General features: G+C 42.9%; 4 protein-coding genes across 16 annotated transcripts; 2 read left to right on the top strand and 2 right to left on the bottom strand.

Annotated features, from left to right (window-relative positions):
- Positions 1–9891: 9891 nt before the first annotated feature.
- neflb (neurofilament, light polypeptide b) lies at positions 9892–12451 on the bottom strand. The gene is made up of 4 exons (XM_021308934.2): positions 11234–12451; positions 11008–11132; positions 10516–10922; positions 9892–10446 (listed from the first exon to the last, which is right to left on the bottom strand). The coding sequence occupies exons 1-4, from the start codon at positions 12353–12355 to the stop codon at positions 10247–10249; spliced, it is 1854 nt and encodes a 617-aa protein (XP_021164609.2). The 5' UTR covers positions 12356–12451; the 3' UTR covers positions 9892–10246.
- A 3605-nt stretch (positions 12452–16056) lies between these two features.
- On the top strand, positions 16057–75593 carry cabin1 (calcineurin binding protein 1). Of its 12 annotated transcripts, none has more exons than XM_036144559.1 (40): positions 16057–16352; positions 18447–18505; positions 18592–18684; positions 18771–18884; positions 19760–19894; positions 20063–20243; positions 21932–22061; positions 22202–22351; positions 23126–23430; positions 25294–25471; positions 25569–25702; positions 25776–25993; positions 26625–26697; positions 27026–27079; positions 28831–29018; positions 29130–29267; positions 29411–29599; positions 31032–31274; positions 31361–31514; positions 31598–31713; positions 33501–33662; positions 34843–35049; positions 35155–35300; positions 36318–36579; positions 36767–36937; positions 38696–38785; positions 38946–39106; positions 39209–39420; positions 43752–43817; positions 44380–44559; positions 45814–46211; positions 47312–47425; positions 58580–58743; positions 58832–58928; positions 59024–59707; positions 63194–63268; positions 69973–70231; positions 72447–72605; positions 73637–73839; positions 73919–75593. In XM_036144559.1, the coding sequence occupies exons 2-40, from the start codon at positions 18503–18505 to the stop codon at positions 74063–74065; spliced, it is 6753 nt and encodes a 2250-aa protein (XP_036000452.1). In that variant the 5' UTR covers positions 16057–16352; positions 18447–18502; the 3' UTR covers positions 74066–75593. The 12 variants fall into 12 exon arrangements, with proteins under 12 accessions (XP_036000452.1, XP_021164600.2, XP_036000454.1 ...); XM_021308925.2 differs by having other exon boundaries at positions 69970–70231; positions 73940–75593; XM_036144561.1 differs by having other exon boundaries at positions 16058–16352; positions 38946–39094; positions 69970–70231; positions 73919–75443.
- A 9125-nt stretch (positions 75594–84718) lies between these two features.
- On the top strand, positions 84719–88573 carry tbx16 (T-box transcription factor 16). Its single transcript, XM_012849461.3, has 9 exons — positions 84719–85489; positions 85638–85794; positions 85897–85999; positions 86330–86494; positions 86581–86727; positions 86818–86888; positions 87280–87368; positions 87451–87664; positions 87740–88573. The coding sequence occupies exons 1-9, from the start codon at positions 85474–85476 to the stop codon at positions 88164–88166; spliced, it is 1389 nt and encodes a 462-aa protein (XP_012704915.2). The 5' UTR covers positions 84719–85473; the 3' UTR covers positions 88167–88573.
- Positions 88574–95004: 6431 nt separating this feature from the next.
- klhl22 (kelch-like family member 22) lies at positions 95005–103924 on the bottom strand. 2 transcript variants are annotated; one of them, XM_012849460.3, is made up of 9 exons: positions 103818–103924; positions 103595–103695; positions 103144–103444; positions 99382–99547; positions 98971–99294; positions 98455–98864; positions 98172–98364; positions 96383–96616; positions 95005–96226 (listed from the first exon to the last, which is right to left on the bottom strand). In XM_012849460.3, the coding sequence occupies exons 3-9, from the start codon at positions 103395–103397 to the stop codon at positions 95885–95887; spliced, it is 1923 nt and encodes a 640-aa protein (XP_012704914.3). In that variant the 5' UTR covers positions 103398–103444; positions 103595–103695; positions 103818–103924; the 3' UTR covers positions 95005–95884. The 2 variants fall into 2 exon arrangements, with proteins under 2 accessions (XP_012704914.3, XP_036000451.1); XM_036144558.1 differs by having other exon boundaries at positions 98983–99294.
- Between the last annotated feature and the right edge of the window lie 18523 nt (positions 103925–122447).

The following is a 122447-nucleotide window of genomic DNA, read 5'->3' as shown; positions in this document are numbered from 1 at the left end:
CTGTTTCAGGCGCAACATTTTGTTTTTTTTCCTGCTCCAGGTCCTCAGTGTGTTGCTCTAACTGCGGTGCTCTGGGTGGTGAGCCATATGGCCTATGTCATTAACCACCACTGACACCGGCTGAACACGCTAAACCCATTTCGTTCTGCAGCGGGGGGGAAAAACTGGGATAAGTGTAGGCTGCTGTGCTCTGTAAACTTAAAAAAAAACATATTTACCTACTTAAAAACTATTAACTGCAAACGGGACATCAGTTTCAAGAGTATATATTTTTTTCAAAATCGTTCTTCTCTTTTTATATTGTATTTTACTGTCTGTTGTACTCTATCTTTAATGGCTCTAATTCTGCCCTTTGTACTCTGTGTAAGCTACTAGAATCAGAATTCCCCTGAAGGAGCAATCCCAAGGGATAAATAAAGTTGAGTCTAAGTCTAAGTCTTCTCATACCACACGGTAAAACCAATCAAAGTTGATCTTGCTGCCCAAAAAAAAAAAAAAGCTTTGCTTTTTGTCAATGCTACAAACAAAACCATGTTTTTTTTTTCTTCACAAATTACATGCAAGTTTTATAAATTACAACATAAACTGTTTCAAATAATCATCTTTGCCAGGTAGAAGAATTCTGTCTTAATTTGACCACAACAAATACTGCAAATTCTAAAATTGAGACGATCAAATGCAACCGTGCCTCTTTTAAAAACACATTTCCTAGGCACCAAAAGTTCAAAACGTCAACATCATCAGCCGTTTCACCGCACAGCCATGTTTTCTCGTGGTGTTACACCGTTCAGCACTTTGTAAAACCTTGTCTGCAGTGCAACAGACAGATAAATGCCAATTGTGACCATTCCCCTAAAGGTATGATGCCCTGGGAAGTGAGCCATAGTGGTACCCAGATCTAAAAGCGCTGCTGGTAGAAAAATGCAACGTGGAAAAGGAATCAATTACACGCAGCATTAAGGATACCTCTGTAGTATTGTGGTAACTTGATGGACGACGAGCACAACTGAGCCCGCCCTGTGTGTACTGGAGGTTGTTTTGTTGAACTAATGCTCTTTTTTTCCCCACAGAATGATGCAAAGTTACATAGAAGTGTTGCCATGGGATTCTTTTTACGTTTTACTCTACAATTTTTCGATCTATCTATCATATCTGCCATGTGGTTTTATCCATTGGCTCTATCCTAAGTAATAGGGACTATACTTTTACTTTGCAGCTATATCTTGTATTTGACTGGGTTATGACTTGAGCTTTTCACGAGATTATTGTGACCTATTTCTGGCTGAGCTTTAGGTGCTTGCAGAGAATTCGGATTTATTACATGGCGGGGAGGGGTGGGGGGGTGTTCTTATCTGCTCATGCCAATTTCACCTTTGATTTTCATAATACGTTTAGCAAAACCAGCTGTATCAAAGAGAAAGAACTGCTTTTAGGCTTTCAAAAAACGTAGGAAAAAGGAAGAAAATGATTTCAAAAAGAATTGCAACATTGCCACCAGCTGTCTGCCTTTAGCCATTGCACGCTTTGAACGGTTCGCTCCTGATTAAATCTACACACTGTGCCACCCTGACATGCAGCTCTCTGCATTTCGCCCGGAGACGGAGGCGCCACAAGCTTGCAAAAAGAGCCCAGCTGAACCTTTACATCCTGGCTTGCTCTCACCCTCAATTTAGAATCACCCTGTGAAATGTCTCAGATGTGCTGCTGAAGCCTCAACATCAAATGGTGCCATGTTTTAAATGATAAGGCTCATATTTTTTTATTTTTTTTTTACAGATATCTAAATTCATAATTCAGCCATGGAGCAGATGTGTGCGGTAAATGGAAACAGGTGTACATGTCAACAGAGAGCCCGAGCAGCGGGGACATAAAAAGGCTGCGTGCGCTCGTTTTCAGCATGAAAGGCTGGAGGAAGTCTTGCTGAGCGGCGGGCCTAGTTGTTGTCGATGGAAACGCAGCCATGGCGGTACTGTTGTTGTCCTCATATGGGAATATACTGTCTGTTTACTTTGCCTACGGGCTTCTCAGTGTGTTGCCAAACAGATGAATGAACATCTAGAATGACAGACAGACTAATAAATATGCCCCTCACCTACCAATCTCTCTCCTACCTTCCACAGCTTCTTTTTTTTTTTTGTTGTTGCTTGTGTGCATCCGTGCTTGAGTGCCCTTGCCTTCCTGTTTTAGTCACTCCAGCTACACAGAAATGAAGCAGATAAAGCATCCATATGTACAAAATTACAAAACATTTTGAGTATATATATATATATATATATATATATATATATATATATATATATATATATATATTTATATATTTATATATACATATATATAAAGCTTGGCCTGACATGCTTCCATTAGTGGCAGTCACAACAAAACTCAATGAAGTATGCCTTCTTTTTGTGGTGTGTGAAACTACAATGCCTCAGAGAAAGGGAGTGGGATGAGAGAGTGACCGAACACGCTGCCAGACGGCACACATCGGGAAGGATTAGGGGGTTCTGTTCCTGAGACACAAGGCGACCAAACAAAGGCCTAATGGATTTATGGGTCCACAGCCAGAACCGCATGACGCCCAGAAGCGAATAGGGGTCCAGCATCCACCTGGCCGTCTGGCCCCAGGTCCGGGTAATTGGTGGGTCTAGCACAGCTTTGAGGAGAGGTCAGTGAGCTGTCTGCGCATAAGTGCTCAGCATCCTGCGGGCTATGTCTGAAGCTGGCTTTTGTTGAAGGAAGCCGCGTTCACACTTTACAACTTTCATGGCAGGGAACGATTCCGTTTTCTTTTGAGACGCAGCGCCTGTCAGAAATATTCCTCCTCCTCCGCACACAATTGAAACCATTTTATCGTGTTAGAACCACACAATCCTGTGTAGCTTTATTAGGAGAGACAAAAAGTAGTGCATAACTGACTGGCAGACAGGGTTTTTTTTTCTTTTGTTTTTTTTTTACAAATGAATGTGTCAAGTAAACTGTGCGTAAATATACAGCTGCCTTTACTTTGATGACCCTAAATGTAATCTAGTGACATTATTGTATTTAAAAAACCCAATATCTGATTTCAGTACTGAATAAAAGCCACCAGTGTGTAATTTAATCTCAGTATATATCCAGCGACTCTGTGAAGTCCTCCGATGTTTGACAGAGATCATTAGTGAACAAACATCGTCAGAAAGACCAAGAAATACTGCAGATAACCTTTTAGTAGTGTGAGTTTGTAAAACAATCCTTCTAGTTTTGAACGTCTACCTGAGCATTGATCAGTTAATCCCTTAACGTCTCAAGACCCGGGAACTTTAGTCCGAACAGTCTCTCTTCAAACATATATGTTTGATCAATTGTCAACCTCATTTACAGATCTGTCAGGACAAAGAAAACTATGTTTGAAGACAAACTGATCATTTTCATGTTTAGACTAAAGTTATCTGGTCTTAAGAGGTTAAAAAGGGACAGAGTATGGCACAGCAGCAAAACCACAACCTAATCTGACATGCCATGCAAGTTGAGCCTTAATCTAAGAAGCATGAAATAAATCCATGATGGTGATGGAGAGTCTGCATAGAACTACATTCCTAACAGTCTAACATAGTCATGGCAGCATCATGCTGTGGGATTGCTTTTTTCAACAGAGAAAGGGAAGCTACTTTGAGTTACTTGGAAGATAAATGGAGCTAAATATAGGCCAGATAAATGGATGAATGCTTGGAGTGCGTTGTTTTATCTGAAGATGAATATATAGTTCAAGTATCTTGGGGTCTTGTTCACGGCTGAGGGGAGGATGGAGCGGGAGATCGACAGGCGGATTGGTGCGGCGTCTGCTGTGAAGCGGGCGCTGTACCGATCCGTTGTGGTGAAAAGAGAGCTGAGCCAAAAGGCGAAGCTCTCGATTTACCGGTCGATCTACGTTCCTACCCTCATCTACGAGTTTTGGGTCGTGACCGAAAGAACGAGATCCCGGATACAAGCGGCTGAAATGAGTTTTCTCCGTAGTGTGTCTGGGCTCTCCCTTAGAGATAGGGTGAGGAGCTCAGTCATCCGGGGAGGACTCAGAGTAGAGCCGCTGCTCCTCCACGTCGAGAGGAGCCAGTTGAGGTGGCTCGGGCATCTGGTTAGGATGCCTCCTGGACGCCTCCCTGGTGAGGTGTTCTGGGCACGTCCCACCGGGAGGAGACCCAGAGGGAGACCCAGGACACGCTGCAGGGACTATGTCTCCCGGCTGGCCTGGGAAATGCCTTGGGATTCCTCCTGAGGAGCTGGCCCAAGTGGCTGGGGAGAGGGACGTCTGGGCCTCCCTAGTTAGCCTTAAATCATGACCAGAGCTACAATTCAATGGCACAGGTGCCAGCCTTTTATATAATATAATGACCCAGTCAAAATTCAGACCTAAATCATCTGAAAATCATAGGCAATACTTAAAAATTCAAATTGACAGGTGCTCCATCCAGTCATTTTGCAAGAGACAATGGGTAAAACTGTCCTTCCATAGATGTGTAAAGCTAGTGGAATCATGCCTTCAAATACTTACTAGTGCATCTTCAGCAAAAAAAAAAAAAAGAAGAAAAAAAAGTGGTTCTACCAAATTTTGGATTTAAGGAGGCTAAATAGAACAAGCATATTTTAGATATTCATTTAGAAAACTGGCTCTAAGTATTATTTCCTTTCTGGAGATCAAAATATATCAGAGTTTAAGTTTGCAACGTCAGAATAAGTGGCAAAGTTAAAGAGGTATGAATACTATTGCAAGGCACTGCTACTGGATATGGCCACATGTTATATTTCAATTAGTATGTGAGCAGAGATGATGCCTGTTAGGAAAATTGTGCTATTTTGCACAGCCAGATATCTTTTGTCATCTAGTTTAAAGAAAAACAGATCTGACCGCAGAAAGAGCACAATTAAATGTAGACAATTCAGAATTTTAATCTGCACAAAAAAATAGCTTTTGCACTGCTTCATTCATTCACAAGACAAGATTGTACCCTGAGGCCACGTGTCTCAGTGCGACGAACACGTGAAACCATCTGACATCCAAAACCGTAATCTTTATGTATAGGGGGAAAAAAGTCATTTCTGGGTTTAAAATTAAAGTGAAACGTCTTTGCATGAATTATTCTGAGTGTACTGCCCGCTGGGAGATTGTAAAGGCGCTCTCTGGGAGGCTTTTAATTAGGTGATTACCTCAGATCAGCAGAGGGAGCCCCAGCTCTTATCTAGATTTCCTTTTTCTTTGGGCAGCCTGAGTGCAGCCGGGTGATATCTGAAACGACAGCCTGCAGTACGAGCACAATCTCTCTCTGGACAAGAGCCTGGGAAGGCGGTGTGTGGCCAGCAGAAATTTAAAAACCATTATCCTGATCAAAGCAGTTTTTCATGAAGGGGAAAGATCATCAATCTAAAAGGAAAAGAAACGACAATTGTAATTTTTAGTCTGTGTTTTTTTTTTAAATGAGTTCATTTCTGTTTCACATTTTACTGACGTTTGGCAGTCAGTGTTGATGGTTGTCGATGTTAATACAATCAGCAGCTTGTTGTATGTATTTTTTAGGCATTTTAAGTGATAAGGTAATATCAAGTGAAAAATTGTGAAGTGTAAGAAAGATAATCCAGTTTGAAATAGTTTTGAAAGAAAATCTAAAAAATGTGGCATGCATTTGTATTTAGGCCCCTCCTGTCAATACTTCGTAGTGTCATAGTTTGGGTTTTGTTTAGTTTTAGTTTTGAACTTTTCATTCTTCTGTCACCAGCTACTAACCAATCAGTTTAGCCCACCTCTAGCCACCACCCTTCCTTAGATCAGTTCCACCTGCTACCTGTAGTTAGTGTTCAACTCCGGTCCTGTCCGCCTGTCTGGCCAGCTACTTATACCTGTCTCAGTCTTCTCAACCTTGCCAGATCATTACAAACCTCCGGTGAGTCTTATGTAGCGGGTTTTGTCTGCATACCTGCCTGTGATCTCATCTGTTGTCTGTCTCCTGTTTTTCTGAGCTTACCTCGCCCCTGTCAGATCTGATTGCCTGCCGGTTACCGACTTGTTTTGACGCTCTGACTCTGCTCCCAGATTCTGCTCTGGACACTTCTGCACATCTGATCGCCTGGCTTGACGTTGGACTGTTTTCTGAACTTCGAACTCTGATTATCCTTTTCGTCACCCTACCTGTTTATCCGGTTCCGACCATTGCCTGTTTTGATAATAAACTGTCTAGAACGTTCTCTGCTTGTCTGGCTGAATTCTGGGTCCTCCGTTTTCTGATCATGACACATAGAACTATCTTTCACGGCTGCATGTATGTCTCCACAAGCTTTGCACATCTCGAGATTAAAAATATTCCCCCTTTTTTGTGATGAATCAGCTAAGCTCAGTAAGAGGGCAGAGAGCATCTGTAAACATCAGTTTTTAAATAATGTTACAGATGCTTGGTTGGACTGTGGTCTGGGTTTGTAATGAATGATTGTGTTTGAATCTAAATCCTTCAATTGTAGTTCTGTGTCACACTCTATTAGTGATTTTGGTTTCTTTCGTATGTCTGTTTCCATATTTCCCTGTTGTTCATTTATGTTGCAATTAGTTTATTCCTTCAGGCATATAGTTTCTTACTTGTTTCTTGTATTTTGTTGCCTGTGTTTTCTAGTTTATTCCCTTAGATTAGTATTTGTTTTCCCTTTAAGTGTTTGCATGTGTCTTAGTTCAGATCCATCCATCCATCCATCCATCCATCCATCCATCCATCCATCCATCCATTGTGTTTCGTTTATCCGAAATCAAATTGTGGGGGCAACAAGTCCAAGAGGGAAGCCAGACATCCTCCAGCTCAATCTAGGGAATCCTAAAATGGAATCCCATTTCCACAACTTGTATCCAGGATGTCGTTCTTTCGGTCATGATCCATAGGTGGGTGTCGGAGCATAGATGGACCGGTGCATTAGAATTACTCTTTGCATATTTATAAAGTACCTGTGAGAAGTTTACATCCACATATCCTGAGCCTGAATACATTGATTTGGGTCATTCGTTAATGCATTTGGACTTTTCTGTCTTTAACGGTGATACAAAACACTCCTTCCTTTCGATGTTAAAAACAGGGCTTGGGTCAAAACAGATATATAAGAAGTGGTGTGAAGGTCTGGAGCAAACCCTGCGTTGAACTAAAGCAATGTCCAAGCATGGGACTGTTTAGAAAAGGCTCAAACTGGGTTTCTTAAAACGATATGAGATGGGAGAAGGGCAGTGAACACTAATGGGAACTATTATGGACTGTACATGAGCGTAAACATACTCTTGCAATGGTTGTGGTGGTGTGGGCTATAGATTGTCGGTAATAAGCGTCTCGATGTAAATTTAATTATTTGTCTAACCTTTTTTTTTATACAAGTATTCTCACTGAGATCCAAAATCTCATGTTCAAGAGAGACCTGTTTGATAAAAAACTATGGTAAATGGTAAATGACCTGTACTTTTAACATCCTTTTGAGGGCCCTTGAGCTTAATGCAGCGCATCAATGTGGTGCACATCTCAAACGGCACCCGCTTAGACTCCTCAATACAGACAGAGCAGAAAACTTGTACAGCGCTTGCACATCTATTGTTTATAACAAACAATAGATGTGCATAGGCAGATGTGAATGTGTATATGTTTATAATGTAAAGTATATTGATTTATTTGCTTACTTAATGGACTTTGGAGTGATATGGACTCATGTAAAATAGGGATCAGGAAGATTGTTGGTGTTAAGAACAATAGGAAGGAGACTTCTTCTTACCCCTTTTCAGACAGGATCACTAAATTATACATATAGTATAAATAATTATATTTATCATTATTTATACATAATGTTTGCTTGTGTTAAATTTCATGTTTCTCTGGGTTGTTCATTCATTCATTCATATAGCACATTTCCTCAAGCCCTCGGTGATGCAATAATAATATAAAAACAAAAGAATACAATGAGACAATAAAAACAGCTAAAGGCTATTAAATGAAAATGTTTAGGTGAACATTTGCCTATAGCTAGTCCATAAAAACCTTAATAGAGTAAAATCTTTTCTTATCTTAACTTACAGAACAAAAGTTCCTGGAAACTTTGACCACATTCATTGTTTTTATCAATGTTGTGTGTTGGCAAGCTGTACAGTTATTTCATTGCCATTTTTATTTATTTTTTTGTGTTTTTTTGTGTTGTTGTTGACCACTCCTCCTGCATTTTGAGTTTTTTCTTTTGTTTGTTTGTATATAATCAAAGTGTCATAAGTCTTCAGTGTGCGGGCCTTCCCCTCCCTCTGAGATCAGTGCGCCACGCCCCGGAGGAAGCAAAAAGTCCTAGGATTTATGTAGCAGTCAGTTCACAGCCCAAACGTGACGAATGAAACGCAGATGGAAACCTGACGTGTGAAAGACGAAGTGTGATAAAAATAAGTCAGCGGCGCTTCGGTACGCTTCATTTACGGGGGATCCGTGCCCCACTGTGCCCTTGGATGCACTAAAACACACTGGCTGTGGAGGCGAGGCAGGGGGCAGAAGGGTTTACTTAGGAGCATCATCACTATCGCTGCAGCTTTTTCTAATCCAGTAAGGAAACGTTTACAGTAGGTCCGCCTCTTTAAGTCATGAAATGGGGGCTCGTAGCAAAGCGTCTTTACAAAGTATGATGACTAACCATTCGTTTGATTGCTCATTTAGGCTGGATTAAGTCTGCAGCTAGTGAGGGTTCAAGAAGTGCAAATCCAGCACTGAACTGTACGACGGAGTCTTTCATTTACAAACTGAATGTTTAACACCTGTGTCTACTGTATGTGTCAAAAAATATAGCTCTATGTGCTCGGTTTAGTTTCAGCTATAAGATTGGATGACGAGGGGAAACTTCAGACACATCAATCAGAATCGTGCTCACCCAGTATGCGCGTCTATCTAAATCAGGGAAAAGAGACCGTTAAAAACAGTCCGAACGTGAATTTACATCTTGGGTTTCTCGGGAACTATCAGGGGATCTTTATGTTTGACAAGTGGAAATGTGAAATCTCTGCAAATGCCTCAGAGATGGCCTCATCTCCATCACCTCGCTGCCAAAGAATAAACAGTCTGTCCTCTGTCAAGGTTTTAGTGCGTGGAGAAATGGTCTATTCCTCTCTCCTCTCTTCCTCCTCCACCTCTCTCTCTCTCCCTTTTCCTAATGAAATAATGGCATTCCTCTCTTTTTTTTCTCCCCCCCACCCCTCTCCCCATCTTGCCACTCTGCTTAAATCGACACTTGGCCGGATTCTCCGGTGCAGCAGAAGCTGAGTCATAAAGGTTTCAGTGGCCTGATTTATGGACAGTGATGGGGATGAGGGGGTGGGGGAGCGGTGCGGGTGGAAAAAAACACTGCCGTCAGCTCGCCGATCACAAAGACGCATGTCAGCACGGCATCCGTCTGCTGACTACGGATTAAAAACGGAAGAAACGCAACTGTAAATTGAAACGTTGGTCGTGCCAAGTTACCGGGAATTTGCGGCTTTTGTTTGTTTCGTGTTGAGATCTGGAAATCAGAGTCCGATGAGTATTTTTTTGCTGCTGGGATTGGCCTGCTGACTCTGCTCGTCCGCTCCAGCCCTTCCTCCCTTTCAGCCGTGGGCCAGTATATCAATGTGGATAAAAGCTGAGGTCTTCTGCCCCGGCGTTTATGCTCCCAACCCCCACATTAACCCCCATTACTATTCTGCTGAAAGTAAGGCCGAATAAAGAAGCAGCTCCGGGCTAAGATGAATAAATGAATCGCACGACAAATCCTTTTTCCTTGTTGAGTTACACAGATTGGGGTGTTGAGAATAGTTTTGTGCTTAAGACGTTTTAAATCGACTCTTCATCGCAGCCGCTTGTTTGTGTAAGTGTAAAAATGAAAAGGCGTGGAGGCAGCTTCAGGTTGATAAGGCTTCAAGGCTTTATTGGAGTTCAATGCAGCATATTTTATAGACTCAAAGCATTGGGAGGGAGTGGAGGTAAGGCGTTGCTAGACCTACGGACATAATAAGCACGTTCTGGCGGCCGTTAAAGCCCCTGCTGACGGACCCCCGCACAGGAGACTCTGCTCCTGACGGATCCCGCCTTTTGCTGGTTGCATTGCTAGCCGTAGCTCTGTAAACATGTGCATACATGCTGTTAGTGGTTCGAGTGACACGTACAATCTTCCGAGCTCATAAGGACACTATATCTCTTTTTTTTTTTTTTTTATGAGGCATCTTGAGCACCAGAAAACTTTGATTTGTTTTGGTCTAAACTTTCTTCTCAGATGGTTTTGCAGTTTTCTCCTCTTCTTCTGCTTCTTTTTCACCCTCCTCCTCCTCCTCCTCCTTTACATCCTCGTCGCCCCCTTCTTTTTGTTCAGTGTCACCTTCCTCTTGAGGTTGGCTTTCTTCTCCTCCCTCTTCTTCCTCTTTTTCGTCTTTAGCCTCCTCTTCCTGATCCTCTCCATCTGTGAGGGAAGAGTTGAGCTCAACAAACATGTTCTTTTCATCTTCAGAGTTAAAATGTTAATACTAACCTTCTTCTTTTGCTTCCTCTTCTCTCTCTAAAGCTTCCCCTCCCTCTTCCTCCTCCTCCTCCTCCTCCTCAGCCTTTTCTTCCTCCTCCCCCTCGTCTGCCACTTCTTCCTCTTCTCCCTCCTTCTCCTCCTCCTCCTCCTCTTCCACCTGTTCTGCCTCCTCTTCCTCTTGAGGAAGGCTGGCCTCCGCCTGCTGGGCTTGGCTTGCGGTTATCACGTCGTCTGTGCGGAGCGACGGGGAAAACAAGCGGGAGCTCAGCATGTAGGGAGCTGCAGAGCTGAGCAGAGACTGCGTGGAGACCTGCGCTCGTCCGTAAGCTGGAGCGTGGCTCATGGTCTGAGAGTAAACGGCGAAGGATCCTGGTTTGGGCGCGCTCAAGCGGATCTCCTCGCCTTCGAGAAGCTTCCTGGTGGGACGAGACATGAAGCATTAGGTTTCATAGTAACAATAAGTGTATAAACGTCTGCTCTGATCCAGACGCGTGGGACTACCTGTATGCTGCAATCTCAATATCCAGTGCCATCTTCACATTCAAGAGGTCTTGATAATCTTTCAGGTAGCGAGCCATGTCATTCTTGTTGGCCCTCAGTTCCTCCTCCAGTTGACTTATTGTGTCCTGCAAAAAGAGGAAGCCCACTAAAGTTCTAGCGTGTCTGATTTCTAGAACCGGTTTGCCCCTTGTCCTGTATCTCCCCTTTCTGTGCTCATGCTGCTTACCTGCAACGCAGAGATCTCAGCACTCTGCTTCTCCTCCACCTCCTGCAGCTGGTTTTCCAGAGACTGGTTCATCTCCCGGCAGGCGTCGATCTCCAGGGTTCTGTCTCGGAGCTGTCTGCGGTACTCGCCGGCTTCGTCCTTGGTGCTGCGGGCGCTCTCTGTGTTGCGGGCCGAGCCCACGGCCATCACGGTCATCTTGTTGCAGAACCAATCCTCCGCCGCCTGCAGGTTGCGTTGGGCCATCGTCTCGTACTGGCCACGGATTTCGCGGAGAGCGGTGGACAGGTCCGGCTTGGAGACCTCCATCTCCACCGCCACCTCAACGCTGTATTGAATTTGGGCCTGGAGCTCGGCGATCTCGCTCTCGCAGAGGCCCTTCAGGAAGGCCAGCTCGTCCAGGAGGATGCCGACCCTTTTCTCAAGCTCCGCCTGGCCCAGGGCGGCTTCATCTGCTCCCTTCCTGGCATCCATGAGCCGTGCCTCCGCATCCTCTCTGCCAAGGACTTGGTCCTTGTAGCGCTTCTGCAGGTTATTCAGCACATCCTCCATCTCGTCTCTGTGGTCCTGGGCCGCTTGCTTCTCATGGTGGGCCTCTTCGACGGCAGCACGGAGCTGGCGGATCTCGTGCTCATACAGGGCCCTGAGATTGGACGGCTCCGCCTGCCTCTGCCTGAGGAGCAGCAGCTCCGTCTCCAGCTGCTTGTTCTGCTGCTCCAGCTCATGGACCCTGTCGATGAAGCTGGCGAAGCGGTCGTTGAGGTCCTGAAGCTCAGCCTTCTCCTGGGTCCTCAGCTGTTTGAACTCGGAGCTCACTTGGACCGCCTGCTCGAGGCGGAGCTCAGTGGCAGCTGCAGCAGGAAGGATGGGGGAGTAGCTCGGAGGAGCTCTGGTGGATGTTGAATAACTTCTGCGTGAAGAAACGCGGGATGTCGCTGGGGCCGAGTGCATGGAGTAAGCAGACCTGGATCCAATTCCTCCGCCATACCCTGCGTTGCGCACAACCACTCTCCTCTTGTAAGTAGAAGGGAGATAAGGGTCAAAGCCAGTTGAAGTCATGATTTCGGAGATGTGCCGCACTCTGCCAGGGAAGGTAGCTGCGTTGTCTGCACAGTGAATCTGCATTACTCTGGCTTTTATAGGGCCAGTAATGACTGTGACGTAAGCTTTTTTTTTTCTTCTTCCACAGTGCTGACAGAAAGAATTGATTATGATCCTTGCCAGCCAGCAGAGATCGGGAGGAGGAGGGGGGGGGGGGGGGGTAGATGGCCGGGATAAGTAACGATGGAGCAAAATGGGCTGCAACAGATAGGGTCACAGAGGACATTAAACAGTCTGCTGTTACTCCTGAAAACTGCAGAGGAAGCTACAGTTTGACCACATAGATCCTTCGGAAGATATCAGTCCACCAAACATGACAGATGATAGAGGTTTGCATCATTTTACAGTTTAGTAAATGGTGAAGTAAAAGCTTGGGTAGCAACTGGGAGGTCCAAAGAAAGAAAGAAAGAAAGAAAGAAAGAAAGAAAGAAAGAAAGAAAGAAAGAAAGAAAGAAAGAAAGAAAGAAAGAAAGAAAGAAAGAAAGAAAGAAAGATTATTGCATACTTACATGTACTCGTTTGCCCCCTAGCGGTCATCTCTATATTATGCAGCACCAAAGCGTTTGAGGTTAAACACTTGCTTTGAACTTTACTTGCAGTTACCAGATTATACATTTCATACAAGAAAAACTATAGTTTGAGGATTATTTTCCATACAAATGTATTTGCTGCAATGCACCACTGCTGGATCACCTCCCTGTGAAATTTCAGAATTCAATTCCATTTATTCAGTTCTCTTGAAAGGAGGGGAGGGGGGAGCTCTCAGTTCAACAACAGGGGAGAAATCATGCTGTGGTACATTATGAGCTAATTTAATTACTTTAGGCTTTTGCATGAATCGTTTTCCTCTGCCGCAGAAGCGTTGAAACATTGTTTACATCTCACAAACAGAAAGACCTATAATCAATCTTTATTGTAGTCTAAATCCTAATCAGCTTCTCAATACTAACTCACGCACTATTTGATGTTTCTGAAAATCCAGTAGTAGTAAATGGTGTGGGTTACCCGTGATATCGGTTAGTGTAAGTTTTCTGTCATTCAGGGCGGATGTGCGTTTATATATAAACGCTTCGGATTATCTGTGATATGTTACATTTTTAATACCAAAATACATGGAGTGTGCTTTTTGTGTGGGCAGTGACCATGATGGCCAAGCCGGATTCCAAATTTATCTCTGACTCACTTTATGACAGAACACATTTTCTATAAATAAATTTCCTATCGGTTGTTTTGTAATGGGTTCCACTCTGGCTTACAAATAAGCTTTAAAACATACCTAACAATGTTCAATTTGTTTAGAAGGACCTTCTGCAGTCAGTTGATCGGGTGCACTTGTGAACAGTGGTGTAGTGGTCCCTGGAGAAGTGGGTATACTCTCAATGTTTGCCCTTTTAGACTAAGCTCAGAAAAAATCCATTTTAGAAACAATGACTTGTAACACTACTAGTTTACCCAAAAACCCATCAGTAGTGTTTAAGCATTTCAGCCTAAAATATGTAAGCTAAAATATTTAGATTAAAATATTTCCTTGAGCTACTACGTGAGGTGTGAAAATACTGTTGTCTGTTTTTGAAAGATTTTTTCCAGCTTCTGGCAGGTAATGTAAAATTTTCTTTGGTTTATATTGAAGGAATTCCTGCACTACGTCCAGAATCAACATTTCATTACTTTACTGTAGGTTTTTCAATATAGACCTAGATGATAAGGCATATGGAAAGTCTTGAATTCAATGAGATAGAGAATCTGTAGAAAGAGATAAAGGTGAAGACAAGGAGACAATCTAAACTCGAATCACTTTGTCTTTGTAAATCAATTCATGATTTACAAAGACAAAGTGAAACACACAAAGAACCGTTGATCCTGTTCATTTAGACCCCGTGACGATGAATGTTTAGCCCCAATTTATGAACCTTGATTTTAAAATGGACGGGATTTTAAACTTGACAGTCAAAAAGGACCTCAGTTAAGTAATTTTTATCATTTAAGGAACAAAGCAAAGGTAAAACCTATTCTTTCAAGGCAAAAAATATGGAAACACCACTCCAAGCCTTCATTTCATGATGGCTGGATTAGTGTAATTCTCTTTATCTCTGAATCACTGTTTGGCTTGCAGATACTGCTGAATGGTGCACATCAAGGGAGGATTTAGAAGTGGGCATACGCAATGCTGACTGAAAAATAAGTGGGTATACGCCGTATACCCGCGTATACCCTGGACTACACCACTGCTGTTGGCAAAGCGGAGTGGGAGGAGTTTACATTTTAAAGGGAGGCAAAGAATTATTTTCCAGCAAGAGAAGGGCGGTAACGACCTGCCATTACCGCAGATAAGCCAAGAGAGCAGTAGTCAAATGTGACTACCTGATGGCTAATAAACCACTTAATAATTGAATAGAGGCATATCAAAGAGAGAAGATCAGTTTATTTATTTATGTACATGTTATTGTATTTGTGATGGGCTGCATGCATGTGTGGGTGCTCCCCGGGTACCCTGGCTTCCTCCCGCAGACCAAGAAAAGCATGACCAGTTAAGTTAATGGTCTCTCATGTTGCCCTTAGGTGTCAGTGTGTGTGTTCATGGTTGTTTGTCCAGTGGGTCTCAATGTTGCCCGCTGAAAGACTGACAACCTGTCCAGGTTGTACCTCACGTTCGTCTATCCAATGTTCGTCACTGCATGGGGTTTACATGTTCTCCCTATCTATGCATGCGTTCTCTCCAGTCACTCCTGGCATCCTCCTACCCTCCAATGTCATGAATGTCAGTGTAATTAGTCACTATATTACCTCAAGTTGTGATAGTGTGTTAATGGTTGCTTGTCATGTGTGTCCCATGCCATCCTTTCCCCCAAAACCATGCAGCCCTGGGAGGGGAGCCGTATTCATATCATAGTGGTGGGCGGTCTGGACTTTAAATCCTATCACGATGTATTGTATCTTTATTGTGATAAAAATAAAAGTGAGGATAAAAAAATATTTACAGTGTCTTGAAGTCTTTTTTAGGTAACTGTGTGGCTGTGACTGCATGTCCGTTATAGCCCAATAAACACAAACACTGTCCTTTAAAAATACAATTACTAATGTAACATATAGCACATTAAAACAAAATTCGAAATATGTTTCATCAAGACAGTAGTTACATAAGGAGGTGTGATTTTTATCACTTACCTGCACACAGTAACTGCATTTAATTATATATATATATATATATATATATATATATATATATATATATATATATATATATATATATATATATAATTATAGACATAGTTAAATTAATTATATATATATATATATATATATATATATATATCTATATATATAGCTATATATATATATATATATATATATATATATATATATATATATATATAATTTAACTATGTCTATAATTCATCTATATTGATGCTTTCAAGAGACCAACACTAGAGAAAATAGCAAAAATAACAATCCTGCCAGTACTGGCACTTTTAGAGGTTTTCAGACGCCACTAATTGGAAATTATCGTTGTCAAGATTAACTCAAATTCTTATGATGACAAGAAATGTTTTACGATAACGATAAAACGATACGACAAAGGCCCACTTTGCTCACCCATTAAAAAAAACAGCTCTTAATTTCAGTCACATGGTTGAGTGGGTCCTCCGGTTTTGACATTAAACAACGCCGGCAAACCGCGGCTGCGCGCCGTACCTACTGCCTTCCCGGATGACTAATGGTGCGGACCCCCGTCCCCGCACCTCTCTGTTGTTTATGTGCCCGTACTCGTATCGAAGCATTTCATTGGTTCCACGTGTACACCCACAGAGTTTTGACCAATGGCCGGGAGGTTTACTAATTGGCGGGCAGCTACTGTCCTCTCCTGCTTGCAGACGTCTCGGATCCTTGACTTATTGCAACAAAGGATGATGAATACGTTTGAGTTCCTCTTCTGTTCCTGAGCAGTGGGCCGCCAGCCCGCCACCACTGAATGTCCCGCTGAAGTGTCAGAAAACCAGAGCAGGTCTCCGGGCGATGGACGGTGAGTCGGAGAGGCTAGGAAACCACGGTTGCCCTGGGAGATACAGGCTAACGTTAGCTGTTGCACAATTAGCCAGCTGGGGACAAAGCTGGAGCTTTATATCGTACTATATGAATCACAGTTGTACTCTACGGTAAACAGTAAGCCGTCGCCTGGCCAGGGTTGCAGCTGAGCTGTTCTAAACACGTCTGGCGAGATAAAGTGAGCTGGGTCCGTGGTGTTGGCAGGCTAACCAGGCTAGCTGATGGAGCCGCTCGGTAAAGTTAGCTTCTACTCGGTTCACTGGCACGGTCTGTCCTCCGTCGCCGTTCTCTGTGTTGTTACGTCTTATTTTGTCAGATTCATTACAACCAAACAGGATGAGCAACAGATTAAGGTCCAGCTGTAAAGCAGAACCTCAGCATGATGCTACCACCTCCATGCGCGACTCCTCCAAACTCTCTTCCTTTCTTAATGGCAGGGAGGTTGAACCTTTATGTCGTCTCACTATAAGCCTTTTCTGTAGAGGCTATTTCGCTTGTCCCCATGGACAGCTGGGAATTTCCCCTAAAGCTCGAAGGTGTGGATTATTGAGCTGCAGCTCAATAAGTGAACTAACTTATATATCGTAAATATCTTGCTTGACATCTGTGTACACGCGTGGCATCAGTTAAGTGAAGCCGTTCCTTTAATGTCCCTCAATGGGGAAATTCGGGTGTGACAGTGGCAAACACACACACACAGTTATTAGTGATGAGAGAAGAATACAAGGGAAAAAAGTAAACTGTCTAATCTAAGGTTAGCTCTAAAGAAGAGTAGAAGGGTAAATAAATAAATTGAACAAAGGAAAAACAAAAGTTATTTGCTAGTGGAGAAATAACTCCAGTCTGTGGACCTAACACACGGTAATAGAGTATGCAATATTTCCATAACGTACAAAGTTTAAGCAATAAGCACCATGCCTCATAGTCCAGCAGCATCCCAGCTGAGGTGCGTGTAGGTTACCTTAGCGTTTGGGTACAGCGTAAAACAATGAATGGCTGAGTCAGAGCCTGTGCAACGATCTGCATGATGTAGACGGTTGTCTCAGCATCTTAGAACAGTGCCAGCAGTAAATGGTTGGATCAGAACCTGTGCAACAATTTGATTTATGATTTAAACATATTATAAAATCTGTCTGCAGCCGGGAGGAACGATCCCTCATAGAGAGCCGTCTCAGCCGCCTTGTTCTAAATAGAACGATCTCCGCGACCCACTGCCTCGTCCTCCGCTCATGCTGAGCACGGTTCAGTCGTGCTTCTCCGGCACGCTGGCCAAAGACGGCGTCGCCGTCACACGGCTAAAGTCTGTTGCCGTTCCATTTTGCTTACGTTTTCGGTGTTTCGTGGTGCAGCGCCTCCACAGGCGAGGGGTTGAACAGGTTGGTCAAAAGGTTCGGTTCGTTTGACAAAAGCGCAGTGTGAAAGCAAACCGCACCAACTGCAAATCAGCAGTTTGGTCCCCAATCGGACCGAGTCTACCGGACTATCGGGTGGGAAAACGACCCCGGTCTTTGGCCGTGCTGGACCCGCTTCCCTCTGCACAGTGACGCCGGTGTTCCAGCACCTTCCAGCTTCGGATGAGCCTCAGCGATTTTTAGCATTTTAACCCATCCAGCTCAGGTCAGATGGTTGAAACGTCCCAAAGAAATGTCAGAACTGGGGTTGAAAAGGTCCCATTAGAACGCTTCAGTGGTTCCTCCAAAGCCCTGACCTCAAACCTTATGAAAGTTCGTGGACTATATGATTAAAAGTAGGGTTCATGCCAGCAAATCAAATAATTTAAATACGCTGTATCATTTTCAAGACGAAGGGTGTTCAATTATCCAGTCAGAAATGCGCTAGGACCTCGTAGAGGGGGACTCTAGTGTGTGGTTTCTGTGCAACTCGCTGTAGGACATTCTGCCAAATACCAGTTGGAATGTATGAATATATTTGAGCCTGCATGTGTAATCAGTAATTTACTTGTTTAAGATTCACCAAAGTTTTGTGTGTTCTAATCATTTCACCCTGGAAAAAGACCAATTCAAAATGCTTGGTTAAAGTCCCCGGATGATTGATTTTCTTCATCCTGCAGAACCCGTCAAAGGTTCCCCACAGTAACAGCAGAGGAGCCGCTTTAAAGATACCAAAATGGTGAGCTGTGCTTTATACGATGACTTGCCGCACCCCCGCGTCTCTGATTTGCTGCTGCTGCTGAGTTTTGTTGTCCATCCTTGCAGATTCGAATTGCAGCTCTAAACGCCGCTTCGACGGCCGCCGACGAGTCGCAGGACCCGCTGAGGAGCAGCAAGAGTCAGACAAAGGAGGCTCAGGTGCTGACCGAGTGACGACGAGCGGCTAACCCGTCTCCAGGTGATAGTTTAGGTTTTTTTTTTTAAACTTGAATTTACCTCCACAGGAAGCGGAGGCTTTCGCGCTGTACCACAAAGCTTTGGATCTCCAGAAACATGACAAGTTCGAGGAGTCTGCCAAGGCCTACCATGAGCTTCTGAAAACGCCGCTGCTCAAAGAGGTAAGCTCATCTGAGTGTATTATACTTTCTAAATAAAAAACAGAGCAGTTAATATCGTTACATTTGGGCATCTAAAGTCGGTTGTTTTCTAAATCTCTAACTGTGGTTCATGTGGAAAACGTGCTCTGAGATGTTTACAACAGGCGGTTTTCCACGATCAGACACGTTCATTTGAGATGAATCCTGACACAAAGACAATAAAACGCTGCTGCTAAGAAAATAAAAACAACACAATACAGTACAAATATACAAATACAGCACAACCGATGTAGTTTTAGTGTTGCCAGAGGTGCGGTTTGTTTAACTCATTGTCTAACTAACCCAACAACGCTTCACAGAGCTCCTGGATTTATGGGGAGACTAAATTTCATACTGATGTCCTTCTTAGGTAACTTCTAAAAGCAGTGCATTTTATTTAGGGGTATCAGAGTTAGAGTAAATTGAATAAATTTACACGTCACATTGTTTAGATTTGTTTTTAAAAATAATGTATGCAGTAATTTTTCTTCCCTCTTCAGAATCCTGCACTCTTGATCTACCAAATAATGTCCCAGTAAAATAGATCAAACTTTGTGGTTTTAATGTGACAAACTGAGGAAGTAGAAGGGGTCTGAACACTTTCACAAGGCAATTTTATTCATATAGCACATTTAAGTAACACAACGATTCAAAGTGCTGTACATGAACAGAAAAAAACATTACAGAGGGAAATATTATCTAGAAAAAGTAATCATTACATTAACAAAGGAGGAAATAAATAAGAGAAATGTCACCTAATAGTGATTTTGCAGAGTAATTTCGGACAGATGAATCGCTGTTTCTGTGCTTTTCCTTTGCCGTTGGTGCCAAAGATCACACGCTGTTCAACTTTTCAGGCCATGCCCTCAGAAGACCAAAGAGTGGGTCTCAAGCATCCTGGACTGATGCTGAAATACTCCACGTTTAAAAACCTGGCTACTATGGCGGCATCACGGGAGGACTTGGAGAAAGCAATGGAGTTTTATCTGGAGGTAAGGGTGACGTTCTCCTGCTTCTCTTCTTCATGTATTTGTTTCGGAAATGTCTCTCCTTTGCTTACAGTGTTAATCTGTGTGAATTATTCAGAGGAGTTTGCGTCATAACTCCTCTTCTGGTTTTGCCTCTTTCTTTTTTTTTTTTTTTTCTCTTTCTTCCCGCAGGCCGTCATGTTGGACTCCACCGACGTGAACATGTGGTATAAAATCGGCCAGGTGGCTGTGCGACTTGTGCGCATCCCTCTAGCTCGTCACGCGTTTGAGGAGGGCCTGCACTGCAACCCCGACCACTGGCCATGCCTGGACAACCTCATCACTATCCTGTATGCCCTTAGTGACTATACTTGTAAGTAATGCATGCTAATGAGCTGCAGCCAAGGGACGCTCCCATCAGGATGTGATCTCCCTGATACTGATTTGAGTTAGGCCTGGACCATAATTCAATAACAATATATATCGATCGATAGACGTATATCGATGATAGAAAAAAAGGTCAATAAAAAGTTCAATAGAATAGCAGTTTTCCATCCTTCTGCATTTTAGCCATGTAGGTTAATATTACAGTCATTAATCCTCCCAACCAATCTCAACGCAGACCCAGGAACCAAGCTCCGCCCCCTTCAAAGGGTTCAGAGAGCACGCGTTTTGTTTTTTCTTTGTTCTTTGTTGAAAACGTGCAGTTTTGGTAAAAAGTTAGTTGAATAAAGGGCTGAGTTTGAATTCAGTGTTTGTGAGTACTGTATCTAAAAATAGGTTGCTGAGCAACGGCATAAAATGGCCAGGGCTGCACTTAAAATATATGTTTTGAATTTGTTGATAATTATCGATATCGATCCAATATGATTTCTATTTTATTGATATGTGTTTTTCTATATCGTCCAGCCCTAATTTGGGTTATTACGATGAGACGTTTGCTGACACCGGGTCATAGTCTGATAATTGGATCAAATACCTGCAAATGCTTAAAAAACCTGGTAACTTTAAAGTGCAGTAAAATAACAATCAGCATTTGCTTATTGACTGTAATTATTATTACTATAGTGACAGATATTTTGTTCAGTTCTGGCTTAGCTTGCTTGCTCTCTCTTTTTATATAACCCTTCCATAGTTTTGTTATGTTACATAGTGTATAACATAACAAAACTTGGAGAACAGGTCTTGCTCCTGCTTCATGAAGTTGCTGCTTTTTCTTTAGAACCCCATAAAATGCCATGCCTTGTTTGACGTGCTCTGGTATATTTCTCTCCTACAAAGCCGAGCCGATCACATGGTACACTTAGAGGGTGTGGCAGCATCCTCTCACTCTTATTATATTATCTTAAAGAGTTATAAACACTTGGGTAGCAAGTAGGTGTGCAGAACCTGGTCTGAGTTTTCTCAAGGCCTTCAGATAGCGATTTTTTTATTTTTTATTATTATTTATTTTTTTATTTTAATTGGAGTGATACCGTCTAAGGCAGGGGAGTCAAACTAATTTCTATACCGGGCCACTTTGACATCATGAAGTCATTAAAAGGGCTGGATGATACTTTTGATTTCATAATTTCATTTCAGTTCACATAGAAGAAAATGCATAGTATCATAAAAGTAGCACCTTAGGCCCAGTTTATACAGTTTATCTGCAAAAATAAAGTTGATATTGGGTGAGTTACACTTTGAACTCATGATTCTGCTTCACTTTTTCTCTTTTTGGACATTTCTGGGTTGTTTTAATGTGTTGTGGGAAAACTGACATCTAGTGGCAGGATGCTGCTACTACACAGTTAAAAAACTCAACATTTGCTACAAAAGGCACAGTTTTAGCCCCTTTATACAATTTAAGATGATATATGCCTCTACTTTAAGACATGATATGCCTTTTTTTGGCTCTTGAGGGCCGGATAAAATCCCTTTACAAGCCAGAATCGGCCCGCGGGCCTTGAGTTTGACACATGTGGTCTAAGGGATCGATCAGGGACATTCCTATTTATTCTTTCCAACCATAATGATTTAAGAATGGGGGTAAAAAGTACATTTTTCTAAAAATTTTTGCAGATTGTTTGTACTTCATTGCCAAAGCCCTGGAGAAGGACCATTGCTACACCAAAGGCCTGGTGTTAAAGGAAAAAATCTTTAAGGAACAGCCTTGTTTGAAGAGGGATACGATGCAAATGTTCACAAAATGGTAAAACCAGTTCACTTTTTTTCAATTTCTTTTTTCTATTTTTTTTTCTTCTTTTAGCACGCCATACATTTACAATGCTGTGACCCTAAATCTGCCCAGTCCTGAACGTTTGCATGCGTTTAACTGTGGTTTTACTGCAGCGACGTGTCCGTTCACTACGTGGAGGTGGAGGACGAAGAGCGCAGATCTGTCATTGAGGAGGCTCTGGAGATACGGAGGCGCAGACAGGCTCTGTCTCACTGTGAACCCAAAGCAGACCTTGTCCTGAGTCAGCCCATACACTGCTTCTCGTTAGTTCCTCCTTTCAATTCCTCGTTTGGTGGTTACGTTTATATTGACACTTCAGCACATGCTTAATAGTATTGTTAACCACATTTCTTTGATGCTAGCATTATCCCTGCATAGTTTCTTTAAAACGCAGAGAAAAAGCATCGGCTGAATAAAATGTACTTTCCCTAAATTTGTGGTTGAACATCTCTTCTCTTAATGTAGAAATGGTGATCTGCTTAGAGCAGGGGTCTGCAACCTGTGGCTCTTTGGACATTCCACAGTGGCTCTTAATGACTTTGGCTACAAATTCTATTTTTATTATGGTATTTAAATGTAGTAATGATAATAAATACAGGTTTTAGCAACTTTTTCTTGGACTAATTGCTTTTAATTTTCACAACAGAATGATGCTAAAAGTGCAAGTAATATTTATTTTTAAATCAATATTTTTTCATTATGTTGGAAACTATGATTTTTTTTTTTTTTTACATCATCATCCACAAACATCAACATCCCACCCATCCTATTTTTTCAAACCTCAAAATAGACATAAAATGGCGTTTCTTTAACGATGACAACATATTTCCTACAGTAGATCTTTATCACAAATTATTTCAAAACCCACACAACATTTGCGGCTCTGAACGAGTTTAATTCAAGTGGACTGTAGACAAAACGGCTCTTTAGACTGTAAACGTTGCAGACCCCTGGCTTAGAGGAACTCCTTGTCTTTGTTTCTCCTCTGAGGTTATTTTTAAAACTGTAATCTTGAAGTCTCTTCTCTTTCACCTCAGATGGAAGCACGTCGGCGAAAGCTTCCTCGCTATGTACAAACATCAGACCACCTGCGAACCTCCACGGCCCAGCCTGGGCCACAGAGTTGACCTGTCGGCGTACCGCGACCCCACCTTCCCTCAGAACCTTCCCCAGCCCAGCAGCCCCGTCAGTATGGGCCTGACCACCGTGCTGAGCAGCCCCAGTTCTTCCCTGCCACCAGTGACCTTCAACGAGCCCGCAGTCCTCCCCCAGCCTGGTGCTCAACCTCAAATCACCCTCAGCCAGACCACTGTGGAGGTCACCACTACAGCGCCCCCTGCTGGTTGGTTTCTGTCTCGCTTTCTTTCTTCTACTGTTTTATTTTCTTTTTTTTCCTCTTTTTTCCTGTTTTTTCTTTTTCATTCTTGTGGTCTTTTTCTTTTCTTCTGTCTTTTTTCTTCTTTTTTCCGCTTCTGTTTTTGTTTTCTTTTTTCTCTTTTTTTCTGTATTTTTTTTTCTTTTTTTCCCTGTTTTTTTTTTTTTTTTTTTTTTTTTTTTTTTTTTTTTTTTTTTTTTTTTTTTTCTTTCTTTCTTTTGTAGAAAAGTAGTAAAAGTATTAGGTTACACTTCTCCTCAGTAATTCTGGGGTCTTCACACCCCTTTAACCCGTTTACATATTGTCTCGTGAGGTTTATAAAGTTTTCTTGGTTTTTTACGTGATAGACTAACACACAGTGGTTCATAAACGGCGAGTGGAAGGAAAAGGAGGCGTGGTTTTCAGAAAAGTTTACAAGTAAAAATGAGAAGTGTTGCATACATTTGTATTTGGGGCCCCTGCATCATTGCGCTATAAAAGCACCTTTTGCTGTTCTATAGCGCAATGACAGCTTTACGTCTTTAGGGAGGATGTCTGTAGCAGCTCTGCTCTATCAGAAACTGAGATTTTTATCCGCTAAATGTAGGGCTGGGCAATATATTGAGATTTTCAAAAATATCGAGATAAAAAAAATATCATTTATATCAAGATGGTTTATGTTGTATTATAATTACACTTTTATGTGTTCCAGTAGGTTATTTTATTAGCTGTTTCTCATATTTATCTATAGCTGTTAGCTGTGAGACTTTTTGGATAAAGCTATGATTCACAGATACCTTTTTTATAATTACTGAATGTAAAGAAAAAAATATCAAGATATAAATCATATGTTGGCATTCAGCCTGAAAATATCAAGATTTTTTTTTTGTGCATATCGCCCAACTCTAGCTAAATGTTTCCAGATCCGTTAGAGTGGATGGTGAGAATCACTGAACATCAGTTTCTACTAGATGTACCACTGTATCTCAATTGTATATATGTTTGAACTATGAATAGGACAATTTATCCCCCATAATGCTTTGGGCTAGATCAGTCCACCCTAAACAGCTACAGCTTAGGCTGCTGAGGATGGTTGCTCTGCTGAAAGGTGAACCTCCTCCCTGGGTTTAAGTCTTTTGCAGCCTCTAGAAATTTTTTTTGGGGATGCCTTGGCAACCCCACAGCATTATACCACCAACACTATGTGTCGCTGTGAGGATTGTGTGTCAGGTTTACTTATTAAGTGAATTCAGCCTTAAAATGCCTTTTCTGGGCATCGGATTAAAAGAGCTTGAATACAAATGCCTGCCACTAGGGCTGGACGACATAGAAAAAAGCATATCGATAAAATAGAAATCATATTGATCAATATCGATAATTATCAAAAAAGTCTTAAAAAAGAAAAAAAAAAAAAAAAAAAGAACGTGCTCTCTGAACTCTTTGAAGGCTGATGGAGCTGTCCTGGGTCTGTGTTTGTCATTGGTTAGGAGGATGTAATGACTGAAGTATTAACCTACATGATAGGATAGAATGCGCTGTTCTTTTATTGAACTTTTTATTGACCCATTTTTTTTCTTCTATTGAACCACACTTCTATCGATCAATATATATATCGTTATTGCATTATTGTCTAGCCCTACCTGCCACACTTTTCAGATGTTTGTTTGTAAAAAAACCAAACAAACAAAAAACGCAGAGACTCACGTATCCATTTCCTTCCACTTCTCTATTTTGCACGACTGTGTTGGCCGATCACCTTAGAGCCCATCAAAGGGTAAAAAGACATTGTTAGTGACCTGCCAAAATTTGGAGATGTTCCAGTAGCCTGAAGGCTTTTGTGTGCCACCACAGCTGCAGGCATGGAGATTTCCCTGGCAGATAAAGCGAAGAAGGGTCCAAAAAGGAAACGTACGGTGGAGGATAGCGGTGAGACGGCCAAACGCCGCTCGGCACGTGTTCGCAACACAAAATGCAAGAAGGAAGAGAAGATAGACTTTCAGGAGCTTCTTTTTAAATACTTACCGTCCAGGTAGGTTGACCTGAAACTCGTGTGCAAAATTCACATATTTTCATGGTTATTTAAAAAAAAAAAAATTCTGAACACATTTTTTACTGGTTGGTTTCAGGCTGAAGAAGTTTGACCCTGATAACGACGATGAGAGCTTGGGGAATCCTGAGACGCAGAGTGACGGGAAGGATGACGTTCAGCCTTATCATGGGAGCTGCTTACCAGCTGACTCAGTGGCACCGATGGAATCTGGTACGTTGTCTAAACGTCTTTTCAACATAGTTTAGTTTATCAAACTAAACAACGTTGTGTTTCCCTTGGCCAGAGCAACAAGATGTCCACAACTTCCTGATCAACAATTTAACCAATGGGGGTATCCTGGATCTGATGATGCGCTATCTGAAAGCGGTCGGTCAGAAGTTCATGGAGGAGTGGCCGTGGGGGCTGACCGCTGTGGTGCTGGAGGTCTATCAGACCTGGAGGAAGCACAGCATGGGCTTGCCCAACCCTCTCCTTCGGGACTGCAGCAACCAGCACATCCGGGTAAAAAAGAAATCAAAAGGAAATCTCTTTAATTCCTAGCTTGACCAAATCTATGAAAAAGGTTCAATCCTCAGGCTTCTGCGATAGAGCCACCTGGAGAATGTTCAGCACAAGTAGGGATGGGTCAAAAAACACAATGTCGGGACTTTATACAGGAAAATTACAATCAGGATTTTACAACAGTTTACTTCTGTAAAAACAACCCTCAGTGGAAAAACCTGAAACAGCATTTTTGGACTGATTTTCATGCATTTGTCAAATTTTCTACAATTTATGTCAAGAACGACTGGTGTATAATATTTAAGACAAGAGCTGCACTGAGAAGTCATCTGGCGACCCAAAGCAAAGGACTTTCAGATCTTCTGACTGACTGACGAGAAGGTCTTACCAGTCAGTGATGCATAAAACCCAAGCTCTACTGGCTAGTGCTGACAAAGCTCTTCAGTGTGGATGTTAGTGTTTAAAAGCAAAGTCGGACAAAGAACAAAAGCTGTCTGAAGTTTAAAGGCAACTCTTTTGAGTTTAAAGGCAGTTTGACTGATCATTCAGGCTGCAGTTTCTGCTCATTTCACTCCTTCACACCGTTCTTCTGTTTTGTCCTTTCAGTACTCTATATTTTCTGCCTATACAGGAAATGATTACAATGAGCCTGGCCTGTATGGAGTTGCAGCTGGAACAGTGGCTGCACAACAAAGGGAAGATTGGTAAGTTGGCGAGCTCACTTTGTTGTGTTGGATTGATTTTTTACTGATAAAACCTGGCTGCACGATGAAGACTGCTTTAAGATAAGCAGTGGATTTCAAGCACTTACTGTTAGCACAACCACCAAACTTGTAATCAAATTAAACTACAATAAATTCACTTTTTTCATTTTTACTTATCTTATTGTTTATTCATTGTTTCTGCGTGATCACGAAGAGTCTTGAAGTTATTTGTAATCAGAACTTTTAGCCTTGAAATGTTTGACATGTGGCCAGATTATTTCTTTATATGTGCTACCAGCACACATTTATTCCATGATTTTATTTCCAGATGGAGAGTTTGTGCGATTTTCTTCTGTGACAACTATGATGCAGGAAGCAAGGAGTGAGCTCTGTCTAAATTCATTTGTATTCAAAAGTCTACATTTACTATAACTTGCTATGAACATGGAGGTTTCTGTAGTTTACTTTTTTAAATAGTCAAATGGCTAAAAGATGACATTAGTAGACATGAAGCTACAACATAACACAATTCAATAAAATTTCATTTATATAGCGCCAATTCATGATACATGTCATCTCAAGGCACTTATCAAAGTCAAATTCAATCAAATTATACAAATTGGTCAAAATATGTCCTATCTAAGGAAACCCAGCTGATTACATTGAGTCTTGACAAGCAGCATTCACTCCTGGAGAAGCGTAGAGCCACAGGGAGAGTCGTCTGCATTGTCCATGGCTTTGCAGCAATCCCTCATACTGAGCAAGCATGAAGCGACAGTGGAGAGGAAAACTCCCCTTTAACAGGAAGGAAAACCTCCAGCAGAACCGGGCTCAGTGTGAACGGTCATCTGCCTCGATCGACTGGGGATTACAGAAGACAGAACAGAGACACAACAAGAGAGACAAAAAAGCACAGAAGCACACATTGATCCAGTAATCTGTTCTATGTTATATGGTGTACATATATACCTGTATACAGGAATACAGGCTGTAGTAAGCTGCAGAGTTAGGTTACTTAGGTGTAAAAACAAATCTCAGTGTAGGGCTAGGCGATATGGACCAAAATTAATATTGCGATATATTTAGGCTGGATTAGGACATTTCTCACAGGCATATTTTTTTTAAAAACAAACAGCTGTAGATAAATATGAGAAACAGCTTAAAAAATAACCTACTGGAGCACATAAAAGTATAATTGTAACTCAACATAAACCAGCTCGATATAAACAATATAATCTCATTTTATATCTGTTTTTAAAAAGTCTTGATATTCATAAACGTCGATATATCACCCAGTCCTATGTCAGAGCTGAAAACCCCAAAATAAGACAAGTTCTGTTTAACTCGCTCAGTGTACCAAGTAAGTTAAATGTGATTCCAAAAACGAATAAAAGTCATAAAGTCTGAACAGGGACTTGTTGAAGCTTGCAGAAACCCGTTCATTTCCATCCCTGTTGGTCTTTGGTAGTTGATGAAGCTAAACATATTTACAGGATGTGTATCAGGCGGGTAACGGTACGGTTTCTGTGCAGACCTTACGCTTCGGCGCATTCGTACCCAATCAGTGCCGTGTTGTTTCTAAAGCTGCACAAATGCAGGCTGTTTATGTGCAGAACAACGTTAAACTACTTTAAATCACGACACCGAGATAAAACAGTGTGGACTCCCAGCCATCTCTAAAGTCTGCCGTTTAAGGACAGCCGATGGAGAATAAAGGAGGACTTAACAATAGATTTGTCAGCATTTTTCACTGGTACCGCAGGTCCAGATCTGACCGCCTGCAGCAGCAATCAACCCGGCTAAAACGCTGCCCGGCAGCAGACATGTCGGCTGGAGAGCGAATCCCCTAAGAGCTGCACGTTTGAGGGTCCTACAGGGTCAGCTGTATCAGCTCAGTCTTATTCAAGAATCCCTAAATAAGAACAGAGACCATTTTCAGGTAGTTTTCAGGTAGTTTCTATATATAATATAGAAAACTATAGTATAATTTATCCAGGGATTAGCTATGTACCTGATTATTCCTCTTATTAATTGAAAATAATCGCACCTAAAGTCCTGTCAGTCCGCCCAACAAACATTTGCTTCTCATTTTTGATTGACTGTTGGTTTTCAGCGATCTCGTATCTCGTCCAGTAAATCCAGGAAGAAACGGCGGCGGTCCCGGCGGCGACGCGTCTGACTCGGAGTTCCCGGGGCAACACTTCCAGGGCGACTTGTTCGTCCTGGCCCTCGGTTCTTCCCAGAGAGATCTGTTCGAGAAGGACTGGTTGGACGTCATGGTGCGCGTCTACTGGCTCAAAGCGCGCTTTTTGGCTCTGCAGGTGAAATCGAGGTCCCCTGGTTCCATCGGCGGCTCTTTTTTTCCTACACGGTCCAGCCAGAGCTGCCGTTTAATGCTGTTTTTTTTCTTTTTTTTTTTTGCCTTTTGACAGGGAGATATGGAGTTGGCGCTTGAGAGCTACGACGTATGCATAGGCCTGCTGCAGAGCAAACCGAAGACCGCTGACGGGAAGCATTATACGATCAAGCTGCCAAACCTTCGTGTAGACGCAGCCATATCTGTGGAGGAGGTCGGTATTCTGTTTTTTTCATATTTACTCTTCAATACACAATTACGTTAAAGTCTTCAGTGACGCTGGAGTTGATCCATAAAATGTTTCCAAGTTAAGATGAGGTGTTAGTGCTCTGAATGTGTTTTTGATCCCATGTGCAGATCGACAAGAGACTGAAGTCGTTGGAGCGTTGTCAGTCCTTAGAGGAGATCCAGCGTCTCTTTGAGGCCGCAGACTTTGAGTCTGTTGTGCGTCTGCTGCAACCCACTCTTAATTATGAAAACAGGAGCAAATCTCTGGAGTTCGTGAGCTCCACCCCAGAGCGTCCCGCCCAGCTGATGCTCCTGCAGGTCGGTAGTGCTGCAAAGCTCTCTGTCCGCCGCAGTAACGCCGCGCTGTTTGCAGGGAAAGCCGCTGCAGAGGTTTACATAACAGCGACGTCGCAGCAGTCCTAGCCGACTTTACCGGAGCATCTCTGATATATCCGGCACGCTGAGGCTGTCCGGAGTTAGGTTTTGATTTCACAGGATGGAATAAGTTTGCAAAAATAAAAACGGAGCATGGAGTATTCCTTTTCTCTTTGCATCCAAAGGGTTTTCCATCCGTTCGTCCGTCCATCCTTTTTGTATCCAGTCTGGATCCTGCAGCTTCCATATTTAAAGCCTGACAATTGTTGAGATTCATCACACTATTTATCCATCAGTATATCTTTCCGTCTTTCTTTCTATTCATGCCGTGATTCCTGCTGGTTCTATATTTAAAGCTAGCATAAATTGACTGTGAAGTTTTCTAATTCTTCTGGTCTGTAGCTGTTGCTTTGTTGCTCTTATCCAGGGGTGTCAAACTCATTTTGGTCTGATCTCAAGAGGGCCACACGAGTAAACTCATTGTAAGATTAAATAGAACTAATAAAAGTGGACTTGTTGTTGATTTTTATATTAAATGAATTTCACTTTTACACAATATATTATGAATAACCTCAGCGTTTTTAAGAAAAGTATGTGCAATTTCAACAATGCTTTTACTCAGTTAAACATTTACTTGTGCATTATGCATAAGAACTGATCACAGTGATTGGACAATGTTGAAAAACATTTATTCACATTTTTTGGAACTTAAAAACACTGTCCTGCATGACAAAATACATCAAACAGATACTAGTTAAGAAAAGATTTAAAATCAATTTTTCACATCTGAAGCTCAGTGCTACCATCTGCTGATTAAAACACAGCGCCCCTCGTGGACAATATAGGAACTGCAGATCTTCAATTAAACGAAGTACATGTTTTTTTCAATAATTGTTTTATCATTCTCTTCCTTTTATCTCCTCTTTCTTTCACCTTTTCTTTTTTTCTTCTTGTTCTTCCTTTCCTCTCCTATTTTCCCATTGTGCCTATATCATATCAGATATTCCCCGCATGAATCATAATAAAACTATTCGCATTCATAAATCAAGTAGAGCACTATGGCAAAAGCAGTACTGCTGCACTTGTCAAAGTCAAATCTGATGAGTTCTTTTTGGCATTAAGACAACAATTCTTATTGCCACATTGCCAGACAGGACACTGAAAAAAAAAAATCATTGTTGAATATTGATAATGCAATTATCCACCGGGCCGGACTAAATTGTTCGGCGGGCCGGAACCGACCCACGGGCCGTGCTCTAATCATTGACACCGTGTCTGGATTTAGTTTTGAGGAGTTAGAAAGGCTAAAGGTTATTTTCATATCCTAACGTGCTTGAGTTTGGGTAAACTCTTGACTTTCCCCCCTTTTCCCCAGAACTCCCTGTTGAAGGTGCAGGACTACCGGCAATGCTTGGAGTGCAGCGAGCTGGCTTTGAACGAGGCCCTGCAGCAGCTCAACTCTGCTCCAGGCGGTTCTGCTCCCAGCAAGGAAGAGTGGGTCAGCACCATCAGAAAGCTGCTGGATGGCGTCGAGATCTGCTTCACGAAGGAACCCGAGCTCCTGAGCAAAATCCCTCACTTCTCAAGCATGGCTCGGCTGGCAAACAATCTAATTCAGGTTTGAAAGAAGTGAAGGGTATACATTAAAACTGTAATCCCAATAAATACGGATTCAACGCTTTATTCTGATTTCTTCTCCTCCAGCTGATTGATCTTAGCATGAGTACCTCAGATGATCCCAAGGAGCCGTATTTCTTCTCAGTTGTGCCTTGGATTATCTTGTATCGCATTATCAAACACGAGGAGGCGGCCTTTGACTGTATGCTTCGGCAGCACGTGTCTTTAGATGACGACGAAGGTGTGTTTCCCTCATTGTTAACGCTGTCTGCCTTTCTTCTTTTTTGGTCTTTTAATTAACGCTGAGGTGTCTGATTTTTTCAGATGAACCTGAAACTCCCATGCTTCCCTCCTCTCTGATGCTTTTGAGTACGGCTCACGAGTATCTGGGTCGTCGATCGTTATGCTGCAGCTCAGACGGCGCCCTCCTCAAGTTCTTTGTAAGACTTTGCAGGGACCTTACCGAGCAAACGTTACGCTTGCTTTTAGCAGCTTTCATCTCCAGGGAATAGAAAAAACAGTATTGATACTCGTCGAACTGCCACGTTTTACACTGCTGCAGTCACAGACCTGCTCGTGTTTCTATTGGGATTATATGTGAGAGGAAAAAAAAACAGAAATGCCTGGTTTTGAAAATGTTTAGAGGAAAACAAATCTGCTAAATCTGTTGTGCATTGGTGCTGGGCCTCCCCTGACCCCATGCTTTATGGAACCAGAGTTTGCTGAAACTATAGCCAGACTTTTTGCACATCTAGATGCTGGAATTTTAGTCCTTTCTTGTTTGCAAAACAGGTCAGGCTTTATTCAGACTGGACGATGAACATCTCTGAACGTCAGTTTTGAAGTTTTACCACCGATTCTCAATGGGATTTATGGCTTAACTTTGAAACATTCAAACACATCAATAAGGCTACGTTCACACTGCAGGTCTTAATGATCAGTTCCGATTTTTTTGTGAAATCAGATTTTTATGCGTGGTCGTTCACATTTCCAAATATATCCAACTTGTATGTGATCTCCTGTGTGAACTGAATGCGTTCAACCGAAGTGTCCCACATGCGCACTCGAGGACGTGATGACATCACACGTAGCAAGCGTCCTTAGTGTTTGCAGAAGTAAACATGGATTATAATGCTGGCGCACATTTTGCGGTCATTAATTTCTTTTCTAACCGGAGCTTTCTCTTCATTGACTGCTCTCCTCATTGTTGTCCGCTAAGGGTGTCGTCTTTCTTCCCGCTTCTGCATAGCAGGACGCAGAGTAGTGACGTTTGTCGAGTATCGGTGACGTACAGGTTGGATAAATGCGACCCGGCCGTACAGACACAGGTCGCATTTGAAAAGATCAGATACGTATCGGATTCAGGACCACATATCCAAGTGGTCCGGGTCGCATTTGAAAAAATCCGATCTGTGCTGTTCAGACTGTCATAAAAAGATCAGATACAGGTCGCATGTGGGCAAAAAAATCGGAATTGGGTCACTTCAGGCTGCAGTGTGAACGTAGCCTAAGAATAGTCTAAATTCAGTTGTAGTTCTGGCTGAATGTTTAGGTTGTCCGGCTTAAAGGTAAAACCTTTGCCTCAGGGTTTCTTCAAGGTGATTGAAGCTTTCAGCTTCAGTCACCTTCCCATCTGTTCCTGCTGAAGGAATGCATTCCCACAGCCCGGGACTTCCTTCAATGTGTTTCATGATGATTGGTGGGGGGGTTCACACACACACACACACATAGAACGTCCTACGCCTTTCTTTCAATAACGCCTTTCTTCACACGGGCCAGATTTGTAGAGCGCATTACTAATGAGTTTCCTGTCAACAGCTCTGCAGCTCCTCCAGAGTCACAATGGCCGTGGAAGGCCAGGTCTTTGTAGGATGTGTCATACTCTTTTTGTACTTCATGATGGGTTAAAACGTGCCCGGTGAATTGTTCAGAACTTGTTTCATGGCCTAACTCTGCATGAATGTTCACGATTTTATCAAGGGTTATTTCAGTAAAAGAAGATGGAAAAGGAATCTCTGAAAATTGGGACCCTTCTGTTGTCTGTTTAATGATCCTCCCGCTTCACATTACGAGCTGCTTTAGGTTTATGCTGGTCTATCACATAAAATCCCAATTAACAGTCAATGAAGTATAAGTTCAGGAAGTATAAATACTTTCTCAAACCATCGTACATCTAATGTACAGTTTTAACGGTAGCTGTCTCTACTTTGCAACCCACTTGGTGCAGATTCGCGTATTGGAGAAAGAATTTGCTGCTCCCACCTCCAGTGACTCTCATCCCTACAAAGAAGAGCTGGAAATGGCCTTGGAGCAGTGCTTTTTCTGCTTATACGCCTACCCCAGTAAGAAGAGCAAGGCACGTTACCTCGAGGACCACTCGTCTCCACAGGTGAGGCCTTCAATTTGCTGAATCGGCAGTCTTTATTTCGGCTTACGTCCGTTTTGCCTGTTCCGCAAACTAAAAGTTTGCTGCAAAAACAAGAAATGTAGCTTTGTTTTGGAGATAATGGCGGGGGACCTGAAGAGGCGGTGCAATAGTGAAGAGGTGGCTCAAGGCTTTGAATAATTGGTTTTATCTCGGTTGTATTACCAAACCTATGTAAGAGGGAGCAGCCTGCTGATGACGCATACACGCGCCCTCAGCGAACCTCCCTATGCCGAAACGGTCAGATATATCCATTAACGTTGTTTGTTGCTGAGCCACACAAAACAGATGTCACTGGAATAAATTGAGGCCATGAACCGGCATTGTTAGAGGACTATTTTTACTCCACTGTGGGAGAAATTAGAAAATATTTGTGTAAGCCACAAACAACCAATCTGCAAAATTCAGGTTTTTTTTTTTCAGTAGGTAATGCCACAGACTCAGTTCTGGCTTCAGTGTTTTTCCATTCGTTCTCCCGACTCCCAGTTTGCGTGCACAGGATTCATCATTTCAGTCTATAAATGCTGTAAGAACTACGGGAAACGATCGGACCCAAAAGCTTCTCTGAGCTTATTACAGCTGGAGAAGGATGCAGTGGAAGTTTCAAGGTCTGGAATAGGATGGGCAAATATTGATGGTTACAAACTCGTTATTTACATCATCCATATTTTCTATCCAGCCATCCATATTTGTGTCCCGTTTTTTTTTTTTTAGTCTCCCCGTTTATCAGACCGTCCAATCACGACTCACCCACCCATCAGTCCGTCCATCCATCCTTCTTCCATCTATTCGCCCATCAGTCTGTCCCATGAATATCAGCGTATTTAAATCCAGATCACTGCGAGAAGAGCTGCAGCATATCCATGGTGTACTTTTGTTTTATTTAATAAGCCAAAATGGACAGCGACTAATAGGATTTGGAAAATTCTGAGATTCTGACCTAATCAATGTGGCAGAGTCCAGTTATTCATCTTCATTGTGGCGTTTGCAGTGGTTGTGTGCGGCCACAAGTGGGAGTCGGTGTGTTTTAATTTGCGAGGCCTCTGCCTGTGATTACGTTAAACCCTGGAGCTGCAGAAGAGTGCCCACTGCTGTGGCGCCCGCGCTAATCACTTGACCCCGGGGACGGGTTTGGGCTCTGCAGGTTGAGCTTCAGTGGAGCGACGCGCTCTTCATGTTCCAGTACTTCAAACCAAAGTCCCTGCCGGAGTTCGACAGCTACAAGACGAGCACGGTGTCGGCAGAGCTGGCCAATCTGCTGAGGAGATTCGCGAGCATAGCGCCCCCAAGCGAGACCCCCACCTTCACCACGGACGAGGTGGCAGCCTACATCGAGGACATGACGGAAAAGGTCGGCGTGCGGCGCTGCGCTGGACGCAGTTGCGCTAAGCATCGTGTCCTTTTTGTCTTCACTCGCAGGTTTCTCCTTTTATAACTGCTGCCGTTTCTCTTTAAGGTCCCGTCCCTTCCGGCTGGCAGCCCCCCCGCGCCCCCGATCATCAATGAGATCTACTACCTGCTGGCTGATTATCACTTCAAGAACAAGGAGCAGTCCAAAGCCATCAAGTTCTACATGCATGACATTTGCGTGTGTCCCAACAGGTAGGTCCTCCCTCCACGCTGTTGCCGGCGGCTACATCCGTCTCCAAAAAACCTTTCCCTGCTGCTCAGACTTAGGGCTGGACGATAATTCAATAACAATATATATCGATCGATAGACGTGTGGCGCGATAGAAAAAAATAGGGTCGATAAAAGTTCGATAGAGAATTTTCCTTCCTTTCTTTCAGCCTATCATATTAGTTGATTCTACAGTCACTACTTCCTCTCAACCAATCGTAATCGCGGACCCAGGCACGGCGTCACAAAGCTCCACCCTCTCAAACCACAACACAGAGCACGTGAATATGTCGCAGCAAGTAGCGGCGGAGGAAACTGTCCCAAAACGGGGTTTTACTAGTTCACCAGTCTGACAGAAATAAACCAGTGATTTGTAAAACTTGCAAGGAACCGGTAAAAACAAAGTCTGGTAACGCAACCAACTTGTTTCATCACGTAAGCCGCTCAGCCGCTCACTCCGCACGTGAGAAGTAACTAGTGTACTATTCCCACCTAAATAGGCTATTTTATTTATTTATTTATTTGGTATATTTATTTTGGTCTTTATTTAATTACCTAACATAGGTCTTTTAAGTAATTTTTCTTAAAAAAAATTCTGTTATGGTTAAAAAAGTTGGTTCCAATTAAAAAGATTTAATTGGAATTCTGTGTTTGTGTTCTTTATTAAAAATTAAATCATTTAGCAATATCATAAAATGTCCAGGCAGAGCTGCACATAAAATATGGTTTTAAATATTTTCAATAATTATCGATATCGATCAATATGCATTTTTTTTTTTTTTTATCGATAAGCTTTTTTTCTATATCGTCCAGCCCTACTCAGACTTCACTTCACCTCCTCAGCCACATCTAGAAATATTATATCAGCTCATGCAGCTTCCAGCATCCACACCGTATTTTTTTTATTTATTTATTTTTACGTCACAAATGCATTTCTTCTCCTTTTTAATTTACCGCTGGAGGTTTTTCAGAAGTGGCGTTAATACCGTCTCCCCCCTCAGGTTCGACTCCTGGGCAGGCATGGCTTTAGCCAGAGCCAGCCGCATCCAAGAGAAGCTCAACTCCAACGAGCTGAAAAGCGACGTTCCCATATGGAAGCACTCCCAGGCTGTGCTGAACTGCTTCAAGCGGGCCCTGGAGATAGACAGCTCCAACCTGTCGCTGTGGATCGAGTACGGGACCATATCGTACGCGCTGCACACGTTTGCTTCCCGGCAGCTCAAACAATGGCGAGTGGAGCTCCCTCCAGAGTTTGTTAAACAGGTGAGGCCTACGAAGCGCAAAATGCCTCCCGTGATAGTTCGCGTTGCAATCTGCTTTGATGGCAGACGTGCGAGCTCGGCAGTCACATTTGCACCACTTACTCTTTTCCCTTTTCTTCTACAGTAGAGCCTCTTGATGTGCCGCACGCGCGCGGAACGTTTGCCTTACATGTTTTGCCTTGTTTCAGATGGAGGAGAGAAGAGACTCCATGCTGGAGACGGCGTTTCAGTGCTTCCAGGGCGCCTCCCGCTGTGAGGGTGACAGCGATGAAGAAGAGTGGCTTATTCACTACATGCTGGGGAAGATAGCCGAGAAGCGCAGAAAGCCCCCCGTCGAATATCTGCAGCTTTACAAAAAGGTAAAGCTGCCGATCATTCTTTGACGGAGTCGCAGTGCCGAGATGGAAGCATGAGATTGAAGCATAAAGCCTGTTTTATAGCCAGTAAGCCAGGAGCAACGTTGGCTTTGTTATCAACATGAACCAATATGACACGCGTCACCTGCTAGGTCACCTCCTTTGTTCTGTTTTGAGTGCGTAATTCAAACGGTCACTGTCTTTACACGCCTACTGTGGCATTCATTTTATCATAAATGACGCGAATAACTTGGCAGCTAAGATTAGATCCGTACCTGACAAAGTGTTCACACTACCACCAAAAACCTTTTTTAATGGACATATGGAGGGAAATAAAGGGCAATCCTGAAAGAAAAACTGTGAGAGGCTAAGTCAGCACCATAGGTTCACAGTCCAAAGAAAATCCATGTACGAATGGTCCAGTCAAAGTCTACTCTTTAATCTAACTGAGTCTGTTGGTACGGCCGGGCGATATGGCTTAAAAATAAAATCCCCAATTTTATTCTGTTTCACAAAAAGAAATTAAAAATAAGTTGAACTTGCTTTTATGTCGAGCATTTCGTCTGTGAGTTGACCTGAATTCAGAGTACAACTAAATAAAAGCTGTGAAACATGCTCGTAAAACAAGATGGCAGGGTTCCCGCGGATCCTTAAAAAGTCTTAAAAGGCATTGAATTCTGTAACCTAAAACTAAGGCCTTAATTGGCATTAAAATGTCTTGAATCAGTCTTTCTTAGGTCTTAAATTTGTTACCAGATACCAAAATAGTTTATTTTAGTAGGGAACAAAACAAAGTTTGAGAATTCAGTTCAGTAGTTGTTAAAAATATATCTGTAATTTGTGTTTTTTAGCTTTCTTCCTATATGAAATGTTTTTGAAAATTTTAAACATGTCTACTGGGCCAGAAAGTAATGGTTTATGTTAAACTAAACATTTGGGTGAAGTTGTCGCATCCAGGTTTTTCTTGTTTATCGTGAATTTGGTCTTAACTTTTTATTTCAAGTGGCATTGAAAAATGTCTTAAAAAGTCTTGAATTTAACTTGCCTTATGCTGTAGGAACCCTGAGATGGCGGCCCTGCCATAGTAAACAATGAACATATAACACAAAGTTTGCTGCTAGTGTTATCACACACATGAGCTAAGAACAGGCTTCACTTGTGTAACTTCAAACTAACTTAAAAAATAAGTAAATGAGTAAATTAAAGTGCCTCATATTAGGGTAAAAAAAAAAGTTTCCTCTTCACAATATTTTATATATATTTCCCTAAACGTGTATTCAGCACTGTGATAGGCTGGTGGCCTGTCCAGGGTGTACACCGCCTCTCGCCCATTGACAGCTGGAGATAGGCACCAGCACCCCTCATGACCCTAATAGGGAAATAAAATCCTGATTTCTTTTCCAAAAATTAACTCATAAAAAATTGTAAATTCGAATTAGTCGATAAAAATCGATTTATCGCCCAGGCCTAGTCTGAGGTGAGACTCGAGAACAGTCTTTAACAGATACCCTTCATCCATCGTGACTGAGCTATTTTAGCCGAGAGGTTTCGGTAAAACATTTCAACATCTAGGTGAACAAAAGCGGGAAGAGACGCACCCCAAAAGGCTTTCAGCTGTAACAGCATCTGAAGATGGTTTCTAAAAAAGCACAATATTTGTGTTGGTCTGTCACATAACACGTCGGTAAATTTCACTGAAGTTCGTGGTTGTGACAAAATGACACGAGTCAGCTGGTTACTCTGCCGTTTGTGGCTTTATAGGCGGCGCAATATCTGCACGAAGAAGCTGCCAGGTACCCGCGGAAAATCCACTACCACAATCCTCCGGACCTGGCTATGGAGGCCCTGGAAGTAAGCGACGTTGACTTGTTGCTCAGGATGCTTCCTTTATTCTGCTTCTCTGTGTGTTTTTTAAGGAAAAGCTGTTTCTGAAAGCCTTCACGTTTGAAGACATCGACTATCCCTTTACAACATTACATTCCTCCTCTATTTTTTCTTTTTTTTCCTCTAGTTGCATTTCCGTCTGAGTGCCTCCATCCTGAAGTTGCTACACGGTACCGAGCCTGATCTGGATCACGAGGTTTTGTTTAACTTGCTGGTCGAAGCGGCGACCGGGCCATTTGCAAAGGGGGAAGAGAAGAGCATGCCGAGCTTGCCCAGGTCCAATGAAAAGTGCGCTTCTGTGTTCGTTATTGGTAAAATCCAACACAGGCTGCAACAGAACAACTGTCGATCTCACAGTGCGACTTTTTCTTTCTCTGTGTTTATCTTTAGAGAGAAACCCGCTTCAATGACGGAGGAAGAATTTAACTGCTCCTCCGTTTGCATAGGGAACGTCCTCAGCCCCTCCCTTCCCTCCGCCGCCACCCCAGGTGTGACATCCCCTCCTTACGTGGCCACGCCATTTGACCACGATTACGCCAAACGCAAAACACTCCGAAGGCAACAGTGGCAGCAGCAACGGCATGAGGAGCAGCAGGCTGATGGTACAGTCCCAGTCCTAGACACTGCCTCTGGGGTTGGGCTCTTTGCCGTTTCCGCACTGGGACAGAAAGGCCCAACGGGGAGCGCTCAGATCGCTAATCACCATGCTCAACGGCTTCGTTTTCAGTCTCTATGGTCCCCGTGCACTTGATGATTGGGATGTGGTGAAATGGGCAATATGGCTACTGATTATTTGGCTAATATGCTTTGCATGGACAAAGTTTTGGTTGGGTTTTGGGCTGAGAGCATTTGGGCTTATGTGTTTGCATAATTGTGAGCATGTGGGCTTGTAACACCAGTCTCTTGTGGCTTCTTATATTCTATATAATCATCTTGCCTCTCACAGGAAATGTAAAAAAAAAAAGCTTTTCTTTTCCCTAAAGCATCTTCAGCTTTTCGTGTCACGTTTGCACACGTTTGGTGTTTCGGCTGCTGTTGTTTTGCATCGCAGTGTCAGCGTTTCCAGATGCTTGCCTGTGCTGGATATGAGGTTAAATACGTAGCAGGCTTTAATAACCATTTTAAGCAACCTCACTTGAAAACAAAAGGGATTCTAAAAAATATTTTTGGGGTATTTTCGCTTTATCTTCAGTCCTTATAAAAATTGACTAGAGATGCTACTATTGAAATTTTGAGGCCAACTCCGGTTTTGTTTGTTGCTTTTTTTTAATAGCTGTATTATAAAAAGATATAAGAACAGCCTTACAAAAACTTTTTTCTGTCCTTGCTGCCGTGAGCCTTCGCTTATTTATATTTGGAGCAGACGCAACTTCACATTGTGTGCATAAGAGATCAGACATTGTAAAAAGGCGGGTTTATTATTACTTTAACACAAAGACAAAACGGCTACAATTTTCATATCTTAACCTACGTAACCTAATCCATTAGCAATTAGTGTTGCTTGCATTGCTAAACTAGAAGCTTACCTTAACTCTGAGACTTCCAAAAAGCTCCCAACATTTCAAAAGCCAACATATACCATAACACACTATCCATCCAGCCTTCCTGTTATCTTCTGAAAAATACTCACTCACTCACTCACTCACACACACACACACACACACACACACACACACACACACACACACACACACACACACACCAGCTTTCTACTAATTGAAAGTATCTACCCTTGAGTCTTGGTTACTCGGTTGCAGCATCAACATCAATGAAAGTCATCAAACTTCCTAATACTTATTTATGCCATATTCGCTTATTGGGGAAAAATTTTATATATTTTTTTAGTTTCTGACTGGCTGATTAAAGTGAAAGTTGGCCAAATCCAGCCAACTACCATTTTCTCTTTGCATCTATAAAAATTTGTATGTTTAGGAGATGGAGATGATCCAAGAAATGTGGTCATCTGTTCATATTAGTTGTATTTTCTTTCTGATTTATTTACACTTGAACTTGTAAACTTTAAACCCAATAAACTAAGTTTATTAGATTTTAAGAGATGTAACTTTAAAAAAAAAAATCTTTACAGTATAAAAAAAAAATAGCCAGGTATTTACTTTTAAATTGAATACGCAAGTAGGTTAATTTCCGCATTTGAAACGGCACCACATATTGAAACAGGAACGCTCACAATCAGGAGAAATGAGCCCTCTCCCATGTGCAGAAACCTCCATCTGTCCCTTCAACCCATTCATTCAAGTTCAAGTGAAATGTGCAAATAATGCAGCCATATTGCCCATGTTGCCAGTTTTGTCACCTTCTTCCAGATTCCTGCCTACCTACCTACCTACCCACCTACCTACCTGCCTGCTACCTCTTTGCCTGCTTGCTTTTACCACCTGCTTTGCCATTTATGTGCATGTAGTTCTAATGGGGGTGATTGTTTTAACAGCTGGACAAAATCAGTCCGTGAATCACAGTCCACCAAACTGTCGTATGATCGCATTTCATCAGTGGTGTGGGGGGGTGTGGGGGTTAATCGCACAGAAAGCAAAGTGGGAGATACTCTGAAATCTTACATGGATCATGTTTGCTCTCTTACTAATTGGGTACAATTTCTAATTATGGCCAATTAGTGTGAAAATGCCAAGTTGGAAAGAGCGTGGCTTCCATTTATTGGCTGAAGTTAGAAAGTACCTCTCCATGCACATTGCTGCTGGTAGGTGTCCAACCTTTGACTTGATTTCTGCTGAAAGCGCACTGAGGTGAATGTAGAATCTGATTCAGACATGCTATTTTCAAGTCAGAGCCCAGACATTATTATTATTATGTCAACAACTTCACGTTTTTTGTCTGAAGCATTTTAAATTATCAATAAATAGACCAATTAGAAGTAATCAATCAGGAACGTGCAGGATCAGTGATTTATTTTCTTTTTTAGACACATGAACAAAGCTGTTACTTTTCCACACTGTAAAACTGTAAATGTTTAGTTTTATGTGTGCAGTGCCTTGTGAGCATATTCACACTGCAAAAACGGAACTAGAAATAAGTAAAATGTTCTTAAAATTTGTGTATTTGTCCTTAATTTGAGCAGGTAAATAAGATGATTTGCCAATGGAATAAGAATTTTGCACTTAAAATAGGAACAACTCATCCTGCACTTGAAATAAGATGATTGAGATGTCTAATTATCTTATTTTAGGGGTGAAAACACTCATTCCATTGGCAAATAATTATTTATTATTTACCTGCTCAAATTAAGGACAAATACACTAAAGTTAAGAACATTTTACTTATATTTAGATCTGTTTTTGCAGTGCATACCTCTTGAACTTGATCACGTCGCACCCACAGGTTTCATTGCATTTTATTAGGATTTTTATGTGACTGTTATGTTAATTTGTATTTGGTCTCCCCGACTCAGCGCATTATAGAGTCCGCTTACATCGCACTTATAGTTAAATGTGTTTTGGGATATCTAGCAGCTTTCCACATTCAGAATTTTTCTCAAATTCAGACTGGATGAAATGGCGACCGTGAACCACTATTTTTAGATTCAGGCATGTTTAAGCTTTAATCTTAAATAGGAAGGTGTCCAACTCATGTAATCAGGGGCTGGTGTCCTGAAGGTTTTACGTCAGAATCAAACCATTTTTAATCGCCGAGTTGCTTCAAACGAAGGATTAGACGTCATTTCCCCTTTTCTCTCAAAGAAGACATTTTAAGTACAAAATACAAAAAGCTAAACGTTTATTTTAAATATTAATGTTTGCATTTTCAACCTGAAGGTAAAGGTCTAGACAGTTGTGTGGGGTCTGTGGAGATGTTAGCAGCCATTTCCCTGGTCTTAAAACTTTACAGGTTCAGCTAGAGGGGAAGGTCCGCCCTGATGATCCTCTCCACAGACCTAAATGTTCGCTGTAGTTTGTACCTGTCCAGTTTTGTGAATGAGCATTTAAAATATATTTAATCAGGACACTAGTTAAATAAAGAAGCTTGATTTTTATCACTAAACTGCACATACTGACTGCATTTGATTACATAATTGAATTATTTGATATTTATTGACGCTTTCAAGAGACCAACAGTGGAGAACATGGACAAAATAACAATCCTGATAATACTGGCAGTTTATTTTTTTTTAGGCACAACTAATTGGAATTTATCGTCAAGATTAGGGCTGGGTATCATCTAGGATGAGCCGACTCGATACGATTCTCAATATAGATCAGCTTGATTTGATTTGACTCCAATATCGATATTTATTACTTTCAAATTAATGCTCAGTCATTGAATCATCAAAACCAACCAAATATTACATTTATGTTCAATTTATTGAACACTGATATATTAACAGGAAAACAAAGTGCATTTGGTTCAATGCATTTAACGTATCACAGAAACCAAAATTGTGCCCAAACTTTTGATTTCAGGAACAAAGGCGCTTCTAAAATCCTGTCGGCCATTCCGCAAAATCGTCTCACTTGCTCTTCCTCGCTGTGAGCAGTAATGACTGTGATGGCGCCCCCTAGGGGTTGGGAAGTATATTGATATTGAAAGCCAGAATATCGATATTAAATTGTTTTTAATAGATATTAATCTTTGTATCGATTTTTATACACAGCCCTAGTCAAGATGAACCTAAATTCTTATCATGATGAGAAATATTCTTGATAACGATAAAACGATACGATAATGGCCCACCCCTACATACCGTGTAGGGGTGTGACTATATAGTAAATATGCACTGTGTATTTTTGGAGGAAATACTTGTCTGAATTAGATTCTACATCTTCAAGGGGATTCTTTTGCTCCGGTGCTTTAAGGCTATTGCTGATTTTCTCTCTTTTTTTAAATTAGTAATGAATTTAGAGCTGCAAAAGTTCTTTCTCACAATTTTTTTTTCAAACCAGCTTCCTCATATCTTCAACAGCCTCACCAGGGTTTGACCATGAATACTGCCTGCCCAGGTCTGCAAAATGGCTGGCTTCCTTCAATGGTACTCTCCTTCCAAACACCAAAATCAAAGTGCTCTCTAGGAGCATGCTTTTAATACACAACTCTTTAGTTTACACAAACTCTGCAGTACCTTAGTAACTTTGCCATTGACTCATGACTGTAAATCTTTGAAAAAGCCCCCCGTGGGCACTTATTTCTGAGTAGCAAAGGCAAGATGCTTTCTTGTTAACAGATTCCTGCCAAGGATTTTTTGTTGAGGCTGCAGAACATGGTAATTAAGAGGAATGCTGGCATTTTGTTTTTGGATCTTCACAAAAACAAACGCTCTCTCCTTATAGTGTCTCATTAGTTATGCACTAATAACAGATGTGTGTCTCAAAAGCTATTTTTAGTTAAATAATTCTATCATTTTAGCGAAACAGGTATTTAGAAACAAGCATCGAACATTGATTAAAAAAAGGCACACACAACATGTGACTGATCCAGTTTTGAACAGCACAATCATTTTGTCCGTGTTCGTAATTTTATGACGGCAATCCCAGATTCTTTCCCTGCGACAATGCAGCTGGCAAAGTGAGCCGTGTTTTTGTTTGTTCATCCAGAGCAAAGCCAGGACAGCGAGGTGGTGTTGCTTTCTGACTCCAACTCCACCCAGGACGCCTTCACGGATCCCGCCAGCTCACAGGACACCAGCCACAGGCCTGCCTCCGTCAAAGCCAGTCCGTCGTCGTCAGAAAGCACGACCCCCGTGAAGGACAGGCAGCCCCCCTCTGAGGACGCAGGTAGTCCGACTGGTCCAGATCATTCTTAGGAATGCGGTCAGGTGTCTTGCTGGCGCTGTCCGTCACTTTAACTCTTCTCACTTTATTCAGAAGACAACAAACTGTAATCCACAAAGTCTCGATCTTCCTACTATGCGGCCTTTTGAATGTACTGTATATTTCTGCCTTAGAATACCATTGTTAAACAGTTTACAGTCCACATTCACTAATCAGGCAGTGAGCAATCCTGGACCCAAAAGGCCATAACTGGAACAGAAGCAGTAAAACAGTTTTTTTTTTTTTCCTACTATAATGTATTAATTTGTCAGAACAAGGCACTTAGAAAATACATTTTCTGACTTGTCTCTTAGAATGTAATTAAAATGCTTGAATAAGAAGTGAAATCTCCAAAGAGCTAAAAGTGAGAATAAGATGATGGCAAAAGCAAAACCGTGCGCTAATTAAAAGTTTACAGTTGAAAACGAGAAATGATTTTGTTTGGAATGACTGCCGCCTTAATTGCTCAGCGCCCTGTGGAATATAAAGCAGTTTAGAGCAGCTAATTTCAGCCCCCTGAACCGTCTTTTCTGTGTTTTCTGCCACCGGAGCTCGTCCAGTTAAAACCTTTAGCTGTCTGCTCACGCCGAGTTCAATCATTATTTAGTTTACTTTCCTTCCCTCCTCTTACAACGGTAAGGCTGCACAATTAAGCTCGCCGTAATGAATGTGCCTGAAAGGATCTGAGATGTGAAACAAAACCTGAGTAAAGCTGTTGATGTTCGGTCTGCCCTCTTCCTTCTCTGAGAACGACGTTGATCCACTGCTCATCAGTTCTCTGACTTACAACCAAAAGAAATGGTGTAAAACAGGGTTGACCATCATTACATCCTGTTATTTTCACTTAATGAATCGGCTCTCTGTCCGTCGTCAGGACTGAGTTTTGTTCAGCGTACTAGTGTGATCAGCACTTTAGACTCCCTTGAAGCTGGTATAGTCTTATCTCACTTTGTTTCCAGCAGAGCATTGTTTAGTTATTAAAGCATCCGTCTAGTCACACCATACTTTAGAGTGTTTCCATAGAATGTGGATTCACGGCTTGTTAGGCTTATAGCAGCAAAAACAAAGCAATAAAAAAAACACACAAGGTAGGTGCTCTACTCCAATTTCAGCAACCCTTCTCACCTCTCAGAATCCAGTTAAAAACAGAAAATGACTTCCCAAATGCATGTTATGATCCGACTTTGACAAGCGTCTCCATTTTATCTCCATCTCCAGTCTTACATAGAGACCAATCAGGCGTCCAGACAGAGGAGAAGGTTATTCAGGAGAAGGTGGTGAGCGCGGTGGCGGAGGTCCCGGAGGGATCGGCTCCTAAGGTCTCTGCCGACCCCTGCCCTCCTGCCCCCGCCTCCGCCACGGCCACGCCGCCGAAGCCGGCAGCCTCCCAGCAGGGCGCCGCTCAGACCCCAGCCAGCGAGGGCAAGAAGAAGCCCGAGCCCCCCGCCGAGGCGATCGAAGTGCCCAAAGCGCTGCCTGCGGAACGAGCGGATCAGAGGCGAATGCTGGTGGAGATGTGTGTGCGTGCTCTGTTTCTGTGCCTCAGCCGCTTCCCTCAGCACTACAAGAGTCTCTACCGCCTGGCCTACTTCTACACCAACAGCAAGACTCATCAGGTCAGTCCACTATTACCCTGAGACACGCACCTCCATGCTGTCACAGCCGACATCAGGGGTAAATATTTGAGGATAAATAAACCGAGACGTGTTGCAGGTCTGTCGCTGTGCTGAGCAGAACTGGTCATTCCATTATTTCTTTTATTTTTTTTTTTTTTTTATTGGACCTGTGAGCACTGCAGCGATCCACACACTGTGTCGGCTGCGCTCCTCCGTGGGCAGAGGTGTTCGCGTGGGCGGCTGCGCAGTCCTCCGTCAGCCAGTTTGGCACAGGAAGACCGCGTTGAGCTTTACTGTGACGGCAACCGTCTGTCAGCGCCGCGTTCAATACATCGCAGCCCCGGCTCATGTTTATTAAGGACGAGCCTGGCCGCCGAGGAGCTTTTGTTCCGCTCGCTCTGAGCTCTCCGTTTCTGCTGCTCCGCGGCTGCCGGTGTCGCCGTTCAACAATTACATTTATCCTCTTCTTTGTGCTCTTAAACTGGAGTTATATAAAGTTGTGTTTTCAAAACCGAAAGGGAAAGTTGGTGCTCGGAGTAATCCTCTGTAACACTTTGCTTTTTTTTTTTTTTTTTTCCGGTCAGTGTTTTCAGCAGCTTGGATGAAGGAGAATGTACCTTGGCAGGGACTCGATGACAGTCATTTGTTGTGCGGCTGTTTACGCGGGTTGCCTAGCCGCCCTCACAGCGCCGACACGTCCAGCGTTAAAAGCCTCAGCGCTGCTCCCCGTCCTCAAATACTGTTCTGCTCACACTGACTGTTGTTTTTTTTTTTTTTTACCCTCATTGTGGGCAAGAAAGAAGCAAAAGTGAGCCTTTGGTTTCCGTGCCGTAGCATTGGGGAAGATGAGACCAAGCGGCTTTGGGTTGCTATCTATTCGAACAGGGCGCTTGTATCTACACTGATTTGTGAGTCACTGTGCTGTGAAGAGGTCTGCGTCTTCCTGATTGCAAATGAGTAGTTCTCCTCTCCTCATTAAGATTTATTGGGTATTTGTTTTTTGTGTTTGTGTCCTTAGTGTGTGTGTGTGTGTGTGTATTCAAAATATACATGCAAATAGATGTTTTATTTATTTTTTTTCTTTCATTTATTTTCCACAGAACCTACAGTGGGCCCGAGATGTGTTGCTAGGAAGCAGTGTCCCATGGCAACAGCTGAAGCACATGCCAGCACAAGGACTTTTCTGTGAAAGAAACAAGACGAACCTGTTCAACGTAAGTCTGAGCTCTCGTGCGCGGCCTTATCTTGAGTTCAGGTTCGCGTCACCGCGTCGCTAGTGACGCCGCATCATTTGTGACGACGTTTTTAGACCTCAATGTCATTGAACAATTTAATAACGATAAAAGCGCTGAAGGGATACCAGCTCTCAAATCAAAAGCGCCCTAACTGAGACCGACACACACTCATCATGTGTCCAGATATTCATCTTAGTCTCCTATACTAAAGTATCTACCAAATGTAGACAATTTCTATTTCTAGAATAAATTCCACATTTCCAAGATTGGGCCAAAAACAGAAGGGGTCAGCCTGGATTTCCTTTCGATCTAAACATGTATAACTTCTCAGTTGCTTGTTGTGTGGACACCAAATGTGCTACAGATGTAACCAAGATGTTGTAGTTGCAATTTATTTGGTTTATTTCCTTCTTTACAGTAAAAGTAAGACGTTTTGTATGTAAACATCAGTTGTTGTTTTTTTAGGTGGGATTTATTTTTGGGGCATTTAAATCTCATTTACACTTGCCCATAATGATTTACTCTCAGATTTTCACATCCACATCATCCTCCAGGACCTTTATGTCAGTTGATAACAAGACTATTAGTTTAGGCATTGTACAAGTTGAGAAATGCCTCATAAAGTATGAGTATGCATTTTTTTTATAAGTAATGGGCCATGCTCTGGGATCTGGGATCAGCCAGGTTGCTTGTTAAAACCAGATGTAAACAGCTTCATGGTTTAGTATGCTGTTTTCTTCCACAAAGCCAGGGCAATGCAGTAGTCTGTCAAGTATATCCAATACAAGGTTCTGATTTGGCAGCCTTCTCTTTGAAGAGAAGCCTCAGACAACTCCATCTTATCTCCTTTGTCCGTATAGGCGCTCCTTACAAGGCTGTTTGTCAGCCTGCATTTGCTCAACCGCTGCATTCATCTACACAATCTCATGTCATAAGAAAGGAAATGGATAGACAAGGGATTGTTGGTCTATAGTGTCCAGGATTTAAGAGACCCCCATATGATTAGTGGAGACAGACATTTATGTGGCATAACACAGTAGGAGATTGTTCAAATATCTGCCATAGCGATGTTGTTTTCCTATAGCTGAAGTAAATTGATTAACGCCTTGTTCTGCACGTCAGTTTACTAACGTTTATTTCCTCAACACAGACATTTTGACTATCTGCACCCGAAAGTGCTGCATATTTTTCATTTGTTCCCCGTGTTATCCATCTGTGCCAAAAGACCTCATTCAGTCACTCACTTCCTGGTGTGTTTCAGTGGTGAACATTCAGTTTGACATAGTTGAATCTGTGGGCCGTGGAGTCAAATGCTGATTTCACAGAGCTTCTGGAAACAGACTGTGGATAAGATGTGGGCCAGGTCGGCGCCGAAGAAGAGCTCTGCTGTGCTCTGGCTCCCACTGGGCTCTCAAAGAGCCCCTTCTGGATGCAAACCTGCCACCGTGGCACACCAACTGTTTGAGCTCTACTGTCCTCTCTGAACCAAACCTGCTGTCCCAACTATATATATATATATATATATATATATATATATATATATATATATATATATATATATATATATATATATATATATATATATATATATATATATATATATATAAATAGTTGTGTGCAGATATTACAGAATCAGAGTTTCTAGATCTGTTGTATGCTGATATTTTACCCTTTTGTGGACATTTTTTGGAACAGTTATAAAGTGTTAACGCACATCAAGTCCCCTCTGGGCACAAACATAAGTTTGTCATTTTAAATACAATCAAATATAGTCCAAGGTAAATAAAATTAAAGTGCTCTCCAGCTCTCTTCTGCCTCACTAAAGTTTCTGTATCTAGTACACCAAACCAGTATAAAGTATCATTTAGCAAGTATAAAACTAAAAGTATGCATAGCTTTGCAAATATAAATCTTCAGAGGAGTTAATTTGTGTTCGTCCTCTCTAATCTAATGCCCCTAAATGGAATCCAGTGTTACCCATTGTATTTCAATGTTGCCTAATTTAGTGCATGTTGTCCATTAGTGTTTGCCTTAATCTCAGTGTGAAAGCCCTAAAGGTTTGTTAAGGAAATTACCAAACAAACAGCTCAGCGTGCTCAGTGATAAAGCTGTAGATAAGTTTGAGCAAAGGTTGGTTATAAAACAGTTTCTCAAGCTTTAAACATCTCACTGCATGCTGGTCTGTACTTTCTCCGAGAATCAAAACATTGTGGTACAATTAAAAAGCTACCAATACTTGACCGCCAACTTAATAAGGACTGCAGGCCAGAGCCTCGTTATCACTCTGGAGGACATGCAGAGAGCCACAGCGCAGGTTTGGATCAGTGGACAAAGTAACCAATAATCATCCATTGTGGAACAAGAAAAGTCTTTGTTTAAGTGTCTTCTTATTATTTTAAACAGTTTGCCTCAAGCCGGGTGTTCATTTTTTCAGCTAAATATGCAACAAAAATTATTGCCCTTTTCTTTTCTTTTTTTTTTTTCATATAACAAGATTAAAGCTATAGAAAGCACATAGAATGAAAATAATTATCTCAAAAACGTTGCCCTTTTGTCAACAAATATAAACAAATCTAAGAGAATACAGAATAATCCTGGATTAAAAAAACAACCTAATAGGCGATGTAAACTACTTGAGAACACAGCAGTGGTTCTGTAGCAAGAGCTGAAAATAAATGCTGTAGGATTCTGTTTATCTAATATGACTGTTAACAAAAACAGTGAAAGGTGGTTCCACAAAGTATTGACTTGAGTGTTTGTATTTCTAAAATAAAAAAAGATAATTGTCACTTTAATGAATAGCATCTTGTCAAAATTAGGGCTGACAAAAAACGATATCTTGGCATAATGCTGAAGAAACTAATTATTTAAAGATCCTCTTTTACGTCAAAATGGATATAAACTAACACATTCACATTTACCCAAACTGTAGCACTCCTTCCAAATGCAGCGCTACAGTAACAGAGACCCAGCCTCCCCGCAGCCGCTCATCTCAACAATGATCGGTTGCTGGAAGTTTAAAGGGCGAGTCGGCGATTTTTCCCGAAAATGAAAGTAGAAAACGCCCAAGTCCCTTTGTGAATAACTGGGCATGTGCAAGACCATCTTACCTGCTCTGAGTGGGCAGCGGAGCTACAATGAACGGCTAACACTGAAGCTAACCGCTAAGGTAACTGGATACATAAACACTAGAAGTGCGCAGCCAGCAAGCAGAAACTGGCAAGGAACGTGGACGCACACTGGCGTTACGTGAGCGTGTCACAATGATTGGCATGTGGGACAACCAATAGAAAAGTCGATATTCGAGGGACAGAAGTGGGTGAGAGCAGGAAAAAAAAACAATCCCTGCCATTCGGTCGAAATGACAGGATTGGTTACCGGCCTGCAGCTTTGATAGAGATCTAATTTCTAACCTGTTTTTTTCTAAATACATAATGTATTTACTACTGTCAGGATGGAAGGACCGTTTCACCCAGTATAACAGAAGTGTTTCTGAACAGGATTACCAACTGTAGCTTTAAACTCTAACATGTCGAATTCAGCCTCTTTTATCAAAAAGACAAACACAAAGAAGTTGTTCAGAGGAAATTTCCCTTCAAGCCAGATGGACAAAACAAAACGCTGAACATGAGGCCTTGTCTCCACTCTGATTCATCCCAAAGGTGTTCTATCGGGTTCAGGTCTGGACTCAAGATCATCCACACCAAACTCTCTCATCCATAGACCTTGCTTCAGCGCTGGTGCATGGTCATGTTGGCCATCTCCAAACTGTTTCCACTAAGTTGGGAGCATAAAATTGTCCAGAATCCATTGTTCTACTGAACCATTGTTCTACTTGAAGACAAGTACCGTTCTCCGTGCACCCGGCAAACCCAAACCTGTCCATCAGATTTCCAGAGAGAGAAGCACGAGTCATCATTCCGGCCAGTTCTTGAGCTACTCTGAAGACCACATGAAGCTTGGAGGTCTGTAATGATGGGCTCTGCAGAAAATTGGTGGCCTCTGCGCATGATGCACCTCAGCATCTGCTGCCCCCACTCCATCAGTTTACGCGCACTAGCACTTTAAGTTGCTGTCGTTCCCCATTGCTTCCACTTTGCTCTAATACCACCGACACCTGACTGCAATGTTTAGGAGTGAGAAACTGTCACGGCTGGACTTGTTGCAGAGGTGGCATCTTATCACAGAACCGCTCTGAAGTTTACTGAGCTCCTGAGACTGACCCATTCTCTCACAAATGTTTCTACAGAGCGGGGCTTGATTTTATACACCTGTGGCCATGGAGGTGACTAGAACACGTTATTTTGATTATTTGGATGGCTGGGATAATACTTCTGGCAATATAGTGTATTTCTCTAAACGAGGGCTAAATTGTCTGCTGGTTTTGCCCTACTCTAGAAGTTTAAAATTAAGCTGGTCATATTAACTAATCTTGCAACCAGGAATTAATCCCATGGTTTCAACAAAAAAAAAAAAAGTTGCTGTGTTATCAAAAACGGAGTATTTTTCACAGTACGGTGTGAAGTTTGGAGTTTTAGCATCACAGCAGCCCTCGTCAGAACGATTGTAAAGATACTAGAACTCCTCATGAGCGGCTAAGCGCTGTGCAGGATACCATCACACATTATATCACAAGTCCTTCCTCATCGTTGCAATACTGTGGCCACAAAAATGCAAAAGGCCTTTGATGTGGTTTGTTTGTCCCCTCCGGGCTACTGTAGCAGCATGGTGGCGTAGTAAGAAGGAAGCATCACCAATAATGGATCGTTGTAGAACTTCAAAGGCTGGAAAGTTAAGGAAAGCATTGCACTTGTTATTTACATGTGATTTTTATTTTATTTTTTACTTTTTATTCTTAATAAATAAATAAACTGCATATTCTGACTGTAGATTAGGCTAAAAATCCCTCCCTGGAACTTTTTCTACATCCACCAAATGTAGGTTAGGATGCCCTACATTGCCTTGAACCGTTTGGCTGCGTTACATTTACTGGGGCCCTCATAAAGTTAACCTACATACTGCTGTAACAAAATGATCCAAATGAGGTTGGGTTGCATTATTTATAAAGGATCTCTACAATTAGCTCACTTTTATCTCACCAATAAACTTTTATTACTAATGCTGCTGTTACATAAACTAGTTAGGGCGTGGGTGGCGTATACTTCACAAAACCAACATTGCATCATGCAAAGCTGTGCTGCAGTCAATGTTGGAATCATTCGAGCCTATGGTTACTTTTTCTTTTCCTACACTATCTAGGCTATTTGCATCTTTGTTTTAACTAGTATTTTCTACTAAATACTGATTAAAAACGGATGCTTTTGCAGAATAAACGACGCAAGAAATCCGGAAAGGGCTTTGAAACGTGTTGTGGTTTAATACGGAGTAGTTGTGAGTAGTGTATGTGCTCCCCCCCCCCCCTTCCCCGAGGCACGGTTTTACCTCGTGCTTCCTCTCCCCACACCGCACACATGCTTACATCTTGCTTACATATTCTTCCTCCCACTCACGACCACGCAGCTCCTGAGAAAGATGGGCGTCCGTGTTGCAGCCTTTTTGCCAGCCGTCTGACGGTCAGTGATGGAAGTGAGAAGTGAGCCCTGCTAACCCGTTTACCTGCCGACGGCCGGGCCCCTGAGTCTAGTTACACGGGCTGGGCCCAGTCCTCCGGGGGAGCTGTTACACGCGCGTTACTCTCTGCGGTTTGATGTGTGACTCAAAACATTTGTGTGTTCAGCTGGGCCATGTTCTGGAGAGGTGGAGCCTTACTCGGGAGAACATTGTTTTGGTTAGATGATTTTTTTTTTTTTTTTTTTTCTCGTCTTTCTGCGAGGGTGGGGGAGTAATGGTTTAGTGGATCTACATTGTGGAAGTTGATATTTGGTTTTGCATGTTGGAGGTTTTGTTTTGTTTTTTCTGGCAGCCAGCGTGCATTCCTTTGCCTTCTTTTACTCCGCTTAGCTGGTGGAGACGTGTGCTTTTCACTGGCACAACAGGAAGCAGGGAAAAACAAGGTGTGTTTACTCCGCGTGTGTGTGTGTGTGTGCTTTCTGTGCACGAACACAGCTGAAAGAGGAAAGCGTTGGGGCTGCTGTATATCGCGCTGCTGGCTGTTCAGGCAGCCCTGTCTCTAATGTGGGTTTTCATTTTCCGATCGTCTCGGTTGTGAGGTTTCTTTTCATCTTGCTTGTGGATCGCTCTCAGTATACCGACGGAAGAGCGCAGCAGAAATTTCTTCTGGGCTGTCCGTGTTGTTCTTTCCCTGGTGCTCAGTCTACAGGTTGATCACGCTCAGCCCCACCCCAAGTTTGTTATTTTCCCTCCAATCTTCTCTCTGTTTCGTTCTTTTTTCCTCGTTACTCTCTCTTTCTGTCACTCCCCTTGTTTGTGCGTGTGTGTGTGGATTATGTGGGCGTACACCAATGGGAGGGCTTTTCTCCTCCAGGCTCCGATTGGCTGGCAAAGGCCCACTGTGATTGGCCCTTTTTGCTCTATAGTGGGAGAGAAAGAAGCTGAGGAGGAGGAGGAGGAGGGTGGGGGGAGATAACTCCAGCAAGCTGGGGTCAGGGTAGAGCGGAGCAAAAGTGCGTGGGCGTTTTTGTTTTGAGATGGCAGGGTTTGAAATCAGGAGAGGATCGAGTCAGCTTGTCTGTCAGCGGCATCCTGAGCTCATTGCCCCTGACTCCGCCGCTGTTTCTCGTCTTGCCCGAGCAGCTGCCATTCTCTCTTTCCTATTGCTGTTCTGCCATGTGCAGCTGGTCTTCCCCGTTCTGCTCTCCAGCAGCTCCCGCCACCCTAGCGCCCGATCGCAGCCCGCTACTTGCTCTTAGAGCGTGAGCCTCTTTCTTTCAGGGTGGAGGCGCTGCCAGGGCTGCAGGTTCTGCTGACAACTAGCAGGAAACTGTCCACAGGAGTACGAGCACAAGCGCCGTGGAGTAGCTTTCTTTGGTGATGGTGAGTTGCTCGACTGCTTTTCTTGTGACCTTTTTTTTTTTTCCTGAGGAAAGGTTTTTACTTTGCTCCTTTGGAGGATCCAGACCCTTCGCCAGGAATCCTGGTGTTTTAAAGTTGCGTCTCTAAACAGCTTCTGTAAAAATTTCCGTGAGTACCTGAACTGCAGTAGTCGGCTACCGTTGATGACTGCTCTGTGAATGTGCTCTAAGGCATATGTACAGAACAGTTTGTGCAACTTTCTCCCTCTTCGTTTTTCGGCTTCTCCTGTAATGAGTGGCATGTTAAAACATCTGTAGAAGAAGTAGGTTTGACAAAGGGTTATGGATGTGGCTCCAGATGTGTGTTTTTTTTTTTAAGTCTTAATACTATCGAGTTGAACTTTAAGTTGGTCATCTTTAAGAAGAAAAAAAGTGTATTTAGATTTAGTTGTAATGTTTATGATTCGGCGAGTTCCTTGTTTTTTTTTTTTTTCCCCTCAGTTCTATGACAGTAGAGCTGCATCAGATTTTTTGGGGCAATTTTTCGATTCTCTGTTTTTGCAAAGATGTGACCTGCTGCTACAGATTTGAGATTTCTTTGTAGGAACTTTAGTATGGGAAAATCTAAAAAAAAAAAAAAGACTCAAAATATTTATTTTAGTTCCTTTCTATCATGAACGGTCATTGATTTATTCAAATTAGCAGCAGAGGCGACATCACACCTCATGGGTGAGAAAGCGGTTGCCGAGTTGAAATGTCTTTAGCATCTTAGTCGTTAGCATGGTTAGCTCTGATAAGGTGCTTAGCAGTACTAAAACATCCGTCTCTGTGTGTATTATCCAGGGAATAGGGTCCCATGATATTAGAAAGATGTATTTAACTGCAGTACTTTACAGTGAGAATTTGATTGATTAATGCACAATTTGATAATTCTTCTTTTTTTAAACTAAGCAAGTCAAATCCATCCAACTCCCCAAATAAATTATATATTATTAATATACAGAGCAAATGCATGACTATTTGAAACATAATGTCCTGCTAAGTAGTCCTCTGGGTCTGCAGTATTACCCCCACTGGTATTGCAGTAAAAATTGCAATTTTGAACATTGTGCAGCTTTACTGACTGAGAATATAGATCCTTACCATTGATTTCTAAATTCAACACGGCCCTCTACGGACAGATGTTGAAAGTTAAAAATATAAAAACGAAGCAACTTCAGTCTAATACCTTCAGCCTTCCAGTTGCCTCTTTCACTGTCTTTTAAATGAATGAACTCTCTGACGTGTCTCAACATAATGCAGAATATATAGTTTTCTTTCAGCTAGCTCCTTAAATCTCTGTTTTACGGGATTAAACACCTTACTGACAATGAAAATGGCTGACCATTGAACTTCCGACCAAACTGAGGAATGTTGTTGCGAGCCCGACCTAGGCCTTACATATGGGTCATTAACTGATTGGAAATTGATTTACTGTTTTCTGGTTGTAGCTAAAAGGCTTGTCACGATATTAAAATTCTGGTACCACTTTACAATAAGGCTCCCTTGATAGAGGCTTACAAATGGTTTGTGAACATATAATTTAATCTGTAAACACTTAATAAGTCATTAATAATTGTTTATTATGCATTAATAAAGTGTGATAGAGACAAAGCTGACCGGTTTCTTGCCAAATAGTGAGCCAAATCTATATTTGTATAAAATGGTTAGAATTCTACATATTTCATATATTATATACCAAATATTTCAGTCTAAAGTACAACCCTGTAAATTCAATAAGCATTTGTACACATAATTAGCTTTCTCGCATAATAAACAGTTAATGATTTCTAAAGTGTTTACAGATGAATTAACATATCTACAAAGCATTTAAAAGCCTCTAAAAAGTAAGCCTTATTTTAAAGTGGTACCAAAATGGTATACTCTATACTATTTTCAGTACATTTTTCAAAGGGACAAGGTTAGTTCTATTTAAGAGTAAAGGTAGTGCACTGGGTTATTTCGTTACTTCACTATTTGTCAGCCGACTAGGCCTTCAGCTGACAAATGTTTTCCTACATTGATTTGTAGCATTAGCTTATGTCATCCAGGAGGTTTGCTACTTCACTATTGCAGATACAGCAGCTTTACTCACCTTTTTATGTTGCTCCCAGACATCAGCGTCATAGTGTTAGCTTTTAGCATTAGCGTAGCGGGTGGCAGTTGAACTTTTCACTTTTTGTCAGTCTGCATTGTATGGAAAGTTCCTCTGAACAACTCTTCTTTGTTTGTCTTGTCAATAAAGTGGGTCTCATATGTTCTTTGGGCTGAACTCGACATGTTAGCAGAGTTTAAACATTCAGCAGCCGATCTTTGTTGAGATGAGCGGCTGCAGGAAAGCTAAGTGTCTCTGTTATTGCAGTACTGCAGTTGGAAAAGGTTTTGAAGGAAATCTTTTGTATCAACTGATTCGGGAAATCAATTATTTTGCATGATAATAATGCAGCACATCTACAGTCAAGTGTTTATCTTCATGATCTCAAAACTAGTCGGATCTCTTGAAAGTATTCTCAGGGTTTCCCCTTGTTTGCTTTGCATCCTAATCTCAATCTGAGACATTCCTGATGTGTTGTTAAATCTGTGCCAAAGCTCCCCACAGTTTTTCAAGCAGCGTTCTCCATCCCTGACTGACAACAGGAGGGGGGGGATGCTTAAAATTATTGCAGTAAAAGTCTTACAAATCTGCTTTAGCTGCTGGGTTGCAGCGTAATCTGTGTAAAGCTACGGCTCTGCTTTCCCTAAAGAGATTTGCTGTCATTGGATGGTCTTCTGGTGAAGAACAACTCTCCTGCATTAGACATGCCTTTGTAAGTGAGCACATCCCTTCCCCAATCTATCGTGCTTGTTCCTTTCTTGTTAGTGGCTTTTCATAATCTGTGCATTGAAAGGGTAAAACCTTCCCAAAGCCCTGCTTGATTCCATCATGTAACAATAAAAAAATCTTGTAATCAGCCAGGCATTAGTCCCATATTCTTAGGATGTTTTTTTTGTAGACATCTGTCTGAAAGGAGCTCAGACTCTATCAAAGCATATCTTTTCTAAAGAGAGCAACAGTTTAAAAGGAAAGTTAAAAAATAATTATTTTTTTTTCCTTAGAAGACTTTCTTTGTTTTGTTCAGATGACCCGATGTGACGCCTTCTAGCTCTGAAGGCTGTGAGTCCGTCTCCAGGATTTGGCTTTGTGGTGTTCCTCTCCACTGGCTTTGAAAATGTCATCTGACAATCTGGAGTTGTCTGTTAGGGGGGGCCCAGCTCCCCTCCTGCCTCCAGCAGGAGCGGATGGAGCCATCTCATTTGTTTAGCTCCATCCTGATACTGTCATCTCTGTTTTCGTTTCACACACATTTTCTGAGTGTGCGTCTGAGCTGTGGGCCACGTGCTTTCTGACTGTAGCCTGTCCTCCGCCCGAGCACCATCTGCACTCGCGTCAGTAACTTCAGAGGGCTTCGGCCCGCCTCGGTTTACCTGCTGAGAGGACATGTGCTCTCTGCAAAAAAGGACGCTTCCATCAAAAAAAAAAAAAACCCTCATCAGTTCTTGGCAGCATGTCTGCTGGTTTGTCACAAGTCTTGGACAGAACTGAACACTAATGAGACTGCCCATCATGTGTACCTAGAGAGAAAGTCCCTCTTCCCACCTGCTACAGGACCAGCTCAACCACAGGATCTCTCCGGAAGCCTTTCCGTCTCCTCATTAGGGCTTCTTTGAATGGCGTCTGCTTCATTTCCACCAGTTCTCTCTCTCTTTTTTTTTTCCATGTCTTGCTGCTAATTGTTTCCACGTGTCAGACCTTAGAAGCAAAGAGGGGGGCATGCAAACACAGGCTTAGATTTACATTAAGAAATAGTTTTTTTTTTATTAAGCGTTCTGTAACTGGGCAGTTGGTTTATATTTAATATTGGGTTAATGTAATCATTGTTGGCCACATTCATGCTGATAAGGAATAGGGTTGTCCCAATCAGGTTTGTTTTTGTCTGTGACACGGATCAAAGTTGTTTAGGTATGGGGAACCGTCTGATGGAGCCCCCTTTCAATTAAACGCCACATGCCGTGGACACACGCGACACAAGCCAACCGGTATTTTAGTGTCAGCAATAATAACGACGCAACAGTAAAACGTAACGTCCTGCTTTGTTTCGCTTCTCCTCTCCTCCCTCCCCAGGGCATCTGGCGAATTCCAGTAGATGAGATTGATCGCCCAGGAAGTTTTGCATCTCATATGAACCGATCCGTCGTCCTCTTGCTGGAGGTGCTGTCTCAGCTCAAGGATCACAACACACTGCTAAAAGTCTCTTTCATGCTACACAAAAACCCTGACCAGGGAAAGTGAGGACACCCTTTTTTTATGTTTGCACTGTCCGTGTTATGTTTTATGTTTTGCGTCCCGTGACACGTCTTCTGGTTTCCCACAAAGGAAATATTTACGGGATGTTGATCGCCAGGTTTTGGCCAAGAGAGCATTTTTCCTAACTGTAAAAGTCCTGGAGGACAATCTAAGCAGTCTCACCGGGGTAAGAAAGAGCCACCGCACTAACGCACTCTCAGCCACCTGTGAATTGGGGTTGCAGACGTCCGGCGTGTCCTGACAGCTTCTGCTTTCTTTCAGGTGTCTGAGCAGCTTCACAAAGCGCCCGCACCCTCCATGGGGGAGATGACCACGACGGACACATCCAGCAGGCCCAGTCCGGAGGACAGCAAACACACGCTGCCTAAAAAGCCCGGGCTTACCGAGGGAGCCTGCGTCGCTGATACTGGGCCCAGAGAAGCCTCGCAGGCTCAGCTAACCCCAACGCCACCGTCAGCAGATAAAGGGAGTATAACTCAAGAGGGCTTTCCCGGGAAGGCGGAGACTGTTTTGAATGAAGGGAACAAAGGAGGGCCAGACGAACTGATGGAAATGGAAACATGTCTCTGGAGGAAGCCCTCCACGACCACAGACTCTCAGGGCAACCAAACGGAGGCCGAGGCCTCCCCGAGTGGCTTGGACGCCCAGCCGAAAGTGGCCGAAACCAGCCGGGCACCGGAGCTGTCTCTGGAGGAGCTGAGCATCAGCTCAAGACAGCAGCAGCTGCAGGTGGCTGCGCCAAAAGCGGCGGTGGCAGCAGGTGGGACCGATCAGGCCTTACTACGAAAACCAAACAGGAAAAGGAAACTTATAGAGGATGTGGAGTCCGGAAAAACCCTGCTGCTTGACGCCTACAGAGTGTGGCAGCAAGGGCAGAAGATCATGACCTACGACCTGGGACGCGTTGAGAAGATAATGTCTGAGACGTACATGCTCATTAAACAGGTAAACTTCTCAAAGATGCTTCGCCCTGCCGTGTGTGCACGAGTAACGTTATTCCTGTACTCTTACCTTTTCGTTTGTGCTTAGTCATGCGTGCTGAATATGAGCCATCTTAACGTGACTTCAGTTCGGGAAACCCCTCTGATTACAGCATTAGCAGCAAAAACGAGAGGGACTTTCCCTAATCTGAGTTTCCAGCGACTGCTGCAGAGCTGCATGTGTTGTTTTGTTTTATTTGTCCTCTCTATAACCTAAACTCAACCCCTGTGATTTTTGTTGCGTTGCTCTTACTCCCGTAACAGGAAACTGACCCTAAACAAATTGTTTGTGTCGTGAAGTGACATTTTGAAATATTTAGGTCACATCGGTGTGAGAGACTGGTTGGTTTCTCATATCGAGGTAAAGCGAGGTTTTGACTAGGGCTGCAATAACGGCGTCAGCGATATGCATTTCATGAAGAACCACCTGCAAGAAAAGGTTACCTAATTATGCAGGTACCATGCATTCAGGTTCTCTGCTTGTAAAATATTTGGTGACACTTGTTGATCTGATTGGCTGTCAATGGATTATATTTATTAGATTTAAACTGAGCCATCTGTTGCACTTACTGGAAAAATGCTGCCAGTAAGATTTATTTATATTTGTCTGGAACTAGGGACAAAAAGGTGGAGTTTTCAAAGTACCGCTACAGGCAAGTCGTGTTTATGATCCTGTCACACATCTGGGATTAGATCCAGTTAAAACCAGATGTTTAATACACATCTGTATAAAAAGACCTCATAACCTGTGTTCTCTCAATGTGACTTTAAATCAGACGAAATGTTTTCCCGCTATAGGTTCAGGTTAGATGAACAGAATATTTCTATTTGTTAGAATAATGGGATGAGAGAACTTCTCTCTTCAAAGTGAGACGTTTACATGTTCTTGAATTACTCTGCCTTTAAGCAGTTGTGAACGTTGGGATGACTGAAGGGGCCACATTAATCTGTTCAAACAATTATATGTCGGCATAAACACCAGGAGAATGGCCAGACACCGTGCCGTTCAGAAAGGAGAGTGGTCCTGTGTCCCAGAGAAGATTGGTGTTTTGGTGCAAAATGTATTGCCAGCCCCACAACAGCATCTAGTAAGAGTGTGTAATTATCCGCGGTGAAACGAGTTTTGTACCTACATGAGCTGAAAGGCCACTCGAAGCCATTACTCCAAAAGCAACGTTAAAAGCCAGGTTACGGTCTGCAAATGCACTCGGGGACAAAGACCTTCCTTTCTGGAGATATATCCCGCTGCGTGGCCATAATGACCGTCCTTTCATTAGGAGCGTGGAAACGGGGGGGAAACTTGCAAGCCGGAGAAAAACCTTCTTCACTGGGAAATACGAGGGTGGCTTCTTCATGCTATTTGGTGGTTTTTCTGGAGGAAGGACTGGTGCGCTTCACAAATTAGACGCCTGAAGCGACGTGTCGAGACATTAACAGGACATGTAAAACGCCGGTGCAAAAGGAACTTCCAAAAGAACAATGACCCTATTCGTGTTACTATATTGGGAACAAAGTGGTTTAAAAACAGCAGAATCTCAGTCCCACAGGACATTTGTGGTCAAAGCTGAAACGGTGTTTGCGAGCAAAGAGGCCAAAGTTTCAGCAGACTGGTACAAGAAGCTTTTACCTGGGTACATAAAGAGGTTGACCCAAGTCATAGTTTAGTTTTAAATGGGCTTTAATGTCGTGGTTAAGATTTATTTGTAGTTTTAAATGTGCTAGCAATTAGTGCAGAAATGTGTTAAAGTTCTAACTTTGAAGATTTTTTTTCAAAGCTCTCGAAACAAACGGCTCGTATATTAACCTGGCCTTTGGCAAAAAAAAAAAAAACTTTTGGTAGTTCTAAGAAACCTAAAAAAAAATTAAATATGTCGCCTGATTTAATGTCAGAAAGAAGGAACCAGATATTTACACATAATGTAATACAAAAATACCCTTTTTCTAGCTGCATATATTGCTATAATTTCAATTATTCTTTCTAGATCCTGCTTATATTAATAATTCTTTTTGTTTTGCTGCTTATAATTTTGGGCTCCCTAACAGACAGCAACTATTAAATGTCCAAGTAGCAAGAACAAGCAAACAGCGCTCCAACGTATGCAGATGACGCCGAGAATGTTTAGATGTTTTTCCCATTAGCGCCTTTTTCGTTGCCCTTCGTCACACACTCTGTAAATACTTTGTGGTGTGCTGCTGTGCACCAGGTGTCACTTCTAATTCGTAGCATGCTGCAGCTTTTATTCCTCTACGCGTTGGGAGTGTGCCGTTGCTTTGTTTTGATCCACTCCTAAGGTGGGCAAATAAAAAAACCCACAGTGTCATATGTGTGTGTGTGTGTGTGTTCCAGACGGGCAGCGTTTCCTGCCATCAGACCGTCTCAGCCTGACAGGGTTACGAATGTCAGCGGCGTAGTTTCCCCAATAAAGCGGTTCAGCCAGACCTCATCCGTGCGCGCGGCGCTGCCCCATCTCGCAGCGCCGCCTCGTAAAGCGCTCGGGTTGAAGCTCCCGGGTGTGATCAAACTCCGTCTCTTTACGGCAGCGTGTCAGTGCTTGATCTATTGAACGCCGCGCTGGTTCTCCAAAACTCCCCTCAGTCTGACTCACCAGATGGTGACAGCCCTCGCTAGAGGATCAGTCGCTCGATAAGTCGAGGTGCATTCACTTCCTCTTACGCTGGTACTTTCATTTATTTCTTTTTATCCCCTTCTCTGCTGTGAAAACAACGTGAACTGCTTTCTAACTTTGAAGCAGAGAATAAAAGGGCTTCGAGATTTAAGACTTTCAAATCTTGGCAGTCTAGCATGAACTTTGCCCGCCCCACCCCCGCACCCTCCACCCCCACAGCGAAACATGATCACGATCGTGAAATGAATCCACATAATCCAGGAATCCATGTTGCTGCGTGGACATTTTGCTCTCTGGGTCTAGTTGTCTGAGGCAAAACTCCCCAGAATGCTCCTCCCCTCTGAAAGGACAGAGCAATTCCTCTATGAAGACCCATGCAGCTGATATAAGCCATTTTAAGAGAAGCGACATGTTAGAACCCTCTCTGGTGGTCTGTGGTTTAACAGTGTAGGCTCTGAGAGGAGGCTGACATGAAACCTGACTCAGCCTATACAACTAATGAAGTGCTTTGAAAAGCCACGGCTGAATGCTGGGGGGGTGGCCCCTGAACCCCTTCAGATGGTCTTCTGCAGGGAACATGGCTGTAATCTGGGCGGTGCAGCTGCTGGGTCCGCGGCGTTGGCCTGCAGCTGAGCCTGCAGACACCCCCCCCCCCCCCCCCCCCCACAAGTTGAAGTGAGCCAAAATGCAGGTCCCTTTGTTTCTGTCGTCCCGATTAACAGAAGCGGAAGCTTTGTTGAAATCCCACAGGTTCGGACTCGGAGTCTGATTAACGACGCTGCGCCGCTCCGTGCTAATGTCCTTTCTCTGCCCGTTTGTCCCAGGTCGATGAAGACGTAGCTCTGGACCAGGCAGTGAAGTTCTGCCAGATCCAGATGGCCACCTCGGCACAGAGACAGGTAAGGCTGAGTAACTCATCCTACACCACACTATTATCTGTTCAGTGGCTTTTTTCTGTGTTAAATCTAAAACACTAAGCAACATTTAACTGTCCCGTTTCTACACATTAATAATCTTACCTACCACTCCCATAAATTGGCAATAGTGTTGTAAAAAGTTGTACATTTAAGGCTTTATTTGGCTATCTCTGTGAAAGTTATAGCTAATAATTTTGTCTAAAAAGCGGCCATCTGGTCCCTTAAACAACACGCCCTGTTGCAGCTGTTCTGGTATCATTACTGATTTTTATTATTTGTTGGGTTTTTTTTTATTAGCAGAGATGTTCCAGAGTAGCCAATTTCTGATCTCTGCTTTTATAAGCCAATACCATATGTATATAATAATCCTTTTTGCTAATTGAGATTTTTCTTAAAGGACTATAACATACAGAAAAGCCTTGCTACCCCAAGTTATTAATTGTGTACGTTATGTGCGTGAGGGAGGAGCCCAAAGAGAAAAGTCTAATTATACCAAACGAGTTTTCTGTTTATTTAAATAACATGCAAAATCGTTGATTTGCCACCTCAAACCTGAACTTTAGTTCTTGATTTAGTGCCTGCCTCCTTCTTTTCTTTCCCACCTCTTGACTGAACAAAAATCTCTTTCAATCTAGATCTGTCAGAGTTTAGAATAATTTTAAGCGCAACTTGATTCTGTGTTTAGTTTATTACTCTTGGGATCTGTTTCTGAAATCTAGAAGCCAATTTCAGCATTGTTTTGTCTCATGATTTGCAGACCCTAGCTATATTAACACCTGATCACTGTTCAAGTCAGTAAAGTGGAACTCAGCCCAGATGAACTGTAAAAACTGGGCCTAAGGGAGCTACTTTGATGTTACTGTGCACTCTGTAAACTTGTTTATTTATGCAATATATGCCTTAAAGCCATCTTAGTGTAGCCCTCTTAGGCTTGAATTTCTCCAACTGGTTCATGCTTTCATCATTTTAGACCTACTTCAGGTATAAAAGCCCCCCGCAGCAAGTCAGAATCCAGATTTGGAATTGCGAGCATTTGGAGCATTGATCAATAGTGTTTAGCATATGTTACAGCTTTGAACGTTAGCCCAAGGTAACAATGATGCTGCTAACATCACTTTAACACTTAGAAACTGCACCCATCCTGTCCTCCACTGCCTCGGCAGCTTCTGGTATCGCTGAGTCAGCGCATTGAGCCAGCGGCTTGTATTGATAAGGCGGGGGCCCGCGGGGCTCCACAAAGCCTCACTCAACCTCCAGGGACCAGAGGGGTGAACAATCCTCCACCTCAAAACACCGATCCGTGGTCAAGCCAGCAGTGTCGCCCTGGTCATTCTTCATGTTTCAACATGTCACTTTCCCTCATCCTGACCACAGCCCCGCAACTCATCCCCATACTTAGCCCCGCCCCTCAGGGTCTCTTGGCACCGGCCAGTTTGGTGGCGCTTTTTTCAAAAATGTGTCTGGGGGCGGGGTTATGCTTTTACATCGGGGTGAGTTACATGTTACATGTTAAAATTTTGTACTCAATGTCCAGGACAAAAAAATAAAAACATTTGTGTCTGGAAAAGGATGGGATTTTGAAATTAGAAACTGTGCTGGAACCCAGTGAATGACCCATGTGGGTGGATAATATGGGAATTAATTGGAGGCGTGCGTTAGTGAAACAGCAGGCTCCATGTGTGTATTCTAGAGAACGTCATTCCTGACGTAACCTTGAGACTTTCCAAAGGCTGCATTTCCGATTCCAACATGTTTCTTGACGGAGGAAGGAGACCTGCAGAGATTTTGCGTTAATACTGTCTTTGTCCTTCTCTGACTTGATATTTTAACATCTAATTAATTAATGGAAGTCATTAAACTTCCTATTGGTACAACTTCCACTCTGAACTGTGCTGTGGCTGACCCTGAGGTACGGTACATTCACTGATCCAAAAGAAATATGATTTCTGACTTTTTTCTGTCTGGCTCATTCAGCAGTCAGAACTGGTCAAGCCAAAAACCCGTTTATTTCTTGGTTTACCTCCGTTTATCAGAAAACCTGCTGGCACATGTCTCCTCTGTGCTGGATTACGGCAGGTTTAAATATAGATGTTCTGTGTTATTGTGGGAGATAAAGATGCAGCATTTGAAATGTGCTAAACTGATTAATAATGTGGTAATTCCAACACTTGAGGTCTGTCCCTCCACAGCTTGCCAAACTAAATATAGCCCCAAACAGAGTTTGTTTTATCTTCAGAGTCTCTGGTCTGGCTGAACACTTCCTAGTTTTCAGCTTTCCATTAGTTGAAATGCTGGTTATTCACACAACCTACAGGCTTGTAAAGTTAAAGGAGCATGACTGCATCTAAGAGCAATTTTAAAAAGTGAATGCAGCTGTAAATGAGCAGTTTCTTTGCTAGAACTGCAGCAGCACCTGTTGCCTTTTCAACACGTTCCCCGTCGAATCATTAGTTGCTCTGCTTGGTTTCTGTGTCGGAGTCTCCCCGTTCCTCTCGTCCCTCCTCCTCCCGCCTCCACAGTCATCAAGGGTCTCTCTGCCCACATCCTGTTGTCACGGTGATGTTCCCTGAACCTCCGGCTCATGAGAAGTAGATGTTGGTAAAATAAATCCCATTTTCCTACTTCTGTGATTTTCATTTCTGAAATAATCTTTTTTTTTTCTTCTTCTTCTTTATAATCATATTTTAAAATCTTGTAGAAACAGATGTGTGGGCACATCTTTGATGAACCTCTCCGTGGCTAATTCCACAGTCAACTTTACTCTTTTCCGAGGCGCCTTGTAAAAATATTCATACCGCTTGATTTATTTATTTTTTTTCCTTAATACAATCATAAATCTCAATGTGTGACCAATGAAAAGTAGCAAATCATACTAAAATGAATTTTTTTTCTACAAAAACCCATTGCAATTTATTTCCTTCAGATGTCACCTCATTATTAAATAGTCTACATGAGTGGTATTTAATCTTAGCATAATTTCAGCTACGTTGTAAAACAATGCCTCAAGTTTTGAACATTTTACAGAGCTCTGTTTAGTCCATAACCCTGAAATGGAAATACTATGGTACAACTGCAAACTTTAAACATACATTACATTAAGCCCATATTTCTGTATTAAATGTTTATTCTTTATCAGCTTGATGTAATATTCCAATCTTAAAGTCGTGGTTTCATTATATTTAAGCATCGTTAAGAGAAATAAAGGCTATCACACTAATTAATCTATATAATGTGTTTACCTATAAAGAAATTTTCTTTTTGATGATATTCTAATTTATTGAATATGACTGTAGATAGATGTTTGTGGCTGTAACATGACCTAATGTGAAAAAGTTTTGTGTCTGTGCAGATTTTTTTTGGGCATATTTTTTCTCCTGTGAAGACCAGGACATGTTTTTAATACTTACTGTAGCTTGACCAATAAGGCTGATTCTGTATCGACGACTCGTCATGTTTGCGTTTTGGTGGCACTTTCCAGCAGTTGATCTCAGCTTTAGCACAAGGCAGTATCCTTGGCTGCTTCCTACAGAGTCATGCACAGGGAGGTCTGCCCTTATAGGGCTGAGCTAGAAAATCAGCTCCTATCGCATGTGTGTACGTTAGCTCTGCCTTTGATGCCATAATGGGAGGAAAGCATCTACTCCTCTTCCACTCTGATATTTTTTTTTTTTCAAATCTGTTTATGCTTCTCACATTCTCCTGAAGAACTGAAATGGGTTAGCTCTTGGAAAGGCCAGCATAGGTAAAGATACAGTGTTTGTGATCAAATGTGAAATTGTTATCTAATAAGGGCTGTCAGTACATGCAGCTCCTTGCAAACACATTGGCACGTTCTCATCAGTTGGCATGTTACAGCTAGAAACTTCATTTTATTTAATTGGGATTTTAGGGTTATAGACCAAACCAAAGGAATGCAGAGTTGTCAAGTGAAGGGAAAGTGATTCATAGTTTTTAAAGTGTGACTCAGCCCCGCGGCAGAGCCTTAAAACTGCAGCTAAAGGAGGCGATGCTCGGTGGACCAGGGAACATGTGAGGGCTGGCCGTGGTCTGGGCTAATAAGGTAAATAAATGCTACGCTAATAAATTGCTAACCTAATAATCCATAAGAGAAACCCAAAAGCTCACTATTCCAACTCACTACGGACAGAGCCACCTTTACACCCCGCAGCTGCAGAGCTACCGACGTCAGTTTTTCTGATTCAAGTCACAAAATATCTTTTGAACCAATACTAATCGGAAATTCAAACGCCGTACAGTTGTTAACCATGAGGAGGGGGCCACACGGAGGGTTTTTAGCACTGAGCTATATTATACACTGGAGTGCTGATTTTGCCGAAAAACTGAAGTCACTGGCCGCCATCTTGCTCCTCCCTACTCTCACAGAATCCCACAGGATTTGGTTGCAACAACAAGCAGTTTTCTGGCTGTGTGAAAACGTTTAGGTAATTCTACAGTCAGTGGATGAACTAACACTATCAACTACTAGAAAATTAGGTGCTGAAATATTTTACATGTTATTCATATTAGATATATATATATGTATATATAAGTATGTGTATATGTATATATGTATATATATGTATACACATATGTAAATATATGTTTTTGTATATTGTTATTTATATATTTATAAATGTTAAACATATATATTTAAATAAATAAAATGCAAAATATTTCAGCACATGACTTTCTCAGTACTTGATAGTTTTAGAACATAACATAAAACTATATGGCATTTGACATTTTAAAAGTTTTAAGCCCCCCCTGAACATGAGAAAATCCTCGTTATTCGATGCTGTAGCGCACATATTCCTTAGTTACTGGGGGGAAATAGGGAGTACCAATATGGCGGCTGGTGGCTTCAAAGCGACTCGTTCAAACAGACGGTGATTAGCACTCCAGTGTATTATATAGCTCAGTGGTTTTTAGACACAAAAGCAGTAATTTGTCAAAATAGCGTCCACTATAACACATTTATGTATACAGTTTATCAGCCAAAAAAAGTTAATTTGGGGGGTCAGTTACCTTTTACACTTTCAAACAACAATTTGAAAAGTTGTAACATGTAGAAACTGGCATTGCTCTCAAATTTTCTTTGTAAAACAAGCTACAGCTCAGTCAGACCTGATGGAGAAAGCGTTCCTACAGCAGGATGCTGCTACCGTAATGCTTCATAGCGCGGATGGCATTTTCAGGGCGTCTCAGCATGCGGTCTCAAATTATTCTCATTTGATGTAAAGCGTTACAGTATGGTTGCGGATGTGTGGAGAGGGCTATTGTCCTGCTGAAAGGAAAACCTCCATTCCAGTATCAAGTGTTTTTCTAGCATCCAACAGGGGTTCTTCCAGGATTGACCTGCATTTAGCTCCATCCATCCATCCTGCTAACTTTGATTAGGTTCCCCGTTCCTGCTGAAGAAAAGCATCATGCCTCCTCCATGTTTCACCATAGGATTGGTATATTTCAGGATGACGCCAGGCCAATCCTTTCTATTTGCCCACGTAGTCGTGTTAGTAGAATAGAATAGAAATCTCCTTTATTGTCCCTCAGTGGGGAAATTCAGGTGTACCAGCCGCAAAGTGAGAAGCAAGTGGAAGTGTGGGGATTCACACGCAGGTTAATAAACTACATTCAGACAGTAAGAATAACGCACGCCACAGCAGCGCTCCCAGAACCTCCCCTGCAGTCCCGCGTGTGCTCCGGCCTTCTCAGGTACGCCGTGTTGCCCTAATGCATCACGCCCAGCTGACTCGGTGGTTTCCGAGCTGCCGCTGTTTAATTCATGAGATATGAATCATCAGGGCAGGAGTGGAGCCGCCGCGTGCTTGAAGCTGCTGAGCCGCTCTCCGTACGGGGGCCGGAGGGTCTGCTCTTCTTTCAGGCGCTTCTGCGCACATCGCCGCGTTGAACCCTCGTGGGAAATTTTGTCACACTCCGCTGTGATTCAGAGCACAAATTGACTTCAACTCCCAGCAGACCGGCGGGATAAATGGCAGATGAGCTGAAATGCGGGGTGCATTTGTCATAGCTTGTGCGTCGTGACATGGTGCGACGTGCTCGTAAGAGTTTAGTCTGCGAGGCGTTTGACACGCCAGCAGAAGAGGCGTCCTCCTGACTGCCTGACCTCAGAAACACTCCGGAGTCGCACCTCGTTTACGTTTTAGTCAGGCCTCGTTAAATCCAGCCGTAATTCACACGGGAGACCGTCCGTCCCCCGCGGCGAGGACTTCGCTCGCAGACGTTAGTCGTCGTCCACCGTTTCTTTTGTTTGAAACTGAGAACTGGAGGTTTATTCATTTCTTTTCAGCCGGGCTCCTCCGTGTTACCATGACAGCGGCTGTGGGAGCAGGCCGGCTGCTGTCGCAGGTTGTTTGTGCAGCTCTCGTGTTCATAAGTGGTCCTCTAAAGGACGGCTGGGGAAAGTGGCTCAGAAGAGCTGAGCTTTTCACCAGCAACCGTCCAGCATGCAGGTACGGCAGGCCGCGGCTCCTCAGGGAGCGCCGCGCCGCTCTGCGCCGCGCCGCTCTGCGCCGGCCGTCATTAGCCGGACTAATGCTGCTGAGTGCGGATCACTCTCCTTCTCCAGCTCTGAGCCTCACAGGAAGAGGACGTCCTGTTCTTTGAAGTCCAAACCCCCGGTCACTGCGACTTGCTTTAACCACTCTCCCCGTTTGTGTCTCCAGCAGTCAACAGGCGATGCCCCGACCACGCCCAAGTACGCCAAGGAGCACAGAGACATCTTCTTCCCTGCCTCCCTGCCGACGCCCGTCCTGCTCAGTCACCCTTCCTGCCACCCGCTGTCAACCCAGGATGGCCAGGCCAAAGGGGCCGGAGAGCCCCTCAGCAAGATGTCCAGACCTCAGAGCTCAGGCTTCCATGATCAGCTGCAGCAGAGAAGAGCAGGTGGCCAGTCTGCTGCCGCCGTGGCCTTCCTCCCGCCTGCAGGTACACAGGCTTAGTCATGTCTCATCAGCGTGTCTTCGCTTGCTTTATTTTTTTAAACTAAACTCCTTTTTTTCCCTGATGTTTACATCTGTTGCTATGGCATGTTATTATATGCTGCCAGCAGGGGGCGCCTGCAGTCTTCCTCAGATGCATTACATAAGGGGTCTGGGTGCAGTTTTGCCTTTCAGCCTTTGTTTGTCCCCCAACCAGAGTTTCTGTGAGCGGTGTCCTCCAGACTGAGAGTCTCTCTTCTGCCTGAACGGGTTTCTGGGAGGATTTGCTTTAATCGTTGCTGACCCCATCATGAATATTCAGTCTACGCCGTGTTTAATATCTAAAGAAGCAGGTCGTCCAGCCAGCTAAATTCAGCATATATTCCACTGGTAATCAAAACTCAAAGCCTGGATCTCTAATATCAACATTTTAATGATGATTTCTTCCTTGTGAGTTTGCATCAGGGTTTAAATATTTAAACAATTATTTCAGAGCCTTTCAACACAGTTGATGTTGGCCTGGTCTTTTGTGTTGCAGTGAATAAGTATTTGGAAGCCTGTGATGGTGGAGTTTTTACACCAGTTTCCTTCTTTAAACCTTAGATCAGGCACAAATCCTTTACCCTATTAAATGTGTTTTATGAAAAAAGAAACCCACACCGTTTTTTTCATGTTACTGAACCATTACACAGGTCAGGGTTTTCTCTCTGTGCGTCCATGATGTTGCACAGCGGTGAATCCGGAATGAACTGTTAACACCCGCTTCTAATTTCCCTAGGTCTGGTGACCTTTAGCGTGTGCAAATTCATGCAAAGGCATGTTTGCATCAACAGGGATTTCCATGCAAGCGGTCGCATTCTGCAACAGCTCGCCGACGTGAATTATGTAATGGTTTCCTAGGCAACAATCGCTGAGTCGTAGTTCAGATGTTGGCGTGTTTGCCACGACTGCGGGGGAATTTTGGCACTTGGAGGCGATCTGGAAAGTAGAGCCAGGCCTGTTGAAATGCCAGGTTTTTGTGATGTTCATCGTTTGGCACCTTTTGTTACAAGTGTGCACGCCTTTAAACTTTATTGAACCGCGTTTTGAGTTAATGACAGCATTCATTGCCTTCCGGTCTCTGATTACCCTACAAAAATAAAGTTCAGCTTTTCTAGCAGCTTTTTCTTGGTTGAATACATAAGCGGAAGCTATGAGCGATAAACGACACGACATAAAAACATATTCATTGAACCTCGTTTTTAGCTGATTTTCCATTTAACAACTGATTAACATCTACAGGTATATGGGACAATTGTTTTATGAAAATTAAATCTGGAAATGATTGTTCTCTAGTTATTGTTCATAGTCAAAAGGTTTTTACCTGCAACAGAGTTTAAGCATGAAAGCAAAAGCATTTTACAACAGGATACAAAACAATCATTTATAAATACTGAAAGTGCCGTTTTAAAGACATTTTTAATGTAATTCAATAGCTCCATCAAAACTAATATATTGAATCACTTTTTAAATCAAATGGTTAACTGTTTTACATCTGCAAACTAATGTGGAGGAAAATTAAAACGAGAATTCACTATATGCTAAAATACTATAATTATTTCAATATGTTATTATTTTACATTTCATCATGAAACTGGTATAATTGTATTTATTGTTGTGTTTATTGTTTGTTGTTATGCTTCCTATTTTAATTGTCTCTATGGCCGCCAAATGGCCCCCACATCTCATTGGCTCAGCGACTCAGCTGCAGACCCAATGAATAGCTTTAGCCCCGCCCTCCTATATAAATTCACATGTGCTGCAACACAGATCTGAGACACGATTCAATAAAAAATTTATATAGCACATGTTATAAAACTGATTATTTTAGCACATTTTCCCCACATTTAATTAAATGTTGAATGTATTATTGAAATATTTGATTAAAAATAACTGACTTTTATTTATTGGATGCCCTTCTATTTTTTGTTATTATCCCCTATCTAAATGTTTATGCATCACCATTGTTTAATTCTGGCCAGTAATAGAGAAAGGCCACCTGGGATACCTGCCCCTTAGTTACACGCTGTTCCCTTTTTTTCAGAAACTAAACAAGGAATGTTCTTTGTTGTCCCAAAACGTTCCTCTGCCTGCGTGTTCTGCGTTGTCGTAATTCACTGTTCTCTGAAGCGTTGCATTTGGAGGTTGTCAGATACTGGGTGACGCGTTGTGTTCTCCCACAGAGGAGCGGGAGGAGCCCTCAGAGGGGCTGCTGTACCGCCAGCAGGAGTCCCACCTCTGTCAGCGGATGAAGCTGGCCACGGTCTCCCAGGGACAAGAACCTTCAGCTGGTTGGTTTCAGGAGGAAACCGCCACATGTAGCACCACGCAACCTTGTTCAGGTCAGAGCCTTTGCATCATACCGGTGCATCCCGGTAAATTAGAATACCGTCTGAAAGTGCATTTCTTTCTGGAACACACTTCAAAAAGTGAATCTTCTATTTATTCAATGCACACAAAGTAATATATTTAAATCTTAATTACAATGAGCCTAGCTTACAGCTAATGGAAACCCTAAATTTGGTTCAGAATGCTGGGCAATATGAATAAAAACTGAATTTCTTCAGCTGCAATGGTACGTTATGTCATGAGTAAAACTGCTGACTTCGTAATGATCCAGCAGACGGTCATTAACGCCCTTCCAAAGCAAGAAAAGCCAGACGAGGGCATTGCTAAAGAAGAGTGCTGCATCTAATCATAGTCATGGAAAGTTGAGTGGAGGAGATGAATGAAATATAGTTTCATAGTTTATTAGTTTTTTTCATCTCGAACACAAACAATATTATAATCAAGCATCAGTCTACAGTTCAAAGTTCAGTTTTAAATCATACATGTTACAAAGATCAAAAAGGTCTAGGCTGAAGCTGTTCAGCTACCTACCAATTAACTAATTAGCAGACTGTGGGCGGAGTTATTTATTCCAGAGCCATCGCACACAGACGCGTGGAACACTGCAAAAAGGGAACTAAATTTAAGTAAAATATTCTTGAAATGGGTGCATTTTTCTTTGATTTGAGCAGCTAAATAAGACTATTTGCCAATGGAATAAGTATTTTTACCCCTAAAATAAGATGATTAGATATCTTGCACTTGAAATAAGATGATGGAGATGAATTGTTCTTATTTTAAGTGCAAAAATCTTATTCCATTGGCAAATAGTCTTCTTTACCTGCTCAAATCAAGGACAAATACACAAATTTCAGGAAGATTTTACTTACTTTGAGGTCCCTTTTTGCAGTGAATGAATTTAGTGATGGTATGTTTGGATATTGTGAGATTAGAAAAGTCGTTTTTACTGTAGGTATACGAACCACGTGCGTTTCTGTTGATATTAAAAAAGCTAATCTATTTACAAACCATCCTTTTTTCTCAGACCAGCAGCAGTATGCCAGCAGTGAGCAGTGCAAGCTTCCAGACCCCAGCCGAATCCGCTCCAGAGTCCCAGCAAACATGCCAAAGCTTTTCATCCCCTCCACCGTCACCAAGTTCCCCCCAGAAATCACCGTAACACCTCCGACGCCCACGCTGCTCTCCCCCAAAGGCAGCATCTCAGAGGAAACCAAGCAAAGGCTGAAGGTAAGCCCTCCGCCTCTGGCTCTCCTGTCCGCCCGCATCAGGCTCTGAACAGTGCCCCCTGCCGTCTGCTCCTGTACAGAACGTTATCTTGTCGTCCCAGTCTGCCGCCACCGTCAAGAAGGACACGCTGACCCAGCCGGTGCTGGAGGTGCAGGAGACGTCCAGCCAGGAGTCGTCTCTGGAGAGCGAGTCGGACGAGGAGGAGGACGACGACATGGACATCTGAGCTGAAGCTCGGCTCCAGTCTCATCTGGCTCCATTTTTTTTATTTTATTTTTTCCAAAGAAATTGTCGATTCCTCAGCAGCTGCCTGTGTTGACGCTTTGGTTCCCTCACGTGCCGTATGACGGAAAGCTCTGCTCCAACCAGATGAGATGCAGTGTAGTGTTGCCGTGGTCGGTGGTGTTGCTGCATGGCAGACCGACACGTGCCACCAGCGCAGAGCACACGTCGGCTTCTTCAGCTCTCTTGCTTTACCCCCACCCCCCCCCCCCCCCCGATCTGGCAAAAAAAGAAGAAGAAAACCAGACTTTGCCTTTAACGGCTACCAGCGACATGTTTATGCATCTTTAATATGTTGTGTGCTGATTGTTTTCTCTCCGAGCTGCAGCTAAACCGCTCGTCTTGAGCTCCCCCCCCCCATCTGAGGTCGCCTCGGTCTGGACCGACGCTCAGCAGCATGCACTTTCTCTCCACTCCGGCGTCTCAAAAGACGAACGCCGAGGTGAAAGCGAGGACAGCCGGCCGCATCCTGGCTCCATCTGTGGAGCCAGCGATCCGCAAAAAGCCTCCTCACCTGTAGCAGACTGAAAATGTTTACACTGAACACTTGGGATGTTTTTCAGTTGGCACATTTAACTTTGTGCTCCTTTTTTTTGTTTTTTGTACTGACTGTATTTCTTGTAATATTCTATTGTTTTCTCTTTTTTGTGTGCATTTGTAGCTACGAAACACTTCTTGCCAGGATGACGTCCTGTCACCAGCACTGATCTGATCTGAACGGCGACAATAGAGGCTTTCACTTATTAGGAATTCCAAAAAAGGAACGAAAAATAATCTTCTTTGAATGTTTAGCTTTGTTGGATGGAGGGTTGAGCTGGAGAGGGGTGCACACGTGGTGAGACCGTAAAACATTAGGGTGCGGGTTCTACGCCGCCATCTCACCCGGCGTCAGGGGAACCCATATGCATGATTATGAGGACTCTGCGATCCCGATGCCTTTCCACTGAACTCGTTTAAGGAGAATTTGTCACATTTCTTGCCTAACTCAGAGGAAGACGCACAGAATGTTTTTTACAGATAGTTTTCTATAAAAAGAAAGACTTATTATGTTTCCTGAAAGCCGCGTGAGGTCATTTTTAAAGAAAAGAGAAAAAAAAGGGCACAAATGGAAAAAAAAAACAATCCCCCGTACGAGAGGGAAAAAACTGCTTTGTGTTTTAGTTTGTCGTTCATTTGGAGGGTTTGTGAGGTTGCTGTGATGGGCTTTTGGAGCTGAAGCAGTCGGCGGGTTTAAGTCCTGAGGCCACTCCAACATGTTCTCTGTGTCTGGACTGAATGAATTATTGATGTCAAACCAAATATATATATATTTGAGAAACGCATTTGTTGTTTCGAGTCTTTAAATCCAAACAAATCAAACCGCTTTCTTGTCATTTTGTTGTATTTGTAACACAGAGGCAACTTTATAAATTAAAGGAACTATAAGTGACATTTCACCACTAGGTGTGCTGTTGAGCACCTGGGAAACCAGAGGTCATTGTTAATCCTTCCTTTGCCTTTTTTTTCCTTATCTGACAACTTCTTTGCTACAGACTGTAAGTGATGATAATAATGGGTCCTGATCGTCTTCAGGCGAACGTTTCGATCCGCTGGACGTGCCCTCCACCATTTTCCTTCTACGCCCTCCTATGCTCTGACGGCAGGGTGGGGCTGACTCCTTCAAGGTGTATTTGAAATGTAATGTTTTTTTAAACAACTTCACAAAGTGAAACTTGTAGGTTCATCGCTCAGTGATGAGTTTCAGGTGTTTTTGATGCCTGGCTTAAAGCTTATGAAGAGCCAAACTTCAGTTTTTCAGATAAAAATGGATAAAGGTCCACACTTTATAGCTCTTTATCAGGTCCTGATGACCCCAAAGTGCTCACCCAACATTCATCCACAGCGGTAAGCTACATTGTAGCCACAGCTACAAGCGGCACCGCGGGGCCCTCTGACCACCGGCAGCAGGCAAAGTGTCTTGCCCAAGGACACGACGACAGAGACGGATAGAGCGGGGGTTTGAACCGGCAACCCTTCAGTTACAGGACAAACTCCTGGCTCCTGCCTCACTGTCGCCCTGATATTATGCATAAAAGGGATTATTGATACAGAAATGTCAGCCTACTGGAGAGGTATCTACTGTGCATGCTCTTCCTTGTTGGTCGGGGCTCCTTGTGCTTGAATCACTGCATGAGTGCGGCGTGGCATGGAGGCCATCTGCTGATGGGTTCAGGCAGGCCAGCTTTAATCGCTGCCTTCAGGTGACCTGCATCGCTGGCTCTGCCGATCTTCCTCTTGACAACACTACACAGATTCCCGGTGGGGTCCAGGTCAGACCATTTGCTCAGCAATCAAGCAGCAATGCAGTGGTCATTAAAGCTGGGACTAGTACTTCTGTCAGGTGCCCAGTCCTGATGGCCAAGGAAATCAGCATCTCCATGAGGTGGACTTCAGAAAACCCAGTGGACCGATACCAGGGAATGACACGGCACCCCAAGTCAACCCTGGAGACCAAACTCCTGCTAGCCTTTGTGTCCCAATCATCTCTAGTTACCCCTCATTCATGTGGACCTTTTACCACACTTTATCCTTCCACTTAACTTTCCACTACTGTACAGCTTCTGTCTTTAGAAATGATTTTTTGTGTCTTACTCTCTAGTAGACAGAGCCCCATAACTTTGTAGGGTATAACATGTCTGGTCTAATTGTCTTAGAATCTGGATTCTGCACTGCAAAAAGGGAACTAAAAGTAAGTAAGATTTTCTTGAAATTAGTGCATTTATCCTTGATTTGAGCAGGCCATCTAACGATGGAATGGGATTTTTGCACAGGAACAACTCATCCTCATTTCAAGTGCAGGATGTCTAATTATCTCAATCCTCATTCCATTGGCAGACAATCTTATTTACCTGCTGAAATAAAGGACAAATAGTAATTTCAAGAAGATTTACCTACTTTTAGTTCCCTTTTTGCAGTGTGTTAATCATTAAAATTACCAGAAAAGAGCTGCAACTGTGAGGAATATTTTCATGAGTTTCCTTTCTTGATCTGAATAACAGAAATGAGCTCTTCTGTCTTGTTTGCCATGTTACGGCTGAAGTACCACACCGCGATGGAGTGCGTTAACCTCAGCACCATCTCCACAATGTCTTGAGGATGCTGGTAAACAGTAACAGTGCAGTGTGCTGGGCACGATTCAAGATCCCAATGATGTTCTTCAAGCTCTGTTCTCCATTTAATTCAACAAGAATAATCATTCGATGATAAATTTTAACAATTGAAATAAGTGACCCCAAGTGGAGCAAGTGAATGATAAATACCTAAACAACGCAAGAGTCTTTATCAGAATTATCTTGGTGGTTACATTTTTTACAAATTCATCTTTAGAGAATGTAGCAAAGCAATGTTTAACTCAACATTAAAATTTAATGTGGGGAAAGATTATACTGAATAGAAATGGGGGGGGGGGGGGGTGTATTACAAACAACTTTATTGTCCCCCTTTCAGAAATGACTGCAGAATGCCTGCAATAATAAACAGTCAGTAAAAGTTTTTTTTTCTGTTTTGTTTTTGGGGAAAAAAAGAATCAGCTTTCATCAGAGATGTACTGGGTCGCCTGCTTTCACATGTGAACTTTAATAAAATCCCATTCTTAGCCAATGTGGTTAAATGTGATGTCGGCCCACGCGCTGCAGCTGTAAGAGCTTTTACTCTTCCAGATTTAGGAGTCCATTCCTCCTTTTGTAAGGTTGGACTAGAAGGCCTGGCTCAGTCTTCACTCTGTTTTACCCCAGAGGAGTCCTGGCAGGTAGACGTCCAGACTCTGCGCAGGTCAGTCAAGTTCCTCCACACCTAACTCGCCCCGTCATGTCTTACTGGACCTTGATTTGTGCGCTGGAGCAAAATCATGTTGGTACCATCCCCAAACTGCTCCAGTGAAGCTGGGAGCATAAAGCTGTCTGCTGACCCCGCTCTGAGATTTTTATGTGGACGACCACTTTACGGCTGAGTTGCTGTCATTCCTAACTCAGCGTACAACAAGCTCCCACTTCAGGTTCTAATACTTCTAACAGCGGACAGTGAGATATTTAGTAGCAGCAAACTCTCACAGGGAAACACTTTCACAAAGGCTTATTGAAGCAGTCTGCCAGTCTGAGTCCCTTGTCTAATATATAAATACATAAATAGATATGAAACTCCCCAAAACTCTGACTGGGCTGTAAATGATCACTGTAGGTCTCCTCCTGAAAAGGCGGGACACACTGGAAATGCTTTCCAAACTGAATGCACATTCCTTTGTTCATCTTGGTACTTCGCAAACTTTCCAGAAATAATCTAGGAGCAAGCATTTGTAAACTATGTGTTTACGCCTATATACAGCCAGGTATAAAATGCAAAGCACAATGTTAGACAGCATCCAAGGTAAAAAAAAACCTGAAAGCCAACCTTTGGGAAGCTTTGTGGCCATCTTCATCTTGAGCATCCAACCCCCACAACCAGCTTTTAATCTCCTCTGGAAAACACAGTCTAAACCAAATCAGCGTTAAACCAATTCACCTGGTCGGTGTGTAGATACAAGACGCTTTTTAAAAGATATTTCAAACCATGTAAAAATAACACGCTGGTCTATGTTAAACTGTATAAAGCTTTTGATACCGTTATGAAAGAAAGTTGTTTGCATTTTGCCTTAATGTGGATGTAAAAACCAGCTTTAAAAAAAATACTTGTAAGGTTGTTATTGAAAAGCCGAGGATTTACCATTTGAACTACGACATGAAATGGGATCTTCTTTGGGATCCCTGCTGAGCAGCTGGCAGACCTCCCTGCGCGGCCAACGTGGAGCTGCTGCTCAAAGGGCTCGTACACCGTGGTGTGAACTCTCTGACACCAGGGAAGTCATTAGTCTTCATTAGCAACTTCCAGGAGTTTCTTATGAAGTGCTGTGAAGTTGTCATTTGCTCCCTTTGCCAGGAACACTACATGTGAGGTTTGTTTTCCTACGCGGAGGGCCAAATGTGAACCCTGCCGGCCCCTGGTTTGGTCATGGTCGCGTTGGTTAAAGATGGTGAGATGAAAAAAGATTGTTATTCTTCATGTTTTACTGTAAGACAATCTGTTGTTAAAACAGACAACGGTTTTGTCTTTCTGTTGATAATATATACTTCTTGCTGCATTGCTGCTAATTATTACACCATCTAAAAAGATATAAAAACAAAACAAAAAAACACTGGCTCCTTACAAATTGTCATTCATTTAAAAAGTGTTTATATCAGACAACGATAACCTGAGTGAATAAGGAGACATTTTAAAACAATGATTTATTAAGGGAACTATCTAAATCAGCCTTGCTTTGCGTGAATATTACCCACCCCCCCTTCTCAAACCATTATTATCTGTAATTCAGCATTTTTTCTTTAGTTCCTTTTGACAAACCAAGGCCCAGTTGCTTCCAGAACTAAAAAAACAAAGAAATACCAAAATGCAACCCAACATGAAGGAGGTTAAAAGATTTGAAATCGCAGCCCGCTCTCATCAAATTGAATTCAAGAACATATGAGAAACGAGGTGACTGACTTCCATCAGCTGTTTTTAAGGAGTCTAAACACCAGTAAAGCTCATCAAGGACCATTATTTTGCCAAATGGAGAAAACATGGAACAGGGTGAATCTTCCCAGTGGTGGTCGACTCCAAAATCGTGTTGATAGCTCCTCAACAGGAAGAGGAAAGAATCCAGAAAAGCATTTAAAGAACAGCAGGCTTCCCTTGCCTTCGTTAAGGTCTGTGTTCACGAGGGAACAATAGGAAAGTGACTAAACGTAACCCAGAAGAACAAAAGGTTCTATTTTACATTCGGCAACAGATACCCTGATGATCCCAAACAATTTAGGAAAATATTTTGTGGACGAGACAAGATAGGATCTTTTAAGAGCGTTGTGTGCATCCTGTTACACCTGACAATTAACCCAGCATGCCAAAGAAAGGACACCATAGTTATATGGCAGTGGTAGTGTGATGGTCTGGGGCAGCTTCTGGGCTTTAGGACTTGGACCACTAACTATGACAGATGCACCATGTATTCTGCTCTTCACCAGATACTCCTGAAGGAGAAAGTCCAGCCAACATGATCGTGTGCACCTGAGTTGCCCTCAAGGACAATGATCCAACGTCATCACCACGTCCATTTCTAAAGGGCTCACAAAAAAAAAAGAAAATGCATTACATGTTCCAAGTCCAGACTTCTGATTTACTGTGCATAGCATTACCTTAAGCATGTCGTTCTGAACCCTGCAGAATGACTCAATTATTCTTCCATAAGAGACTCCTTGCAGACACAAACGCATGGCTGCAGTTTTGCTCGCCAAGTGGGGCACAACCAATTAGATTTAGCATAGTTACTTTTTCTAACAGATCCAGGTAGTTGTGACATACATCTTTTAAAAAGAGCATTTTTAATTTACTTTAAGAATATGTCTCATTGAATTCATTTCAATTCAATTTTATTTATATAGCGCCAATTCACTACACATGTCATCTCAAGGTACTTTACAAAGTCAAATTCAATCATATCATCCAGACAGATTGGTCAAAAAGCCGGCTCTGACCAAATTAAGCAGAGTAAGCCCTGGAAACCTGTTTAATATGGGATTTAAATGGCATTTCAAAAATAACACCAAGGTTTTTTTTTTTTTTTTACTTTATTACCAGAGGGCAATTTAATGCCGTCCAGAATAAGTGATTGATTAACAAGTTTATTTTTTGAGGACTCTGGTCCATAGATGACAAATTCGGTCTTGTCAGAATTTAAAAGCATAAAATTTAAAGTCATCCAGGTTTTGATGTCATCGAGACATGCCTGTAGATTGATTGGATTTGTCAGGATTTATGGATAAATACACCTGAGTGTCATCAGCATACAGTGGAAATGAATCCCATCCTGTGTGATAATTTTGCCTATCGGAAGCATATATATATATATATATATATATATATATATATATATATATATATATATATATATATATGAACCCTGTGCCTGTGGTACTCCACAAGTGACCTAGCATTTGCAGATTTATTATTAACACGAACAAACTGGAATCTGTCAGACAGATAAGATTTAAACCAGCCTAATGCTTTTTCCCTTAATCCCTACAGTATGTTCACATCTTTCTAGGAGATTATTGTGATCAATTCTATCAGATGCAGCACTGAGATGTAACAGGACAAGGACAGACACAAGTCCATTGTCTGAGGCCATGAGAATATCATTAGTGACTTTCACCAGAGCTGTATCAAAGCTATGATGAGCTCTGAAGCCTGACTGAAACTCTTCAAACAGGTATCTGCTGTGTAAAACATAATAAATAATAAAACTGGTTTGATCTGAAGCATTAAAAGTGTGACTTAAACAGCAAAAACAGAAAAAAATCATCAAGGGATCAAATAGTTCTTTTTTACAGCTGTGTATGTAATGAATATGACAAAATCATTTTCTGACCCATAATACAGGACCGTTAAGTTAAAGGGGGGAAAAAAAGCATTGTTTGCATCCATGGCTACTTTCTCTGCAGCAAGAAGAGTGTCTCTTTCCGCATCAAAAGGATGTGCTGCATGGCTAATGTGAGCGAAAGGTGTGAGATTTCTCGTCAGGGCACTCCAGGGGCTCTTTATGGGCCTGCTGCAGAGCCGTCTGATCCCCGGGTCCTGGCTGTATATTGACAGCTGTTAACTCGAGGAGCGCATGATGGAGATCTCTGTGCAGCCTCGGCAAATGGCCGAAGGCCGACAGCGGGGAGGTGGAGCCAACGTGCCGAAAAAGGCGAACTAAATCATGCCCAGGAAGGAGCCTCCATGAAATCAGACATATGATCTGAAGAGTCACCGTGGAAAAAGGAGGAAAAGGTTATTTTGCATTCCTTGATGAAGCCGTGGTTGTTTCCTTTAAAACAGGCCCGTGGACATCCACTGGAGTTTCTCTGAGCTTAAATTAAATAAAATTAAATAAAATCTCCCCGGGTAGGGCTGGATGTTATATAAAGCAGCAACCTGTCCTTGCCATTAGTCGCCCGGCCGTGTAGCAGTCCCACCTGTCGCCTTTAGACCCCGTCTGTAACAAGGCTGACGCTGCTGCTGCTGAAACCTACACCTCTGGGCCCTGACACTGACTCTGTCTGCTGAGAGGAGCCTAAGGAGACCTGATGGCTTTCCCGGCTGGAATACCCCGCAACCGACCCGTCCCATGAGGCTGTTACAGGAGATCCTCGCCCAGGCCCAGAAGAGCTGAGCAGAGCGACGCTCAACCTGTGATGATTTACTCCCCGACATCTGGTCTCACATAAACACGATCAGAAAACACGTCCTCAAGGCCAACGTGGCCACGTTTCAGAGAAAGGCGCAGCGCCGGGGGACATCGGCGTCGTTAAATGACCGCATTACGTCTTTAAGTGCACCTTTACAACCTGAACGTTTTCCTTTTTATTCCACATCGATCCCGGCGCAGAGCCTGTCAATATCTTCACAGGAGGTGGGGACATCTCGCACCATTTTGTGGACACTTACAGTACCTTCCAAAAGTACTCAAACCCAGTTTTTTGTTACGCTTCAACCAGAAACTTCACTTTTTTTGTGGTGGTGGGGGGGTTTAGTGTGATAGACAAACACTAAATACTTAACTGTGAAGCGGAAGAAGAATGAATGTCTTTTTCTAGAAAAGACAATTTGTCCCCTCTCAGTCAACACTTTATACACTGCAAAAACAGAACTAGAAATAAATAAAATTTTCTTTAAAATTAGTGCATTTGTCCTTGATTTGAGCAGGTAAATAGGATGATTTGCCAATGGAATGAGATTTTTCACTTAAAACAGGAACAATTCATCTCCATCATATTATTTTAAGTGCAGGATGTCTAATTATCTTATTTTTTACTTATTTATTACCCATTCCGTTGGCAGATAATCTTATTTACCTGCTCTAATCAAGAATAAATACGCTAACTTTAAGAATATCTTACTTATTTTTAGATCCGTTTTTGCAGTGTAGAACTACAGTGTGTTTTGCTTCAATTCCACTGCCAATAAAAGGGAACCAAAAATAAGTAAAATTTTCTTGAAATTAGTATATTTTTCCTTGGTTTGAGCAGGTAAATAACACCATTTGCTAATGGAATAAGATTTTTGCACTTAAAATAGGAACAATTCATCAGCATCATCTTGTTTCAAGAGCAGAATTCCTAATTATCTTATTTTAGGGGTAACAATACTAATTCCATTGGCAAATAGTCTCATTACCTGCTCAGATCAAGGAAAAATACACCAAATGCACCAGATTTCCTTCAGGATTTCCCTGCGTTTAACCTCATCCGTCTTCCCGTGTAACCTGATGGGCTTACCCGTCCCTGCTGAGGACACGCATCCCCACAGCATGATGCTCCCGCCGCCGTGTTTAACAGTGGGAATGCTGTGTTCAAGGATTCCTGCTACACATAGCGCTTCCCACGAGGGCCAAAACTTTCAATTTTAGTCTCATCTAACCGTCTTTCACAGGTCTCCCGTGTCTTAAACGTGCATCAGAGTGCACGTATTTCTTTGAACAATTCAACAATCTTGCCACTGCGCTGCGTGCGTGCCCCTTGGTCTCTGTGAAGCTCCCTCATGTTCTCTGACGTTCTCCAACAACGCTCCGAGGCCTTCACGGAACAGCTGGATTCATACTGAGATCTATTGCCTGAGAGGGATTGATATGCAAATCACCCATTTCAGATTTCCATCTGGAAAACACTTTGAAAGCCACGTGCTACTTTCCTTGCGCTTCATAAATCGTGCGCCACGTTGTGTTTGCCCGTCACATAACATCGCGATAAACTACGTGAAGGATCGTGTTCGCAGCAGGACAAAAGGCACAAAGACCCCCGAGGGAAGGGTACTCCTGCGAGCCGCTGTGACTGCCTGCATCTCTTATTGTATGTGTGCACATTGCCTTTTAAAGCGCGGCGCCTGTAGTTTGTTATTCATACAGTTAAGATTTAAAAAAACGCTCCTTGATGCAGGGGCGTAAAAGGCCGTGCTTACAGAGGGCATTGTATGCAGCACCGACATGAGAACCCCAGAAGAAACCTCTGATGGTCTGTGTTTCTGAGCCCGAGAGGAGCTGAAGTCAGTTCTCGCCAGAGGAAACAGGAAATTGGCTTTTTTTTTAACCCCCTCCTTCAATGCTAATGCTTGTAATGTGTAGCGGTTGTTTCACCTGCAGTGAGGCGGTACGGTGAGCCGTGGCACCTGTGGATTTTACCTGGAAGTGGACATGAAGGGGGGCAGCTGGGTTCGCTCTCCTAGCTCTCCTGCCCCCCCATCCTTCAAGCCTGACATTGAGCTTGTGGTGCTAACTGGCTGTTAATTGCCCACCCATGCTCTGGGCTTTCTCCTCATGCAGAAACCGGCTTCTTCAAGGGAAAGCATCTTAATGAGATTATCCATCAGGGCTCGGGCCTGTCTAGACAACCCAATACACAACCACCAGCGTCGCCCCCCTCCCCGTGGTCCTTGGTGGGGGGGGCCTCTGAGGATGGCCCCAGGTAAAACTTACCTGCGAGAGGATTGCGTGGTATCACCACACCATTATGGGTTTACACCGGGTTTCCCCACCCACTCTGTAATTTGGTGGAGAAAGCCGAGAGTAAGGACGTGTAAAGGTGATTCTCATGTAAATAGGGCTATCAGGTTCCCCTATATCTGTATGTGGATTACGTTTCTGCTCCAGGGGAAAAAATAAATCTTTTCTTTTTGCAAAAAAAACAACTCTTTCCACTCCATTTCTCTTAACTGTGTCAAACGACTTGCTCTGAGTGTTTACCACGTTGCACAAACGCACTAAGTGGCATTTCTGGGACCCGGCTATTTAGGCGTCAAAGATATCCGCGCTGCTCCTGGAGCTGCCGCCGGAGCTGATCCGCAGCAGGGAAGTCCGTCCATATTTGTTTTAAAAGTCTCTTAGCAGTTAATAAAGATGCATTTCCTCCTTCCCCCTTCCTGTGGGGACGGTATCAGGGCTCTGTTAAGTCTCTTTGATTTCCAGCACCCCTCCAATCACAGCGAGACCCTGACTCATCATTGTGTCACTTCAAAGCCTGGGAATGGCCCTCCTGGCTCCACCTACCTATGGATGCCCCTTAAAAGTCATGGTCACCCTCTCCTGCAGCATCCATGTGATGCAACAGGACGGAGTTGTTTGGACTGAGCTGAACTGCTGGATTTGTCTTCAACACATGAGCCGGGGGGATACCTTTTTTTTTTTTGGATTTGGCTAATATTTGGATTGCGCGTCACCCTTTCATGCATAAAAATCCCAAACTTCCCCTGTCGTCCCACTGAAGCTGGAAAATGCAGTCCATCAGGGGTGAGTGCCTGACGCCTTTTAGCAATTTTTTGAAGCAGAATTGAAAGCATTCTCATTTAAAAATCCTGGATTTAAAAAAACAAAACCAAAAAAACAACTTAATCCTTTTTGGTGTCAAATGTCTATAGTAACGCTTCCTTTGCCGCAGAGCTGAAGTCTAACTTCAGCGGTCCACCTCCTGCCTCCATGGCCGCCGGCCCTGATGCCTATCTCCAGGGCAGCATCCGGATGACTCTGGAGGATCTCGACCTCTGGAAGACGTTCCATGAAATTGGAACGGAGATGATAATCACCAAACCGGGCAGGTGAGGCAGGAAGAGAAAAAAAAAAAGTTGTTGTTTTTTCACACTAAATATTGGGAGAGGTGATCCCTTTTCCTCACTTGGGTACTCTCTTATGTGCTTCAGGAGGATGTTCCCACACTGTAAAGTGAGCTTATCTGGTCTGATCCCATGTGCCAAGTACATCCTGCTGGTCGACATGGTTCCTGAGGACGGCTTCAGGTATAAGGTGAGGCCTATAAATTATAACTCTGTGTTGTGTCGACTCGTAGCCGCTCTGGCAGGAGAGAACTCTCTGTGGTTAGCAGTCACCCCCCCCCTGTTTATCACCCCTCCTCCCTTGACGATGCACATCAAAGACCACTATCTCTTCCTGTTTTTCTATCCCCTGCTGTGAGCTCACTGTACTACCCCCTGCCTCTCTGGGTGGTATCCCCCCCCCCTTCCCCCAGCCGTCACTCTCCGACGTATCGTGGGAAGTTGGGGCAGATGAAGTGGCTTCTGTAAATCACCTTTTCTCCTTGGCTGATTGACTTACGATCCGTCTCCTCCCCTGCAGTGGAATAAAGAGAAATGGGAGGTGGCAGGAAAAGCGGAGCCTCAGCCTCCCTGCAGGACCTACCTGCACCCAGACTCTCCAGCCCTGGGGAGCCACTGGATGAAGCAGAGCATCTCGTTCCTCAAGCTCAAGCTCACCAACAACACACTGGACCAGCACGGGCACGTAAGCAGCCGGAAGCGAGCAGCTCTCCAAGCGTCTCGTTTGGTTTGATAAGACCTTTAGGAAACTTTATCCTGTCCCGTCTGCAGATCATCCTGCACTCGATGCATCGCTACCACCCGCGCTTCCACGTGGTCCAAGCAGATGACCTGTTCAGTGTCCGCTGGAGCGTGTTCCAGACGTTCACCTTCCCTGAGACGTCCTTCACTGCAGTCACCGCCTACCAGAACACCAGGGTGAGCTCCTTTGGCAACAGAATGCGCTCGGTGTCTCCCACTGAGGCCGTAAGACGGCACCGAGGGTTGAACTGAACTCTGATTTTGCAGATCACGAAGCTGAAGATCGATCACAACCCATTTGCAAAGGGTTTCAGGGATGAGGGCACGTGTAAAAAAAGGTGGGTCTCAATGACAGGCGCAGTTATTGCTCTGCTCACTGCATAAACGGAACTAAAAATAAGTAACATTTTCTTAAAATTTGTGTATCTGCCCTTGATTTGAGCAGGTAAATAAGATGATCTGCCAACAGAATAAGATTTTTGCACTTAAAATAGGAACAATTCATCTCCATCATCTTATTTCAAGTGCTAAATGTCTAATTACCTTAATTTAGGGGTCAAAATACTCATTCCATTGGCAGATGATCATATTTACCTGCTCAAATCAAGGACAAAAACACTATGTTTAAGAACATTTTGCTTATTATTAGATCTGTTTTTGCAGTGCAGCATGTTGATGGGGGAACACCGCCAGTGAAATTCTTATAGTAAAAGTGATTCTTCTCCACAGGCGTGGAAACAAAAACCCCGCATGCCTGGAGAAAAGGGCCAAGATAGCAGACGTATTGAACGAGGACTCCAAGGAGAGCGCTTCACCAGGTACCACTCCAGGTCTCCTTACACTTCATTTCTTCCTGTTCCGCATTCTTTTGATGCCATCCATTGGTTTGTGTCTCTCCAGACTTCTGCCAGTCGTCGTTCGAAGGTTACGAAGGAGAAGAAGGACACCTGGCCAAAAGGAAAGAAGAGGATGCTGTAAAGGAGGAGCGGTACTCTCCCTGGGGCGCTGAGAGGCAGCAGGGCGTGAGGACCGACTCTCCCACTGAGGCCGACGCGAGGGATATCTACAACGCGGAACAGCTGGTCCCCGCTCCTGCCGCCTACCAGCCGTACAGGTGGATACAGCTGCAGGCTGCAGTTAATTGTAGGATGAGAAAGTTCAGAAAGTTAACGTTCATTGTACTCTACAGGGCCCATGAGTATGGGAAGTCTCCATCCCCCTCCTCCAGCGTCGGCAGCGGCATCAGCGGTTCTGGACGGAGGAGCTTCGAGCCCAGGGTTCCCGAAATCTCCGCCGTCCCCGATCACGACTTCTCAAAGCCCGGCCCGTCCCACTGTGGCCCCCAGCACCTCCCGGGCCCGCAGGACTACAGCGGCGTGCTGAACATGAGCATGGCCCAGGCCGGCAAGCCGGGCGTCATCGGCCACCACATCTACAGCCCCTACGGCTCGGAGCAGCCGCTGGCCCAGTGGAGCGGCCCGGGGCCCGCCCAGTATCCCCCTCCTCACCCTCTCACCGCCGACTACACCACGCAAAGCCACGTGCATCACGGCTATCACCACGGCAACGTGGGCGAGTGGAGCCAGTATCCGCTGTTCTCTTATTCCTGCTGGTGAGGAGGACCGTCGGCGTCAAACTGACGAAGAGTTTATTAAATCTGCTGCGCCCACCGGCTGACGCGCAGCTCCCAGATCTGACTAAGCATGCCCAAACAACGCCGAGGGCCCCACAGCGGCGGGCGAGAGGCGGGTTCTGAAAGGAGAGGAGCTGTGGCCCGGCTGGCCTCGGCTTTCTGCTCAGACTGGGAGGATGCAGAATCTCTCCAAACGTTGGAAACCAAATGTCCGCCCGGCCCCGTCGGCCGACTGTCCCCGTCTATTTATTTCATATTTTTGTCTCATCTCCAGCGTAAATATTATTTTTGTACAGAAAAATAAAGAATTAAATAACGTGTGCCAAATATGTGTCTATGCCTTGCAATGTGAAGTGACAATAAAATCCTTACGGGATATAATTGGTTGTGTCGTGTTTGAATTTTTTCTGGTTCTCTTATAATACGAGTTCAAACGAGTGCAGACACCAGTGATGGACTTTATCTTGCGGGAATGGAGCATTTATATTTCACAAGTCAGCTCAGATTCAGGTTTTACTGATACACTAAAATGTCCAACTTCACATCAAAGGTCGACGTGTATTTGCAGTAATTTTACTTTTAAACCAGACGTGCCTGTAACAGACAGCGAGGCCGCGGGTTCTCTAATTTGTGCACAGACGGTAAATAATTCAATAAGTTTTAGATATTCTGTCGGTGCGTTCAGGCTTTGATCCAGTGAAAGTTTTCCCTGCAGCAGGTTTGCCTAAAAAAGACCAAGCGGTGTTGCACTGCCAGTCGTTGGTGCTGCTTGTTTGTGTTTCCACTAATGGGGACTGCTCTGTGTTTTTGGACGAGCCCAGCATGCATTAAAGACACTGTATTAGCGCGACTCCGGCTCACCTGCTGGGGTTTACCCACTGCCACATAAAGCATCGCACGGCCCCCGCTCTCCATGTCAATGAGCCTTAAAAAGCATGAAAATGGGGGCTGTTGGCTCCTTTTCACTGGTAAAAAACACGGGCAGGGCCTATCACCTTCATCCTGAGTGGAGATGAGCTGCTAATGACTGCTGTAAAATACAGCAGGCGGGTGGGTGTGGGAGCAGTCTAGTGTGATGTGGGTTTTGCTCAGCTCTGTTGATCAGCGTAGGTCCTATGTAGCCTCCTCATCGGCTCCTTTTACGCAATAAAAGTTTACATTTTCAACGTTTGATTGAATTCCCATATATCAGCCTTTCCATTCAGTGCAGATCAGATGCTTCTATTCTGATCATTTTACTGTATTCTTATTTCTATGCTGCTATTGGGACATATTTATTATCTAAATGTGGTCCTGCCATAGGGTATTATTTCATTAATTTAAGATACTTGTTTAGGTAAATAATCCCTATTTGAAGAATGGCGTGAAAGAGGTCCAAATTCTACAGTAAGAGGAAAAGTACAGTAATGTAAAAATTACAAATTAGGAAACAGTGGAGCTGCTAACAAGCTTATTGGTATCAAATGTTAATTAAATGGAACAATTGCAAACCTGTTTTATTGGGATTTATGTGACAGACTAGCACAAAGTAGTGCATAATTGTGAATTGAACAGATATATAGAATGCATAATTCATGGTAATTCATGGAGTTTTACAATTAAACATCTGAAAAGTGTGACATGCATTTGCTTTCAAGTCAATATTTTTGTCGAACCAAATTCCGCTGCGGGTCTTTTGAGTTTGGCCTCCACAGGGTTGCACATCCAGAGACCAAGGTTTTTACTGTTTCTTCTTTGTCTGTCCCAAAGATTATCGAATGGATTATGGTTTGGTCTTAAATTAGGCCATTCTAACAAATCTGATCTGAACCATGCGATAGCTCTGGCTGTGTGCTTAGAGACGACGAACACCCTGAAAGCTGTTGCAGCCTCTGACGGGCTTTCTTTCAGCATTGCCTTGTAATGTATGGTGCCTTTAGTTCGTTGTGGTGATGTAGTATTTTTCAACTCCAGCCAGCTCCACTGCTGAAGAAAGGCTTTCCCTGAGCAGAGTTCAGTTCAACCCTCGGCGCTGTATGGATTCCATATGTCCAGGGTGTTGTGCAGAATATAGGTTTTAAGTGCATGACTAATAATTGTCACATTTTCCCACCTGAGCTGGGGATCTCTGCAGCTCCGCCAGAGAAACCATGCCACTTCCCTGAATAATGTCCTCCTTACTTGGCCTGTCAATCTAAGAGGAATGCTATGTTCTGTCACTGACTTGTTCCATTTGCTCTACATTTGTTCACTAATCCAACAAATCCCAGAGGCTTTCACAAAGCAGAGCTCTGGATTCACAAATTACCGTATTTTTCGGACTATAAATCATCGTTTTTTTCATAGTTTGGCCGATCCTGTGACTTATAGTCAGGTGCAACTTATATATCAATTTTAACATGAACAAACATGAACCAAGTAGTAAACATTACCGAAAGAGGGCAATGTAGGCCTGTGAAAACTATATGCTGTTCTTGCACCACTTAAAAATGAATTAAAACATTAAATTATAAACAACAAAGACTGATTACATGTACATATGTTGTTTTGCTGTTTCAGTAAGCATTCATGCAGCAAGCGTCACGTGGTGCAGCTCGAAGGAAACAGACCAAGACAGAGCCCTGTTTTTGGCCTGTCTGTGAAGCTCATAGCTAGCGCTAGCTTACAGCTCTGTTGTTCCGGCGGGTTACAGCTTCGCTGATGCACGTGAGCTGTATATTGCTCTCAAACATCTGGGTCATAGTGTTAGCTTAGCATGTAGCACTATTCGCAGTCTAATTTCAGCGTAATTAGAAGGAAATGCCCTGACGAGAACTTTCCGGGTTGGAGTTGGTGGCTTGTTGTGCTAATTTACTCCATTTAACCTCCCAGGTTTGATCTAGATTATTCAGCCAGTTGTGGATGCAGCTGTGCAATTAAATAAATTGCCCTTACCAGATTAAATGTCAGTATTTAGTGTTGGGTTGTGTGGAATAAATTTCTAAATAAATGCGACTTATAGTCCAAAAAATACGGTACACAGAGGTTGGTTCTATTCACTAATTAGGAGACCTCTGAAGGCAGCTAGTTGCACTGGATCTCATTTGAGAGAATGAAGAGTAAAGAGGGGCTAAACACAAAGCCAAGTCACAATTTCCACATTTTTATGTGTAAAACATTTAGAAAACTAAGGGATCACATTTCTTCCTCTTCACAATTATGCCCTACTTTGAACTTTCCATCTCATCAGATCCCAATGAAATGGGTTTTAAGTTTTTGGTTTAACGTGACAAAATCTGAATAAAGTTACAAGGGGTATGTATACTTTTTATAGTGCGTGCATTTACCTGTAACCTTTTTGTAAGATGGCAGATTTACTTTTAAACATGTGCGTTGAAAGATCAGTTAAATCAATTTGTAAAGCCAAACACGAGCCGGAGCTGAATTGTAAATCATGAAAATCCAAATCAAAAACTTTTCAGCATCACTTCTGATTAATGTAGTTTCTGTGTGCATGGTAGATCTCTGAGGTTATCGTCCCAGTTCCTCTTGAATGTTCCTAGAACTAAATATAAACACTGGGGGTGACCGGGCCTTCTCAGTTGTGTCACCCAGCTTCTGGAAGCAGCTGCACTGCAAAAACGGAACTAAAAAGAAGTCAAACTTTCTTAAAATGAGTGTATCTGTCCTTGATTTGAGCATGTAAATAAGATTATCTGCCAATGGAATAAGACTTTTGCACTTGAAATAGGAAGAACTGATCTCCATCATCTTATCTCAAGTGCAGGATGTCTAATTATCTTATTTTAGGGGTCAAAATACTCATTCCATTGGCAGATGATATTATTTACCTGCTCAAATCTAGGACAAAAACACAAATTTTAAGAACATTTTACTTATTTTTAGATCCATTTTTGCAGTGTGCCTCTCTGCTCACAGACCTGGGCTTTTTTAAATTCAAACAACTTAAGACCCTTTTATCCAGGAAGGCTTGTAATACTCAGTAGCCCTGCGCTATTTTATTCCAATTTTCTATTTATTCTTTTATCTGTTTTTTAATGGTTTTTTTCTGATTTTATGGCAAAGCGCTGTCTGGCCATCTGTTTGGCTGTTTTAAAGGGCTTTCTATATGAAAGAATGAAATTAGAATGAAATGTAAAACCAGTGATGCTACATTAGCATTTTCCCTCATGCATCGAAACTAAGAATGAGAGCATTTCCCTGGAGAAAGTGTGGGGGGGCTGGGGTTAACATTTTTACATCCCATTGTTATTCATTGTGTATCGTGGATACCTGCTGCAACACATAAAGTGAAACACCGCATCTGATGTCAGTAAAGTTTGTTCTAATTTTAAAAGGAAGCCACTTTACGGCTCCTGTTCATGCAGGGGAGGCGACCGTGTTGATCAGCACTTTTCCTGGAGGAAAATGAACGTTCCTTTGTTCTCCCTCGGCTTCCATTGACCTTCTCCACTCTGCCACAGCAGGGGGAAGCAGGGGTAAAAGTCGGCAATCTGCTAAATTCCCTCGACTCACAAACACGTCCCCAACTCCGCTGGGTTCAATCTGCATAGCTCTTTATCAATGGCTAATGTGGCTCTTTTAATTGCTCTGCAAAGAGCACCAGATCGACCCACACTCAGATGTTTGTAAAGACCGCTGGCGTGGCTAAGTGCTGGACATGTGTCCTAATTGTCCCCCAGGTGGTACTACAGCTTTAGAATAAGAAGAAGAAAAAAGAAAAGAAAAGAAAAGACAAGCACGTAAAAACCAGCAGACTGCTGATCATGGATGCCCAGTGCTGGTGTCAGCAGATCCTAGCAGACAACTTGCTGGGGGCTGGCACAAAAGTGTGAAAACAGAGGGAGGGACATTGGGCTGGAGGGCCGGGGAGGAGGGGGTGCAGGTCACTTGCTCAGAGCCGGTGGGGGGTAAACAGATGTAGACGAAACAGCCCCGAAAAGGAAAGCGGCAGCCAGCCTTCATAAAGCTGATGGAGTATAAAGCCAAATGGAGAGGAACTGGTGGAGACTGGGTGGAACAAAAAGCTCAAGATAACAGCCTCCACCGTCAGGAGTTCAAACGAGGAGAAGCAGCTGTGGAGATCTGACATCGCTCTGAGGCAACAGAGTAAAACTGGGCTCAGACGTCGTAACAAATATGATCAGACAACGCAAGCAAAAACCTGAAAAAGGGGTCAAATTTATTTAAACTGTCACACTATTTCATAGAAAAATCTTTAGAAGTGATCAACTGCTTATGCTGAGTGCTCCAGCTGATTGTTTATTTCCTATAAATATAGAATAGGATGAGGATCATTGGTCAGGTTTACAGTACATTGAAAATCAATTTTAAGCAGGGATTAAATACTTTTAAATAAACCCACGTTGCTATTTTACTGTTGGTCTGATGTAATATTGTAATCTAAATATAATTAACAGAAATAAATGCTTAAAAATGTCAGTTGTGTAATTAAGCTTTATAATGGGTGGATGGAGTCACTAAAGAAAATTAACTTTTCAATATTTACGGAATATTACTATACAATGGCATGCAAAAATATGGAAACCTCCTGAACCTTACTCGTTCTTTAAGGATTTTAAGGACAAATGATACACAGAAATTGATGCACAATTCCTAATTTTCTTTTCTTAACAAACAATGTAAAACATCCTGCTGCGTCAGCACTTTGTGCAGCCCTGTTTGCCTGCAGGGGTAGAGACGAATTCATCAAGCTGCAAAATTACCGTTTGACCCTGAGATTGAAATTTTATTTATTTCTAGTTCCGTTTTTGCAGTGAACAATATATCACACATCTATGTCTTTCTTTTCCATCAGCATGAAAACCATGCAGCTTCCCTGACCTTCAGCTTCATGGTTACTAAGCTCTATATTAGCTTTTCATTGCAGTAAAAAGCTGATTATTTAAAAACACACTGAATGCAAGGGTCGTGACATACTCGAGTCTACCAAATATTGCGTGAAAGCAGTACTTTGCAATCAGAATTCTGCACGTTTGTGTTGATGAGTCCAGTTCACTGTATAACGCAGGTCTAATATAAAGCATGCCATTGCCGCTGTGCCTCTAAAAAAGCTGCCAAACAGCCTGAAGTCCTTCGCAGACTCCCACAGGTTTTCTCCTAGAATATGTATTTTGCTCTATTCATCCTCCCATCAGCTCTGACCAGCCTCCCTCTTCCTGCTGGAGAACAGCATGCCCGCAGCATGATGCGGCCACCACCGTGTTTCAGCATGGAGGTCAAGACGATGTCCAATATTAGTTTTTCAACACACAGGTTTAACATGGCTGTCTTGTTAGCAGAGCACCTTCATCCACGTGTTCGCTGTGTCCAAATAAAACACACTGAAGCAGTGTAAAAAAAAAGGGGAGTAAATACTTTTAGTATTGGTAATTAAATTCATCTTAAAGACATATCTCAAAAAACAGGATATTTATTTTGTAGGCTTTCCTCTTTGACCTGCATGCAGACATGGAGGGACTTTTACAGAATGCAGCGGCGGCTGCTTGTCAATAGGGGGCGCCAGGACTCCGGCACCAAGTTTTCACCTTTGCTTTTTCAGCATTCCAGTTCCATGTTGGGTGTGTTTCAGATTATTTTCTTGTTATACATTTCAAAAGCGAGGGGTGCCTGCCGGCCAGAAGAGAGTACGATTTTAAACTTTTGGCTTCCATGTGACTTCCCGCTGGTCTCTGCGTAAATAAAGATTCTCCCTCGGGGAGAAAGCCGCGCTTTTTGACTGGTTCTTCAGCCATCATCAATGAATCCATTGATGATACGCGTCAATCGCAGTGATGCATGCGGCAGGGTCAGACAACAGCTATAAGGACAGGAGACAATGGTGCAGTGAAAGAAAATTCTGTTGTTTATTTACAAAATAATAATTTCACCAAGCTTCTGCTGGAGGGGGAAAAAAAGCAGATGGAGGAATTTAGACCAGACTTGCATACCCAGCCAGGGACAAATGGCTGTGGAAGGATACATCTATAAGTTGAGTTCATTATTGTGCTGTAAACCCCAACCTCTAGTGTGCCAGTGGTATGCAGGACAAATCAAACGACACATACATGATAATGGTTACACAAAGACGTGTTTGGATGGCAGCAAACCATAAACTGAGACCGACCTTCTGAAACATTGTGGCCTTCACAGTGATCCGTCCTCACTTTGACCTAAGGCTCATTTCTGTCCGCCCTGATATCGTCAAACATCACGGATGCGATCGCAAAAACAAGGCACGCTTCTACGTTTCAAGGTGAACACGGTTTACCCGGGACGCAACAGTAACTGCGGCAGATCTCTGCAAACCCAGGAACAAACGTTTGTTTTTTTAAAAAGATTCCTTGTCAAAAACAATCTCGAAGGACTAAAAGCTGCTGTCAGCAGAATCTAACGTCCCTCCAAAGAAAGCGCTTGTGCAAATGAGCCAGTTGTTTTAGATGCTACACATTAAGTGGATTGCAAAAAAACAAACAAAAAAAAAAAACGAACGCCTAAATAAAGGCGGAAGAGCGATCAGTTGCGATGAATGTTTCAGCTGACGGGGATTATCTGGATGGAGTGTGGTACCACGAATTTGAGGAGGAGCAAAAAGCGTGCAGACGCCCTGACCGAACCCCTTTCAGAGGCACTAAAACTTATCAATGCACCGTCCCTTAAAAGTGCTGACACCCTGGTTTATGTTCCGGGTGGGAAAAATGCAGGACGGCTGACGAGTTCATCTCAGTCCTCGCTGGACTCCTCAGAGTTGTCCACGTCGGCGTCGTCTGAAGACGCCTTGGTGCAATTCTCCCAGCCTCGGGCCTGAGCGATCACCGCCGGGGGCATGAGCGCCACGCAGGCGGCCAGGCCCGAGACGCGCTCTCTGAATTCAGTCTCGTTTTCCCACTCCCCCGTGTCTGTGTTGTACACGTGAACGTACTTCATCCTGTTGCCCCTGTCGTGCGACCGCCCGCACAGCACGTAGATGCGGCCGTCCAGCACGGCCATGCCGGGCTCTCCGTGTCCAGACGGGAGCGGGGTCAGTAAAGACCAGGAGTTTGCAGCGGGGGCAAAGCAGGCCACCTGAAAAATAAAACAACAACATGAGAGGAAAGTACTGATGAGTTTTTACGTCATCAAAGAAACCGTAAAAAAACGCCACGGCGCACAGAGGGTGAAAAGAAAAGCAAGGAGGCGTCATCCGCTGTGGCTAAACAGCCGCAATGACTCGTGACAAACCTGCAGGACGTCACGCCGGTATCCACGCACATCGTTGCTGCCCCCGATGACGTACACGCGGCCGTTCACGGCAGCCATGCCGTGCCACGCCCGCTCCACCGGCCCCTCTGCGCACGCCGTCCAGTGATTGGCCGCGGGGTCGAAACAGTAGGTCTCTCTGAGGTACGCCATCCCCCGACGGCCACATGTTATGTAAATCCTGCCGTCTACCGCCGCTCCGGCATGAGCATACGCCTGGAGGGGAGGTGTCACAAGCATGCAGGGAACAAAGAAGACCAAAGTCATGAACAGGGGAGTTTACAGCAGGTGGGTGTATAGCACCACCATGTGGGCAGGAGCAGTAGCGCATGCTTTTCCTCCAGGTACGCTGCCTTACAGTAATAATAATATTAGTAATATCATCTTTATTGTCATTTAAACATACATTACAACGAAATTTGTTCTCTGCTTTTAACCCATCACCCTTGGGGAGCAGTGGGCTGCCATGTGCAGTACCCGGGAAGCGTTCTGGGGTTAAGGGTCTTGCTCAGGGACCCAGAGTGCAGGCGCTGGGGATCGAACCGGGTACTTGCATCCTTCTCTGAGTGCAAGCGCACTGCTCTAACCTCTAGGCCAACACTCCCCATACACCAAGACGCAGCACGGTAGGCAATTTGGGGTTAAGTGCCTTGCCCAGGGGCACATCGAGACGTGGCAGGGGGAAGCTGGAATCGAACCCACAACCTTCTGATTGCCAGACGACTACTCAACCCATCAAGACACAGTCGCCATGACAGGAGGATTTATTCTCCTTAGGAGGTTTTTACATATTTCCAGGTTCCACAAACTTATAATAATAATTCATAATTATGAAGTGGGAAAAAAAACTTTTTGCAAAAAAATCTGAAAAGAAAAAATCTGCATGCATTTGTATTTAGCTTCTTTTACTCTAATGCAGCTAAATAGTCAGTTACCTTCAGGAGTTACCTAATAAATAGAGTCTTTTAATCAAACTGTGAAGCCCTCACAGGTTTGTTAGAGAAAGGCCATCCACCTAAACTCCTAGGCCTGAGCAAGGAGAGCATTTATCAGAGAAGCAGCCCTATGATAACTTTGGAGATGCTGCAGAGATGCACAACCATGCAGGGAACATGGCAGGTGGAAAAAGGTCTGAAATGTAACATTTTGGCCCGCACGCAAAACGCTAAATGTGCTGGAGAAGAATCACCATACCCACAGAGAAACACGGTAGTGGCAGCATCATGGGCTGGGAATCCATTGCTTTAGCAAGAACAGAGAAGCTGTTCAAAGCTGATGGAAAGATGCTAAACACAGGAGAATCCTATCAGCCGCAGAGAGCAGGATAGTGGTTCACCTTCCGGCACAACAACAATCTCACATACGCAGCCGGAGTTAGTAGTTGACATTAATGCATAATCCTGTTTTAGAGCCAGTCAAAGTCCAGACCTCAATCCAAGTGAGAATCTGGGCCAAAACGTGACAGTGGATGTCCGCAGAGGCTCAACATCCATGCTGGCTGATTTTAAACTATGTTGCACAAAGAAGAACTGGCAAAAAACTTTGGTGTTTAGATGTTCAAAGCTGCCAGAGACGTACCTCACACAGGTGAAGCTGTAAATGCAGCAAAAGGTGCTCAGTATGCAACTTGGGGTTAAGTGCCTTGCTTAGGGGCACATTTACATGTGAGAGAGGAGGAAACTGGAATCAAAGCCACAACTTTCAGATCGCTACTCTCCCTGTGAAGCCGCTGTCACACCCCTAAGTGGACGTGGCTAAGTTAAACTCTTACTTCCTTCTTCATGGGGGACACAAACTCCCACGTGTTGGTGCTCGGGTCGTAGCGCTCCACGGAGTCCAGCTCGCTCCTGTAGTCGCGCCCGCCGATGGCGTAGATGTGGCCGCCCACCACGCAGACGCAGTGGTCGGCGTGCTGCTTCTGCAGAGGCTGGATGGAGCACCAGCTGTTGCAACGAGGGTCATATCTGAAAGAGGCAGAGTCCCGCGTTTACAAACGAACGAGCATTAAAAAAAACAAAAAAACCAAAAAACGCTTTGACAAAACCCTTCCTCGCCTCCAGCAGCGACTCTCCGCACGGAAGCTGCTGTTGTTCTTGTCGCCTCCGATCAGGTAGACGAAGTTGTTGAGCACAGCGATGCCCTGGTTGGACATCCGCGGGGCGTAGGCCGCTTTGAGCGTCCTCCACTCCCTCCAGCTCGGGTGGAACACCTGAAAGACGTGCTCGGTGTCTGCAAAGGAGCTGGAGCTGAACATCCCGCCGAAGCCCAGGATGCAGTGGAAGGTGGAGCGCGGCCGGGTGAGCGGGCTCTGCAGCACGGGCTGCCACATCTCCTGCTCGTGGTACCGGAGCGCCGCCGACACAGAGTCCTTCAGCGGGCACGGGTCCAGCCTGTCGTGGAGCCTCTGCAGCACGCTTTTCTCGATTAGGCAGAAGCGCACGGCGTCCAGCATCCTCAGGTTGTCCTTCGGGGCAAAAAAAAAAAAAAACGGTCAGCTCCCACGCGGACGCTCGGCTAAATCACAAAGACGTGTGTACGGTGAGGGATGAGGCGTGGGATCAAAGACGCACCTTCCGACTGACCTGCAAGTACACCCGGTCAGTTTCCACCTCCTCGGGGCTGTAGTGGTAGTGAAGCGCCGCCTCATACACCTCGTTCTCGCTGGCCACCTGGAGCGCGTCGCTGCTCAGCGCCAGGAAGACGTCCTCCTCGGGCAGCTGCCGGTACACGTCCGTCCGAGACAACGTCTGAATGTTCCTGAGGATGTAGGAGTGGACTTTGGCTTTGAGGTGCTCGAGGCCGTAGACGTCGGCCAGGTGGAGGACCTCCAGAACGTTGCCGTCGTCCAGCCAGGAGAACAGGAAGTCACAGCAGAAGCCAATCACGTCCTCAAGCTGTCAAAGGGAACAAAGCGACGCGGTTCTTTTAGCCGAACGGAGCCAGGCAGAGCGACCGACCGACTCGACTCGACCCGGCCCTACCTGAAGGAGCGTCGCGGCGATCAGGACTTCCTGCACGTTCTCCAGGTCTAACTCGATCTCAGACGTGTAGATGTAGTCGAGGATTTTATTCATGGCCGTGTGGGATACTCCGTGGATGGGAATCTCGTTTTGCTGCGTTTCCCGCAGGCCTCCGGCAAACATGCCCCTGGTGGAGAAAGATTACACGCGGTGTAGTCTGAGCCTGAAGTCTGAATCCTGTCTGAAGTCTAAAACGAGGATTAACTTGATTAATCAGGCTGATTTCAAGGAGTTTGGATTGTTTTACTCGTGTCTGTAAAATATTTTTGGACGACAGGATGTGTTCGGGTTGTAAAGCTTGTTGTGGATTAGCACAACACAGATTAGATGAACTGAAGAGTTACTTGGCTGGTATTTACCATCTAATATAGATCATAATGTGAGAAACAAACATACAAACTAGCTATAGGTTAACCTGCATAGTCGGCTGCTTTCTACAGCACCACTTTTATTTAGAGACGCACTGATCAGAATGCCGGTGGCCAATTTCCGTTCACCTGCAAATACTAGTTTCGATTGTTTTATCTTTAAAAACTAAATAGACATAAGAATAGCATAAAAAATATACTTTCTAGCCTTCCTGCCTTGGCCATGAATCATTTACATGATGATCAGAGTCCCACCGTGTGTGTGTGTGTGAGACAGCAGGCATCGTAAAATGTGGTTTTTATAAGGATTAAAACAAAGTACAACTTCTAATTTTAGACGTTACCAAGGCTAGCGTCCTTTTTGGAGCGGCCCAGACGATCTAAGAGAGTGACGACTTGAATGTGTCAGAGAACCTTTGGAGGGGGCTAAGGACGGTGGTAAGGAGGCCTTCCATCCTCTAAGACCTGGAGCTGCTCACCAAAGATAACTAATCAAAATATCAGAGGAAAAAGCTGGCCAGCGATTATAAGAAGGGTTTGATTGCTGCCATATAGAGACTCCTAAAGTTATCAGAGGAACTGAGAAAGTCACTGTTAAAAAGGCAGGCCTTACGTAACGGAAAGAACAAACTCACACCTTTATTGCGGAATATATTGCATACAACTTAAATGAACAACAAATTTATTGAATAACGAAAGACGTAAGGCGGCAGCGACCCAGTTGGCGAAATGTGCCGCCCCATTCCAATCCGACTTTATTTATAAAGCACTTAAAATTACCAAATGGACTAAAGTTGTATGTAAGTTTTATGTAACAAAATTACATGAAAAACATTTAAAATATTAGAACGCTATAGTAAGGAAAACAAATACAAAATATAGAAATGGGATATAGTTAAAATGCATTAGTGGCCAGGCAACAAAAGACTAATGAACTAAGCAGAAGCTAACATCAACTTCTCACATGGTGCCAAAGGCCGAGGCAAAGAAATGAGTTTTCAGAAGAGATTCCAAATCAGACAGAGATGTAGCCTGTGTGATGTTCAGTGGTAGCTGAGTTGATCGTGCAAGACAAAAAAATTCACACCCACAGATGCGCCTCAAGTAATCGATTGAAAGAAATGAACCGATAAGACTGGATTAAAGAAACGTGTCATCATGATGAAACTAAATCAGATCATTTTCCCACAGCATCAAAATGTTTTTACACACCTTAATTCCATCCTCATCATTTTCAGTTGCTTGTTATGTTTACTCGACACTCAATTCCCTACTTTATCTGTTTGATATTAACGACCAGCCACCTGTCAGCATTTTACTGGGATTGGCTGCTTGTATAAAGCGGCCATTTTTGGCAAAACGCCCGTCGTGAACTGGAGAAAAAAAGCATCACGGCGCAGGTAGGCCAACATTGAAGCACATTGCTGCAGATCAGTGCATCTTTTTCTCTGAGCATCTGGGTGCTTTTACGCACCAGCCTGGAACGTGAGAAGCGCTCCGTGCAGCAATCAAAAGCCAGAGAGGAGAAACTTCTAGTTGACCATTTAGGCTACTGACACAGGCATGTCCAGTACAGAAAATGATTTCTCACCTCTTTTATCTTAGAATCCATATTTATGTAGATATCCTTCTGCAACTTTTTCCATTTCTTCTAAATTGTTTATTGTTGGAGGCATTTTTCTGTAAATATTATAAAAATTACCCTCTACTATATGCTTTGTACATTTCTCCAAATTCTTTTCTTTTTAGGTTTTTCCTCTTATTTATTTATCCCCAATAAAATAACGTGACTAGAGCCGCGCTTTTAACCCATCTGACCGCTGAAACGAATCCCCTTTGGGGATGATAAAGTTGATCTACAGACTATAATTGTATGATTGTTGAAGAAGTTTATGTGCTCATTTCCTTCTCCGTTTAGGTGGTGGCTCAGCCAATCAGCTTTATTTTTCTATTTTTCACCATCTTTCCTGCTTCAGGCCCAATTAGGCTGGCTAAAAGTCATCCTCACAACTAACTTTTTTTCACTGTAGGATGACATGCCTAAGATGCTTTGTGGATAACTTTTATCTTACCGAGGTACAATTCTAAGAACAAGTCTACAATTTTTCCTAAAAATGATGTCACCAACAGGTACATTTGGTTTTCAGACTCTTTGTAAATATAAGTTTTAATGTAAATTAGTGCACTTATGAGAACTGCTGTAAGATTATAATGTTTTTTTTCTTTAAATACAGTGCAGCCATGCTCGTAGTTTTGGCCTACGCAACTTGGATGTGCTAAGCAGCGGTAAATATAAGAATAAATAACTGAACATCAGTGTTTAATTTCCCTTTGGGATTAATAAAGTATTTTGGAACTGAACTGAATTTGAAAGCAGAGATTGAATCCATAACTTCATCTTTGAGCTCACTCTGAGCGGGACAACACAGGTTCATCTCAGGGGTGTGTGTGTGTGTGTGTGGGGGGGGGGGGGGGTGGGGGCTTCAGTCACAGGTCAGAAGATGACGGCACCCAAATGTTTATTCATGTGGTATGACAGAGTTGATAAGATGCACAGGGATGTGCTGAGGGAATTGTTCCAACTGGACTCTGCACCATTGTGTCGAATAACGTCAGGGTGCAGACTTTTGCAATATTTGATCAGTTTGCCTCATGATTTTGTGTATAAGAACAAACACAACAAACAAATAACTTCAAATTTAAAAGCAAATCAGACGTACTTTCAATAATAAAGACACGAGAAGTGGGTGGACATTCATTCCTGGCCCACGCCGACGCTTTACGATTGACAAAGCCAGTTTATTTCAAAATTCCTGTAAGACAAATGCGCACTCTCACAAACACCTATAGGTGCCTGGAACCAGGTGCTTACGGACTCACTTCTACACAGAAAACCCCCTATTATTATCTTCAGCTGCGACTTTATACATGCCGTACTAAATAACACTGAACATTCTTCAGTGATGGTATCAAGGCGTTGGTTGTTTGTACCTGTAATACTTTATCGGTCAGTTTTGCTGTTCTTTTCATATCTCTCTTCGCAGGTGAAGAAGCAGACTCAGAGGATGAAGTATCGCTCCCTCCCTTTTCTCTCTCACCTTTTATATTCCCTGCATTGATCATAATAAAGCTTCTTGCATATATAAATCAAGCGGAGCACTACGGCGAATGCGGTACGGCTCTGGTTGTGAAAGTAAAACCTGTTGGGCTTTTTTTTTTGGCATTGAGACAACAATTCTTAATGACACATTGCCAGACAGGACACACACAAAAAAAATCCCTGTAAGAGCTTTTCCGCATGAAACAAGAAAGTAAAACCAAGATGGAAACAAAAGTGGCAGCTGCAATCAAATACCTGAAATAATCACAGGAGGCAGCGAGCAGGATGCGGTGGGCCGGGATGGGCCGACCCTCCACCAGCAGCGCGACGTCGAACAGGGTCCCGCTCTGTCTGAGGCCGTGCATGCCCTCCATCAGGCTGGGGAAGTGGGTCCAACACTTGAACATCTGGCGGTCCGGGCGGCCCGAGGAGCCGGCCTGTCTCACCGAACCAACCAGCTGCCGCCCGTTCTGCTCAGCCATGATGACCCGCTGACCTTCCGGTTTCATCCCCTTCACCTGCCTGGCAGCACCATCGCCCCGCGGGACGCTGGCCGCTAGCGGGCAGGAAGAGGAGGTCCGGTTAGAGGCGGAGCAGGACCCATTTCAACATGTATGACAAGTCATGCACACGGCTCTCCCCCGGTTTAAGTTACACAGGCAAACAAACAAAATAGAAAAAACACCATAAACATGATGATACAAACCTTCCGCAGAGCCGTCAGACTGTGGCTGGTTCCCTGCTGCTAAGCTAGCAGTTGTGTTATACAAGCTAAAAACAGGCTAGCCTGCTGGCTGCCGTCGCGCACTGCGAAAAAAAAAAAAGACAAGAAAAGGCGATTTAAAACTGTAACGGGAACAATACGCAGAGATGTTGTCGTGTCCTTAAACAGAAAGCCGCTCTGAGATGACAGCTTGGGTAGGAAATACCTGTGTACAACCAAGGAGCGCAGCAGCCCGATTTCTTCCTGACAGGTCAAAACATGTCTGTTTACTTTTAGTGTTTGATCGAAAGCTCAAACGCTATTGGTCCGTACTCTGTCATCATCCCGCCCAGTTTCTGTGGCCGAGCCAATCACATTGCAATGATTTGTCTCAGCCTATTTTTGTAATATTTATGGTGCCTGCACAGGTTGCGGCCCCTTAATGTACTGCCATAACAAAATAAATAAATAATACATTAATAGTAAAAGAAAGAAATATAAGAAATAAAATGTTTTGGAAGTATTAAAGTACCATGACGTCAGGAAGTTAAATCTTGGGATTAAAAGAGGTTTTCCAACTGGACAATGACCCTAAACACACCATCAGATTGGTTAAAAATACAATAAAATTACTTAAAAAAAAAAAGAAAAAAGAATTACGCACTATTTCAAAAGAAGAACTTGAGAATCCAGTAGTTTGGAATCAGCAATCTCTGATTCGGTTAAAATCTGGCCCCAAATAAGAAGACACTAAGGATGGGGGGACCTGCCTATTCTAAGTCCATTCAATAATCATGTATTTCCAACATCAGTTTCGAACAGATCATCGATGGAATCACAAAGAGTTTCCATGTATGATAGATCTATTTACTGAAACATTTCAACAATTACAGAGAAAATTAAATTGGGAAAGCAGAGATGTCTTAAAATATCTACAGATCCATAGCCATCCTTCTCTAATCCACCCCAAGCTCCACAAATGAGATAGTGTTTTTGTTTGCTCCATTTAAAATTGGTTTAATGCCAAGGATCCATAATATGCCATCACTGGAGGATGCAACACCTAGGAGTGAACATAACTGACCACCATTGGTTAATAAAAGGTCAAGGAAACGTTCATTCTACTTCCATGCATTAGACACGTACATTTGCACTTCAAGGTTCTACACAGAATTTATCCAAACTGAAACTGTCAAAGATGTTTCTTTTTGTTGACACATTAAAACATATTGGGACATTATATACCAAATCAACTCTATAATAATAATAATAATAATAATAATAATAATAATAATAATAATAATAATAATAATAATAATAATAATAATAATAATAATAAATACATCTTGAACCAAATCCAATTGTGGCTCTTTTTGATGCGAGGCCAGTTGCTGTACAACTTATGGACGCTTTGTGTCCTTGATGGCATGGAGACTGTGTCTGCTGTGTTGAAAACATAAAACAACATAAAATTTGCACGGCTGAATGCTGAGATGTGAACTCAATTAATTCCAGCTGCTGAACACATGAGGGCGCTGTAAGACGCTCAACTATTTCTACGGCGCCCAAAAGTCCTTTTCAGTTTGCAGCCATTTAAATCCACCAGTCCAAGAAACTGATGGCAGGCAGATTGTAGATTTCCCGTTGCTCCTGCCGCAGTTTTGTTTTATTGATGTTCCATGTAAGGTCGTTTATATTTTTCTTAACTATGTACTGCAGCAACATATTACGCAGGCCAGAGAAATAGTTTATACGTACCGAATAATAAGTTATGTCTGCTGCGCAAAATGAGTTTTAATTATGGTAATAAGTAGAAATATACAGAAGTAACCATTTTTTGTGCAAAGAGATTTATTTACCCTGAATTGTATAAAATGCATTTGTATGTTTCCAGCTATTCAGTAAAAGGTCTCGGAGGCTTAGGATATTAGAGGGCAAACAGCATCATGGAAATCAATGGATACAAGAGACAGATCAAACATAAAGGTTGGTTATAGGTTTAAAGTGGGGTCATATCATAACACAATATCTCAAGCTTTAAACATCTGACAGAGCTTTGTATTATTTGAAATGTAAGGTATGTAAGCAATAACACATTTTCAAACCCACAAAGCCATCTTTGGCGTAGGTGTCCACCTAAACTGGCAGACAGAGGAGATCATTAACCACTGAAGCAGCCAAGTAAACTCTGGAGGAGCTGCAAATATTCACAGTTCAGGTCGGAGAATCTTTTAGCACGGTGACTACTACACATGTATTTTACAAATCTAATCTTTATGAACGAGTGACCAAAAGAAAGACACAGGAAGTTTTATTTTTTTTTCCAAAAGCAACCTTGAAGAAAGTACTGTGGAGACTTGGGGCAAAACTGGACTTTTTTGGCCTACAGGGTGAACGCTGTGTGTGTGGAGTAAAAAAAAAAAAAAACATCACAGAGCGAAGCATGGTGGCGGTAGTGTCATCCTGTGGGGTTGCTTTCCTTTCTGAGGTAACTGAGCTTGAGCGACTTTAGAAAGAACCAACGACAATGTCCGTGTAAAGCTACTCCACCAAATTATGGTTCTCTGAATTCTGTCAGAAAATAAACACAAAACCACCCTTTTAAGATGAGTAAAAAATAAATTCCTGCTAATTAAAAGAGCAAAAGGCGACATTTGACCACCAGGTGGTGCTTGAGCACTGTCTGTAGACCAAAACAAGATGTGCGCCCTTCTGTGCTCATATTTGTATTTGTAAATACACAGTAAAACAGCCTCACCTTTCGAAGGAACATTTCTAGTGAAGAAGTAAGTAACTCATGACTTTATAATGCTGTTAACAAGAGAACATTTTGATCTGCTGGTGCGCTCTCCGCCATGTTGCTCCAACGCTGTGCTGCTCTGACGGTGGCCGGAGAACAACATAGAGAGGTGCGATGTGACGTCATGCTATAGTCCATCTGAAATATTACCTTTAGTTCTTCACGTCACTCATTTTTGGTTCTTTCTGTCTAAAATAAGGAAATTTAGCTTATTTCTCCTGTAATTATTATCCATTATTTTGTGTCGGTCTATCACCTAAAACCTCAATAAAATGAATTAAAGTTTGTACTTGAAAGGGACTGGTGTGAACGTTCAAAGGGTATGAATACTTCTGGCATGGCCGCCAGTTACTTCTTTTCATCAACTGTTCTCTACATCAATACCAGCATCTCGACAGATTTCCTGAGGCAGCTACGGCCGTTATGGCTTTTTTATACACACATACATAAACAACACTGGCTTCCGTGTTGCTCAGGCTTTTACAGATTCATTCATCTTACGTTGAGACTTCAATTTGCGCACATCATTTCCTTACATGCAGAGTTTTTTTTCTTTTTTTCTTCCCAGCTCTCTGCTTGCATAAACACCGTCGGAATAATCCATCACTTGATCCATTTCTCTGTCCGATGAACGTTGCAGTGAAGCACGCGAGAAAAACTGAGAGGCAGGCAAGGGGCAGACTTTTTTGTCTCGCGTGCAGATTTGCTCTTGACAAGGAGCCACCGCACATACTGGATGGATCAAAACACGTTTTTGTTACTGGATTGCTCACCACCCTACCGAAAACTCCAACGCTTTATTTCGGGGTAGCTTGCAAAGCATCAAATGTGATTTTATGCAAATCTGTTGTGGCTAGCTACATCAAGTACTTGCACACACCCAGTTACTGTTGATACATTTGAGGCTGATTAGGGTTTCCTGATCACAGGATGTTGTGTCCGACTGTAAAAGGACTGCTTCAACAGGCTTCTTCTGGAGCACAAAAAGCCCGACTGGTGTGGCCATTATTGAGAGTGCAGCATTCCAGTGCATTAGCAGCGCATCACCTTTCATCAGCACAGGGGCTGCACAGGGAGGAGGAGGAGGGGGCACCACAGTCCATGGGACAGAAATGACAAATGAATACAAAGCAGGTAGCATTTACAGAATGAGCTGTCAAGTTCTACCACACCAAGACTTGGAAACGAAAGCTGGCAATAGTGGCTTAAAGAGAACCCTGCATCCCCGCAACCTTACAGGCAACAGCAAAAACAAGACCTAATCAACTCTTTTAGCCTTTTTTTTTAAACACTTCTAAGCCTAAATCATTATTAGAGGAGAATACTCCAAGGTGCTATCTTTGAGCAGGACAGGTACAGTAGATGGCGAGGGCACAATGAGCTCTAACAAGCCTAACAAGAAGCCATGCGGCAGGCTTTTATGAAAAGGTGACCGTGCCAGCCATGCACAACAAAATAGCCTCTGTTCGCTGCGTCTGATAAGAAAAGAAGCTGGCACACCAAAGGACAATACAGCTGATTAGTTTGGGCCAGCGGAGCTCCAGCGGTGACAGTTGGCTGTCCTGGATCCCTCTTTTTTTTTCTGGCACAGAGGATTTTACTGCTGAAATTATTAAGCAATACTACATCCAACTGTAATAGGCTTTAACAGATGTCCTGAGGAATAGGACGTTTACAGGTTGTTTAGCGCCAATGAAACTGTAACACACGTTCAATCTGAATGAATATTTAACTTCTGGATTTTAATGACAAAATTACAACTGTTCTTTTGGAAGGGTTGAATCATCTTTTTTTTAATGAAATTTTAAAAAGATGATTTGAATAACTTCTAATTTGAGGTATTTTCTCGGATGCAAGCATGGTCAAACTTACGCAAGTTCAAGTATATGCTAAAATTATGCCAAATGTTCTTTAGAGATAGATGCACTTTATCAACAGGCTACTGGTTTGATTCTGACCGCATATTTGACCTCTCTTTGTGTGTTTCTGGACATGAACATGAGTTCTAAGGATAGTCCACTGATCATGTCCATTGTAACTGAGTTTTGGGCTTAATTGTAACCTGCCTTATTCATTCCAAAACCAGTTTGTTGAGTGTTAAAGGTGTTAAGGGTCCCATCAGTGGTGTTATGGGTGTTTGTATGTGAGCCCCTTGACTCGGCAACAAATACGGACAACAGAGAGATGTTTTACAGGTTATTGATTACAGTGAAATTAATCTTTCCTCCAGGTTCAGGGAAGGAGTCCAGGTCAGTACTGAGGAGGAGAGGTAAGTAGTTATTAAGGGGAGCAATGAAAAGTAATTTAGGACGATGATGAAAAAGTGTTACTGTTGCGTTGATGATGAAGATTCCAGGGAGGAGGTGGTCCAACCCACATAGGCTGAGGTTGGCCGCTTGTGGCGAGCAGTGCGGTTTGGGAATGATCCTTGTGGTATGGGTCCAGGGAAAGATGGAGATGACAGCTAAATGTTGGAGAGTTGAGGGGTAGGTGAACGATGGAGATGAGAAGAGGACCGGTGAGGAGATTAGCAGAAGACACCATGAGATGACTTCTCCTGTGAATGCCGAGAACAAGGAGGCAGAGGTCTGTGTGTCCTGGAACAGACTTTGAAGTGGATTCTGATTTTCTGGACGGAGGACAACAAGAGGTAAGCAAGGAGCATAAGGTGAACCAACAACAAGATAGGAAGATTCCTGATTCAGTGAGATGCAACTATCTGGCATCTGCCTTAGGGGATCAGCTCCTCTTTAAGCTCCTCCTGATTGGACCACGATGAGCTTCAGCTTTGAGGAAACACCTGCTGCCACACCCTTCAGTCAAAGGAAGTAACGCACACACCCTCCCCCTCACCCTGACCCTAGTCCCAACCCTAACCTTTACCAGTTTATACCTAACCCTGCCCCTAACCCTAACCTACTTGACACCTTAGTCCTAAACCTGACCCCTAGCCCAGAAAAAAAGTGAGGACCTTTACATCAAAGTCCTCACATTACAAGTAGACAAAAGACGTTCTTGCTCAGACACAATTTTCCTGCTGTCAAACAGGCTTGTGGTATCATCATGCTGAGGTTCTTCGATAAGGCAGGCTAACATTGAGCCTCAGGATCAGTTCAAACCTCAACCTCATTCAGAATTTGTAAAATTTACTTAAAAGCTGGATCTTTGTCCTGAGACTAATTTAAAAAGCGATTTCTGTGACAGCCAGAATCACGCCACAAGCTCATCGATGTGTACAAAAAGTGTGTAATTTCTCTATCACTCTCTCTCTAGAGCACACTTAAACAAATATTTTTGGGAATGCACGCATAAATTTGAGCTTGTTTGTTCAACTTTGAGCACGTGTCGACCAGTGAAACCCCACAGTCATGTGAAACTATTGTTTTTAACACCCATAGAAGCTGTTTGTTGTATGATTACTCCACCCTGAAGAAGGAAGTAGACGTTAACTTCACACCTTCACTGTACAGAGTAGAACTTGGTTCCTTGTTTGCATAATCAGGAGGAAAGGCCAATAAATTGACAGCGTGAACGGCGCACGTCTAATCCTGAATGTATGGCTCATAAAAAGAGCGAGAGCAGTGCACACCAAACCGTGGGTCTTGTATCACACATCCTACCCTCCCTATGATTCACAAGCTGAACGGATCATTTTAACTGACTTAGGTGGCGCCATAGCGTGCGACATTTTTCAAGTGTGGCGTGGTGATTGCGAGGGGCAGTAATCAATTTTCCCCCCGGACCAAAGTCTTGTAAACACAACAACTTCCAGCGCTGCCAACGGCTCTGAGACAAGCAGCCGCGAGGTGATTCAGAGCTTCAACCTAAATAGGAATTTATGCTGCCATCAAACAGATTTCCCTCTTTTTATTCATTCAAATTGATTCTGTGGGAATACTTTCTTGGACAAAACAGTGCGATTATTTGGAGAATAAAAAAACAAAAAAAACAAAAATGTTTTTCTGTATTCAGCAAGAAAAGATGTTGCTTCAAATTAAACAGAAAATAGCTGACATTTATTGCTTGACCTTAATGTCAGCTCCCAAGTCAGCCAAAAGATGGTTTTTATCTCTTGAAGTGAGTCTTCTTTTGAAAAATGAAAAAACAAAAACAAAAAAAAAAAAAACACAAGGCTGAGAATTTTTCCTCCTGACAGGGGAGGTAGAGAAAGCAAACCGATGCTGCTAAAATATTTAATACTACCTACAGTGCGAGCTGCTCTACAGAGTGGATGAATTGTCAGTTATTGTTGATATAGGGAGAAAAAATGGGTTTTATCCTGCTTATTTAAAGATTGCACCAATCTTAGATAGAATGGGTTTTTCCTGTGTGTGTGTGTGTGCTTGAAAAAGATGAGGAGTGATCACTTTTTTTTTTTCAAACATGGCCCCCACGCGCCTCAGGAAACTGGGCATCTCCCAGGGGAACATATTACACAAGACAGCAAGCGAGGACATGATAACAGCGGATTGCTGGCTTAGACTCTGCCCTGACAGCAGCTCTCCAAGGAGAGGATGGCTCTGTGTCACGAACCTTTTCCCTTCACTGCCACTGGGAGATGAGAAACATTGTTTTACACCGCCAGAACATTTCCGAGTGCTATGCCCGTTAAACATCGATCGGCGAGGATTTAGCGGGACAATTTGGAAGTTTATCACATACTCATGATGAAGAAGATGGAGCTAATTTTAATTGGAATGGCACAAAAAAAACAGAGAGAGATCTTATCTGTCATATGTTTTCTGGGCGACTGCTCTTCGGTGCTGCTTGCGTTCACTTTTCACCTCTGGAAATTGACATTCAGGCTATTTTTGGGGTCCACCATCCACTTCGTAGTGACAATGTAATTGTAAATTCTGAATCATATCATCGAGCCAGGAGTCAGGCAGAAAAGAAGAGTGACTGTGTTGGACACAGATGCGTTTAGAGTTAAGATGAATGCTTATGTGGTCGAAGGAAACATGAAGGGCATGGCGAACACTTATAAGAAGAGAAGGGTCAGTAACGCTCCTGGACACTGGATCGATTCTACCTTTCAGCCCAGTAATACAATTGGGTTTTATTAAACCTCAATCTTACGCTACTTATTTATTTAGCTACTTAGTTTGGTCGCTTATCTTTCTCTTTCCCCTGCATTAAATCACCAAACGACTCAACGTGCATTTTTAAGAAACCTCTTCAGTGGAATCAGACAACTCTGTTGTCATATTTTCCTGTAGCTTGCAGAAAGAAGAAACCGCTTTCAATAACGGGTCTAAAGGAACGGTATGATGCTTTACCCACTTTCACGCATCAACTGCAGGTGTGAAATCGTCCAGAAATGTTCCAGAGACGTGACATGTTAGAAAAAGCAAATGGGCAAAGCACTTTCTCCTCATTCATTGCAGAGAATATCCAACAAACATTACAGAAATATCTGTAAGAATAGGTGAATAGTAGTAATTTGTCTTAAAGTGGATATTTCATGCTTTTTAATGCCTTCCTTTTTACATTGGAAGTATTCAGCTGTTGTACATATAAAGTGTGACTGCATTGTTTCGGTCTGAATTGCTTGTTAATGTTGCCCCACAGCTCCTCTTTTGCTACTGTTCTGAGGTGCGTCTGAGAGAGACGCGTTGTGGTGTGCTGTCTCTTTAAATCTAAAGGATGCACTTCACCCCCCCCCCACCCCTTCCAGGTGCAGCGCGTTTCGCCCCACCCCTTTCAGCCATTGTTGTGGTATGCTACAACAATGGCTGGATTCAGACATGCTGCAGCGGTATAAATAATTGTGTGGGTCGGTACACCCCACCCAACAACCAAACATGTTCACCTGTAGCTTCAGCATCCTTGAGCTTCGACTACAAAACCATGGTGCAAAGATAAAAACGGCGGATTCATGAAATTGTAAGTCCATAATGTTGTTTAGCAGCTCTTCAGCAAACACTGTGGTTAAATGTTAAAAGATTTTATATAGGGAATAGAAAAATTGCTTGAAAAATATGATCCGAACAGAATACAAATCTACACAGCACCCGGACAGACCATATTGGAATTTTCGGCACTCCTTAGAGACTCCAAGTACACAGCAAAATGTATTTTATAGCTAAGAAAATTGGATTTTCACAACATGTCCCCTTTAACTTCAGTGCATGAAATCATTTCTTTTGGCTGATTTACTCATAACTCTTATTTTATTAGAAATTTGTTCAACACAGACTAGCACATGGTTGTGAAGGGGAAAGATGACGGTGCATGGTTTTGATTTGAAAAGTTTGGTATTTGGTTCCCTTGAATCTAAACCTTATGGAAACTGTCATGATTTAGGGTTTTGTTGGTTTGTTTTGGACTTTTCTTGGATCAGCCTTCACCTCTCAGCCACTATCCAATCAGCTCAGTCTCCTTCCAGCCAACACCTTGCTCTTAATCAGACCCACCTGCTGCACTAATTAGTCAACTCTGCTCACCTGCCTACATATACCTGCCTCAGCCAACTCATCCCTGCCAGAACGTCTCTTCTCATCTGATCTCATATCGTGTGATGTGCTTTGACTCAACCAGTTCCTGTGTGCTCAGCTAGCTGGACTCTTCTGTTCGCTTCTCTGAAGGAAGTTGCCTGTATCTGCACAATCAGCATGTTTCCCCGAGTTCCAGCCGCTTGCTCTGCCCGTTCTGGTGGTTCCCCGGTCCACATCGCCTGTTCTGGTCTGTCATTATCTGCATCTTCTGGTCCAATGCTCCTCCCTGCCTGCCTGCACCATCAGCCATTAAATCATCTGTCAAGTCTGGTTTTGCTTGCCTGCCTCACCGGCCACTATTCCTCCCTCACAATACACCTTTAAAAAAAAAAATGTACCTCTGTGTCCGGCTAAATATCGGGTTCACCAGCATTATCCATTACAAGAAACACCTTTTCCTGCAATTACAGCTGCAGGTTTTTTCCCCCCCAGTTTTGTACATTTAGAGACAGACATTTATGCCCATTCTTATTTAATAAGAATCTCAAATTCAGTGAGGTGGGATAGGAAAAAAATTGGACAACAAAAATGCACAAGTTTTGCAACAGATTCTCAATTGAATTTTAATCTGGACTTTGACTGGTCCATTTAAACAAATGGACATGCTTTGATCCAAACCCTCCATGCGTAGGTTTTTTTCTTGGATTTCCTTGTATTTAGCTCCATCCTCCATGTCCCTGCAGAAGAAAAGCCTCCCCACAGCATGATTCTGCCACCACCATGGCTAATTATGGAAATGATATGTTTAGTTGTGTGTAACGGTAGTTTTGTGCCACTAGTGGGTTACATTCAGGCCAAAAAGATAAAATTTGGTCTCATCTGACCAGAGCAAACTCTTTCATGTATTTATTCCAGAATGGTGGAGTGCAGGCCTGAAAGCTGTTGTGTCATCCAATATTGCTACCTGAGCTGTGAACGTCTGCAGGTCCTTCAGAGTTACAGTGGGTGTCTGGACTGCTTCTATGGATAATGCTCTCCTTTCCTGGCCGGTCAGCTTCAGCGGATGCCCGCGTCTTGGTCGGTTTACAACTATGTCATTGCCTTTTAATATTCAACTGATAGATAGAACAGCACTCTGCGTGATTTCACAGCTTGAGACTTTGGTTTCTTTGACCGGATCCTGCTTTAAACCTCTCCATGTTGGAATCCATAAAACGTATAAAGCTGAAACAGCCCACTCCTGCTTCTAATCTTAAAGGCTGTTTACAATTAGCAGGAAGTTCACTAGAGCATTGCTTTTGAACTCAAACATGGGAACAGTCAATTTCCCAGCAAGAAAATCCATTGGAATGCACGCTAAGCTGGGTTTTCTACTTTGAAAATCATTGGAACCTCAAGAGAAATGACCTAAAATCCGACATGGCTGCCCCGTGGATAAAAAGTAGTGATAGCTTCGGTAATACATTTCTGGCCGGCTACACTTCAGCGAATAACTCACTCACACAGTATTTGCAGACAAAGTTGCTGTCTGTTTTTGTTCCAAGAGAATTTTTTTAATCTTTTTTTCCCATCAGAAAGAAACGACCAAAAAAAAAATAGCATTCTACTGAAAGAGCATTGTGCAATAACAGCCCACTCCAAAAACTAAATCTATCAGCAAAAAAGAAAAAGAACACCCACCAATCTCTCAAGACTATTAGCAATGAGCTCGGAAAAACAAAGTGTTCTCAGTGACCAATACCCGCAGTCTGACTTTAGACTCCTGTCCTCCTGCCTCAAGGAAAATCAGCATCTCAGTCAAAAAAATCTTAGCACACAATTGAGAGCAGTGTTACACAAAAAATAGTCATATTCAATGAAACAAAATATTACTGAGAAGTTCATTTATTTCAGTAACGCAATCATTAAATGAAACATTATACGGGTTATGCAGAGATGTACAACTGACCACAAATGTTCTCTGACAAAATTCTGATTAAATTACACACCGGTGGGCTATGTAAAAAGACAAGGTGACTTCTGCAGGAACTTATGGATGCCACAACTTTCAGGTTGTCATGTGGAAATATATGCATCCTCTCCATTTTCATAGACCGCTGTCATGTTTTGTGTGGAAACTCATTTTAAAAATCCCATCGGTATAAACAACCTGTCATGGTTGCAGTAAAGGAAGACCCAAGCACAGAGCGTGATGATGAACCAAGAAACTGACAAACTGCGTTAGCACAGGCGCTGACGATGAGAACCAGAGTGGCACAAGCCATGAATCCATACAGGAAACCAGCGGAAAGCGAAGAATCCCGGGAGTTTAAATACAGAAAAAGGTGAGGAGGAAAGTGAGGCAGAGCACAGGTGAAAGAAATCAGATGAGAGATGAGCAGCTGGGAACAATGAGGCCAGAGAGCCGAGGGAGACGGGAACCAAATCTAACAGAATACAAAACTAAATGATCCGAGCTTGAACTGAAAACAGAATCCACTAACTAATCCACAAAGAATCAACTAAAATGACAGCGCTGGAGAATATAAACGAATGCTTAAGGATAATTAATAAAAGAAATAAAGACCCAGGAAACTAAAGAACCAGTCAGATTACACCCAGGATGGAAAACAAACACCTGGAGAACGTGGCACAACCTTTCTAACCATCACTGCCCACAACAAGCACAACAGGTCTTTATCATCTCCTTTGTTCTGTTTTATATTTTTTCATTCTTGTAAGTAGTCTATTTCTGTTTTTCTTGAATAAATATACATAAACGTTTTGAACATTTTTTAATCACCATACTCTTCTTTAATTTCTTAATTATGCCAGTATGCTGGAGTATACTGCACAGTATTTTTTTTCTCACGTTGTAAATTGTTTTCTTTCCTGCTGGTACACCTGACTTTACAACCACAAAGTTCAAATATTGATAGAACAGAAAAAAAAAAAAACAGAAAGACCCTGACCGTCCAGTAACAAGGAATGTGTGACAAAGAGAAAACAGAACCTGAACTTTTGACAGGCACAGTACAATCTTTGTTAGCGTGGTCAAATGAGTCAGTTGCGGACACTCTGTGCCATTTGTTCTTTTGGTAACTGGTTGAATGAGGCACTACCCTCCAGCGAGGCATTGTTAAGAAGACCTCCTGCTTCTTGACATCCGCTGACCCAGTCACAGTTTGAGTGGCTCAGATCCTTCCTCTGAACATTTTTTCACATCAACCTTTAGAGCTGATTATTCCCTTGCTGCTGAATTGTTCTGCCACTTGATCATTTCTGCTGCAGAAGGACAATGAATGGTCAGCTCAGCCACTTCTGGTGGAGTTTACCACAAAACCCTTTTTTTTATTTTATTTTATTTTTATATGTTACTGACATTGTAGTTTCAAATATTCCCAGAACGATTCCTACCGCTAATCTAATCCATCTCCTCACCTCTGAAAAGGTTTACTGCAACGAATGGGACGGCCGCCACACAAGACATTCGATCCGCTGTTTCTATGAAGGTATTGATTCTCACCTGAGGGAACAGTACAGTCAGCCGAGATTAAAAAGGGCTTCCCTTGTGTAACTAAGCAGGATGTGCTGCGACCAAAAGTCACATTTTACGAGAAGAGCATCAGGGTGAGCTCTGTGTCAGATTTGATCTGTACCACAGAAGGTTGTTTGTCATCCCGCTCTACCTGAGGCACTGTGGCATTTGTTCTTGGCTCGGGTTATTTAAAGCCCCAAGGGACATAAAGAACTGTGTTGCTGTGATGATGTCAAAGATCACTTCAACTTTGGTTCAGTAGGAGGCTGTAATACTGCAGGGAAGACGTTGTCACAGTTAAAGGCATGACACCAGAACTGGAGGATGACGATGCAGTTTCTAAGATGTTAGAGGACTTAAAAGGATCCAAAACAACAGGATGAAGTGAAAAATAATCCCTTCTTCGTGGATCTTTATCTGAAGAGAAAACCAAGTCAAAAATGTTGGAAAACGAAATCAAGATTCTATGTTTGGGGTTGTAGGTCTCCCCTAGATCTTCAAAATACTGAAAGAAACCCCCCTGGCCTGGGTAATATTACAAATATGCAGCATCTTTATTTTTTCATGTCCTCCAAGTTCATTTTCAAATCTTACCATCTACCTTAAAAACAGAACTTCAAGAGTCTAGCATTTTGTTCCTCCTGTAATAGCACACGTTTAGCACTTTTTGATTAAGCAGTGACAGGCCTTATTGTGTGCTTACAGGAGCAAATTCCCGTGAAACAAAAATAAAGGAAGATGCTAAACTCAAATAAAGGGTTATTTTGGGGTTAAATTACTAAAATTTAATTGGACTAGATATTTTTTTTAAATTAACAGATATTCTTTAAAATGGAGTTCGAGATTCATGAGCCTTTTATTGTCTTAGGGGGAAAGAAAACATGAATTCTAATGAGTTTTAATGAAATTGTTCTTAAAGGTGGAACCAGTACCAATAGTACTTGACCTAACGTGAAGAAAAGATTCAGACAGTATTAAAAATTATTTTACAGAAACAGTTAAGAACCATATTGCTAGCCTGAACTATCGAGTTACGATTCTCCTTTGAGAATGGCAACATGCTTGTTTGCAGCAGCCTCTCTAGATCCAGTGCGTCTTTTTTTTTTTTGTTTCCTTATGCTGATGGAAAGATTCCTTTCCCCCTCCTTTTCGATAGAAATAAGGAGGGCCTTCAATGATTTAAGGAGGACAGTACACATCTCGTTGTAGAAGAAGGTGTGAGGGTTGGATCACCTCGATAAACTACCTGCTGCTTCAAGACACGAGGAATAAAGGGGGGCCTTGGAGAAGGAACCGGGCTGGACATTGCAAAGAAACAACTACAACACTGCCTTTTCCTGCCAATGTTTTCACTTTGATGACAGGATAGATTAGTTATAGCTTCATGCCAACGCACGATGTTCACCTGCATGTAAGTGACAGTTGTGTTTTGGTTTTTGACCGTCTCCATAGCAGCACGTCTGAATCCAGTCGGCCGTACTAGTTGGCTGGCAGCTGACATACTTTCGTCCATGCGACAGAGTGGGAGGTCTGCTGCAAGATATCCTGATACTGTGGCGGATGTCTAAATTAAAGCCTGGAGCAGCAATAGAGGTACAAATTAGCCAGTAAAGCGTTTGGCTATAACAGAGACATTTTTGCTGGATGTCAGGAGAATGTGACAGCTGGTGTTTCTCTCCAAAGGGCTGTTCAGAAGGAAGACTCGTGCATGTTCTCTGAATAAGGTCAAGAAAGCCGGAGCAGGTTTATTTGTACAAGATAATTCATGCACAAGACTATCCATAGTGTTTTACATTAAACCTGAGGAAGGACACACAAATAACACATAAAAACCTTTGGGTTTGCTTCAAAAGAGAGCTCAATAGGTCAAACACTTAAAAGCATTGCATGAAAAGAAACAAATGCAAAATTGTAATAGTAATCTTGAGTCTCGTGCTTCACTCACTCATCAGCGATCCTGCAAACATGTCACCAGGTTCTTTAAACAAAAGTCTTATCAAACAGTAATGTTTTCCTTTCTGAAACCAAACGGTTTCTGCACATCACAGGTTTTTAAAGCGATAATGGAGAAGCAATTCTGGGCCAGGATCCTTCAGAGCTTTACAGAACAACAGGAACATTGCATGAAACACATAAATCTATCATTTTGAACACAGGAAGCCAGTGCAGCGATTGGAAAACCGGTGCATCATGACCCCTTTTCCTGGTGTTGGCCAGGACTGTGGCAGATTTGAATTTATTTTCACCATCAAAAACAATTTTACAATAATCTAACATAACAGAAAAACATGCTCTAGATTTTCTTTGGCCTGTTTTGAAAAGAACAAGTTGGCAAGTTTTAAAAAAACGTTGATAAGCCACTATTAATTCACTATTTACTAAATTAGTTTACTAACTTGAGGCTTTGCAACATCTTACAAAGCCGTTTATTTTGAGAATTTATATATATTTATTTCTCATGCTCAGAATTCAATTACTCCTGAGCTGAAGCTGTAATTAGCTAATACCTATGGGCACCATTTCCAGCCTCAATGTGCCTTAAAAAGGCCTTCTGACTGCACCATGCCAGTTTTAATTCCTTTCTAATTGACAGTTATATAATGTCTGTTTCTTTCTTTCTGCTCTCTTGAAAATTATTGTGAAGCTCCATTTAAACAACGAAAGTAATTCGCGCACCAAAACTGACAACGGACTACAAATCACACAATCCAGGGCTCCCCAGCCAGGGTAAAACACACTTAAGTGGAGCTGGGGCAGGAGGGAAAAATTCATTAATAATGGGGCGAAGTACTTTGATGCGCGTTGCCATTCGGGCAAAAGGTTATTAACAATTTTCCCACAAGAACTGCTTGCGCAAAATGCCTTATGTAACAGAGACCTCTCTCTGAATCCAAATATGGTCATTGCTGATTTGTACTGTACAAATGGGCACAGCATGGACGCTAAAAGTGTTAATACCGTTTTCTAAGTAAACAAAATGATCTCTTAGCGGTCAAGTGATTTACTTTATAAATTTGCTAAAAATGCTCGGGAGAAGTGGTCTGTTTTTGAACTCCAAAAACGTCTCTGGTCACAGTTTCTTGTGCTGACCCAAGACGTCACTTTTCAATTAAATGCAAGTGCTGGACACACCGTCGAACATGCAATTTCATGTCCGAGGGATGTCAAGCTTTCAAAAGAATTGCCTCGCCCATTCTCTCTGCCAAAACAACGGCCTTTCAAAGAACAATCACAAAGTGAGTGACAGTGGCACTGATTGCACCGGGGGAAGACGCACAGCATCCATTCTGCGTCGCAGCATGTCAAGACGGTTTTTCATTAAAATCCAGCCCCTCTAATAATTTCCACCCATCCTGTATTTGCATTCCTGCCTCAATCTAAAAGCTCACAGAAGCGTCGTCTCGAGGGACTTGATACCCGTGCCTCTGCTTCGAGCAAACACCCACGGAGCTGTTGTTGTTGGTGGCAAATCATTTCGCCGCTCTGCCTCTCAGACAAACGGCTATTACTGCTCTCTCCAACAGCCTCCACTTAAAACAGGAGTGTGTGGGGACAGTGTGAAGAAGCAGTTAACAATCTGTCGCACAAGGAGAGGAGGTGCAAGAAATGGGCTTTAAAATAGTACAAGGTGTCAGCAGCAGAAGGATGCGAACGGGACTTATATCGTGACGGCGTTTCATTTGATCTTTACGAGACAATTATGGTAAAGGAGCCCCAGTAAAGATGCAGACAACAGTGCATGCAGGTGGTTAGTTTTATTGCTTCGAGCCAACAACCTCAGACGCAGTCTCTGCAGAAATAATCTATACAAGTATTATAATGCTGTGGAAGGCAAAACTAATGACCAAAATCCTAATATCATGCAACTTTTTTAGGGCATAAAAGATGTTTAGAAACAAGCGAATATCCCAGTCTTTCGTTGTAGGAATGAAAGCCTCTGTCTGAGTTTATTGGCATGTAGTATTACTAATTACAGTGAACTACAGTACATTAGAACCATGGTTCTTAAATTCCTATACGTGCTTAACCAGTGGTGCTTGATCGTTCTTCAATAGAACTGCAAAGAAACGTTGTTATGAACTAACTAGATGTTGAACCCCAAACTGTATAGATGACCTTTGAAGAAAAGCTAAAGATCGTCTATAGAGATAGGTCAAAGATAACCAAATTATGATCTTGGGTGCAAATGGTTGCTACTTAAAAGTATAGAACTTATAACTCTTGTGGAGACTTCAGTGGGTTACCCTGAATCGGGAACAAGAACTTGACTACTTTTTACAGTAATGTGAGTAGTGCCTGTGAAGTCTCTATAAAATCTGCTGGCAACAAAAGATGCGAAACAGTGAGGATATTTATTTCAAGTTACTGTATTTCAAATCTCTTTTTAGCTGATATGGGAGAGAGACCGCAGGAATTAGAAGTGAACAACGAAAGGCAGCCGTATTGGCTTTTGCACGCCTGCGTCTGTTCCGGCATGTCTTGGAAACATCTAACACATGCAGGACAGCGGATCCTCACAACCGCCGTCGGGGCGCCAGTGTCTTTAAAAAACCAAGAAAGAATAGTAAGAACATGCAAACTCTACACAGCAAGTCCTCAGCTGGCATTGAAACCCACGGTCCTGCTACTGGAAGCCACCAGTGCTAACCTCTGATCTACCATGCAGCACAAAATGAATAAGAACAACAACTTCATACTGTTTATTATGAATTGTATTGAGAAACAACTGAATCTGGATAGCAAAATTCAAACACCTACCCACTTAATGCACTCATATTAAATGTTGTCATCAGTTTTGGCTTTATGGAAAATTTAAACACTCACCTGTGATAGCTGCTTACCAGATTATAAGATAACGTTATCTTAAGTGAACAATCCTACAGTACAGTAATCCAACCTGTGGAGCCCGGCTCTCCAGTGGTGCGTTTACACAGAATGTGAACAAGGCGAATGGAGCGAGTGGTTAGTGTTGCGCCGATGCCATTTTTTGGCTCCGATACCGATACCCGATACCTGGCTGTGCAGTATCGGCCGATACCGATACCATACCGATACCATTATTTTGAAATTTATGTGTGTGTGTATATATGAAGAACAGCATACTACTTGGATTTAAAATAATTGCTATCATGGCTTTGTCAAGCTGCTACCTTATTAAAGCAGGAAAAAAGACTAATACAAAGTGAATCCAGTAGAATTAGTGAGTGTTGGGAGAGAGAAGGCTGCGTTCAAGTGACATACAAACATCAAAATGGTATCTGTGACCTATTTGTTGGTACTCGCCGATACCGATACCACCATTTCAGTGCGGTATCGGCACCCCGGACGATACTGGTATCGGTATCGGTGCAACACTAGTTTAAATGTTAATATAAAGGCGTGGTCAGGAGTGAATTAATGGTCGGCGTTGCGAATGACGTGTTTTGAGCGAAGCGAATGGCTCAAATTTGGAAAATAGAGTGAAGAGAAACAGCAAATAGAAACGATGGACGCGCGACTAGAGTGAAGCAAAATTTCCCTCGAGTTCAACAATCTGGACTTTTCTGTTAAATCGCGTCACTTCAAGGGTCCTCCTCATCCATTTATATAAGCCCAAAAATGTTTTTTTTTATATGTTACATATTTAGACAGTTACAATTTGGCTATATTTCTATAGAGCAGGGATAAACAGACAGGCCCTCTGGAGTGAGGAGAGAGGGCATGTAGTTGGTGTGCCAGAGGGTGATCTATCCCCCAACATAGGGCAGCAGGGAAGTGATCGTCATCCAGACCCAGCTCTTGGAGGAGGTGGTGGTAATCGCCGTACCGGGTGCATCTCTGCAGGATCTGGTAGACCTAGGGCATGGTTTGGTGTGAACGTACTTAAGGGTGGAACTACAGGTCTCTGGGGTGTGCAAGCCTTAAACGCCAAACTGGCAAGATGTTTTGCACATAGACAATTTTAGGATGATTTAAAATCATAAATATAACTACACTGTAATATCAGTCACATTTATCATTAAAACCCTGTTCCTTTATGGACATAAATCACTATTTACGCTCAGTCCAACATGCAGCTGCAGCATCCTTCATCAAACATTATGCAATAGTGCCTGTATCTAT

This window comes from Fundulus heteroclitus, chromosome 12, assembly GCF_011125445.2.
Source record: "Fundulus heteroclitus isolate FHET01 chromosome 12, MU-UCD_Fhet_4.1, whole genome shotgun sequence".
Taxonomy (NCBI): domain Eukaryota; kingdom Metazoa; phylum Chordata; class Actinopteri; order Cyprinodontiformes; family Fundulidae; genus Fundulus; species Fundulus heteroclitus.
Note: the sequence above shows the minus strand (reverse complement) of the source record. Positions and strands in the feature narration are given on the sequence as shown.

Excerpts from the sequence above, each read along its gene's own strand:
- neflb (XM_021308934.2), bottom strand. The coding sequence starts at position 12,355 with ATGCAGATTCACTGTGCAGACAACGCAGCTACCTTCCCTGGCAGAGTG. Across the intron at positions 10,923-11,007 it reads ATTGAGATTGCAGCATACAG|GAAGCTTCTCGAAGGCGAGG; the intron begins GTAGTCCCACGC and ends TCGTCCCACCAG. Across the intron at positions 10,447-10,515 it reads AGAGGAAGCAAAAGAAGAAG|ATGGAGAGGATCAGGAAGAG; the intron begins GTTAGTATTAAC and ends CTTCCCTCACAG.
- tbx16 (XM_012849461.3), top strand. Across the intron at positions 86,495-86,580 it reads CACTGGACCAGCACGGGCAC|ATCATCCTGCACTCGATGCA; the intron begins GTAAGCAGCCGG and ends TCCCGTCTGCAG. Across the intron at positions 87,369-87,450 it reads CAAGGAGAGCGCTTCACCAG|ACTTCTGCCAGTCGTCGTTC; the intron begins GTACCACTCCAG and ends GTGTCTCTCCAG.
- cabin1 (XM_021308924.2), top strand. Across the intron at positions 25,703-25,775 it reads AGTGGCACCGATGGAATCTG|AGCAACAAGATGTCCACAAC; the intron begins GTACGTTGTCTA and ends TCCCTTGGCCAG. Across the intron at positions 35,050-35,154 it reads TCGAGGACATGACGGAAAAG|GTCCCGTCCCTTCCGGCTGG; the intron begins GTCGGCGTGCGG and ends TTTCTCTTTAAG.
- klhl22 (XM_012849460.3), bottom strand. The coding sequence starts at position 103,397 with ATGAAACCGGAAGGTCAGCGGGTCATCATGGCTGAGCAGAACGGGCGG. Across the intron at positions 99,548-103,143 it reads GCCTCCTGTGATTATTTCAG|GGGCATGTTTGCCGGAGGCC; the intron begins GTATTTGATTGC and ends TTTCTCCACCAG. Across the intron at positions 99,295-99,381 it reads TCGCCGCGACGCTCCTTCAG|CTTGAGGACGTGATTGGCTT; the intron begins GTAGGGCCGGGT and ends TCCCTTTGACAG.